Below are 111,230 nucleotides of genomic sequence, written 5' to 3'. Positions count from 1 at the left end.
TCTGATGAAGTAACTGTTGTTCATATCTTCCAGATCTAATATTTAAATCAGACTATTTGAATTCAGTTGACTCTGATGATAGTAACTGTTGTTCAATATCTTCCAGATCTAATATTTAAATCAGACTATTTGAATTCAGTTGACTCTGTTGATAGTAACTGTTGTTCAATATCTTCCAGATATAATATTTAAATCAGACTATTTGAATTCAGTTGACTCTGATGATAGTAACTGTTGTTCAATATCTTCCAGATCGAATATTTAAATCAGACTATTTGAATTCAGTTGACTCTGATGATAGTAACTGTTGTTCAATATCTTCCAGATATAATATTTAAATCAGACTATTTGAATTCAGTTGAATCTGATGATAGTAACTATTGTTCAATATCTTCCAGATCTAATATTTAAATCAGACTATTTGAATTCAGTTGACTCTGATGATAGTAACTGTTGTTCAATATCTTCCAGATATAATATTTAAATCAGACTATTTGAATTCAGGTGACTCTGATGATAGTAACTGTTGTTCAATATCTTCCAGATATAATATTTAAATCAGACTATTTGAATTCAGTTGACTCTGATGGTAGTAACTGTTGTTCAATATCTTCCAGATATAATATTTAAATCAGACTATTTGAATTCAGTTGACTCTGATGATAGTAACTGTTGTTCAATATCTTCCAGATCTAATATTTAAATCAGACTATTTGAATTCAGTTGACTCTGTTGATAGTAACTGTTGTTCAATATCTTCCAGATATAATATTTAAATCAGACTATTTGAATTCAGTTGACTCTGATGATAGTAACTGTTGTTCAATATCTTCCAGATCGAATATTTAAATCAGACTATTTGAATTCAGTTGACTCTGATGATAGTAACTGTTGTTCAATATCTTCCAGATATAATATTTAAATCAGACTATTTGAATTCAGTTGACTCTGATGATAGTAACTATTGTTCAATATCTTCCAGATCTAATATTTAAATCAGACTATTTGAATTCAGTTGACCCTGATGATAGTAACTGTTGTTCAATATCTTCCAGATATAATATTTAAATCAGACTATTTGAATTCAGTTGACTCTGATGATAGTAACTGTTTCAATATCTTCCAGATATAATATTTAAATCAGACTATTTGAATTCAGTTGACTCTGATGATAGTAACTGCTGTTCAATATCTTCCAGGTCGAATATTTAATAAGACTATACGACTTTTGTACTCTCTGATGATAGTAATTGTTGTTCAATATCTTCCAGATATAATATTTAAATCAGACTATTTGAATTCAGTTGACTCTGATGATAGTAACTGTTGTTCAATATCTTCCAGATCTAATATTTAAATCAGACTATTTGAATTCAGTTGACAGTAACTGTTGTTCAATATCTTCCAGATATAATATTTAAATCAGACTATTTGAATTCAGTTGACTCTGATGATAGTAACTATTGTTCAATATTGTTAAATATGATTATTTGACTTTTGTACACGCTGATGATGGTACCTGTTGATCAGAATCTTCCAGATGTAATCTTTTAAGGCCATGCCATGAATTAGAATATCCAGATATGAACTGACTTCTCAAAGATGTCGGTTGGTGTGTAATCTGCAAAATAGATCGGAGTGTTGTTGTAATATAGTGTCTATATTTCCTCTTGTTATTTCATACTTATGTGGTATACCAACTCCCACAGTTGGTTAATGTCCATTTCCAGCAGAAGATGATATTACAGACTGGTAGTTGTTGGCAGTTGTGGTAGTTGAATCTAGATCAATCGGATGGTTTGACTTTGGTTCTATTGTGATATGGTTGATACCGACAAATAACGACAATGGTATAGGTAGTTATCTCCCATTAATTAGCATGAGAATCAACCATTCAAAAAATCGATTGATCTGTAGTCACCAACTTTTGATCTAATTGCATGGTTATTCCATAAACTTATTTATAAACTTTAAAAACGTGTAAGTGAGTTAGACGCTTGCTCGCTAACCTGAAGGTCCAGGGTTCAATCCCGGCATAGGTCGAGATAATACCTTCGGATTTTTCAACCCGGTTTCCCCCTGTCAGTGATGCAGGTACGAGGGACTGATATGGAAAAAGCGTCTAGTCGTTCGGATGGGACAATAAACCGAGGCCCCGTGTGCTACAGGCTGTGCACGTTAAAGATCCCTCGACAGTTGGAAATCGAAAAAGAGCAGGCTAATGCCGCTGTCCTGGCAAAATTTCCCTCATTGCACCCTGCATGGCATTGCCCGTCTTCATTAGCCTGCATGGTGCAGAAAAGTAGGACGTAAAACTCCATTCATTTCATTTCATTTTAAAAACGTGTAAATGCTCACATATGTGTCCCTACCTGTCCGGCCTTATGTCGTTTTAACGCTGGGTACGGATTCTTGAAGGTGTGCAGTTTATGAACACGGTATGCTCACGATTGCGGCCATTCGGAGTATATAGAATATATAGATGTAAGCATTATTAAGTTAGTTGAATTACGTCCCTTGTCCTTACAATTCTTTCAAGACGATAATCAATATAATAGAATACTTGGGAAATAGATTGTATTCCATCAAAAGCAACGTGCATGTTTACTAATCAGTGCAAATATCAATGTAAAATGTATTGAAAAAGGATGTAGATGATGCATTTTGGAAGAACTGCCATAGAAAAACCGCCTGGTGATTCGAACGGGACAATAAACTGATCCACCCTAGACTGCTATGAAAGGCCATGGGAAGGTCGTTAAATCTCTATGAACGCAATAACACGCTGTAGTTAGTAGTATGGTCGGGCATGGTTAGAACCTATTAAGCATGGTGTGGTCGTCATTATATCTCCGTTGAACGCCCCTACCCTTAGTTCGTGGGCGCGCTGGTGGAGCGCAATATGGTCGCATAGGTCGAGGTGTGGTTTAGAGTTTAGATACACTTTCTCGGCTTTCTTTGCGTTATCCGGACCTAGTATATCGGTAGTCCTCGCAAGGTCTGAGATGGTCGCCGTCCGGTGAATAACAAACAAACAAGTGGTTGCCTAGCAAGATACGTCCACTTTCCCGATACATTTTCAGTATATCAAGGGCAGTCACCTATCTGTGTCAAATCATACCAAAAATTTAATTTGTACAAGATATTGTTGATTTAAACAAACACACATTATTTAATAAAATTCCGACATAAACTGTCACCTTTATCGATAACAAATTTTGATGTAGTTTTTACTAAGTCATGGGCGATAACTCAAATTCCGTTGATCGAAAAATTGTCAAATTTTATCTCGACTTAGATCTCATCATTACAAATGATCATACCAAATTTCATTTAAATCGGATGAAAACAGTACTTTTTCATAAATCAAGGCCAATAACTAAAAAACCATTCATTGAAAGATAGCCAGAATTCGAACTTGTCCAAGATCTCATCAATATAAATGATCACACCAAATTTCATTCGAATCAGATGAAAACTGTAGTCTCTATCGCGTTCACAGGCCAATTTTGACGCGTTTTGGCTAAGTCAAGGGCAATAACTCAAAAACCGTTCATCGAAAAATCGTGAATATCGAACCTGTCCAAGATCTCATCAATATAAATGATCACACCAAATTTCATTCGATTCAGATGAAAACTGTAGTCTCTTTCGCGTTCACAAGAGAAATGTGGACGTGGGTGACGACAACATACGTCCACATTATAATGTGGGCGTATAAAAAGGAATGGAGACTAAGTGAATATAGAATGATAATTATCAGTTTGACGATAATCGATATCACTTGTTAATTAGGGTACTTCCGGTTTATTTTCACTTTATTTAGTTTTACTTAACAACCATTCTTCAACGTGACTGGTTCTGATTATCAATTAAAAAGATTTTATCCACTTCACTAAACCAAAACAACATGTCTGTTATGTTTTTTTATGTGGACTCTGTAGTGACACTGTAGTTTCTAATTTACAATAACAAAGTTTTCACTCAATAAACATAAAAATAAAACCGAAACAGTAAAAGCAGAACTCTTTTTCTATCAAATGGCCAAAAACATTTCCGTGGAACATCAGCATTGGATCGAGGAACCCATCATAATGGTTTGTAAAGTAGAATTTTGGTATTTGGAGAAAATTTTTACCTAACCTCTTTTATCCTGTAATAGTTTGTTTGAGAGCAGTGTTGCAATGCGTGAACCATGAAATACCCGTAAAGTTTACAGTTCCGACTTTTATCGTACGTAAATGTTCTGCAATGATCATTAGTAATACACATTTTCCCACAAGACGTTAATGACACACCTGCAGCAGTTACCATTGTAGGAAAGTTGAATGGAGGACAGACTTCCGGCATCTTTATGAACTTCATATACTTGTCAAGTGGTAGGTTGGTTGTTCCTGAAATATACAGTAGATATTCGCAATGGATAACATGACAATGTATTGGCTGTAATAATAAGAACCATCATTGATTATCATTTCAATCGTTCTCTGATATAAACTACATAGTTATACATTTTACCTCAAGGTTCGAATAGTTAAATGAAAGGAAATGGCAACTGATCTACATTCATAATGCTATGTTATTTTGTTCTAGATTTTTAAATGAAATTTGTGTCTTTTGTTTATGCGCAAAAAACCGTAACGTATTTCTTCAGTTCAGGTAGACTTTTAGGATTCGTATTTACCTGGTGGTGGACTAAATGACGTTACTGCAGTGGATGTACATGCAGTTTCCAGTGCTGTAGCGATAGCATTTATCTGATGTACAGTAGTATACAAGGCCATGCATCTAATACTCCCTTTAAAACCTTCTTCGCCGGCGTCAGTGGCTCCTACTGCCATGGTCATCGTATGGTTATCATAACCATTGCTTGAAGAGCACTGGTCAATAGTTTCATGTTCCTGACCATTAATAATTAAACGAACATGATTTTCAGAACGTTGTATGGCCATCGCCTGCCACTGATCAGGAATGACTACGTTTGATACTACAACTTGCGCACATGCAGATGATTCATCAAATACTTCTAAAGTTAGTGTACCATTGCCTAACACGAAGTTCCCCTTAGTAATCCCGTGGACAGATTCATTGTCTGATTCAATATTTAGAATGGTACCGTCGCTGATACTGTGAAAGTGAATGAAAAACAAAAGACCAAAATCGCTTTGCAGTACACTTGAGGGAATTAATGTTCTTATGGTACACATGTAAGATCCATCGAACTCGATGGCCTGATTATCTAAATCTTCTGGCCCTTCAATAAAATGATATTGCTCCTGATGATAAAATGAAGGGGCTGTTCCTCTTACAACTTCATATCCTTTATCAACATCGTCCATTGGCCAGATAAACTTCGGTACCACAGCAGTGGCGAAACAGGATGGCACTGAAAGGAAAATGTTACAAATTTTCATTTGTGGGATTAGATATTGTCTGACATCTTCCATTAAGTTGCAAGGGTTTGAATAGGTGCCGTTTATATAAGCAAATGTGTATCTTTTTTGAAAACAAAGATGTCCATAATACATGTAGACTACACTGTGTGCATATATTTGAATACTGGTACACTGAATGCATGTTTTTGATACTGAACAGTATGTGCATGGTACATGTTGTGCATATATTTGATGTACATGTGTGCATATATTTGATGTACATGTGTGCATATATTTGAAAACATGTACATATTATACATAATACATGTACATATATAATTGATTACAGGTACACGTCGTGTATATATTCAAATACATGTACACCGTGGGCATGTTTTTGATACAGCAGTGTGTGCGTAGTACATGATGTGTATATATTTGATGTACGTGTATATTTTATGCATAATGCATGTACATATAATTGATTTCATGTACACTGTGTGCATATATTTGAATACACGTACATATTGTGCATATATTTGATGTACATGATGGTACATATACTTGAAGAGGCTTACCTATCGGAGGGTCTTGGTAGTTCATGTCGCAATTGTTTTTTATTTGAGAAGGTGTTAGATGAACGTTACTTCCGAGGTACATCGTTGCGCATGATAATTCTCCTACAAATTTGGCATCTGGATCACTTTGATGGCCTCCAAATCTTAAAGTGCCCGGCAAGGATAACTGTTTTTGAGGGATATTCACTATATTTGACCCTGAATTAAATGAAATACTCATCTGTCTGGTGTCATGTTTGTATCGCGATTTTACCAGTTCCAGCGTGTTGACACTAAACCTATTGTATATCACAGCAGATTTTGAACTACCATCACCATAGTGGGCTGTGAGTTTGTAGTGGTTGTTGTTGCCCTCAAGAACCAACTCAGTCAACTTGTTGTAATCTTGTGTCTGAGCTTTGTAATGAAAAACTACACTTCTAGGTTTGAGCTGCGTGGGTTTAGCATACAGGGTGAGGACAAATGAACTGGGCAAAGATACTGAACCATCTAATGACACGTCCACAAAGGATTCTGAAGATCCTTCGAAGCTCAGTGTCCCCGGATTGTTTAGGTACGTATTTCCATTCGTATTCACTGGAAAACATTGATCAAGTTTTGGAGTAACTGCATCAAATCTATTGAGTACTTCGTATCCAAATGTCTTCGCGTTCAGGGGCCATTTGTAAACGGGTGTATTCGCTACATGCTCGATTCCTGAAAAAGACAAGAAAAATGCAGTTGGTCTAAATCTTGATATTAAAATCTATAATGAAATGTCTTTTAAATGTTTGTTACTACCTCGTTCGGCTCCCACTTCTGAATTCTTACTGAAGTTACCTAAAATAACAAAAATGGCATTTGGGACGTTCGAGACTATTTCCCCTTACCCGTATTTCTTATTCGCCAACTTCGGAACGTCAACATTTATTGTAAGCAATTTTTTATTTATTTGGCGATACTTGGTATATACCGAATGTAAAGAATGATTGGGTCTTGATCAAATTTTAGGCCTTGATTTATGTGACTTGAAATTTCTTTAACTATTCGCATTTCGATGAACGGTTACTACCTTTGACAAAAGTATCAAAATCTGCTTGTAAACACGATAGAAGCTAGGGTTTCATCCGTTTAAGAATCCACAACCGACCCATTGCTGCAATATTTTCGATTTATCTTTCTGCACCCCATAAATTTAAGTAAAAGCGGAAAGCCTTGCATGAAAGCATGTAGTTTCCGTGTCTTATATGACAAAATGCGTCAGGACAGCAGCGGAGCATGCAGTTTCCGTGTCTTATATGACAAAATGCGTCAGGACAGCAGCGGAGCATGCAGTTTCCGTGTCTTATATGACAAAATGCGTCAGGACAGCAGCGAAGCATGCAGTTTCCGTGTCTTATATGACAAAATGCGTTAGGACAGCAGCGGAGCATGCAGTTTCCGTGTCTTATATGACAAAATGCGTCAGGACAGCAGCGGAGCATGCAGTTTCCGTGTCTTATATGACAAAATGCGTCAGGACAGCAGCGAAGCATGCAGTTTCCGTGTCTTATATGACAAAATGCGTCAGGACAGCAGCGGAGCATGCAGTTTCCGTGTCTTATATGACAAAATGCGTCAGGATAGCAGCTTTCACACACTGGGCTACTGTTTATTGTACAAAAAGAAATATAATAACATGCTCACGCAACTCTCATCTTTGTCATGTGTCGACTTTTCAACTGTCGAGGGATCTGGAACGCGCAGTCTGTAGCAAACAAGCTTCAAGAAAACTGCGCAAAATTACCGACCGTTATGAAAAAACCATCAGAGAGGCAGTTAATAGTTATAAAAAGTCAGAAAAGTGTTACCTGATATTAGGCACAATATGAGCAAGATTATATCCATCGTACACAGTAGGCAGATACATCCTCATTAATATCTGATATCCATTGCACGAAGCTGTAGCCTCCAGAGAAGTACGCTAGAAATTGATTAGCACTTAGTAATAAGATGTATTCTAATCATAAAGCTACAAAAGCAGTACTGTGACAATGACAGTCTGCGATATAAGCCTAAGCTGGAAGTGGACGTTAACTAGTCATGTGCCATCCAAATTAAATTGATTGTTTTTTTGAAAAGAATGATCAGCATAAACTATTGGTTATTTTACCAGTGACGGAAGTTTACCAAGTTTATATTTTGTCCCGTTGCGTGTTCTGTTTTCTAAAATGTCGTGCTTAACTATATTTATTCTTCAGAAATGTAAAAGAATATTATTTGTTTTTTACAATTAAAAAAAATCAATTCTACACTAACGTAATCAGGTTTATCATGTGTTTCACGTGATACAGGGCATGATAATTACGGAACTAAATCATTTGTGTCATTTAGGACAACTTTGGTGTTGTGGTGCGCATATGGCCATTAGAATCACAAAACCACAATATTAAACTACTTATGTTGCCATTGTCTGCGTTCTCTAGAAACATATAATTATTATTGTAGACGAACGTCCATTGGGATTTGAAGATGGAGAAGTGTCACCCATCCCCAATCCCAAGTAGACCGATAAGAATTACCCCACCGACCTGGTATACGCCGGTACGAAAACAACCCTAGACACTATATAGAATACAGGGTATTGTTGTGTATATGATTTTAATAAAATATGATTTTTACTTTCTATTGAAACTTGGAACTTCAACTAATAAGAAAAGGCACCGTCGGGATTATGGTAATTGTTTTTCTATAGAAAATAAAATCTTAACCGTGTATTGTTCATCGATATCGTTATGTAGGACAACGGCCCCAGTGGTCTTGTTTTTCATGTTTTTATGAATTCTTACATCGTATCTTTTCAAACAAATGTTTAAAGAAAGAGCACAATTGCGTTTAGTGCAACAATGGCCATAACTATAAATTCTAAAATATATTGTCCATACAATTAATTGAATACACATTCATAACACAAATATAATTGTAATTTTGATAAACGATTGGCCACATTTTCTCTCAACAAAAAGTTGCTTTCATGTTTTTTTCTTTAAAAATCGAACCCCTTTATGTTTTGTACAATGCAAACGATTTTCGTCAACAAAAACCAAAAATTTGTTATATACATGTTGGATTTTTTTTTATTATTTCTTGACTAAATTTGAACTTCAGTTGGTCGAGAGTATTCCCAAATTCGATTCACAATTGTTTCCGACATTTCGGTAAAAACTACATGCCAAACAAGGGCTACGCTTATCGCTTATCTTCAGTAGTTAAAATACAAAGACCGCCACATTCAATCTTTTAATGGTTGGTTATTGTTGTTGGGTGTTAGGGTGTATTGAGACGAGTCTCAATGAAAGCACTGGCCTAGGTCACTGTTGGGTGTTATAGAAGATACTCTCCCATAGAAGCACTGGTCAAGGTCACAAGAAGAAAACGTACTTCTTTTACATCAATTATCAATTTGAGTAATAAAGATTAGATTGAAATGGTATTTTCGCTGCGTACACCTAGAAATTATAACAATGTATATTCTGAAAAGACTGAAATTATACAATGCTGAACGATAAAAAAATCTAAAATACATGCAATAGTTTCAGAGTGGTAATGAAACACAATTTGATCAAATAGTTCCTAATATTAAGATCGTATTTCACTTTCACTAGTATTGGTGCATAACACGAAGTTATTTATCATGGGATATCGGACAAATTGTCGTCAAGAGGTAGTCCAGACATGTCTTTTTATCAAAAATCAGCTAAAACTTGGATTTAACTCCAAATATACATGTAGTGTATTTTGATAGCATATCATACGAGTACAATGCTTTGGCAAAGACATATGTGAAGACGTCAGTTGAAGTCAAAAGCAGCTCCTCCGTTGCACAAAAGATAACTTTTATATACTTGGAAACGTGCAGAGCAATTGCATAAGTAGATTCTTCATGATTTTGCCAAAACATATGTGACGACGTCGGTTGAAGTCAAATGCAGCTCTTTTGTGGCAACAAAGACGTTTTTTTTCATTAACCAGGAAATGTGCAGAGACATTACAGAGGCCCTATGAATAACCTCACGTAATTTTAATGTCGTCACATTCTTTCCATTTGCTCAGGTTTCTTATTGTTTATATCTGCACATGAAGTTGTTTAACAAATGGTAATGCAATAGACTTGTTTATTTGAAAGAGAATTAGGCAATATATTGTAGTGAAATATAATAGAATTTGACAACAGCTATAACCCTGCTGCTGGAAACCTTTGTTTGAATACAAATAAATATATTCTAGAATGTTCAAATTAGACATCTCAATTGTGTTCCTCTGGCATTTAAAATTCTTAAAACGCAATTCTTGTCAGTAATATGTGGTATAAATATGATATACTAGATGGTTTATGTATATATTTTCTATAAGACAGGTTTACACAGACGGCAAACAAATTTTATCAGTCGTTTAAGATAGAGGACAGATAGTTTACATCCTTGGTGTATGAAATATAAAGCTGAAGAGGTTTGATTTGGAAGCTGTCGGTGGCTCAACTACCACAGGGACTGGTTGAACCACGGCCCACCCCTAAGGCAGCCCCCACTCCAGAAAAAAATGCAGGAGAGCATATGTTAAAAAAAATTTCCCCGGGAGGGGGCCCCCATGCATCTAGTTGGGCCACTCGAGGCCGTGGTGCATAAGTCTTGTCGCTGAAAATAACAGTGGCGTTGAAATTTCATTTCATTGAGTTGTTAAATGCCTGGTGTTGTGAGCTGCTCTTGACATTCTTGGGCAACTACTCGACCTCTTCACCCAATGATTCATAGACATACCACTGAAAATACACTTGCAAATTGCGCTTGATACCACTTTGTGGACTGCCCTGAGGGGTTGTTCCTTTATTCATCCAATAAGGTACAGTGCGATGCAAAACTAGGGAGTTGAGGAACCTGGCAGCAATAAGTAATGACATTACTTCCATATCATGTTAAACGGCTTACAAACGTTTAAGTTAAATATAAGTTGGACGATTGCCTAATAAATATTCTCATGACCAGACCAAGAGTAAGAGAAAAGAAATTTATGAATGAGCTCATTCTCTGACCTTGATGTAATGCCAAAAGCGTAGGAGATTAATAACGTTTTATGTTGGTAATTTCCTTCTGTACTCGGTGTTGATGTTACAACTGTTCTAGCAAAGAAAATTGAAGGCGTGTTCTTAATACAATTAAACCTAAACATGAGAAAAAGTTTTTTTGATGATCAATTTAACATTAGCGTATGTAATTGGAAAAGACAAGTAGATTTTGATTACCGATTATGAAACGATGGCGCCCTTTTGTTGATTCAAATGGTATTACTTACTTAAGAGACAGAATGTTCTGGCCTCAGGTTATTTGAACTATAAAACGAAATAAGAAAAATCATTAAAATGTAGTTGAAACATGAACTTTCTGATTACCATTTTATCATTTATCACTGGAAATATTCTAAGATGCGTTCCCAAACCACATCTACAATCCTGGACCCCAAATACCCAAGTTTTTGGTATGTTGAACTTCAATTGACTTGTTGCTACTGTTGTTATGGTGATCGTTGGTTCTAATTTTGGTCAGCGTATGAAAATCTGCTGACCTAGGATAAATCGGCTGTCCTTGATATTCTAGTCGAACCAACTGTAAATGGGTACGGAAAATCTTTGGGCAAGATTATGGCCAAGCGGTTTGATCAATACCCAGCTGGTAGAAAGGATCATTGTAAACCTAAGTTGTTATTTTTGTAAAAGCAATTGTTGTTTCTTCCCCTAGCTTGTTTCAACGACAACAACTTCAAGATTTTGTGATAAGAGGTATATGTTTTGTTTAATTTTTTGAGACTGTTACGACAAGAAATATGGACAGATTTGCAGAGAGATCTCCTCCGTCTTTCGTGAGAGCATGTACGAAGTTGAACTAAAGCTGTTCTCTTTTTAACTACCTTTAAAAAACTTGTGTATATAAATTCATACAAGTAGAATGTTTGTGGGAACCCTACTGTCTCTGATAACATATATCGTTTGAAGTGGTTTCAATTATACTACATTGTATATATTACTTACATTGTTAAGGAAGCCAGTGGAATTTATAGATATATCATTTCACATCATAAGATATGTTATAAGTTTTATTGAAAATGTCTCTTGGAGCCGCGGTGGATAGGCGAGATAGACGCTTGCACGCTTACCTGAAGGTCCAGGGTTCATTTTCTGCATTGCTCGAGATGCCTTCGCTTTTTGCAACCCGATTTCCCGTTGAGAGTTATACAAGTAAGAGGGGCTGACATGTCTAGCGTCTAGTCGTTCGGGTTGGACAAGCAACCGAGGCCCCGTGTACTTAAAGCCATACACGTTAAAATTCCTTTGACATTTGGAAATAAAAAAGACTGTGTTAATGCAGCTTTTCTGACAATATTTCCCTCATTGTACACTACATGGTGTTGCGCATCAGCAGAAAAATTAGGACGTAAAATTCCATTCATTTCATTCGAGACTTCTTCAATTATGTTTAATTTAAAATGGCTTGTTGAGAAATCTGAAACATCAAAACGCTCTTTCTATGCTATCACCTTGACTTGTGGAAACCAGCCGTCAGCTGAATTTGCAATATCGTGAGTAGTTTTGACTAAAATGAACGGCTCATTTGGTGTACAACCATTAGCAGAAAATGATATGAGAATTGTCGGTGTATACAAACAGAAATACATCACACAACTTTACTGTCAGTTGGTATTGTACATACATGATGAGTGCACAAGCAATAATCTAACACGTGTTTTCCCAATAAAATCTGACACGTCAAAATCTATCAACATGAAATTCCCATACAGTTTGCAATCTAGGTCAAAGATAAAACATAGCGGGTTTTTTTCACAAAGTTATGGTTCTTCAAAAAAAAACATAACATGTTCTTAAAGAAATGTTAAGACATTACTATACAAAATTGTGATATTAACTATTAATGATGAACAATTTTTAATTGTTATTTTTGAATCTACCAAAAGGTTATCTGGTGTGACGCTGTATTTGTTTGCTTCTTGGGGGCCCAGAATCGCAGATTTAATCTGTAATCTTTAAGGTAATAAAGGAAATAGGGAAAATGAGCAATATCGGTTATTTGGCAGAAACATGGTTCGTTCGAGATCATTTAGGTACGAAAACGATTGCAGTTTCCACAAGGCACATTCCACAAACCAACCAACGTAAAACATAAGAAAGATACATTACTATGGGGAGCTGAGGTAGTTCTCACCACGTCTGGGGTTTGATCTCAATATTAGTACGCTTTTCCTTTCGGATGGGACAATAAGCCCTTTGCGTCACAGGACAAACACCTTTGATATTGTTAGAGTAAAACCTTCACTCATTGCACGCTGCATGGCGTTGTCAGTCTTTTTTTTTTAGCCCATTTAGAAAAAAAGTAAGCTGCAAAAATTTACAAATTTATTCCTTTGATTAATGTATATGGCCTGTGTATTCGCTCTTCTGCTAGACAAGGTAAACATATGAGGGGAATACAACATGAATTCAAGAAAAACTGGTATAAAAAGCAATTGATGAGTGTTACGGCGAGAGTGACTCATAAATGTTATAAAGAAACGTAGGAAGTAAAAAGGTGTTATTTTATCTGGTAATGAGCGTTTAATAGATGATAAATATCATAGAAAACACATAATCCACTTTCATTAACCACAATATACTATATACATAAACACATCATATAGATTAAAAGATAGATAACTTAGTGACTTGTAACCAGCAGTGGTAACGAAGACAATATACATAGATTAAGAAAAAGATAACTTTGAAACGTGTAAACAGTAGTGGTAACGTATACAATGCACATATGCTAATCACAGAGATTAACAGAAAGATTACTGTGGAACTTGCAACCAGCAGTGGTAACGATGGAAATGCATGTTATCGCTTATGTACTTGAAAACATTTGGATAGGTTTTTGCGTCCGTTATTAAAGATATGTCCGCTGTTTTAGAGTCAATACGCATCAATTCAATAACGAATAGACCATAAATGTTTGGTTGTCAACAAGAAGCTTTTCGACTTTCTGCCGAACTTCCATGCGACACCGTCATTAATGTGATGAGATAACAGTCAATGCAATATTCACAATATGCCTTTATCGCCTGTCAAGTATCAGCCATTACCAACAACATTCAAATTATAGGAAACTTCGTACACCACATTGAATGGATGTAGGTTTATCTCAGACGAGACCAATTTATTTAAGTAGGGTCCGATACATACATTGTGCCAAAACAATAACACATTATACCATTTTCAAACATTGATTGGAATTGATATATTCATCAGAGGTCGTGGTTATTCTGCGATACTACATTGTAGTTGATCCCAGATTAACCACTCGACAGAATTGCCCTGAAACAATAAGGTTTTTGATCTAAATGAGTGTCTCTACTATTTGTTACGGTGTATTGGTTACGGGGACGATTATAATCTAATGCAGTTATCTTCTGAATTATTTTCTCTGAATGTTTATGGTAGATACATATAAACTGGTAAAATGGTATACGATTGACTGACAAACTAACAGTAATAGAAACTCTTCCATCATGTTTCATTTTAGTATACTTGTAAACAAATCAGACGTTTGAACACAGGTGTCGCTTTATTTTGACCACCTGTTTCCGGTTTTCTTTCTTTAAATCTTAATCAAATGTTTCAAATTCTGGTTAACTTCCGGTTTTGAATTGCTTCGGGCTCTACAGGATCAATCAAGATTATTTTGAAATATGTTAAATGGTTTGGTCGCGTGTAGACTGGAACGTCTTCAAGTATATCATTTTGTTCTCTGTGGTAATAATAAATTTCTACAAATCTACAGGCACGTGATGGAGCAATCGAACGTAGGCGAATCGAGCCTTCCGTCAATTTTTTATTCACCAGAGGATTCCAACTACAAGAGTCAAAACGGATACCGACATGGTGAAATATTATATATACTGATACTAATTTTAGAATAACAGCCGCGAAACTTCAATAATTGCATTTCTTTTCACTTTTATTGCAATAGTTGTGTATACATCCACAAGTACCTTTCATGCTAATTGAGCCCTAAAATGTTTTTATATGGACAATATTTTAATGGATAAATATTTTCTTAGTTGTATTTTTCTCCCTTTTTCACCAAGGAATAATTGCAACCAGAAATCGATTCTCTGTAATGTTTAAAAGGAATAAAGTGCAAATATAACAGCAATACAAACAATTTCAATGGATTTATCCTTGCGGGCATACAAACAATATGCTTGGGAAAAAAGCAACTGATATCACAAACCGGTGTAATAAGGGTAAGCTTTAGAATCTTTGGTACTGGGGAAAAAAGTTCAAAGACAGGACAAGCACAAGAATGGTTAGCTGCATGTTTACTTCCGTTGTTAAGAAGCTCAAGTGTGGAATAAGAACAGCACTGGTGTTTCTGAATTATGAACATTTGGTGACATTCTAATGGCAACCATGCAACTTCTAACGTGGTTTTTCATCATTAGCCCAAACAGGTGCAACAAAGTAGGACGCAAGACTCCCATTTCATTTCTGACGTGTTTTGACTATTTTTTCTGTTTTTAAGATGTTCATCGGTGTACCAAAGTCCATGTTATACCAGTTTAACATATGTTACCTTAAGGTGTGTTCCACAACTATTCAATCTGGTAGTTCAAATATTATTGACTTATCTTCATATTACATGTATTACTAAATATCTGGTTAATACTTTAATCTCTGTTGGGCGTACAGTAAGAAAATCTGTTAGAGCTGCGTACCAGAACTAGAAGTGAATCATAACATGGTCGATGGTCAAAACCGAAACAGAAACTTATTGTTTTCTGGTATCTTGTTACAATTCCTAAACTCTAGACAGCATAAGTATTCTTTAACCAGACCCCATGGCTTTGTTTAGTAGTTTACGTTTCTCTTTGAGTCTCATGAACAACCAATCCATTTAAATATGCGAAAAAGTTAACGCCAGTCGCTATTTGAAATCCTGCTATTGCTCATTCAACACATCAACGGATTCCGTAAAGCGTCTCCTTATGTCATCTGGGGCGAACCTCTTGACTTTAAAATTTTATCACTGGTTTGACATGTGCTTGTAACATTGCAACGTGAATATAGCCCATAGTTTTAGGGCCATTAGGAAATTATGCTGATTCTCACTTATGCATTGATTTTATGATTTCCTTTTCACCATTTTAAACATTTTATTATGATTTTGAATCGATTCTTCGAATTTTTTTGTTTTTGTTAGGCTTCTTTACAACCATTTGAACAATGATTGATGGCAAAACGCGACCGTATCTTCAATGGTGGATTGTTGGCCACGGCTTGCAAAGCGCTAATGGATCTTCCATGGTTTGCGTATTGGCCACGGCTTGCAAAGCGCTAATGGATCTTCCATGGTTGACGTATTGGCCACGGCTTGCAAAGCGTTAATAAATCTTTCATGGTTTGCGTATTGGCCACGGCTTGCAAAGCGTTAATGAATCTTCCACTGTTGACTGTTTATCCACGTATTGCAGAGCGCTAATGGATCTTCCATGGTTGGCGTATTGGCCACGGCTTGGAAAGCGTTAATGCATCTTCCATGGTTGACTGTTTATCAGCGGATTGCAGAGCGCTAATGGGTCTATCATGGTTGGAGTATTGGCCACGGCTTGCCCTGCATTAATGAATCTTCTATGGTTGACTGTTTAATCACGAATTGAAGAGCGCTAATGGATCTTCCATGATTGACTGTTTATCCACGGATTGCAGAGCGCTGATGGATCTTTCATGATTGACTGTTAGGCCACGACCGAGCCGCTAATGGCACCCTCGGAAACGTTTATTCACTGGTATATTAATAGAAAAACAAAACCTGGCTGCACACATGTTTTATTCACCAAATAAATAAAGCACACCCAAAAAACACAAGATATTTTTATAAAATATTAAAAAAGAGATTGCAATAAATAATTACAAAAACAATTTACATAAATTAAAAATAAATTACAAAATCAAAAAAAGAAAAATTGGTTGTATTATCAATAAAATAATATCGTCAAAATATTGGGATGGAATTTTAGGTCCTGTGTTATTGGACCGTTACGTCATGGTCGTTGTATATATCCAATATGATGGAAAAAATATGATGTGACGAAAATATTAACTAATTTTGATCATTTAAAATGATATCGTTCAAAGGAAAACTTAACTGTGTATTTTGTTTTATTGTCGAATCGCCTTTTCTAGTCCTTCCGTAGATTAAAACACTTATCATTGAGATCATCTAAATTTATTACAATAAATTACAGAACGGTTGTAGCTCTTAAAGTCCATTTACAGATCAGATGAAAGTGAGGAAATAGGATAAATGGGATGATATTGATTATGGGTGAAGGTCGGTCCATTGTCTGAAATGGCTTGGTAGGTAGCTAAGGTTCTGAGCAAACGTGATACACCGGTTGGAAAATGAGCGTACATATGATGTTTTAATAGATGTTTTTAGTTGAACGGTTTATCAAAGCAAATCAAAACTTTGTTTCACAAAAATTGATACGTCACTTTCTCAGGAAAGAAGCATTAGACGTTCTTTTTGGTAAAATTAATGACAAGTTAGTCGCATTGTGCTGAAAATGGTAAAAGATAAGCGAAAGTAGATAAATAAATAATTTTACAATAGCATTTTTAAATGCTTTGTATTAAAACTGCCAATGGACAAAGGCATATATTTTCAAATCCAAGTCAAATATGATGGTACAGAGGAATGTCTTTTTTTTTTTAGAATAAGTTAATTATATAAATGATTATAAATATGATGACGTCATTGACTTAAATAATTATAAATAAGATGTTAAATAATAATATATATTATATTTTATGCGGAATTTTGACTTTCCTCGGAAGAATCTTAACTCTACAAATAGACAGTAGAAATAAATTAAAAATAAATATAAATACAAAGAGTAAAAAATAAATATACAAACACATAAATACACATAATAAATGTTATCAAATTTAAAGTTTGTCATTTACTAGCAAATGATCTGTCTTTATTTCGTTGAGTGTAGAATAAACAAAAATAATGACTTTCGATAGTGGGCAGAAAATAACCTTCGAATCTGAGAAATTCTTAGCATTCGAATTCAATCCTTCTCAGCCCACCCGTGGCTGAAAAATCGTTATTACTTATATGCGATTTTCTAACAAAAATTTGATACGATTTTGCATGAGCACGCGACATGACATAACGACTGTAAATTCACCTTTGTAAATTCATATTAAAAAGAAATAATGTTTTTATCGGTCGATATTTTCATTAACTTAAATACAATCTTAAGACTTTCAATTTTATTTTGGATTGATTTGTAAATTCCTAAAAAAAATTATATAAAAATTGCGATCGGACAATAGACAAATGATGTTATCCCAGTTATTGCCAGTAAAGATCAAAAGATATATAATTACAAACATAATGATAATTGTATAAGATAATAAAACGGAGTGCGATGGAGACCAATAAGCATGGGAATGCACATCACACTACACTCATTGATAAATAGAAGACATGCAATAAATAAATACATTCAATAAATAATGTAAACACTATACACACAATTAAATAAAAAAAAAACTGTTACGTAATGCGAAATTAATTACATATACCAACAGTCTAATCAAAATTAGACCAAACTTTTATTTCTAATACAGCCACTTCAGTTAGGGTCTAACGACAGCCTTTTTGAACGTTCGTCAAATTAACCTTTGACCTAACCTGATAAACACCGCGTCACAAAATACCAGCGCTGGCGAAAGTGATTGGCTATAGCAGACGCCATCGAATTATGTCCAAAGTTCAAGAGAGCTGTCGTTGGACCCTAAAAGAATGCTATATTAAAAATATTAGCTAATAAAAAAAAACGGAACGAAAGTTTGGTCTAATTTTATTTAAACTGATATAGGCTACCAACAAAGTTATTTAACAATCAATTGAACTGATCAATATTATTAGAAATAAAAATCATAATATCATGATTTACCAAATCATACTTTTCTGAAATTATTTCCTATCTGACGTAAGTACAAAGAAATAAATAATAGTTTCTCCTAACAAAGTTCATGATAACTTAATACATAAAACCCAAGAATGAAAGTTATGAAAACGTTCAATAAATTAATACAATAAATAAAAATTAAACACATTACATTATACAATACCTAGACAATAAATTATAAATATATACACACACATAAATATCGTTTTAAAAACACAAAAGACACACATCTTCTAACAGACTGTATTAAAAGTATCAAAAATATAATTTGGCAAAAGAACGGAGTTAAACTCGCAATAAGTTTACAATAAAAGCGTATGTAGTTTAGGAATGCACATTATAGAAATGGGACTAAATGATAAAGTTAGGAATCAACAGTGGTACTGTTTGCAAGAAGAGATTGGTCGTTATGCACCAATAGATAGATAATTATGACGAAATTTTGAGAGTTTAGAAAAAACGGATGTGGTTGGAATTTATAGATTCTGGTATTTTGCTTCTATCAACATATATGTTAAAATCTATATAGATGTATCAATAGAAATTATAAAGCTGCATCGTATGCTTAAAATTTATATAGATGTATCGATAGATTCTATAAATATGTATCCAAATAATCTATATAGATGCATTGATAGAATTATAAAGGTGTATCGTATGCTTAAAATATATGTAGATGTATCGATAGATTCTATAAATATGTATCCAAATAATCTATATAGATGTATTGATAGAATTATAAAGGTGTATCGTATGCTTAAAATATATGTAGATGTATCGATAGAATATATATAGATGTATCGATAGAATCTATATAGATGCATCGTAAAAATCTATTCATAGTATACAAGTAACAGTGGAGAACATTTATGGATGAATCTATATAGATGTATCGTTAGAATCTAGAGTAATTTTATTATGTATCCATGAATTTGTTAAAAAGAATGACACATGCTTTTGCTTCTTCCTGTTATAAGTTATGACTTACGATTAATGAAACTTTAGTGTCATATTGACCGGGCGATTATTATAAAAAATATAACATTTGGCACAATGGGGAAAATAAAATCTAATGGCACTATGGTTTTTAAAGGCACTTAAGTTAGAAAGTTCGATATTACTACCTTGTTCTTTGAAATCGTCTCAGTCTTAGACCGATGTCTCTTTACATTTAAACAGATGAAATGACCCTTGGTCCACACAAAAAACAATGAAAGCCACTCACAAGCTTTTTTCTATACTCCAATAATATGTTCTTGATCTTTGATCATGATGAGAGATGTACTACTGTTGACAATCTAATGATGTACAATGATCCTCAGGATTTTGGACGGGAAATGTTGGACTGGGTTTAGAAAGTTATTGTAACACTGCTCTATCGTGTTTATCTATATGCAATTCCTATCCAAAAATGTTGAAGAAATCATTGCTTGGTCCGCAAATATGATTTGGTTGCTGCTTCGATCATCTTGAAATGCTGGTATTCTAATGTCGAAATCTTTGTCCTCTCATACAAGAGGATTCTTCGTGCTTATACAGGTAACTCTTTAGTGCGAATGCTTTGCCGCATCTTCCGCAAATGTATGGTTTCTCTGTCGAATGTGTCTGGATGTGGGCCCGAAGGTTAGACTTGTCCGCAAAAGCCTTCCCACATTTCGGGCACGAAAACGGCTTTTCTCCAGTATGGGTTCTGATATGCCCTTGCAACAACCATGGTCGACTGAACTTCTTGCCACAGTACACGCACTCGCATCCTTGGTTGTGGGTTCTGACATGCATACTGTAGGCTGGCATTGATACATAAACCTTGTCACAATGCGGGCATTTTCTGGCCTTTTTGTCGTTGGCGGTTCTAGATATTGGACGGTGATGAGAAGGGCTACTTCGGGAACTATATTTAACACAATCTAAGCAATCTCTGGGGTCATCATCTTGATGATCATGAGGTTGTGTCGGAGAGTGAAGAAGCAACTCATTCAAAGATCGTCGGGCTAGATACTGTGGACTGGCAGTTGACGGACTTGGTGGTGAAGGAGGATTAGGTGAATTTTGTCCCGACATAGAATAATCTATGGCTTGTTCTGGCACATCTTGGCAGACTGCTTTTCTTGGACTTTGTATCATCAGATCATAGAGTAACGTGAGATTAGAATGGCATCCCCATCCATATTCTATCTCTGGTGAGAGATCTGTACGGGTTTCTGTTTGTGTTGAACATCCACTGTCACTGTCTCCATCATCTGACACAATCTTCTTCTCTGCCTTTTCTGAAATGACAATAAACATTGTTAATTCATGAGTCTGGAAACACTATATGGTTTTATGTTCGCCGCTTATGTACAACGGCATTTTTGCTGTAAATCAGAAATCTACAAGTGAGCACACGAGCTCGTTTAAGATTTAACATTTATGGTGAATAGATACTAGTCATCAGACACATACGAAATAAGCTTACTCCTTTTGAAACACCTGATACTACTTTTACTCTCGATTTTACCGGACGAGATTTTGATCAACGGAATTGTGTTGCTGGTACGGATTTTTATTAGTTTTCTGTCGGAAAAAGGGCATCGATTTCAATTGATTTATGGTTTATTTTTTAACTTGATACATTATTTTACTATCTGGTCTGATTTCCTGTTATGTGTTTATAAGTCAAATACATCAGTAAATACACATGTATTAATTAACTTAATCGATCAGCGTAGTATAAATTCCTGTCAATATCGGACTAATTAAATGGGATATAACATGTTCTGAACCATATCGATGAAATACTCTTATTATTATGAGGCGTAAAACAGGTGTTTTATATTAAAAGAAGTGAAATTGGTGCAAGTCGACATGAACTGACCAGAGATGCCCTGAAGATCTGTTTAGAAACTAAATATATCCATGATTTCTACCAGATGGGATATCTCAGTTGATTAGCGTCACTTATCAAAGAAGATTAAGCAAGATGGTGGAATTCTACCACCTGCTTATAGACAAATAACAACAGTGTGACTTGGCATCTTGCCCTCACAGTCAGAGGGATGAGTGGTCTAGAGCTGATTCATTGTTTATCATATCCTCTTGCCCTCATGAGAATGAGATAGCTTGACTCAGATTATGATATATATTGTTTATCCTTTGATTTCATTGAAGGGATGTGGTATATCCTATTGTCTTTTTTGTACGAGTTTTCGAGATTTTATTTCCTTGAGAATCATTTTGTAAAAAACAATACGGTTATCCAATTACAATAATGGTTTTATTTTTTCAAGCAAACATTGTAACGATTCAAATAAAGGAAAGAAAATCCATGATAGGAAGTAACGATGGAGCATTAGTCCACGAAGGTCTTGGGTCATTTGCTTTGAATGAATCCTTTTAAGTACCTTAGAAGCACTATGGTTTATTTGCCTAGCTGCCCAACACCATTCCTTTTAGTGGTTCAACTAGATAAGGGGCCCGTGGTTTTAGGAGGATTGGTTCCTCCCCCCGGGGAATTATTCCTAATATATGAGCTCCTGCATTTTGTCCTGAGGGTGAAGGTTCCCTTAAGGGTTGGGGGCCCATGGACTTGGTTCAACCAGTCCCCATGGTATTTGAGCCACTGTTTTCAACTGGTTGTTTTACTCACTAATGAATCACTTCAAAATACTCAAAAGAGCACTGGCAGTCGTTCTTGTATATTTGTCTTGATTCGTGGTATAATGGTTTACATTAAATTTATAGTCTTAAGAGAATAAACACCAAAAAGACAATTTATCAAAAACAGACAGTTTCAATGATGTCTTAAACGATGCAGAACTATTTAAAACATGTTTAGGGAAAAAAACTACTAGTTTAAAAAAAATTCAGAACAGAAGCATGAAAGTTCATCACAAGTGATGATAGCAACTGGCTAGATAAATCAAAACAAATATATTCACGATTAAAAAAGTACACTATCGTTCATTTTTATGGTTATTTTTTTTTAAATATATAATTTTGATAGAAAATTTGATGGAACTGGGGATTAAAAGTTGATCTTAATGCTATTGTTGTATTGTTTTACGATTTTTATGTTTTTAGACCTATATTTAATGGCCTTTTTTGCATATGCAAATTCTGCTGTCTGTAATAAGTTTATTTTAGATTTGTCCCAAACTTTTATGATTCCTTTATTTTTTACGATGCTTAAGTTAAGAGGTATTGCATTACATTTGTTGACTTTCATACGGAAATGCTTATGCAGCATGAGTTGATTTACATCTGAACAATTAATACATCTTGAAAATCGGCAGAAGCCTATGACAGATATGGGATTAACGTAACGCTTACGACCGGCCTCCGTTCCCAATCTTTTGGTTGAAGGTCCTTTTAGTTACGTTCTTTTGTGTATGTGTATACATGTATTTTAGTTTAAGGTCATTATCATAATGTGTTGTAGTTTATCTTCTCTCGATACTTCCGAAATTATTCCAATCGTTCACGTAAAACTAACAGTAAAAAGTAATTAGAAAATATGTTTCAAACCATCACATTGAAAACTCTCTGATGTCAAAATTTATAATGAAGTTTATCAAATGTCTATGTTGAATAACATCAAAACTTATCAAAAAATGATAACATAACCTGTTTTTAGAAGATATGTAATCCGTTATTATCAATATTGTGACGCATCTCGCCAGAAAAAATGTCTGGGAATATTCAAATATTATATATTATGACTACTGGTTTTTAATTTCACGGGATTGAAAACGTAATGTTTAGAGTACGCTCTAGGGTGATCAGATAAACTAATAAATGTAATACATTACAGTAATGAACACTTTTATTAATTCCCATAGAGATACGTTAGTGATAAGACAAATAATTCAGATGGTAACAATTTAGATAACATTTTTAGAAATTCCATGTTGCAATTTACATATACCAAAATCTATATGATTATGTAAATGTTGAAAGCTTGCGAGGTAACGAATCATATTTGTATATACTTATGGTATCATTTTTAGTGGTATTCTTTGCCTGCTGCATTTGGTTCGTTGAAAATAATTTCATATATGCTGTCGCTTTATTTGTCGGTTTGCAATGCTTCCAAGGGCGTTGCTTAATGGAGGCAAATGCCTCACTTTTCCAACGACACAACATTTTTTTTATGTTTTTTATATTCTAAATTTTTCCAGGACCCCTTTTGCAGCCTTGGTTTCGAGAAGGGTAACAGCTGCTTGTCACATAGATCATCGCCTGTACGCATCATCAAATAACTAAACTAAAACCGTTTAGTAGCACCTCGTCCAGCGAGCCGGTTCTATGTATAATTCTAAGGTCACCCAGGCCAACTTTTTCCCACTGCAGCCTTGGTTTCGAGAATGGCAACAGCTTATCACTTAGATCATCACCTATACTGTTATAGCACCTAGTCTAGCGAACCCGGCTCTATGTAACTCTCCAGTCTAAGATTTCTAAGTTTGTTATTTACCACCAACATTCTGACACTTTTATTAAATCATACTTAATATATTTAATTAAGTTTAATACTTATTTTATTCAACTAAGTTTAATTGGTTGGCACGACTCTATCACGATTAAAACATACTTAGTTTTATAATTTTGTTATTTCAGTACAATATATTTATCGTTTATTCTCTGGTGACTTCTATATATTGAGCTAAAATAAGCTTTCTGTTTGTGGAACATTACTGTAGAAAAAACGCAATTGAAGGTCATATTGCAAATATTCCTCATATATTTAAGAGTATCTGTGCCGACTTGAAATCAAATTGGGCTGATCATAATTGGAGCACTAGTGGAATAAACTTAAATGGAAAAGGAATAAAGCAGTATTATATAGTTTTTATACTTTTCTGATCCCGATTGGCAACGCAATGCAGTGTGCAATGACTGCCAGGACAGCGGCATTAGCCTGCTGAAATTTTCAGTATGCTGAGATCTTTAAGTTCACAGTACGACATACAAAAGAACACTTGATAGTGAAAATTCAAAAAGGGATTGAACGCCGAAGCTTCTAAAAAGAATTTCAATACTTTTGCCATATTTGCTCTGTTTGAATTTGAATACCCAATCATGTCTGAGAGATTGTAACTAACTAGTAAGATAATACACTCCATTTCCTTTCACCTACCGACTTCAAAAACAGATGTATATATTCTCTTTTCTTTCATATACACAAAATACAGAACAGAATAGTGGGAAAACTTTGAGAGGTAGAATTTGGAAATCTGCCAAAGAAAACCATTCATCGTAAAAGACAGAACGTTTCAAAGCATGAGATAATATTGTCATCTAAGTCAAACCGACCTTCTAACGTTTTATCGGCTCCTTAACCTATCCTATTCTTTGAATTTACACTTCTTGTGTGAAGGAATTTAATTGTCAAAAATGGGCTGTTAACCAATATCGAGCCAACTCTGGAAGCGCTGGCCATGGTAGCGAATATAGAATTTCAAAACATTTCCTACTAGTTCAGCCACCACCCTACTATCTTGTGAAATAAGATATGCTTTGAAAATATTGAAAATAGGAATCCTTAATCGTATTTATTGAGGTCTATATACATAAGTCGTTTGGTCCCCATTGGAACCGATGTGAAGACGGGACAAATTATACTTTGAAAAAACTCTGTACATCATTTTTTCAGCAGCAAATATCGGTAGCACTCGAGACTACAGATCGAGACTAGCTAACTGTAAAGAAGTTGTAGACCAAATTATCAAGTGTCGCTACCACCTCGTGTCGTCTTCCCGAGAACAAAGAACCAAACTTTATCTACTACTGCCATCCCGCTGAAGATCTGGGCCGAAAGTTGAAGCGATCAGGTTACACCTTGCGTTGATTCGTGGCTTTTAAAACAAGATGCTTGGCAATATATACATAACTGTTCACCATGTATATTTTAATGGAACTTGGGTCATATTCACTGATTTACCATATTGAATGCCATACAAGGTATTGACATTTAAACTTAGAAGAATTCTGTCTTCTGCGACGTCTGCGTTTTGAAATTATAGGTTGTTACATAAACACGAACTCTGCGATTCTGCCATGTTATTTACACTTCCGAAATAAAACCGGGGTGGTTCGATATCTATTTCAAAGGTTAATGCTTCTCTAGAAGTAGTGTAATTTAAGTATCTGTATTTTTGATGTTTTGTTACTTTTTTTTATTATTTCTTTCTAGTTTTAGGCTATTTTAAAAAAAAGGGGGGGGGGGGAGTACCTGTACGACGATGTAACATCCAAACTTATACGTCTTATATAAATAAAATTTAGAACCAGCCTCTGATAAGCTGAACGTCCACCGTCCAAATCCACTATAAGCCAAAAAATTATAAGTTGATTTTGCTATGCTTCTTTACCACATCAAATAAAAATCTAAGCTATTTCAATTGATTATGTTAAAAGTAAAAATAAAACAGGTCATTTTTATTATAAATATCATTAATTGTAACAATATTGATGATAAAACCATTGATTATTGTACACAAGACAATTTAATCTTTGAATATTGATTCTCTATCTGAACAAGATTTCATTAAATATTGTTATGAATAATTGCGAACATATTTGCAATTATTGTAAACTCTACTCTTAGCTCTCGTATTTATTATACATCACCTATTGCAAGTTTTATGTTTTAGATTTTTTTTTTTAAATTTATAATGTACGATTCTTATATAAACCCCATTTTTCATAAAATAAAAAATACTATTACCTTGAATATTGAATAGGCATACAATATGTAGCATAATTTTAGACAGAATTTTTGAGGAGCCCTATTTTTTGATTAAAAAAGTATTTGGCCTAATAAATGAAACTGTTTGATTTATTCAAAAACTATTCGCTTTGTAAGGAAACTATTTGCTTTATAAGGAAACTATTTGCTATAATAAGAAAGTATTTGCTTTATTAAAGAAATAATTTTCTTTTACGACATATTGATGACTTGACATTAAAATATCTAATAAATTTCTACCATTTAGACAAATTTTGTGAAACTTTGCCAATATCATAAATCAACAATTACGAATTCGTAAGGTAAAATTGTTGTTTCATAATATAACGAAATTACCATATAGCTCTGACATTTAGATATTATTGTTTCATTTATTTATAAATTAAAACTGCCACGATTAATAAAGCAGTACTTTATCAGAATTATGCCACTTTGATTATTTTATTGTCTCCTTTATCTCTCATCATGTGATAATGATGGAATGAGAAGTGGTTTTGGCACTATTCCAGTATATAACACCTTGCTTTTACACCTTTACATTGACAACAGGAACCACGTGTTACAAATATTGGAACCGTTTCAGACAATTTTTCTCACGATTAAATCCAGGCTTTTAATTCTAAAACTATTTGATTCGTTGTTAAATTATTCTATATTCATTTAATAATTCAGCGTTGTATTCAGATAATTCAATTCAGTTCAGTTTACGTAAACAATAGTAACAAGCCGATGTGGTCGGGAAAGGTAAGCATGATTTGTACATCGTCTCTGTGACAACTACCAACTGCAATGGTAGCCCGACCGTAATTTACCTTGATCACTGTCCACAAAATTATCATTTTCATTTTGTGAATATTCACCTGCATACAGTGGCGTTTCTAATTCTACAGAACTCTGGTTAGCCCGTCTTTGCCAACTATTGAAATTTCTTATCATTTGATAATACGAGAGTCTGTGACAATTCTGTAGCTTCTACTCTCTCACCAGTGCTGCAGAGTTTTTTTGGAGCCACTACCGTCACGGAAGTTCAAGCTCATACCTAGCATGCCTGATGGCACTCTACGACGGGGCTTGTCAACTCGATATTCGTACTGCTAATACAAAAAGCTAGTTCGTTTAACACCTTCAACTCGGCCCCATCATAGTAGAGATTTGGATGGAAATAAACATTAATTTACATTCATATATTGTTTTAGTTTTGAATCTTCGAAGCGCCCACGTGTTTCTTTTATTCACGCCTTCAACCTATTGTCATAAACTTCACTTCTTTTCGGCACGCTTCTGTATTGGAATTTACCGTGACAGCATTCAAAAGTTGCGAGGAAACGCAGTGTATCTTACCTTGAAAGGGGGCGAATCGATCTTCTTTTTCTTCAACGATGTTAGAAAAATATCTTCTGTTGGTGATCATGAATATCCGCGGCATTGTTAATCCTCCTTGCACCAAAACATATACAAAAATATTCACAGTCACACCGTCCTAAATTCTCGAAACTCGTGCCAAAAATCTTTTCTTGGCTCGTGTCTTTCTCACAAAAAGATGTTTCTGCCACGCGCAGACTAGTTCCTGCTGCAAGTTTCAGTGTGGATGCAACAAGTGTCAAATGATCGTCTGCTAGACTTTTTGTTTTCGTTCATCACCAGATGGGAACCATGGTCTCTACTAAATTTTCTGTCTCCATCATCCAGACCGCCTGTTACAACCATTAGAAATGAGTCTCCGCTCATCAAATTTCATGATCTGTCGGTGGCAGCTCTCTTCCCAGATAGAATTACATCTTTTAAGATGATTCAAACAGACTGGTTGCACGCGTAAGTTTTTAGAAAGACAAGTAAGCTGGTTATATGTAATTAAGAAAATGAGAATAACTTCTGGTGTACACTTGTAAAAAATATTTGAAAAAAAGTTGTTCTAATTGACGAAAGCTGGCTCGATTTCTACTACAGTAATGTTCAGTTCCAGCATCATCGTAATGTAATCACTTTCAAAACTTGTGGTACCATCATTGTCGTCTTGATGATGGTGACTTTAGTTGCAACGCAATGAAACCAGTATCTTGAAGTTTCCAATTTTGCTTCGCGATGTAAAAATTTTGCTTTGATAAAGTATAGTATATGAAATATACGTAGAACAAAAAGTTGAGCGCCACTAACTGTAATTCTGTATATTCTAGGACGTCGCGTACGTGCAAACTGTAACAGAGTTGGATGCAGCATTGCATCAGGAGTGGCAGCAAATTCCTCAACAGGACATTCACAGACTGTTGAAAAACAGATACTTTGCATTTGGGGCTATAAAGACAATTATAATGTACGATCATCCACTTCCTGTTGTTGTTTTTTTCACGAATACATATTGATTTCCACATTAGGTCCCAAAATATACATCTCTGTTATCAAATATGATTGTGAATTACATTCATTTGCGAAACAATGGTTCAAAATCTGGTGGCCTTTTTTGTTCTAGGTATATATGACAAATTTTCCAGCTCTTGGAGATCAACCTTTAGATGCAAGGACAAAGATAATTTGACAGGCTACGTCTACAAAATTATCCACCGTCATCTTACGCATACAAGCTTAACAGATGACAAGCCGATAAGCCGTATATTTTAACATCGTAGGTAATATGATCTGAGAGGTGTTTCCTCTTTGAGAACTTTCTAATTAAAGTTACAGAACGTACTGGAACCACCAGGAAGTCAAGTTGGCAAGTCATGTGTTAGTAAAAATATATGCTGTTGACAAGCTTGAAAGACCAGATCCACCCTTCTCACTTTACACCATAGTACTGATAATTAACGATAAGTAATCTGTTTAGAAATTAATAAATCTTTGTTAAAATAAGTTCGTCTGGGGAACTCACTGATGAAAAGCAGCTGGTATAGTCGGCCAGTTTATGGCAATTAGACCCCTGTTTTAATCAAATTATAATAATTGACCACTGAGACTACTGAGTGCCATCTATAACTACCACCTTTTACCAATCCTCCCTTTACACAATCGTTCTTTCCGTTGATCATCAGAAAATCACCAATATTCAATTACTAAGGGCTACATTTCAGAAAGATGGGAAAGTTGTGCCTCTGAGCTGATTGGTTGCTCCTTTCGTTCTTTTAAGCAGACACAAAGGAGCTTTCAGTATTTAAGTACCCGTTGAACAATCGGACTGGATCTTGCAGTATTTTCTAAAGAAAGCTAAAGTGATTAATTAGTACCTAATTTACCTTCTTGTTATCAATTCCAATAATCAAAGACAACAAGCAACGGTAAAACCCAGCTATATTTGATCTACTTCATGAAGTAACCCTCAACCCCTAATTCATCTCTTCTTGAGACGCTTTTAGTGTTATCAATTCCAACAATTAAAGACAACAAGCAACCACTAAAACCAAACCATTGCTATCATATTTGTGTGCTATCTCAAACCGTAACGCATTCCATCACGAACACAATGTGTTAGCATCTGGAAGAGGAATGCACTTCAATGCTGGTGTAAGTAGTTTGTTGTCGGTAGTGGTATGCAAACATCCATTTCCTTTCTAAGTGTCCATTATTTCTCAATAAAGCTGATAGATATGTATCAGAATGTGGGTGGCAGACAGTCGAAAAATAAACTTTGTCCATTATGTTTGGTTTTCATTGTATTCGGATGCGTTACACCATAAAAGCTGTGGGTGGGATCAGGGCGATTTTCAACGACAATAATATTTACTAGAAAATAGATCATAAACTACTGAGCAATTTCGGTCGTCGAATGAACCCTTCGAATTGTGTACCGTAACGGAAGTTCATGCTCATACCTAGTATGCCTGATAGCACTCTACGACGGAGATTGTCAACTCGATATTCATACTGCTAGTACAAAAAGCTAGTTCGTTTAACACCTTCAACTCGGCCCCATCATAGTAGAGATTTGGATGGAAATAAACATTAATTTACATTCATATACTGTTGGTGGGATCAGGACGATTTTCAACGACAATAATATTTACTAGAAAATACTTCGATTGGTCAAATTCAACCAGATGCCACCAGCTCCGGTGTCAATGAAAATACAGCTTCCCTCGGATTATGTATGTCCCAGAATTAAACAAAGCTCCTCTACATACTCGGAGTTTCGGGATTGGGAGAAACTGAACGGATTTAGCTCCGACTGGCCTCAAGAATACTTTAAAAAGATTTTCCAAGTCCCAAATAACCTCTTAATTTGTTTGAACAGTGAGAATACCAAATTTCAGTGAATCTATTTCTACACACTAAATGATAACAGCCTTGAGGTTGTCATGACACATGTTCTTCTTTACGAACCTTGCGAAAGGTCAGTGACGTCATATCAGACTAATCTTACCTTCAAACAATAGAAACTTATACATTGTGTTGTCAGGTATGTTTGGAAGGGTTCAAGATGCTATAGGAACAAGTAGCTGATTGGTGTGAAATATAAGCATGTTTTCCACACCTTATCTTAGATCATATACTTGTATTATATCTGAGTTAATGTGCAGAACAGAAGACAATAAAATCTGTTCCCATTCCATCGGCGTTATTCCTTCAGAAGTCAAGCGATGATAAGACAGATCGGTAAGACCAACGACGGATGATCTTGGTCGCTTAAGCCGTATTTTAATTTTTTCACTGCTCATGACATCATCCAAATTTAATGATATTTTGGTACATTTTTTCAGTACTCTGTTGGTTTTACATTAAAAACCGCTCCACTATAATTTTATCACGAATCCCAATCTCGCTATCCCAATGGTTTTCTAACTAATGGGGCGTCTAATGATCATCCTCCGGAACACCTGATATCACCTTTAGTTTTGATTGCGCTATCAAATAACTTTCCACTAGTCAAATGACAAACATATTGTAAATGCATGCATCTTTGTCTTGTGATGTGAATTCGATGAAATTATGCAGTTGAAATCAAATTCCAATGGAACTGGATCTTATTGTATAAGATTTCTTGGGCAAGACATTTTCTTTCTTGGACTTGAAGTGAAGGCATCTCTCATATTAAAAAAAGTTCTAAAACCAGGAAAACCGCAGAACTTAATGCAGCTAATATTTAAAATAAGATTTAAACTATTTATCCACAGTAATTGAAAATCTGTGATAAATGAAAGCAAAAAGAATATTTTGAAACGGTAGAGAAAAGATTGTAGTAAGAATTTATTGCATAACGTAACCTGAGAAGATATGCTATTGAGATAAGTGTGTAGGTATGACGCAATAGGACATTACTGATTCTTATACGATTGTCGGTTGCATGCAGGTATTTTCCCACAGACTCGAGCATGCATATGTCATATTAATCATGCAAAAAAGAATATTCTATTTCGTTAGGCTAAACAAACAAAATAATTTGACTTTGGTCTGGTACATTCTTTGTTACTATGCGCAAAATTTACTATAAATTACCTTACAGACCAACTGTAATTTGATTGCAATTTTTAAGTTTAAATGCTCTATCACAACATTTTTGATTGCAATTTTTAAGTTTAAATGCTCTATCACAACATTTTTGATTGCCATTTTTAAGTTTAAATGCTCTATCACAACATTTTTGATTGCAATTTTTAAGTTTAAGTGCTCTATCACAACATTTTTGATTGCTATTTTTAAGTTTAAGTGCTCTATCACAACATTTTTGATTGCAATTTTTAAGTTTAAATGCTCTATCACAACATTTTTGATTGCAATTTTTAAGTTTAAGTGCTCTATCACAACATTTTTGATTGCCATTTTAAAGTTTAAATGCTCTATCACAACATTTTTGATTGCCATTTTTAAGTTTAAGTGCTCTATCACAACATTTTTGATTGCAATTTTTAAGTTTAAATGCTCTATCTCAACATTTTTGATTGCAATTTTTAAGTTTAAGTGTTATATCTCAACATTTAAGACTGCAATTTTAAGTGCATATCTAAACATTTTAGACTGCAAGTTTTAAGTTTGAGTGCTCTATCTCAACATTTAAGACTGGACGTAAATTTAGTTTGTAACATTTGAGAAATGGAAGTATATCAGAAAAACACTATCTAATGCACATATGTTGAAGATTCCACTACATGTAATGAATGGTTTTTTGGGAACCCAGGAGGCCTTAAGTGTGCATACCAACTGCACTTTCACTTCTAGGTCACGCCGATTTGAACATTGATGGAATTGCAGGCTGAATACGTGAGGCACTAGTATTACTTTCAATTACTTTTCGACTCAATTGCCTGTTGAAATGTTTAAGAAACCCGAAATTTATAACTTCCATTTAGTCTCTTTCATTTCTAACGTAGCACATGTTCTTGGTGATATTGAAAGAAAACTATTTTTAATTAAAAGAAGGTTTGCCTTCCTTGCATTTTATTTTATAAAGACAAACCATACAAAAATTTAAACAAGTATTATTAAGTCAGTCTTTGAAATAATTTTGGATTTAATTTACTTTTTTTCTGACCTTCCACCTAACAACGATATATCCGGCCCATAGAAACAGCAAGTTGCATACTACGGATGTTGAAATTACCTTTACATAACAACTTTTACTTTTGTAAAAGTAAAAATGGACGAGGTGTGTTTCCGGTGTGCTTTAGGGTGTGGTAGTATTGATCAAGTAAAAAAAGGCGAGTCGTGTCTGTATTTTTCAATATTTAATTTCTATAATACACAATAATAATATAACTCCACTATTTGTAGCGGAAGTTGATTAAAATCTTTACAACTGCAAGAAAAGCGTCTTGTTTTCACTTCACCCAAAATGACTGCACTAAATAAATACCAGCTAAATTTAATTACACGCTTTATTACTAGAGCTTGTGTCAGTTAGTTTTGTGTTCAAGTGGTAAATTAAATACAACTTTTCTTACGAGTTTATTTAGACTAGGTCATATTCACGTGTTTTGACTTTAAAAAATCTACCAGAAACAGTCATTTTATGCATCGCATCGGGAAAACAAAAGGTAAAATTTGAAGATAAATGTGATAACGCCAGAAACTCTGTGCCTTAAGGAATAGATTGATATATTTTTTTTATTGATACAATCAGTTACGACTTGTAGTAACTTCTTCAAATCCAACGTACTGCTACATTTCCGTTTGCAAAGTGAAACGGCTTCGGTAAATCAAATCGAAGTGGTGGCATTTCTCTTACTTAATTTAAGCTCAATGCATTATTTGCAACTAATAATTAGGAAATAACGGTCCAACGAATATCACGAATGGCGCCAAATTTAAGATAGGATCAGAAGTTAAAAGGCAGAAACGTGTAATTTTTCAGATTTTATATCCTGTATTTACATTATGAAGATTTCTTTACCTGAGAAACCTGATATCATTGCTGGTATATTAAAATCTATATGAAAGGTGGTTGTTCAATTTAATATTGATTTAATTCTGCTAAGAGGGTACGTAAGTGATAGACTACAATAATTGAACTTACTTATCCACTCGGCGATTAAGTCGATGAAGTCTTTTAAACTTTTACTGCAAGTGCAGTTCGCCAGGACTTGGTATTAGCCTGCCTTTTTCCATATCAAATTTTCGAAGATCTTAACGTAGATAGTCTGCAGCACACAGAGCCTCGATTTATTGCTTCATCCGAACGATTAGACACTGTTTAGAAAATTTTTAACTTGTAATATTGCTATCTAATTATTAACTAATTAATATTATACTTAATTATGCAGACCGTATATTGTAAGTAATATAAATTATAAGTCATTTTTATCATAACAACGCATCTTCCCAGAAAAAAAAAGAAAAAAAAAAGATTTTTATCGTGTTAAATTATCTCAGGGCAAAATTTGTTTTTAATATACTTTTTTATATATTTCAAATCCTTCAAAATATAAACTTTTGGGTAGAAGTTTTCAATGCTGTCAATTGGTTCAAATTTAAAGAAATATCAGATGTTTTGTCTCACGATGAGAGTAAGAAAGTGCCAGTATGACATATGTTTCAATGTCAAAATTTTTTGAAGTACAATAATAAACCATTCTATTTTTTTCAGAGATTTTTTTTTCGAAAGTGAAATTGAACATTTGTCTCTCTATTTTTCCTTTCTTGTATGACATTTTTATACTTGAAACATTTTGTAAATTTTCAGATTCACGACATTGCCCATGTATTAAATGACGAACATTTTTATCTACATTACATCTTTAGTTCAGATCTTTAGCTTTCATTCATTTACGATAAGGTATTACTTCTATTGTCATGTCTTGCCATAGCTTATACATAAATCTCTTTGAACAGTAGGACATTACAGTAGAAAAAAGCTCAATGTTCGGCAAAATTCTTTTATTTTGTCTTGCACCTTGTAATGTCATAACCTATACATAAATGTCTTTAAAAAGTAAGACATTACAGTAAACAGTGATCTCGTGAGAACATACTGGAAAGCTCCATGTTCGATAATGTATGAATTATTTTGTCATATCTTGCACTCCACTGTAAGACAAACTCTGATGCCTGTGTCGATGCTTCCGAGATTAGTCCCGGTGTCGGCTTTCGCCCTTAATGCCTTGTAAGGCCATCCTATACATACATTTAAGGAACAGTTGGACATTACGGCAAATAATGGCTTCGAGAGAACATACTGAAAAGCTCCATGTTGGTACGGTATTAGTTACATACGGCATTATCATGCCTTGCACCTTGTAATGTCATAGCCGATACATAAATGTCTTTGATCAGTAGGACATTACATCAAATGATGACTTCGTGAGAACAAACTGAAAATACAATCATGACGTTTCACCTTTTGAATTAGTAAGGAAGTATTAAGTATTAGTCATTGACTAGTGGAAATGGTATCACTCTTGAAGATACTTATATTACGGATATGAGTGTAAGATGTAAGTATGTGGTTACTGTAGGTAATGATAGTTCTGACATTAAAAGACTGTTAACCAGGGGGTCACTATGATGCCATCTTTAACCTTCTGGTATATATCTCTAAAGGTCGAGTCACACCCCTCAACTTGTTGATGAAGGCCAAGATGGGAAAGATGTCTGGTGAAACAAGGCCTCTAAATTCCTTGGAGACGCTTGAACTTTATGGTTCAGTGTGATGTTATTGTAAATATTTATAATTCTAGGGTGTAGTGTATATCATTTAAATGTCATATATTCAGGACGACATAGGACAACAATGGTTCCAAAGTATATTCATGTAGGACAATATATTGTCTCACAAATAAATTTTGCATACTTCAAATGCTGTCATGGAACATGATTATAAGATGCGTTTGCGTATAGATCTCTATAGGTATTGAAAATTCCAATTGTTTAAGTTATTCCATAGCAATGGGGCATTTCAATGGGTCATGGCACTAAAACTGCAGTAAATGTGACATTGTAAAGTATATTTTCATGGTATATTTTCATCAATATAGACAATCATAAGAAAACATCAAAGATTATTTCGATTGTGATTGTACTGAACGATGTAAAACCACAAATAAAAAGTTCTGCTTGTGAAATGTCAATGACTATTTTCTTTGGTATGATGTCTATTTCTATCGTAATATGATGAATTTAGAATGTTGTTTTATCAATTTTTATACCAATGTCTCTATTTTAGTTTGATATTTTTCTCAGTTCTATCTTAAGGGCGTTTCACACCTAACTACCATTTTCACTTTTCCCAATGTGGTGATCTTTCAAATACATACGTGAAAGATGTATCATTAATATACGCAATGCAGATGATTCAACCTAATGCGTTATAGGTTCACTTTTTATAAGACATAAGACAAAGGATTTAGAAAATACAAGGGAATTTCTGTATGGTTTGTTTACAAGATAATAGAATCTGATAGCATCCTAGACCAACATGATAACAACCTTATTGAAAATATCAATATTTTCTTTAAACACCGTTAACAAAACAGTCGGTTGAAATATAATCCCATCGGCCGATTTAGTTCACTTGCTGTAAACCACTTGAGATCGGCAGTGGAATTTGGTTTTCAGGTCAAATTCATTAAAAACTCGTAAATAAATGGCTGTTGATGGTTTTAGGGTCTAATGTTATTTATTCATAGCTGATTTGAAACATTCTGTTTTTCAAAATATTTTACATCAATTTACAGCGTAGATTCGACTTGCTTTAATTAAAACGAAATTCTTCTCCAATAAACTCAATGTGGAACGAAACAGCAGGCCCTAAGGTTCCAGTTCCTATCGAATGAATTTTAAGACATCGTTAAAAACATCGTTGCCATCTTGAAAATATTCCTAAGTCATTATTATTTTTGATGATATTTTGGAAATAACTTTTGCATCTGACTTTTGGAAATAAGTCGATCGCACTGTTGACCATATTTATATCGCAATACTTCTAGGCTATACCTTATGGATTGCAGTACCGTAAATTTCCACGTAAAGCAAATAAAAGGGGGAGATGTGACGGTTGGAAACCTCAAAAATTGGGATGGAGCATTAAATTTGAATTTTGATTCAGTGAAAATGCATGGTTGAGTGTAATGAAACAAAACCATTTTTCATATAAAACCGCCCAAAACATTGAATTTTTGTTGCGCACAACTCAATATTTCGTCAGTTACCAAAAATGGTTGAATGCTTTAACAAAAAAAACTTGTTGAAAACCTCATGCTATCGACTACAATAATGATGATATTCTGTCTGCACCAAGGCTGTCGTTACCACACGTTTATAACATCAATAAAGACCGAATTGAAGCCAGATGGTTTGGGTGCTAGCGGGCTTATCAGCTCTCAGTTTCTCCCCTACTGGTGTTTAATTACCCTTGACCAGTGGTTGATAATGACCACTGAGGTCATAAAGGACTCATAGAATTTTAATTTGTGGTGATAAGATTTGAATCAAGATCCGTTATCAGTTTAAACGCTGGCCTTAATTGACTTTGAGTTTTCATGGTGCACAAAATTGTCTGAAGAAAGCGCAGTGTACACTTCAGAAGAATTTCATGCAAACCTTTCCTTAAAATTATGCAGTATTACACTTGATCATCGTTTGCAACCAATTTAGTGGTAAATTAGTATGGATAATCCAGGGAATATTGTCAACGACTGGAGCCATTAACAAGCTGTTAGAAAGCTAAAGCCGAACATGGTGTTTTTCTTCTTTTCTTTCTGTATATTTCAGAAGTAACTCTTTTATTTTTAAGATAGTTATTTCTGTTTTATATTCGTACATCCAAAGTGACCATCAAATTTTCACTGGATACTCTGTTGAAGTCGGGAGCTTTGGTGGCTCAGAGAGTGACGCTTGCTCGCTTACCTGAAGCTCCATGGTTCCAGAGATAATACGTTCGGATTTTTCATCCCGGTTTTTCCCGATGATGTAGGTCTTAAGGGCTGACATGGAAGAAATTTCTAGTCGTTCGTGTATTCCAGACTACAGATCCCAAAGACTTTCGTTCGGCTTTAAAAATATAAAAAAGTGTAGGTAAATGCCGCTGTCCTGGAAAAATTTCCCTCATTGCACACTGCAAAACGTTGTCCGTCTTCATTAGCGCAATGAGAAGCAGAAAAATAGGACGTAAAACTCCATTCATTTCATTTAATTTTTCTGTTTAGACTGTTCATCATTCTACACAAGAGGTTGAAAACTATGTTGTGGTTTACCACGAACATCTTTATCACTCTAAACGATTCATTCTAATGAATTACTTTCCTTAAAACAATTTTCTTAGGTAAATTCCAGCAAATAAAGGCGAAAACGAGTAGCACCTGGTATTATTTTGTTAAGGTGTATTTAGATTATAGAGGAAGACAGGTTGTTCTTTATCTTTAGTTACAGGTCATCTTATCTTACTGAATCTTCTACTTTCTTTGTCTACTCCAGATACATAATATAGGCTCTATTCACACTACGGTTTTTAAGTTTGTTTGAAGACTGCCACGTGCAACGTATTCAGACAATTCAGACGGGTTTCTGAACTTTTTATATGCATCACTGACACAGACAACATCGATTTACACCATTCCTCTGTTCAGTCAGATGCAATACCACTAAAACTAATTTAGAGTTAGGAGGTTTTCTAATTGTCAGTCAGACGTCCGTGGTTTTTGCAATTTCACTCAACTTTTAAAAGTTAATAGAATTGTAAAGAGGTTTTTTGAAATCTTTTTCTGTATTGCTGACACAGCACAGATTTGCACCATTCCAATTTTCCAGTGTACTCGATAAAACAAAACAATAAGAAAAACCTCTAGCGCAGTAAAAGTATGTATTTTTTTTTTGTCTTTTTATTTAACCTTAAATACAGTTCTTCAGAATCAATGCGTATCAAATGGATATTTGAATTTTAGAATTCATTCTGCAATAAGGTATCGGGTTTTAATTGATAAGGACCGTAAGATTTTCAAGTGTTATACTCCAAATCTATATCTGTAGATAACATTAGCTCGAAGACTTTAAGCATAAGTAAAACATATTCTAAGCATTTCCAGCACTATTCATAGAATTTTCATTGCTATGACAACCTGATGCGTTCGTCATATAGTGTGACTATGGTCTGAGAAAAGTGAGTTTGGTTTTAACTTCATAAGTGGTTAAGGATATTAAAAATGTAATTAGGCATGAAGTTTGAAACAGACGGCTGAGCGTGTGATTGACAGTAAAAAATAGAGCCTCGTTAAGCTCACTTCCGGTTTATGTATCCAGCATCTTTGTGCTACACCGGAAGTTATTCTATGGTGCAATATCATATCTTCCTATAGCGTCCAGTATGGTTTGTTCGACTTATCAAATTGTAAAAACTACTGCCTACTATAAATATGGGCTCAATTGAAGATATGTTTGCCATTAAGCTAGATTTGAAATAAGTGTTTCAATTTCTTTATAATCACAAAGAATGTATATCTTAATGTATCTTAATGTTTTTCTAGTATAAAATCTTTAAGTAAATTTTACAAACTGCAGGAGATGTTGTTCTATAAGATGTACGTATGTATATATAAACGATAATTTCATTTCTAAAATCCGATACCAAATTAGACAACAATTACCTAGTCTTCGATACTTGACACCTATCAACCAACCAAAACGGTTAGACAATCGATTACATTTTCTGAACATATTGATTTATTACATAACAAAATAATCGATCAATTATATCAAATTGGTAATAAAAGCCTAGATGTAAAGTTTTCATTTTCAAAAACTAGTAAATTCAATTATTAAATATGCTATTTACATTTAGGTACCTACTTGATGAAACAGACTTTGTTTAAAAGGGTTAGTTAAAAAAGGAATGTACTAATTAATAGTAAAGAAAGCAGTTTAAACAAGACCTGTCAACTTGTTTTAGTGTTTGGTCTCATAACGAATCGATAATTTGTTGTGTATTTTTCGTAAATTTTTTCCACCTACGAAAAAAAACCAGAATGCCCCTTTAAGAAAGAAAAAACCAAGATAATTTATCCATGACAACAACGTTTAACTATTTTTTATACTCAGATCAGATATTTTTACGTGTGAAAAATTGCCGTCTGCATGTTAGGCATTATTTATTCAACCTTCTGACTAATCCGAGCAGTTGAAATAAAATTTTCTTAAGATTATCAGCCTGATTAGGTTGGAACATTGTAGATTACATGTCAAATCGTAGAATCTGGAAACCTAATAACAGGCACAGTTTGAAGTTTACACAGCAACTTTTTTCACCAACGCACAGTAATTTGAGAAGACCCACAGCGCGTGCTTGCAGAAGTCAATTCAGTAGGACGCCCTCTATCGGTCGGTGACAGAGTACTGACATATCTGAACATCTTGAAAACTTTTAACAATCTGGCAATTTCAATGTTTTAGATATTACCAAGTTTACAAATTGTTTTTAACGTCGATTATTTGAATTAAATTGTAGTAAAGTGTGAAATATTTGTTTGGTACGTTTCAGTTGTATTTTATTTATTTTAGCAGATTTGTCATCTTTACGTATGATATTTTTAACAGGCGTGACTCAGGGCTTTCAACTGCAAGACGTTCTTTTACTGCGTACGATAAAGTTGGGAATTCACAGATTGGCGTATTACACTACACATTTTCAGTGCATTACGCTACTTCTCTCAGTGCTCACACGGCGAACAATTGGCCAGTCGCAGTTGAAAATTGACAACATAAGGTAGTAATAAATTTAAGAAGTTCGAAGTTTTTGGAATGTGGGCTCAGGGCTAAAACGAATATGCATTATGACGGCCATAGAAAAGCTATTCCATTACAGATTGAGACATTATTATAATATGTTCGGTCATGTCTTTGGTGGTATAGAGACACTGACTGAATACCATTTCCGTTCTATATTCTATACAGTCTTGGTAGGATGCTGTTCTGGAAACATTCCCTTCAATGTACGCTTTATGTATGCTTTTTCCTAGTGTAGTGAAATAAAGCAATTCGAAACCCAAAGTAAAGATAGTTAATCATCAGTTCGGGTGATCATCAGCTAGAAATGTAAATGACTCTTCGTGATATCGTATATAAGGCTATAAATCTGAACGAAAAAAACCTATAGCATTTAGTAAATTGAAAGATGGCGTCTTGAAATAATTTGTTTTTCAACGTGTGTTACCCATCACAGTTTTATCTGATATCTTTGGCTGACGTTTGGGTGGCCGCTGATTTTTATCAAGCTCATAATGCGGTCTTCAATGATGGTTGCCGTAGATAAAGGGCGTTCAGTTTTATAACAGTCAAGTGGCTTCGACCGATCTGTATCTTTACTGTAGCCATGCAGTAACTGACGCTTGCTCACTAACCTGGATGTCCAGGGTTCAATCTCGGCTTAGGTCGAGACGATGCCTTCGGATTTTTCAACCAGGTTAGAGGGGTTGACATTAAAAAAGCGTATGGTCGTTCAGAGGGGACCGCGTGCTACAGACTGTGCACGTTAAAAATCCTTTAAAAGTCGGAAATCGAAAGGAGTAGGCTTATGTCGGTGTCCTATCAAAATATATTATACTTAATTAATTAATACTTAATATTAATTTCTTATCAGAGATCACGTGACTTTCAAAAAGTAGACCTTGCTCTCATGACTGTGTATTAAAAAAGCAAAACGAAACTAATCTTCATCCCAGCTGTACACAGTGCATTGAACCATAAATATTAACAAAAACAAATTATTATGTAGAAAATCTAACTAATTGGAAATATAAATAGTATATAACACGTTATAAGACTAATTTGAAACCATATAACGTGTTAATACAATCAATTTTTACTGAAATGAAAATATTTTCACCGTATCATATTGACTATAAAACAGGTGAAGGTGGTTACATGATCTTCAATTAATCTTAACATTTACCTGTCAATCAGATCAAGATCTGTGTTTTCAAACTAATTAAATTCACGCTTTGTCGCTGTCCTGAATGTATTAAATAAGGAGATTTGTGATATATAATAAAATCAATTACTAATTTGTGATATATAATAAAATCAATTTCTAATTTGTGATATGTAATAAAATCAATTACTAATTTGTGATATATAATAAAATCAATTTCTAATTTGTGATATATAATAAAATCAATTACTAATTTGTGATATATAATAAAATCAATTTCTAATTTGTGATATGTAATAAAATCAATTACTAATTTGTGATATGTAATAAAATCAATTTCTAATTTGTGATATATATAATAAAATCAATTACTAATTTGTGATATATATAATAAAATCAATTACTAATTTGTGATATATATAATAAAATCAATTACTAATTTGTGATATATATAATAAAATCAATTACTAATTTGTGATATTACTAATTTCTGATATATATAATAAAATCAATTACTAATTTCTGATATATATAATAAAATCAATTACTAATTTCTGATATATATAATAAAATCAATTACTAATTTGTGATATTACTAATTTGTGATATATATAATAAAATCAGTTACTAATTTGTGATATATATAATAAAATCAATTACTAATTAATTTGTGATATATGATTAAATCAATTAAATGGTCTTAAATTTTGTTTTGTTCAGCATACATTTTGGTGATTACTTTTTTGCTGGAAACAAAACCTTCGCCTGGTGTTCTCTCGTCTGTTTTTAGGTCCAAGAGTAAGAAATTCAGCCTCTTGACAACACTATTTTATAGGGAGCGCTACAATTTGATCACAGGTAAACTTATCACGTGGTTGATTGGTGATTTGGTTTAGTAGAAATGAGTCACTGTTACAAATGTTTTCTTTGTGACTAATCAGTGGGACCAATGTGACCAAATTACTCCAGTTTTCTCTGTGACCATATTACTGAGACCAATTTAATTTGTGACCAGTTTAGAATGTGACCAAATTACTGGAACCAGTTTTCCCTGTGACCATATTACTAAGACCAGTTTAATTTGTGACCAGTTTACCTTGTGACCATATAACTTGGATCGTTTTACTTGAGGCCCCCTTCGACAATTATGTAGCCATCCGTAATACTCTATAGAAACGCCAATGTTACTGGGATCAGTTTACTTTGTGACCATATTACTTGGGGTCAATTAATCCTGACACCATATTACCCTTTAGTCCTTTACCTTGTGCTCAGCAATGTGTTTGTAATTTTGCTATTTTTGTTATCAGTTAAACTTGTTAAAGGTAGGCAACTCTATTTATTGACCTCGCTGTTCTGTTGTGACAGTTATCAATAGGCTGTTTTGCATGCCGAAATATTTTTTGCCAGAAACCGATAGTTACAGTATTTCTCTATAAGTGGTTTTATATGAAATAAAAACAGGAAACATAAAAAAATATTTTAAAGGCAATTTGATAAACACATAAACACATAAATATTAGTAGTTACATACATTTTTATACGCCCACATGAAATGGGGGGGGGGGGGGCATATTGCCGTCACCCATGTCCGTCCTCCCGTCCACAATTGCTCGTAAACACTCTACAAGACACTATTTTTGACGGATTTTGACAAAACTTGGTATGAGTTTTCGTAATAACCCAAGGATGAACCCTATTGAAAATCAGAAGAATCGAAAAATATTTAGTATGAGTTATTGCCCTTGTTCTTGAAAACGCGTTCAATTTTTAGCTCGTAAACACTCTAGAAGGGACAATTCTTGATGGATTTTAACGAAACTTGACATGAGTGTTTGTTTTCAACCAAGTATAAACCCTATTGAAAATCAGAAAAATCGAAAAATATTTAGTATGAGTTATTGCCCTTGTTCTTGAAAACGCGTTTTTAGCTTCTTGTACAAGTTATTTGATTTACAATATAAATCTCTATGCAAGTTATTTGATTTACAATATAAATCTCTGTACAAGTTATTTGAATTGCAATATAAATCTCAGTACAAGTTATTTGATTTACAATATAAATCTCTGTACAAGTTATTTGATTTACAATATAAATCTCAGTACAAGTTATTTGATTTACAATATAAATCTCTGTACAAGTTATTTGATTTACAATATAAATATCTGTACAAGTTATTTGATTTACAATATAAATCTCTGTACAAGTTATTTGATTTATATTATAAATCTCTGTACAATTTAACTGATTTACATTTTAAATCTCAGTACAAGTTATTTGAATTTCAATATAAATCTCTGTACAAGTTATTTGAATTGCAATATAAATCTCAGTACAAGTTATTTGAATTACAATATAAATCTCTGTACAAGTTATTTGAATTACAATATAAATCTCAGTTCAACTTACGTTCTTAATCTCAGTATGGAAGCATAACTAAATTCATTGGACTCGGTTTATACCCATTCAGCAATCAGTTCAGTAATGTCGTCTCTCCCTTGCATTAATCTTGAATTAATCTCACCTATTTCGGCTCCCACTTTCGATTTAGAACCTTTATGAATATCAACAGACGTAGTTATGATGCACCAAACATCTACAACTATAAAAACAGCACTAAGAGCGCCCATTCCATATCTTACCCCCTTTGGTAATGTAGATGGATTTTTCAAGAAACCCTTCAGCGCCGCTAGAAATTCTTTTATGTTCAGGTTTGCCAGTTTACTATATCTCAATGTATTCATTGCTTCCTGAAAAGGCTGCTTTAAACCACATACGCTTATTCCCGAACCCTTCATAACCTTTTTAAGGATGTCGAATGCCATTTTTACTCGTTCGTCTTTAATCACTTCCTGAATTCTTCTGATAAATTCTTGAATAGTAACCAATGCACTTTTCCCAAATTTCTTCAACCTTACCAAATAGCTAAACCTGTCTGCGATCTCGACCAGTTCCACATTTGTAAACTGGGCAGTCTCCAAAAAATTTTCTATATTATGCGCAACTTCAACAAATTTTTTCATTTCTTTAGCCAAACCTATAGAGCTACTTTTATCACGATCTATATTTTCTTGAATGTTTTTACAACGGAAATGAGTTATTCCTAACTCAGTCAGTGAAGATCCGAAAGCAGTAACACCGCCTGTTAGGCTAGCTATGGTTCCACCAATTGCTAGGACTGCTGAAGCACCACCAGTTACTGGGGCAAATAAAAGACCACCAATGACGGCTACACCACCCAAGGCACTGACTGAAGTTCCAGCTAGCGAAGCGATGTTGACATTCTTGTGATGCTTGTCTAAATCTCCGACCAGTTCATTCAAAACGGAAACTGTGTAATTTCTAATATCAACCCACTCTGTACATGTTCTTATAAAAGACTCTGTTGCTTTATCTTGTGCATATAACAAGTCAATGAACAGATCGGCTTGACCTCTTTTGATGGAAACTTCCATTTCTGAAAAATATTACGTCATATTAAATGGTTATAATAAGAGCTCTACGATTTAATCAAAGCCAGTAGAATGGAATTTGAGAATACACGAGGTACGGGTCTGGACACTGTAAGATTCACTTCTGGTAAGTTCTACTGTATCGATAATCCCGCCCCGTACTTACTACCTGACAACGTACCTCGAATATAGATGGCTTTAGACATTAAGAAGTATAGTTATTAAATCATTGGGAGCAAACTTTGAGTAAGAAGTATATCAAGACAAAACGTGGGCGTTTACCATCCCTTAAGGGTTTTTTGTTACAAACTTATATATGGAGTAATTAAAGTTATTCCGATGACCGAGCGTCCTGATATTTTTATGATGTTAAAATGTGAATTGAAAAGAAAAAATCGGTGGACAATGGTACATCAAAATAGCATACTCTATGTCAACAGATAGTCTATTTTTAGACAAAGAACAGCTTGGTCTACACTAGTATCAGTATTGTATTAGTATTCTAGAACATAACTATACATCTATATTACTTTACCTCTATCAACTTGTATGTAGTTTAGGACTCCTTCTGATCTTTCTTTGGTCCACTTCCCATTGAGTCAACAAACTTGGCAGAACTGATGAGAATTTCCCTTAAATAAAATTTCAAGAGATATAATCAACGACAGGTTTGCGTTTGTTTTTTTTCGTGGCTTTGTTGCAAGTGTATTTTCCAATGTTACTTAAAATAGAACAATCCAGTATGGTTGTCCGAAGAGGCATCTATAATTTGTACAATTTGTAACGGTTTTACAATTAAATTTCATATTTGATGGTCATTACGAAGTATATGAATAATTGCTGGTTTTCATTAGATCTGTATCAATTTGAGAGGTTCTCTGACATCAAGCGCGGCCAAAAATGTTGTAAAATGTAATTGTGACTCAGACAGACCACCGTAGTTATGTGACGTAATTATAAATACAAACTATGTTACATGTAATAATATAATAATCTTAATAGTACCGTACATATTATACACAATCTATGTTAAAGTGTATGGAAAGTCAATTATGGGCCACTTGACACCTACCGTGAATGTTTCTATATATCCTATTGTATCCAATTCCAATCTTATAATCGATAATAAAGATACATGTATAAGTACAACAAAGACGATTTGTGTTTAATTCCCGTTTGTTTACAAAGACAGTCCGCCATTACGTCGTATTATTCACATGACCACATGACGTCATTTTTGTAACCATCGTTAACCTCATAACCTTGATAGGCTACCTTAATGTTTATGATATTTACATCAAAATGCCGAAGCGCGGTGTCGCGCAATTTTGCAGCTATACCTGTAAAGAGAACAGTTAACACGGCTTTCCAAAAGACGCTGGTATGGGTCAAAATCGTACAATTGAAAAGGGCTGTATTATAAAATAGTTTTAATCTTATAATGACTTGTTCCGTAGGATCACTAATAAAATGAGTGTGGATAATTCATACAAATAACGACCATATTTCTCCACTATCCCATTCATCATGGAATATCTCAAAGACTAATCAAGATATTTTAATTCTGTAAATTTTTTCATTGAGAGGAGATATGAATATTTTGAAGCGGGCGATTTTTAATACAAAATGAACGCTACGAACCAGTCATTATAAATTTATTTCCCAATCGATCTCCATTTTCATGAATTTCGGCAGTGTCATCGTCCTGGTTTGGCCTTTCACTGTCAGTCACCCCTTGCCGAGGTCACCTAACTGGCTCGAACTGGTAGCCCACCACACCCCAAAACATTTCGTATTCATCTTCTTCGTCTTCAGAATGAGATGAACTATGAGTGCTTGACGAATCGTTTTCATTATAATACATAACGCCTCTTTTACTGGACATAAAATTATATATTTATCAGTTGGACTTGCTAGGTGGAATAGAATCACTTTATAGAACGATATATCTAAATATAATTAACCAATGAACATGCAGATGTGTGATTATATGTGCATGGAGCATGACCTTCAGCGTGAACTTATTTTGTGTACTCTACTGACTGTCATGTGCCAAAACCGTGCAATCATAAACAATGTTAGACTAAATAATTATTGAAACAAGCTTCTAAACATGTTTCAAAATGACTTTATGTATTTATTGGATTATAGAGGGTTTGTATCGTATAGTTATGACACCTGGTAGGTCCACTGATGAACAAAGACTCATTTAGACCAAATTTAAAAATGTAAATATTTTGGACACTTGAGGAAGTATTCTACCTGTAAGAGTAAGCGGATAATTTCTATAGAGTCCATGTTTCTAAAAACTTACCAGTTGCTAATTATAACTGCTAGATTTTTCTAGCTAAAGGGGTTCTATCGTATAGTTATGACACCTGGTAAGTCCACTGGTGAACATTTGGTCATCCAACGAGGTTTTCTACCTTTAAGAGTAAGCGGATAATATATAAGATTTCTAAAAACTTACCAGTTGCTAATTATAACTGCTAGATTTTTCTAGCTAAAGGGGTTCTATCGTATAGTTATGACACCTGGTAAGTCCACTGGTGAACATTTGGTCATCCAACGAGGTTTTCTACCTTTATGAGTAAGCGGATAATATATAAGATTTCTAAAAACTTACCAGTTGCTAATTATAACTGCTAGATTTTTCTCCGAGAATGTTCGTATATGTGTTAAACCTACAACTGCTAGACATTTCAAATGACACTACCTTCTCCTATATATATTACATTTAGGATCATTTTGACCAAAATATATACATGAAAAGGTTTTAACCGTTTTTTAAATGAACACAATGCTCTGGTTTTTCTTAGAATAGATTCTCACCTGTACATTGAGGACTTTTCAGAATTAAAACTCAGCACCTAGTGACAGTTTCTTCAAATTTATTCACTTGAGTTGAATGCTCTTAATAATATATGGGGCATATTAAAGATAACAATTGGTGACGACTATTCATAATGGCGGCATCATGTTTACTATTTGGTGTTGTAACTGATATTATAACAGCGATATGGGTTTATATTGGACGAAATCTCCCCTTTCATATTTTAGCTTATGCCATGTTCTTCCCTACACTATTGTCCTTGTGTTTTGTTACCGATTATGTCGAATATTTCTGGAAAATCGTGGGCACAGACCAGGTTTGTTTACATATTTTCAATAGCTTTATTTATGCATGGCCTTATCAAACAATTTCATTTTAATTTGATAAGATAACTGGATATTTTACATTATATTTTATTATTCTAGCATCAATCTCAATCATGTTATAAATGAAGTAAAAACAAAACTAAAGTTAAATATTACTTACTGATTTGCTGTCAAGTAATGTACAGGTTTATTATGTTGTATTTCTAGGTAATATCAACAAGTACTAACCATTCCATTATCATTTCACTTGTTTTATTATCAACAAGTACTAGCCATTCCAATATCATGTCACTTGTTTTATGTTATATTCCTAGGTAACATCAACAAGTACTAGTTATTCCATTATCATGTCACTTGTTTTATTATGTTATATTTCTAGGTAATATCAACAAGTACTAGTTACTCCATTATCATTTTACTTGTTTTATTATGTTATATTCCTAGGTAACATCAACAAGTACTAGTTATTCCATTATCATGTCACTTGTTTTATTATGTTATATTTCTAGGTAATATCAACAAGTATTAGTTACTCCATTATCATTTCACTTGTTTTATTATGTTATATTTCTAGGTAACATCAACAAGTACTAGTTACTCCATTATCATTTCACTTGTTTTATTATGTTATATTTCTAGGTAATATCAACAAGTATTAGTTATTCCATTATCATGTCACTTGTTTTATTATGTTATATTTCTAGGTAATATCAACAAGTACTAGTTACTCCATTATCATTTCACTTGTTTTATTATGTTATATTTCAAGGTAATATCAACAAGTACTAGTTACTCCATTATCATGTCACTTGTTTTATTATGTTATATTTCTAGGTAATATCAACAAGTACTAGTTACTCCATTATCATGTCACTTGTTTTATTATGTTATATTTCTAGGTAATATCAACAAGTATTAGTTACTCCATTATCATGTCACTTGTTTTATTATGTTATATTTCAAGGTAACATCAACAAGTATTAGTTACTCCATTATCATTTCACTTGTTTTATTATGTTATATTTCTAGGTAACATCAACAAGTATAAGTTACTCCATTATCATGTCACTTGTTTTATTATGTTATATTTCTAGGTAACATCAACAAGTATAAGTTACTCCATTATCATGTCACTTGTTTTATTATGTTATATTTCTAGGTAATATCAACAAGTATTAGTTACTCCAATATCATTTCACTTGTTTTATTATGTTATATTTCTAGGTAACATCAACAAGTACTAGTTACTCCATTATCATTTCACTTGTTTTATTATGTTATATTTCTAGGTAACATCAACAAGTATTAGTTACTCCATTATCATTTCACTTGTTTTATTATGTTATATTTCTAGGTAACATCAACAAGTATTAGTTATTCCATATTTCACTTGTTTTATTATGTTATATTTCTAGGTAACATCAACAAGTACTAGTTACTCCATTATCATTTCACTTGTTTTATTATGTTATTTTTATGTGACATCCTTAATATATTACACAGTACTAGCAATTCCAATATCATTTGTTCTTGTTTTATTATGTTATATTTCTAGGTAACATCAATAATATATTACACAGTACTAGTTATTCCATTATCATTTCACATGTTTTATTATGTTATTTTCTATGTGACATCCTTAATATATTACACAGTACTAGCAATTCCAATATCATTTGTTCTTGTTTTATTATATTATTTTTCTAGTTAACATCAACTTTATATTACACAGTACTAGCAATTCCATTATCAGTTCTACTTGTTTTATTGTGTGTTGGTATAGATTTGTTGTTAGGATGGGGCACTCGTAGTAAGTATGGCAGTATATTTCACATTAAACGCGTGTAAGGGTGGGGGCACACGAACAGTCTTGGTCGCAGATATTTGTCGCCAACTCAAATCTTGAGTAAAACTTCGCGTGTGCCCGCGATTCAACTACAAGATTATCGTGTTGCCGACAGGATTTATAAAAGAAATTTGATATTTGTTACCGATTATTTTATCGTCTGCATGACAGGGCGTCATAGATTCATTTTCCTTACAATTGCAAGATATTATCAGCTGCAAATTATTATGTTTGACAGTAAGTGAACGAAATCAAACACAGAATTGTTGAGAGCATTTTTTTTTGTTTCCTAATAGCATCTTTCAAGGAAGATTCTTTGCACCAACACAACCGAACTTATCTTTCTGGTTTTCTCAGAGCTAGTGGTGAAGAAGTTGGTTGGAGATGCTTTATGCTGCCATGTTTGATGTCGCAATATTCACCTATTGTTGCTCTTACCATATCGTGAGTTACAATAATTCAACTCTAACAAATATATTCTGTTCAACGATAAATAGAAAAGAATCATAATTATTTCAGAAGGGTAACAACTTACTCATTATTGGCAGCTGCCGTATTTTAGGACAGGCTTACCCTTCCTCACTGGCAGGTAATTCAGAACAGGCTTACCCTTCCTCACTAGCAGGTACTTCAGGACAGGCGCACCCTTCCTCACAAGCAGGTACTTCAGGACAGGCTTACCCTGCCTCAGTAGCTGGTACTTCAGGACAGACTTACCCTTCCTCACTAGCAGGTACTTCAGGACAGGCTTACCCTGCCTCAGTAGCTGGTACTTCAGGACAGACTTGCCCTTCCTCACTAGCAAGTACTGACTCCTTCATCTTTTCTGATACTCTCAAGTCACTTTGGATCATTTTGTATCCCCATAACAAAAGTGTAGAACAAGCTTGTAAATAATTTCAGTGGCATTATATGGGGATTCTTCCATGTTCCGGTTTTAATTCTGTTAACAAACCGGCTACGTCCACCAAAACCGTACATAACAGTTCTTGTCCAGTGTGTGGCGTGTGTTTTAGCAGCGTTTCCACATTCATGGATCGCCATTAAATCTGGGTAAGAAAATAGTTCAATTAATTTACATGTATATAAATCTATTTCAGGCGCCAATTTGTTGCCTGGGTTATATGGATACCTCACCGCATATTTTCGACCAAAAACGTTTGAAAATATCTTTTGATTTGTTAAGAATAACGTACAAACCATCGTTCAAGAGGGGTAATACCCCCACAGGCGCCGCCACTGAAAGGGGTAGGGTCGTAAAATTATTTTACTCATTTTAGTTAAAACCATACGTCTTAGACATCGGATTATCATTCTGTTTGCATTGATCTCTACCCACTTGTCATGGCATATCCACCTCGTAACCCTTAAAATTCTCGCAAACCCTTATAGTTAAATTTAACACCTTAAGACTTATTGAAGTTACATCAACATCTTTCCAAAGCAACTGCGTATACTTTTGTGTTTAGTTTTATATATTTCTTCTAGTTACATTGAAAACTCTCTTTAAATTCTTGTCCACTAACAACTTACGCAAAGAGAGGACAGATTGAGGGCAGTATTTGTATTATCTATAGGCATTTTTCAATTAAAACACTCTAAGTTCTTAAATCGTCTAATTCAAATCCATTAACTTCTTGATATTATAATAAAAAGACAAAAAGTTCGAAATGTGATAAATTTGTACATATTTGTATTGTATAGAATATATATCATTAGAAGAAAATCGTAGGCGATGAAATTTATATTTTACTAGGTAGTCGAACGCTCATGTCGACGGCAAGATCTAATTTTTGCTAGAAAATCAAAGCAACTGGAGGTAACTCGTGTCCACTAAATCAAGCGATTGATGAGATTCTTTCAAATGCGGTTAGTGCCTTATAGTTGTAAATCCAGTTACTTTTAATTATATTTTTGATACTTACATTAGGGCTAGTGCAATGTTACCTGGTTTACTGAACTATCTTTATTTTAGATAGTATTGTTTATTGGGGGTTTTTTTTTTGGTGAACAATCATAATCCTTAACATTTCAGATACTCATTTCGGGCTAATTCAATGAACAATCTTTGTTTTTCACATAGGTATTTGGACGAACTCATATCTATATCTTTTCCATTTCAGATGCCCATTTTGTGCTAGTACAATGTTACATGGTGTACTGAACAGTCTTTGTCCATTTGGGCGACCAACAATCATTATCCTTTACATTTCAGATGCCCATTTTGGGCCAGTGCAATAATACATGGGTACTGAACAGTCTTTGTCCTTTTTGGGCGACCAACAATCATTGTCCTTTACATTCCAGATGTTCATTTTGGGCTAGTACAATGTTACATGGTGTACTGAACAGTCTTTGTCCATTTGGGCGACCAACAATCATTGTCCTTTACATTTCAGATACTCATTTTGGGCTAGTGCAATGTTACATGCAGCATGGAATAGGCTGAATCCTCTATTACTGGGAAGTATTTATACTCAAACTCCAGGATATATAGAGGGGGAACAATGGTTGATTAATGGAGAAGGATTGGCTGGTTGTTTGGTGATGTTACCAGTAGCTGGTCTTGTTGTTTGGGATCTTAGTTAAAGTTATACTACCTCTCAGGATGACCAAAAAATTGAAATTTTTAAACGTGGCCAAAATAAGTCTTCGTTCAAAAGTGGGCTTAGCATAACCTGGTGTCATAACTACATAACAAAATCCATTAATAAAAATTAGTAAAAATTCATTAAACTAAGTAATTTTGAAACATGCTTAGAAGCGTGTTTCAGTAATTATTTAGTTTAATGGATATATCGTCTTATATAAAGGCACCTGGTAAGTTCAACTGATGAATATAATAATATACTCTTGTTGACTGGACGTTTGAAACTTTTATGTCCATTTTAAGAGGTATTATCCTTTTAATGGCCATTGTCATGCTGGTAATAATTTGCTATAAGAAACAGGTATCGGCGCTCGGCAGCATGAGGTGAGCTCTTGTCAATGTAATTTTTGGAGATTTGCTCAATAACTACGACATGGACGTAATTATTTCATGTTTGTTCATTGTTACTTTAAGTAGATTGTAACTGCCACCTGCAGGAGCTGCTCTGCACAAAATGTCCTACCTTCCTACCTTATATTTATTTCCCATGATATGGGTTCTTTCACTTTCAATTTCAGATCAATAAGAAATTATAGCAAAAAGTAATTGCAATCGTGTTTTCGTGTCTTCGGAAATTTTAATCTAATTGTTAAAATTGTTACATCAGTGTTAATCTGGAAATCAATTGTAGGCAAATACAAAGCAAATGGCACAATGTATTATATTACATACGGGCGGACTATTTTTGATGACAATAGTTATTCTTTAATTGTTCTTGTTTTGTTTTTAAATGCTTGCAAACAATATTAGATTGTCGTCCTTCCCGTGAGGATATTGAAGAAGGAGTCACGAAAAGTAAAGGAATTTCGATCCAATCTATATTATTGAATATTTATTGAAAGCATTGATTGTAGGCCTCTAACGGCTCTTTTCACAGTTCTAAATATTTTATGATGCAAACAACGGATCTGAGTCAATATTTTCTTTATTGATATAAAATATTCTATCTGGCTATCTGTTGGTACATTAATATTTGTCAATTTAATTTGCCGCAAGGTTTAATGATTGAGTTTGCTCAGAAAAAATGACTTTCAAGAGATAATCATCACACTCGAAAGAACTCAATTTGCAGTTTTTCAAAAACGTATTGTGGGCTTTAAGACGTCACGTCTATGCGATTTTAGTGAGAATTTAAAAACGGAATCGACGTGGAGGTTGTCTTACGTCTATGTTATGCTTGAATATTCAATACTTTGAAGAATCGGTTTTTTAATTCTGTATAGTGGTAATTGTGGTTCCCCGTTGTCCGATCAATTTCATATTTCTCGAGTACATCACTTGTCTAATTAAAATAAGACCAAACTTTCGTGTCGTATTTTTTATAAGTTTTTATTTTTTAATATTTCCACATCGGCTGTTCGTTCTATATTCAATTAAACTTCAGTATATCTCAACTACTCAATAAGTAAACGATTTTGAACTCGTTTTGTGGTTTTATTCTCAAAACAGGTATATTAATTAGTTCTAATTAGATTTGTATTTCAACGAATATAACGATTTTTTTTTGTTTAACATTTGCAATTTTTATTATATACATACAGACCGTGTCTATTGTGTAAGCAAAGTTAAAAAATTTCTCATCATTTTTATGAGAAATGGAATAGCATGCTGTTTTTTTTATAATTTTTTTGCGTTGATAAAAATATAAATATGAGCGCACATTATGCTTTCAAACTTTATTTTTACAGAGGACAAATTTCAGCCAAACTTTTCTCTTCAATGTAAACTTCAACAAAATTATAATGTTTATAAACGCAAAGACATTCTTATAAAAAAAATGGAACAAAATTCAAACTTTTCTCCGACAGTAATGAGAGTCCTTTTGTCGCTTCCTGTTTTAGAGAACACTTGTCATCTAGATATTCACGTGACAACATAATAATTTGTGCCCGATATTGAGGTTAGGGTCTTGAAAACTACGAAATCATACAGAGTACATTCCCCCATTGCCTGGAATGTAAAAGAACGACAATATCTCTCTTCAAGGCATCTCAGACCACAATTTGAAAGTGTGGATTGACTGATAAAACCCGTTGCTGGCAAAGAACTTAACGGTTTACTGTTCGTCTTCGATATAATGGAATATCTCTCTCTTTCTCTTGGAATTATCAACTCGTTCTCTGCAAAAGGTGAACAGATTAAGCTAAAACATTTTTTGGTGGCCGAATTCAGAGGCAGGTAATATGTCTGATATAAATGCATGTTTAGGCTAAAATTATGCCATTCATTCGACAACGATTCAGCGATTTTGTTATGTGGCCAAATTGAATTATGCCGTATTTGAAGTTGATGGGAGCGCTTGGTCTCAAATAACGCAAGGCTACTGGTGGATCAATTTGTTTGCAATGGTTCCATGATAAATATTGACTTTATTTACCTGAAATGTAAACTTTATCGTTGCAGGCCACATTTAAAACTTCGGTCATCTGTTCAATATCATCTACCAATACCAAACAGCGGATCCTGCCATGGAAACCTTCATTTTCTTCTTCTGAATAGCCCAAAAGTATTGAGTAATTGGATGACGATGCTTGCTGCAATCCACACGAGTGAGAACCAATATATTCCGAATCATTGACAAGCAAAGTCATATCCGATGGAAATGTGATTTTGAAGCCTAATACGGACCATGTGTTAAGCTGAAGAGCGTTAGTTCTTACAAGATGTCCACATTCACTACCGATATTGTTGAAAAGTTTTATTTCAACCGATGTGCCGTCTACAGAAATCCGAGTTTCGGCCACATCCTCCGCATCGCTCTTGATTGTCATAAAAGTTACATAATTAAGATCGTCTACATATAGGTACATGCCAAAACTATGGTGGTTTGCAAGAAGATAGCTTGGTATACCATCAAAATGAATAGATGTCAATCTTGATCCATCAAACAAAACTGCTTCATTTGGAAGATCTGGTGGTCCATATGCAAATCTGAAATCTGGTTGATTAAATGGTATTCTTCCCGTTGTGTTTTCTTTGCCTGTATTTATAGAATCCAAGGGCCAGATCAGATTAGGTTGCGTTGGCTGTGTCGGTGTTACAGATGACGGTACTGAAATGATAGATCACTGCTTATGTTGAATTGTTTGAAATCAAGTAACAATATTTATATATAAATGTGTTTGAATTTGTTCCTGGTTCAGTTTTTCAGTCCAATTAGCATTGATAGTTCAAATCAGTTACAAAAAGGTCATGAGCTTTTTATTTAAAGTTGAATAACAATGAAAATATTCGTTTCGAGAAAATCATCAATACTAAAAACGCTACCAGATTGATCACCAAATACATTTTTATGGGATATTTCAGCCGTCAGAAAAATGACATAAAATGAATGAAGTTTTACGTCCTACTTTTCTGCACCATGTGGGCTAATGAAGACGTGCAACGCCATGCAGGGTGCAAAGAGGGACATTTTGCCAGGACAGCGGCATAAGCTTGCTCGACTAGACGCTTTTTCCATGTTAGTCCCTCTTACCTGTATCTGACAGGGGGAACCGGGTTGAAAATTCCGAAGGTATTACCTCAACCTGTGCGTCTAACTCAATGGGCCACTGCGGCCCTCTTCAATTGTCAGAGCGTCCAAGTCGACTAAATCTTGCGACTGATCAAATTTCTACAGGCTGTGAATTGCTGACAATCTTTGGAATTCCATTTTCTATAAAACCCTGCTGTTGCTGTTGATGATGGTCACAATAAGAATACCATGCCTTTTGGTTGTTATACATGCATAAGGTCATTGTAATGATGGAAAGCAGAGATGACATAGATGAACCAAGGATTCCATCGTGAAATCCCTTTGCTTTCGTCACACATCAAAATGTAAAATGTCTTAAAGTATTCTGTGAACGCATAAATGCCTATCAAAGCTTTTACTTACCGGGAGATGAAACGCCTATCCAATCTTGTATACATGCATTTTCCATGTTCTGCTCGTCATAGGAATTGATATAATTATTAAAAAACAAAGCACATGCGATTTTCCCGTTGAACATGTCAGTTGGAGTGGTTGTCTGTGAGGCACCGAATCTCAGAATTCCAGGAACCGTTAACCCTCTTCCATAATAGCTTATCGATTTTCGACTATTGGAGTTTTTGATGAAAAAATTTGCAGTCCTGTCCGAATAAAGAAATCCAAAACCAACTAGCGAGAATACATTGGTTTGCATTACAGTATTAAAAGTCTTGTTGTACATATTTGTTCCATCAGACAGTACCATCGAAAGTTTACCAGCTACAAATTGAATTCTGAACTCTACCAATTCACCCGAAATCGGAGCTGTAGCTTTGTAATGGACGATCGTTCCGATATTTTCCGTAGGGTTTATTAAAATAGTAAACCCAAAAGACAAGATCGGCACATCATTCTTAATCTCGACATCGATATGACTTTGCGACGGAGAAAATTCCACAAAACCATCGCTCCAAATATATGTTGATCCGACTTCGACTGGTCCTGGTTTGTTTATAACACAATCCGCTTGTTTAGGCTGAATGGCATCATCATTGGTGGTTTGCACCTCTTTACCACACGTCAAATCGTTCAAGGGCCATCTGTATAAAGGAGATGGACCGGCAAATATTACGCCGATCTGGACTGAAAGAAAACCCATTTAGCTTAATTCAAATGTAACCTTAATGTTGGTAGTCGATATTAATTTGCAGTCCTCATGAAGGCGGGCAAGTGTACGAAGGAAGAAATTTTACCAAAACAGCGACATAAACCTCTTTGTTTTATTCTCAAACTATTGAAGGATAGCCTGCACAATCTGTACCGCAAGGAGCTTATTGTACCATCCGAAAGACTAGTTTCTTTTTTCAATACCCCCTGACCTGTATCAAACTGTGTCGTGTTGAACAAATTCCGAACAATAATTAATCAAAACATAATGTAATGTTCCAAATTTTTGAAGAAAGAAAATAATCACAGTGCCAATTTAAACAAAATAATTATAAATACCTACCTATGAGAAGAAGAAGCATGTTTCTCCCATCTATACTGTAACTATTAAAATTGTCTCCTTATATATTACGATAATAAAATGAAAATCAATATGCGTGTGGAAACAGTATCCAGATTAACACGGATTAAAGGTGGGAGTAGAGGAGGTATGGTCTCCGGTGTGGGGCGGGATGCTTGATACAGCTGTGTTCGCTTCTATTTTAAAAAAAAAAAGATAGGCCAACATACTTTAGTCACAGAACTGGAATATTTAACTGAGTAATAGTGTTCACAGCTCACTGTCGAAATCTGAGCCTTCAAATCCATGTGTGTCAAGAATTATCTGCGTTTGAATGTTAAAATGACGACTCGTCAATTTAAGATACTCTGTGATATATAGAAAATACATATAAAGAAATAGGGACTAAAATTCCTAGTTTGAAGTATTTAAATATGATATTTTGTCAAATATATTACAAATGGTTTGCAAAGAGTCACTGTGGATTATTACAGTATATCGTTTTTCAAAATATATTATATGATATTGATAACTTTGAATAGTAAAGACAATTTGATCAAATGTGAATAATATGTAACTCCTAAGTCTATTGTTAAGTGGTAAAATCAAACAACAAATAGACTACAAATATGTGAAAGATATACTTACAATGAACTTTACCGTTTGCTTTCATTCAAAACGAAAATATAAATATTTAAGTAATATATTCGAACGAAAAACTGTTGAAATGTGAATTAAAATTAAAATGCTTACTATGTACATTCTGTAACTCTTGCCCTGAAATGATCTTTTATGTTCAAGTGGTCTTAGGTAAATTTAATGACATTTTATACAGAATTTTATTACATCTTACTTTTGGCACCTGGCCACGTAATTTCGAAACAATCTTAGCGCTAGGATGTCCTAGAATCAATGTTAGAAGATAATAACCTAGGAGATCCTAGCGCTAAGATCGTTTCGAGAATACGTGGCCTGATTTGGCAAGTGAAGCAGGGTGATGCTATGCAGTGTGCATTAGGGAAATTTATTCAGGGTGTGCCTACTCTTTTCCAATTTACAACTATCAATGGATCTTGAACTGATCTGAAAGACCTGTCGCTTTTTCAATGTAAGCCACTCCGACCTGCATCACTGACAAAGGGAGGTGTCATATCGACTAATGCTGGGATCAAGTCATTGACTTTCAAGGCATTAAAAATATGGATTCCATTTTTGGTTGTTTTTTTTTTTTCATATTCCAAAAGTGCATTAGTCTTGAAATAATCATTTCATTATTGAATTAGAAGATAATAAAAAGGAAAAATATACTTCAACTTTCAATCTGTGCAACGACAAATTACTAACAAGATTAAAATTCCATTTAAAACTGTACTTAAAATAATGCAACTTATCAAGAAATCACATTAATAAGTTATAGTAATTAATGGTTGGTTGGCTTTCAAAGCATACTATTGCTATATAAAAATATAAAGCTTTTAAAAAAAGTACTTCAAACTCTAATTAATCTATATTTTGAAAACTGGCCTTTAAGAGATCGTTTATTCAGACATACTTCCGTTATGCCATTAATACTAACCGAGTGTCAAATCCAAAACCAACCAGAGCAATATCATCTTATGTATAGGATAATGACCTCTGACTCGTTTGTACCGAGTTAAAAGGTCCGAGAAAGAGAGGGGTGGTTCGGCCTTCCTCTTCCGAAGGCCATTTCAACTCGGAAAGAGCGAGCTCGATGTCATTATCCGAGCTATATACCGTTTCCGAAATAAATAATAAGTAATTATGTTGCAGGATCGATCGATATTATCTGATGTGATGTGTTTAAACGTTCCAGAATTTTCTGAAATACTTGGACCGTCCAATTCTACATTCAAAAATTCTATATGTAGTATTGAACGATACAAATCTCACCACCCACTAAAGAATCTGGGTAAGACTTGTACCTCAGAAGAAAGAACCCTGCTGAAAGTTGGTAGGTTATTAATGAATTATAATCAACCTGCAACATCTAAAAGATCTGGTTTGTAAAAAGACGTCGCAAACTAATTTAACGTACGTATTGAAAATTGAGTATAGAATAAAACGCTTTTAATGTGTTTTTGTGATATATAAAATTCCACATCCGATCAATGATAATAGTAATTGTAATTCTTTATTACGTTTGAAGGTCAATGACCCATAGAACGTAGACACAATAATCGTATAAGTTAATAATAATAATATTTATAATCGCATCCGATATGGTATAAACTTATATAATATTATATGCCACCAATTGCTTTAGGCATCTTTTACAGAACCTAACCCCTATGTCAGGCTAAGAAAGGCAATGGATTCACGCACGTTTTCACGGTGCATTTTACTTTGAAAACACATTAACTTCAATCGATTATAAACTAGCTCACTCTCTAGCTTTAGAATATTTTACTTTACTATCGCTATTTACTTTTTATAACCATCGTAATCATCATCTTCAATATCAATGGAAACAAAGTATAAAAAAAATAGTTTTGAAAATAGTAAAATATCTTAATATATTGTTTGATTTGCATTTAATGATAAGAAATTGATTTTGATATGGAATTTGAACTAATTACTCAGTTTTCCAATCAATGAGTCATTATTAATTTCCGACAGTTTCTATAGAGCATTATCTTGAAGCTGAATGTTGCAGAGAACTAGTGGAAATTTTCTGTGTTTTTTGACATAGCTAAAAAAGCTTCCTGTTGTGGACACATTTTACATAGACCTACAGCTAAGGATGAACCCTATTGAAAATCAGAAAAATGGAAAAATAATTTGTATGAGTTATTGCCCTTGTTCTTGAAAATGCATTCAAAATTTGTAGCACGTAAACACTCTAGAAGCCACAATTCTTGATGGATTTTGACGACACTTGGTAATATTATTCAGTATCGCCTTAAAAAGTTTAAAAGAAGTGTATGTCTGAAGGTTGAATATTTCATACTGGTAATTGTAACTGTACTGTCAAATATTTTTATTTAAAATCAAAGCTGCTAGTGGGCGTATATTACTTTGACTGGCAAGCTATCTTACATAGTCTAGAAACCTATTGCAGTGAACGTATTTGGCATAGCCTGGAACGCTTACTGCTGAGGATGTATTTTACATAGCCTGGAACGCTTACCACTGTGGACGTATTTTACACAGCATAGAATGCTTACGGATGTGGGCCTATTTTACATAGCATAGAATACTTACTGCTGTAGACGTATTTTATATTGCCTGGAATGCTTACTACTGTGGACGTATTTTACATAGCATAGAATGCTTACTGTTGTGGACGTATTTTACATAGCCTCGAATGCTTACTGCTGTGGACGTATTTTACATAGCCTGGAATGCTTACTGCTGTGCACGTATTTTACATAGCATAGAATGCTTACTGCTGTGGACGTATTTTACATAGCCTGGAATGCTTACTGCTGTGGACGTATTTTACATAGCCTGGAATGCTTACTGCTGTGGACGTATTTTACATAGCCTCGAATGCTTACTGCTGTGGACGTATTTTACATAGCCTGGAATGCTTATTGCTGTGGACATGTTTTACATAGCATAGAATGCTTACTGCTGTGGACGTATTTTACATAGCATAGAATACTTACTGCGCTGGGCCTATTTTACATAGCATAGAATTCTTACGGCTGTGGACGTATTTTACATAGCCTAAAACGCTTACTGCGGTGGACCTATTTTACATAGTCTAGACAGCTTTCTGCTATGGACGTATTTTACGTAGCCCTTAGAACGCTTAATGTTATTTGTATTTGCTACCTTAAAGGGAAAACGACCTTTTTCTATTCTATTTCGAGATTCAAATTTCATAGTAGATTGTTTTGATTTGATATAGTTTGTCAAAGAAATAATTTTTTTTTGTCATTCCGATTATTATTCAAAAAATCAACAGTCTGAAGTTCAATTTTGTTTAATTTAAGTTTGTTTTCTGTCTGGATGTGAAGTATTCTACAACAAATTTATTACTTTATTAAAGAAGATTAGTCTTCTAAATATTTGCTTCACAAATGTGCTGTTTAATTTAATTTAATAGATTTCAGTAGGCGGATGATAATGATTAATTGTAGTCCAATGTTTTAATTAATGATGTTGTTGTTGATTAATATTGCAATGGTTTATCAATTCGGTTGCTGTTGTTACTAGTGTAATAGTTCATCAATTCGGTTGCTGTTGTTACTAGTGTAATGGTTCATCATTTCAGTTGTTGGTGACTACTGTTGTAATGGTTTATCAATTTGGTTGCTGTTGTTTATATTGCATTGGTTCATCATTTCAGTGGTTGATTAAAGTTGTATTAGTTTGGATGCTGTTGTTAATGTTGTAATGGTGTATCTATTCAGTTTTTGTCGTTTAATTACATAATGGTTTATCAATTCAATTATCAATTGGTAACATTTTTTTATCGTTTCAGGAAAAATATGAAGATGATGTTGATGAAACTTACTGTGCGTGAAGGTAAGATAATAGTTCCTTAACGCGCAGCACCCACATCCTTATTAAACCTATTTCTCTAACAACTACCCTGTATATATACACATACCAACAGATACAAACACCCTCCCTTGAAAGTAACGCTAATCGCTCTGCAGATTCAGAGGAAACTGTCGAGGATTTCCACTAACCTATTATTGTCTATTTTAAATTCCCAACTGTGCAGAATTTTTTTTTTAGTATTTGCGTTACGTATGATATTAAAGCGTGTCTTCTCGTGTATCAACAATCAACCCATAAAGCGTTCGGAATGATTGAAGAAGACATCGATACAACCTGAAAGATTTCGATTAAAGTTGGTTATTTCCCTTTACCAGCTATACTGATTATATATACACATGTGATGACCGCTTTAGTGATTACCAATGTTTACAATCACAATATTTGTGTCACACGGCGTATCGACCAAATTTCCTTAAGCGACTTATTGAACGAGTATTTCTTTCAAATTGTTGACTGTCCGTTTCTTCTCTACAAAGGATATCAGATTCACTTCAAAACCAACCAATCTGCGTCCTGCGTCCTGCGTTCTAGCAGCGTCCTGAAACTTTTCAAGCAAAACTTCCAACATATGACGATGTTCAAGAATCAAATATGGATGATGAAATGTTCCTAGGACAAAATACTTCGTCTATTTCCACCTTTACACATATATATGTGAGCTTTACTTATATTCTGGTAGAGGTTGTCCCAAGAATTTACCATACTTTGTCAGCTGTTTATGAACGTGATCTATCCTATATTCTCGTGTGATTATGTTATATATCTTACTTTGAAATACACAATGAGATTTGTACAGATGATGGTATAAAATATTAACAGATGTTTTAAAACTTCAATAAATTGATATTCTTGTCCTTAATAATATTATGTTGTCACGCCGCTCGCACTGATTAGCGGGCTGATAACATTCCCAGTGGCTAGCTAAGAGAACTAAATGTGCTTATTAATCTCAAAAAATGATATGCAATTTTTAATGCCATCTAGGAAAGGGGGTGCAAATGAAGACCAAAACCTAGAATTAATTGTTGTGTAAATTTTATATTTAGATCCAGACCCATAAGACTACACGTCTGAATAAATTTTCATTTCCACTATTTTAGAATATGCGTATATTGATGATGAGGTCCATTCTGGCAATATTTATATCAATGCAAAATTGTCAAAGAGATACCTTTTGAAAACGTTAAAGATACTTAGGAATACTGTGTGGTCTTATGTGATTGCCATTTTTTCGCAGAGTGTGCAAACGATCAACAAACAACCCGCCTGGCGCCTGCACCAAAAAACTATAGGCGAAGGACCGAAGGTCCGTTTGAGGACCTGTTGTAGGGGGTGGGTTCGGGAGTGGATTCGGGAGTGGGGCGAAGGCTGGTTTGCCCGAAATATTTCCATTAATAATTTTATCTGTACCTTTTTTTCATATTGCTGCCGATATATTTTCGGTGCCTGAAAAGATAATATCTGTTGTCTACTATGCCTATGAAGATAACGGTTAATAATTGGCAAAACATTAATGTTATATTTTTGAAAACAATTTTGCTAGGATTGGCAGCTCAGACTTCATTTTGAGATCGTTCGTGTGATAATATATCATAATATATAGGCGTTACCAATCATTCAAAGTTGTCAATCATTTTAAAGTGGCATTCCGCTACCAATAGTGGTAGTCTTTGTTTACATTTCATAGATTTATTGCTTATTAAGAGTATATGAAAGGTGAAAAACTAAATATTATTTTAGGAGCTCTCTTGAAACAATGGTTTATCTTTATTAAGATCCGTATTAAGATCTTTACACCTTTTTGTTTTATAGCCTCTAGTCTAGTACTTGACATCAATTGGTTAGATACTTCGATCAATTATTGTGGTTTTTATTGCCAACACCCTGCCATATTGCCATAGTAGACCGAGTTTTGAGTTGATACAATACCCAAATTTATTCTGCAAAACTCGTCGACGCTTTCATTGAAACCGGTTTCATCAATTGAGAAGAATTCTATAAGCAGAATAATAATCATTTAATGTGGTCATGCCAATATCACTTTAACGACTTTATAAAACGGACAAAAATGAAACTAAAATATATCAATGAATTGGTGCATTTTTTAGAAGTAATTTCAAGATTACTGCCCTGGCATTTCTTGCATTTTTGTCAACTTTATAAAAGTGAAATGATGAGTTATTGTCCTTGGGTTCTAAGAAACTCGTCAAACTTGATATGTGCCTACTAACTCCAATTTCATACAATTTCGATCTAACTTGGAATGCCTTTGCATACCGCGATTCGTTCAATATAGCTGTTTCGAATATACATGTGGTTTAGGTTGAATATGAACTCTACCGGCAAATCAGGAGTAGTTTCATTAAAAAGATATGTTTAAAGCAATAATGGATAAAATTCATGACCATTTCTCTGTCTTCGGGTCAAATATATCGCATTTTATGACCTAATAGTTTTTAATTAGAGACACAAAACAGTTAAATAAATATAAAACTGAAAGTTAAAGAGGACAACTAAATTAAGTCTTCTCTCGTCCAAAAAGTGATTTACCGGTTCTCTTTAATCTCCTTGGGGGCTATAAAGTTTTACTTTAATAGGTTAAGTTTAATCTGCCCATAAAGAAATTTAATCTATTACCATAATCACTGCCATGCGCTTTACCTGTGGCCATATCACACCTCATATAACCTTTGCTCTACATTTTCTTAAAGTAGGACGTAAAACTCCATTCATTTCATTTTCTTCGGGTTAAGAAATAACAAATATCTTTCAGTATAAGTAATCAGCAAATAAGATTATTGGAGTTTTACGCCCAATTTGTCTTCTTCATTGAAACCGTATGCAGCGCTCTTACCTTGACTAAAGACTTTATGTCCTATTTTCTGCACCTGAATAATGAATAGTAAAGATAGGGCAATGACATGCATTGTGCAATTAGAGAAATTTTATAAGGACAGTTGCAAAGCTTAATGTTTTTTTATCTCCAACTATCCAGGGATCTTTAAATATAGTTAGGAATTTAAGGTTGTAATATAGCGGTTAAGCAATGTTACGAAAGCACAGGCACAGGCATGTAGGCGTAACCTCGGGAGAGTATTGTCTGTTAAATGACATTCGTGTAAAAATCCAAAGAGGATATTATATTTTTCTTATTCCTTCGTAAAACATCAAAAGCTTTGAATATAGTCTGCATATTCCAGGTTATTCGACTAGAGTTTGAAAACCGTTAAATACATATTTCATTAGTTTGCACTAGTCAGTACTATTTAATATAAATCAATATGTTTATTTTAAACAGTAATTTTAACCCATAAATTGTTGTTCGAAGGAGGAATTCTGCAAGGTGTCGCCATATAACATTATCGATTTAATATACGTACAAGTAACATCTGGACTGTTGATATTTATCAAGTATTGATCGAGTATATTTTATTAAATTCTAACTATCAGTAACCGGTATTAAATGGAATCACCAAAACTGTTTTAGAGAATTCCGTTTCTTTACTTGTAATCAGGAATTGGTCAGGGTGTATAGTTGCTTGTCAAAGCTTGAGGTCACGTGATAATTGTTTACATTATAATCGAGTGGTAATTCAGTTAGGGAAATGATCAGACGGTTATATAGCTGTCAATCATAAATACAGGTGTGAAAATTGTCTACGCCTCCCAGTTAAATGACCCGAAATTTCGGTAGGGACCATAATTGATAAGGTATCACCCAGGGAAAAGGTTGCTTAAAACCTTATGGAAAATTATTTGAAGTGTTTATGATTTTGAAGTCACACGGTAGCATCTCAGCTGTGACACACGAATTTACCTTTAACGAGAAACTGCGTGCGCAACTCAGGTAGATTTCATTCACCGCCACGTTCGGTTCAATTGGCCAATGAGAGTTGCTAGTTGACAAAAAGTAGGGTCGAGACCACATGGTTTAGAAAGTTCAACAAAACATTCGTCAGCTCGCTCAGGTGAAACAAGTCCGATCGCTATTTTGAAGGAGGCCAAGTGACAACTTCGCTATGGCCGTAAATTATTTAGTGGCCTTATTTTGTACTTCTGCTGGGAAAAATCTGGAAGAACTTGGATCGGACGAGGAACAAGTTATATCATTTGTGTACCTGTTATACGATGTCACTAATAATAAGGTAAGAAATTCGTTATGTATCATTCCCATATGGTGACATACTAAAAATACTTTCTCTATGTATAAAGTGATGAGCACAGGTAAATATATTTTCACTGTGTTTGTTTAGTAAAGGATGTCGGATGAATAGATGTAAACTAGAACAGCGTGACAACGAAAATCTAAATGACCGATAAACTTTTCAAGACATGATGATCGTACATGATACAAACTTTCTCAAAGGATGAATGTCATGTTTACGTGTCGCACAAGTTTGACACATACGGAAGCCTCATCGGTTATATAAAAAGATAAAACTTTATTTATTAAAAATAATCTTTATGTGTAAGCCTTAACAAATAATAACATTTAAAAGAGATGTTACTGTTTGCATAAAATGTCTTATTATGAATATTTTAATTTAATGTATCATTTATAGCATTGTGCCCGTGATCTATCCCCCATCCCTTTCATTGCAAAGATGAAGTTTTTCTTACCAAAAGTTTTGATTTCGATTATTGCAGCACTTTGATCAAACCTTATCACTTTTTCAGTAGCTCAAAATAGAACAGAGTAGGATGTAAACTCCATTTCATTTAAATCCTTTCCATTGCAGGTGATCGCCTTACAACATCATTATGTTAAGCCACAACCAAATGAATTATCAGAAACACTTCTCACAGAAGACTGTAAGGCAGAAACAGGCATCGATGAAAATATGATAAAAAATGGCCAGTCTTTGGATCACGTCTTTGAGGAGGTAATAACATTAAAATTATAATTATTTTTCAAGTTTCAGATCTGAAACTTCTTCAAAATTGAGAAATTAGCATTTTGACATTGGTTTGTTGACAAAAGTTTTTAGACAGTTGTTTCGTCTGTGAATTTTCCTAGTAACGTCTCGTTTTAGGCGAGAGTTTGTCAATAAAGTGTCACAGGCGTCAAAACTTTCTTAACATGTCAATCAAACAATATCAATGTTAATTTGAATTCTGATGTAACCTGGTAGATCTAATTGCATATTTCTGAAACCTAATTTGTTAACCTAATTAAGTGCAGAACAGCAGAATTTAAAACTCCACTTCATTTTTTTTTTCGTTCTTCTCGCATTATGTATTGTTAATCGTCGAATCGTCTGTTGACTTTGGCACACAGTTTGGGGGTGCATGAAAATATGAACTACCTCAATATTCGAAAAAAAGTTTCGACTTAAAGTCGTGGGAAATCCCTAGTGCAAATTTTCTGTACCAAGTCATCAATTGTGAAATTCCAATTTTAACATTTCTGAACATTGTGTCATTTTCTTGAATCAATGACGTTTGGGTTGTATTTTTTAAAATTGTGACACACAGATGTAGCATCATTTTCCAAATCGATAGAGTTTTATTCTAGAATTTTTCGTTTGAATTTGTGAAATGTACAATCAATAATGGTCGTTGTTAGTATATAGTGTATTGGGCAATCTGTTGCCCGTCTTTTGACACATGATCAATTCAACCGACCGAGACTATTTGCCTAGCGGATATAATAGTCTTGATTAGTAAGACGATTACTATGTTTTTCTAACGGTTTTAGATTAAGAAGATTTTAAATTTTCATAAATATTTAGTCTTATCCTTCACGTAATATACTTAAATAGTATATAAGGCACTTTATTTGTTAGCCGTTTACGTCAAGACGTAATTTTAAAAGGGTTCTGGGAAAACACTATTAAAGCTTTTTAAGGTGATTGCTTTCACTTGAATTCAGAATATAGAAAGGAGCATTTTTGAATTGGTCATTGGCTTGCTAGTTCATACTCAAATGCGAAAAAACCACTTTCGTCATTTTGACATTTTCAAATATTAAAAATTAGCGGGTATTCTGAAGTGCAGATAACCATGTGGAGGTTTGCTACCACTGATAAAATATTGACAAAATTCGTTATCTTTAGATTACTTCTGTATCTATTTTTACGCTGTGTAGATTATGGGAATATACCACAAGGTTCAGGGCCATTATCTTCTTGTAGATAATTATAAAAATTTGTCTTTGACTCGTATTTTGCTCCTGTTCAAAGAGTTTACAATTTTGCATGTACATTCAAGAAAATAAACCCATCATCAGTAGTGTAATTTTTAAAAAGCTTAGCACAACTAATTCGTCAATGCAAAAACAATTAAGAATTTATGTTCCTACATTGCATTTGTTAATGAGATAGAAAAAAAGGACACTACCATTTAGATGGTTTAAATTGTTGTTTGCAATAGGATTTCAGCGAAATACCTTTAAATGCCGATATGTGAATCCTCTAAATCATGACTTATTTTATACAAATTATGGAGTATTTACTTTAAATTTTAAGATTTTAAAGATTATTTCAATGCATTAACAGAATTCTTTCTGCAAAACTCGGAAGCTTTTCAAATAATTTCTTCAAGACTAGGATTTCCTCTTTGGATTACTGCAACAAGCAATTGACAGTTTGTTTAGCTACTATTACAGATCAAACATTCTAGTCATTCTATGCTCATTTCGTATCCCCCTTTAAGTTATTTTGTATCCCTTTCTTATTTTCATTGTGTATCCCTTTTCTAATGTTCATTGTGTATCCATTTCTTATACCGGTCCACCATTTTGTTTTTCAGTTCGAACGATTTTTATACGCTAAAGGTGTGCATACAGATCACGGAGGAAAATCGTTTTGTTTTGTTACTGATGGACCCAATCATATACGACAGTGTCTTCATCCAGAAACGTGCAATAAAAACATTACTCTGCCTTCATATTTCAATAAATACTACGATTTAAGGAAGGAATTCAAGAAGTTCTACAAAACAGATACTATCAAAAATATCAAAGCAATGTTGGACTGTATCCTTTTGAAAAAGAAAAATGTATCAAAGCTTTTAGTCTTTGCAATACAGGTATTTTTGCAGAGATTAGTTTCCATACACCATTTTTACACCTGAACATATTGAAAACAAAAACATTTCATCAACTTCGTGTGAAAAATACACAAACATTTACACGACAACAAAACAACATTCAAACTTGTAGTAACAACCTTGCTGTTCAACATTCCCATGCCTTTTTAACAAATAGTTTGAGAAGCTAAAATATTTAATCAAAAACACCTTTGTAATTCAGAAGTTATCGCATCATACGTTTGTACATTTTCCACATTTCAAAGTAGTACAAAATGACACATCCATTGACCATCATCACCATGATTAACAATGATAGCACTTCCGGTGGTGAAGTCAGGAGGTTACTTGAAGGCTTCCGGTGGATTTAGGCCTTACACAATGTGACTTAGGCCAGTAGTTCTCATTTAGAATGCCTTCTTCATTCCATGTTCCGAAAAAAACCCAAAGCGTTTTTATAAGTTCTTTTGTCAGTCAATTGTTTGGGACTACTTTTGCGACCTAACCCACTTCTGAAAGCTGTTTGACACATTTTTTTCACTTTATGGCACTCATTTGCCATTGAATTGCCAATGAATTAAAGCTATTCAACTAATAGACTAGAATATTATGCCGAACAATACGTATTCACTTTTTATTAGGTGGGAAAGAATTTGTCTGAACTATAAAGCAAGTTGTATTATTTAGTCAATTGAAAAGAAATCTATCGCTTGTTTGACCTTGGTTCGTGTATTGTTGTAGCTTTGTTCGATTATGTTTGTTCTTATGTGGCCTCCAAAAGACCATAACCAAACCAAACCAAACCAAACCACTTTGTTGGGCTGCCATGGTTGTCTGCCATGGTTGGTTGTCTGCCATGGTTGGTTGTCTGCTATGGTTGTCTCTGAAGTTTCTAACAATTGTAGCTATTTGAATTGCGTAATACTTTCGTAGATATTGAATTATATCACAGCAAGAAACCTTGTGCTTTTCAATTGTTACTTCTTCTAAAATAGTCTAGATATACTAAAATGAAGACATTATATGTAAACATGTATTACTAAGGGCCCACCAAGGGTGAAATTTACTATACATATTTCCGTGGTCACGTTTAAGTCGTAGGTACTCGTTTTGTTAATGTAATATCATGTTATATATCATATATATGTGTAACATTTTTATCAGCTTCAGTGTTTCGTTCTTTTAATGTTGATTGTAAGTAAACGTGTCGGTTTCTAAAGAATGTTCAGGCTGTAGTTTTTCCTTTGAATTCGATGCAAATTTTTGTAACTATGTAAAAGTCCAATGCAGACTAAATTATATCAGCTTGAGTAAGCTTCATGCCCTAAATTTTCCGTTTGGATCGGTTGTTAGATTTTATATCGAAGACACTCAAAGCATAAATTTGCACCATTCCAATTTTTCTACATCGGGCTGAAGTACCAATAATGCCAAACTGGTGCATAAAAAGGGATTTAGATACAAAATAATTCTTCAAAAATAATTCAATTCAACCAAATTATCTAAAAATAGAGCTGTCTTTGAGTAAATAGCTTTTCACAAATGACTTAGGTGTACCAATTAGATATATAAGTATATTGCTCCGTGCTAATTGGATCACTAAAGCGAAAGTAATATAGATATAAGGGTCTAAGAAAACACTTACTAAGTGTTGATTCACTGTGAAAATATTAGAATCAAATTAGGGTCTGAATTAAGGGCGTTGTTCCAAGTAATTTATTCAAATGTAGTTGTGGCTTTAGTACATATGGGTCTTCATTTCATATGTCCTTGTCCTTTTTTAAAATTCCCTTTTTACGCTCCTTGTAAAGTGAGCAAATAATTGTGACGTATTTTGTACAAATAATGCAACATGAGTACATAAACCCATCCCCTCTTTCAAATACTATTACGTTTATTATTATTTTGTTAGTTTATCGTTTATTGTGAAGATGAAACTTTTAAAATAGGTAACAATATTGCACCAGATTGTACAAAGGTTTCCTGGAAAACAAAATACCGAATATGTTTCTTTTGTCGTAGGTCATAATGTTTTTTCTTGAAATCGTCACCTAATGTGCCCCACTTACAAATTTCAATATGTTGTTCCTCTGTCCATATAAAAAACACATCATCCTAAAAACAATCAATTAAAAATTCGATTAAGCCAACAGACTGTCGTGTACCTGAAATCAATGACCGTCCACTGCAGTTTAAGTTTAATGATTTTAGATAAAAGTGTGAGGCGTCAATACAAGTTGGCCCAAATGTATTGTCGAAAACATTGTCGAGCTTGTATGTTAAGCCGAACTGTTACCACTACTACTGATTAATGTCTTTAGTACACCAGCCCCCGTTTTGTCCTCCGTCCAACGGTTGTTTGAAGGGTAATCCTTGCAACATATGTGACGTCTTTGTCAGATGACCAGTCACATTGTAGTTGTAGTGTTACAGCTTGTTTTCGTATCCGTATTCATTTATATTCAAGTAATCAACATGCTATCCAAAAAAATGACCAGCTTGCAATTTTGAACGTGTCATAACTGAAACTCTAATGATTTTAGCAATTCATGCAAATTGGATTTTCTGGCATCGTATCCAAAGTCTACCTATTCCTCATTAACGAACAATCTAATCATTTGTGCTTTGCTATTGCATTTTTGTATATTAAATAGTGCAGTTTTTGCTTGAGGCTGCCTTGCCCAGTTAACGTACATGCTTTTTAAGAAATCGGATATAGGTGTAGAAATTTTCAGTTGAGACAAAAGATCGTCTGTCATGTCCGGTGTTTGTTTTAAGTTGTCATAGATCTACTGGTACTTTTGAAGAAAAGCCAAATTATTCTTTGATACACTAAATGTCCCTGTATTAGTACATAGCCTTTGAAATTTGTCTGTTTGTATGTAGATCTTTGCATTCCATACAGTAAAGCAAACGGCTTTCTCGACACCAAAGAGTTTTTGTACGTCAAGATTAAGAATCCTTCCTTGAAGTTACTCGAGCTTTATTTGGTAACTACGGTTTTTTGCCAGCTTTGCCAACACGACGACATTTGTGGATTACTTTCAAAAGTATTTTGTGTGTCTAAAAATTACCACCAGTATACGAGGAAAAGTGTTGTCACAGGACTAACTTCTGTCGTATAAAATTTTTGAAATATGATTCATGAAGACAAATAAATGTGTATATTTTTAGGATTATAAGTTTTATGATATACGTATGTTTTGAAAAGTATATTTACCAAAGGCTTTGAATATGGACGACTTATACGGTCAAAATATCATTCAGTTTGGCCCCTGGAAATATTACCATACTAAAGGTAGTTCGAAATGTAAACATAGCTTTTTCTGATAGTTTTTGCTTGAAAATGAGAAGGATTAGAACTTTTATGATAAAAACGTTTAATGAAAGTTTAATGAAGTGAAGATGTCATTTTGAGGACAAAGTGTCCTTGATATTAGTCTCTTATTTCAAGTTGGCTTTTTGTTAATAATATTATCTGTTTGTTAAAGAAAGAACAAGGGGCTAAGCTGGTAACCTTGTGGAAATCCTATTGACACAAAAAGTGATTTGAAAGAGTTTTATCATTTTATGTCTTTTGAGATGGTCACGGAAAAGAGAACAATTTAGTGGTTACCTAGTTTTCGTTATTGCACATAACACCTTTTCTTAATCAGGAACATTACACGACATTAACATACCTCTTTGATTTCTTGTATATTCTCCTTATATTTTTAATCGCCTTTCTCGGTATTTTATCATTTTCATCGAGGTAGGCCTTAAGATACTTAACTTGCAAATTCTGAACTAATTCTCTTAAGTGTTGGAAACTATTTAAACAAGCTTTAAAGATATTTACTTATATTTCGTAGACATCGCATTACCTTGCGAACGTATGTCTCGAGTTTTAAATGTCGCCAGTTTCAATTTTCAAATTTCAAGCACTATGCTTCAGTAGTTAAATATTATAATTTTCCTAAAATTATTAAATACTTGAATATAGCGATGATACTCCCTTTCGTATAGACTAAAACAGTTTTGCTATCGCGGTATACTGGCGATTACCTATAGTGATAAAGGACTCGATTGAGTCGGTATGACTTTTAAGATGAAACTATGTTAATGTACATGTATTTATACAGGTTGAATCACTTTAGCATAACGCTATCACTAAATTGGTAATGGATGGATGGTCATGTATGTCACATTATTTGTGAGGTTGAGAGCTATTTTAACCATTTTGCATTTCTTTGCATTAATATCCTTTTCCACAATTTCCGATAGTACGCATCTACGCATAACATTTCTAAAGGCCTTATCGGCGTATGTACTTGACTCCTTTGAATGAAACGATGCAATGGATTATCAATGTAAATTGGGTTTTCAATCAGAAAACTGCCCTATTATAAAGATTTGTTGCCTTGGGGTGAAGCTAAGTCATGACTGCTTCGTGTCTGGACATAGGGTGCTCGATATGACTGGCCATTTCACCCGAGCGTTTGACTTAAAACCCGTGGCTATTTTGGGTGGTAAGTTTCGTTAAGAAATGAAAAAGGCCATTCAAATATTGATGTTAAATAGTAATCTTCTTGGTATAGTCACGAGTTTGCTGTACTTTTTGTTTCTTAAGATAAGTATGTCCAGACGCAGATCTATCATACTATAACATTTACTTAAGACTTGATAACCGGGTTGCAATCAGTCGTCTTGAAAATTCACTGTGCCCTGGGGACATTTGTATATGTCACATAAGTTCAACTATACATTGTGTTTCAACGTTCTACCGATATTTCATTATGATAATGTGCATGTATCTTCTACAATTCTTAAACCATAACATAAATAATCTGACAAGTTTAGTATTCGTCACATGCTTCAACATGAATTGTCAATTTCAGAACTGATGGAATTTAGAAGTTTGATATTCTGTTTTTACCCATATTAAAGCAGTAGTCTGTTATATTCGCCAATTACTGAATATATGAATTCATTTTATAATGTTAATTCTGATTGTCAAGACACATCGACTTTTTGGTTGTTCTCTTCCAATTTGATGTACTTGTACCACTCGCGTTCCGTTAAAGTTAATGTTTGATGAAGTTCGATCTTGACAGGGTCAGCTTTTGGTATGAATCAATGTAAATATTGATCCGTAGCTACGTCATCAGCGACTTGGTCTAGAAACAAAGACGTTCTTGTTAATTTCTTAAGAAGAACCACATTCTCGTTCATAGTTCTTCCTTTTCGTGTTTGTCGTAGTCGAAATTAAACATCAAGTTTGGCCCGAGCCGATCGATGCAGTTTGTATCTTTTAAAATTAGTAACCTTGACCTAGTAAAGATAAATCATTTTACATATTTATTGTTCGCCAGTGGTTACCTTTGATACGTTTGAAGATGTTCTCACTTTGGTCCAGTTTCGTTTAGAGGAGTAGCAGACAAGAGTCCAAAACTGCACGAGAAGTCGAACGCAGCATTCTGATTTCTGGTTTATAAGCATGAATTGAAATGACAAATTTAATTCGGAAAAAAAATATTAAATTGACTTCTTTTTAAGTTTGCTTGAATGGAGAACGTTTATTTCTTTTTAGGTTCATTGACGTCAATGCAACCTTCATCAATCAATTTGTATGAGGTATTCATTATAAAAAGTGTTCATAATTTCATATAAATTATTTAATTTTTTATATTTTTTTTTCTTATGATTAATCTAAATTAACTTAAACTACCTTTATGAAAAATCACTTATTATAATTGATCGAATTAGCTGAGGGCTATTTAAGAGACTCCTTCTTTGTGCCTTTTTCACAAACATGACGAACATGATTAATTTTGATTAGTCAAAAGTTAGGCCCTATTTTCTTTTCTAGTAGGCAGGTCCTGTTAGTTTCATGCCTTGGGATATTTAGTTGCCCTTGGATCATGGCTTGGTGTAAAATTCTCTTTTGACTTGCTAGTCTTGGAGGGTATTAGCCCTCATTTCTTAAATTTCATTTCTGACGCCTTTGGTAATCCTCTGGATCAAGCCACCCTTCTGTTGATTGGCTACAAAAAGTAGAGTATTAACCTAGAGCCAAAAAATATATATTTGATATGAAAGCTAGTATTAACTTTTCTCATGGTTTGATTTGGCGAAAGCTAAATATGGCCCCGTCACTTGACAATACAAGTATGAAACAGGGCGAGGAACTTGTAAGGTGTGATGTGATAGTGATGCTGAAAGTGACGGTTTACATTTTATGTTGACGTTTCACATTTACTCTATAGAAGATTGACCGATTTTGACAAATAGAAACGACAATTTCCATGTAATTTAGGTCTTATGTTTTTCTGAGCAAAAAACTTGTTACTATTCGTCCAATATGTTTACATTTTTACCCCTATACTGTTGTACAAAAAGTGAAATACCTGGATGTAGAGTTTGACGCGAGTAAACATGGCACCGTTTATTTGACTGAACTGGAGTCACTCTAGTAATTAACCCATTCTTACAAAGTTTGCATTTAATGTTTAAACTTCTGTTTTTGCCTTGGTGGGGGCGGGGTGTAACATATAAAAATATTACTGTGCTCACTTTTACTCCCCTGTAAAATCCACCATCATAAGTGATAAAACCATAATATCGATGTCGTTTGGTTCGAAAGCAATAAACTTGTTTAATTCGAAAGAATTTTTATTGCAGTAAGAAATGAAATACATATTAACCACACCTGTAGCAATGAGTCAAATCGATTTCGGAACTCAAAACTGTTTTGTGTTAGACTTAGAATTTAAACTTGGAGTTTTATATTGATCTGGATATCAGCTGATATATCTAGAATTGTACATTTATCATTAGGTTTGCATTACAATTCGTCCAGGTGTTCCAATTCTCTGTTATATCCTCATATTATATTTCCGTTTGAAAGCAAATCAGGCAATATGAAGCTTAATTAAAGGATTTATTAGCCACAACCGTTTTGTTTGTAAATTAATAAAGTTTTGTATGGTTTTGAATAGGGGATTATCGCACAATTGACATGAATTCGCTTAAATTTGCGTACTTGCCTGTGAGATATGTACTGCCTTGCATTATTTAGACATTGTAAACCCTTTATATACTTGTATTTCGTGCTTTATTATGAATCTTTCATAGATTTTATGTATATGCTTTCCCTTCGTCTTAGCATTTCCGTGAAAATTTACAGTTCACTTCATAACACCAATGATGTTACAAATTTTCATTTAATTTGAAAAACCTGAAAAGCATGTACTCAAAGTCGTTGAAAAGGTTTTTTTCAGTTGATTTAGAGATCGTTCCTTTTCTGGTAACAGAGATGACCTCTCAATAATGAAGGTTCATTACACCTCAAATACCTTACATTTCCATTAGTTTGACACGCCTTACCTTCAATTCACTTGACAAAAATTGTTACACCACGTATATTGAATACTATATGAATGGTCTATTTTAGTACATATTGCTGTTAACAAATGGCTTATATAGTAAAACCTCATTTTCTAAAGTGTACTTTTTATTGATAAGTGCGCTCTAGATTTACTATTGTATAGTATTAAGGACAAAGTTTGTCATTTTGTGGTTCATTACATAACATTTACATTCGACTGGGAAAGAAGTTCATTACAATGATTATACTTGTACTAATCTCGAATAGGCGTTTCAAAGTATATTTTTAACTGTTAAGGCCTGATCCCATGTGTCCGATTTCTTTTGTACCTTGAATTTGAGTTTATGTCCACGTGGAACAGGCATTTATTAAAAATTTAAATTTTAAAGACTTTGATGTTATCACACACGCACTATGATTTACATTTCATAAGGCAAGGTTCTCTACTTTAACCTATCTTATTCGTGTACGTTGATAACGTTATTGCTCAGTATGTACAATTTATTCGCTAATGTGAAAATAAAGTTTTGCCTTAACCATAGAATATAGATTTAGGATTAGAAGGTGACCAGTCTGTAGAATATGGAGTTAAACAATGTCAAGAAATGGCCAGTATTGTCCATCGACTAGTCAATGATGGTAAGTAATGTTTCTTCTGATTTCATAGTCCTTCCTTTTTTTGGGATTATAACAATAGCTTAAGATGGTGCATGTACATTGTTTGAAAAATTTACAATTTGCTGACTTAATTATTTCCAATGTACAAAAAGAATCAAATTTATGCAAAGTCTACGTACGTTATAACCTTATGACCTCTACGGGGTATATCCGCCTTCAATCTGTCAAAACTGAAGCTGGTAGACTTCAACATGAAAGAACGGCTACTGGCAAATGTTCACATTATTTGCTAACGGTTTTGTCACTGAACGACAATTCGTTGGATTTTGGTTAAATATTTACCTAAGACTAACAAAACAAGGCCGCGTTCGACAGTCTTCTTATTTTTCATGATATTTACCTAAAGTTTATACGAGTTTCAGTTAACTTGATGCATTTTACACAAATATATCACTATATATCCTTTAATAGGTAATTTAAAGAGCCGTAACCTTACGTCTTCAAAGAAAATCGCTTTCCTCCACTCGAAACAAACCGAATTTGGCTTGAACCCAATTAACAAACTTGCACTATTAGATACGATTACAAAGATACTAAGTATACGAAAGTACAAATGTCTAGAAAGAAATACTTGGGCCAAAATTGAACTGTTTTGATCAGAACGATTTGCTGGCGTGTATGGTCTTTGTATGTATCACCTCTCAACGAAATATATGTGAACAAAGCTGAAATTGTGTTATTGGAAGCATATTTGTATATCCTTAATTTGGTCAAAAGCAGGATTTTGTGCGGACTTACATACATCTATGCTCATTTTACATGCATGCATGAACATGCCTGATACATTGTCTGACAAGAACAGGGAAACATGTCAATGTGGTTACCTCTACAGACCATTGTCACTCTTAAAATATCCACTATAAACAATTGAACTTGATACCCTTTCATGATTCAATATTTGTATCAAACAAAAACCGAATGCATTTAATGTTATTGGGTAAAATTGTTATGTTCATGCACTCCATTTCTAGCCTCCATTCGATGGTTGTATCATGTGATTGTACTGTGTTTGCACAGTTAGCGTTTGCATGTCAGCTGCCTTTTTGTGCTGAAGAATGATGAGCGTTTACATTTTTGCGTCATGTGATGATGATGATGATGATGATGATAATTACAATGATGCCATTGATATAGTAGATCACCAGTCATCAATACCCCACATTGTCAACGTATACGAGTTCCCTATAGTCTACTAACTGCTTCTATACATTTCGGAATGTCCATAACCCTGCAAATTAAGTTGACCAAAGCACGTTAAGAGTTGCAGAGACTATACTTCAACCGAATACACATTATCATTGGACTTACAAAAGTACTAATAGATTCTAATCTACTAAGATACTTGAAAAATGTCTTTGAGGTCTTGTGCCAAAGTTTAGTTTGCCTTTATGGCTAATTTCATGTGATCTTTGCTTGACAAAGACTGGTCGACTCAGTCATTGTTTGTGTTTATAATACCATATTTTGGAGACGGTCAAAGACAATATTTGCCTTTTGTGGGACAGAATATTTTTGATTATTTCGTTAGACATGCCTTTCCTAAAGTGTCGTGGGAATGGAAACGATTGGAATTTTTCATTCTTCTGTGATATGAAAGTTACACGTATTATGATTAACTACAAGCAATATTTCAGATTCCCAAGACTTATTTTTGAGAAATTCATCTGAAAGTTTTATCCTTTGTGTGCGTAATCATATGAATACTCCAAAGAAATCGTTGGCAATTCGAGGAATTCGGTCTATTCAAATTTGCCTGTCGAATGGTTTTCTAGTAAATTAGCACTACGTGACATTGAGATTTGCTTAGAATTAGTTTATGAACATTCTTACAAAAAGACAAGGTAAACATATATTTAGTTTGGCATTGCATTGGTGATATTGTTCACAACCAAATATCATTTTACTTAAGTAATTTTTGCTCTTTTGAATATTGTAAAAAAAATTCTCATGAGGTTCAGTGCAAGGAGATATTTTTAGCCCCTGCCTTTCAATATAAGATACAAACGTTATACGGTTTTGGCAAAAATGGATATCCTTTTTTACTTACACTAAAGGATAAAAAAAACTAAATATGAATATTGTCAAGTAGATGATATGATTTTAATATCATAACACTTATAAAATGAAAATGTAAAAATATAAACATTTTAGTGAATGCTTCATTATCATATTGTTCAAATGAAGAAGCAATTGTGCCGTAATGAAAGATGCAAATTTTAACCCGGGTCATTTCACAAAAAGATTTTTCGCCAAGCAGGAAATGACACGGTTTTGTGTTTTATATCATAATTCAACTGCAGATAATTATGTCTTAATATAAATGAAAAATTTCTTCTCTAGAGGCTTTCCGCGTTCCCAATTTTAGGCTAATATATATCAGCAAATACAATCCGGTAAAAACATTTTTTTATCACTCCCTGTATTGGTTTCTTTGAATACGAAACACTTTCACCAACACAGTTTCATAGAAAATTAGATGTTGCGATCAAATTAAAACTTGCCAATTCAGCTGTTTTGTACGAGAACTAACAACCAGGATGTGTCAAGATATATAAAAAATAATCGAATTCAATTTGGTAACAGCTTTGTATTATAGTCATTAGAATTCTACAATATTCATATATTTATTATAATTTACATGGTCTGACCTAAATTAATATAGAATGTTCATTGCATTGTGACAAATTTCTCTTAAGAGCATCGAGGATATATGAAATTGCAGTGCAAAATAGCAAGAACGTATATTTACATTTAATGATCGTAGAGTTAAGTCATTTATTATTGAAATTGGGTGTGTTGGATAGAAAATTGATCATTTAGCGAAACCGTTGAGCCAGCGAACAAGTCTAGATCCAAATTGCTGATAACGACCAACTTTTGTAGACCTAACCATTGAATATGTAATTATGGCTTTTTTCTACAAACATGTTGATAATTTCTACAAAAAAGGGGCCTTTCAGTTCTTTGCACGTTACAAAAGAAGATTGTCGTCGAAGACTTACAGGGTCGTAACGTTTCGAACGTTTCAAATTAACTGTACTGTCGGTGTAACTAAGAAACAACAATTTTATGGATATAAACTTCTATTATTATTTGGTGTTACTCTTTAAAATAAATGTAAAATGTAATATATTCAGTTCCAACAATGAGGCAATTATTTTTAATTTAACAGCTACTATTTTAATCGATCAATAATAAAGTGAAAAGTTTTATTAACCAGGACAACAGGTTGAACTAGAAAGATAGGTTTCATAAAACTAAAGGTCGAGAAAATAAAATAAGCTCAATAAACTTCCCTTGGCTACACAATAAATACTGATTAGAGGAACTAATAAACATTATAATCGGATTTAGTGAAATCGAAACCCCGCTGTAGAGGGTAATATAACCGACTATTTCTCGACATGGGGTAGCCACGTATTGCCCCCGTTACATCAGATATACATATACCGTTAACTAGACCTGAATGTTTATATCAGCCCCGGGCCATTGACGTTTTCTTATTTCTTAAATTAACCGTAAACAATATTGTTATGTTCCCGCGACTCCCTGTTGGCGAAAGGCAGACGTATCCTAACATGTTTCTTTGATTAGGCATTTATAATCAGTAATATCAGCTTTTGACGATCATGCCTCCTTAATGTTATTCTTTTGCACCTATAATGACTAAACAAATGGACATATCTAAGTCCTACTTCAATTAATCAAAGATGGCGACCATCACTTTAACCTTTCATGATTTCCGCTATAAATTTATGAAAAATAACAGCAACCTTTTTACCTATTGTTTTAGATGCGCCGAAGGGCATGTAGATATTTATATTTCATTTTTTATAAAGTTTAATCATATGGCCCTCTTTGATATTAAAATATGTAAAGTGTTAGTCTGTGATACTTATATAGGTATTTGTGTACTTCAGGGCATGTATTTGGTGATTCAGATATCGTCAGTGAAAGATTGGAACCTGGAATATGGTAAATATTTGATTTTATTGTACGGATTATGATATCACCCAAACAGGATGTCGTAGGAGGATTGGTTAAAAATAACGTATTTAGAACGAGACTGAAGAGACATCTTATTAGATTACAATGGAGACGAAAACTAGCAGAAATTGTTCTCATTTTCATTAGCTGATATAAACAAGACGCAATTGCCAGAGTTATTCCTTAGTCATATTGTTCGGCATTCAAGGGAGAAAATTGCAGAGTTACCAAGCCACACATTATCCAATGGGATGCCAAAAGTTTAATGTTACAATATAGAACTATCGAATCCAAAAATCCAGTTTTTTGTAATCAGAAAGGGTTTCTTATCAACTATACTATTATATTTGCAGTAGTAAGAATGAGTTTGTAGATGATAATACAGTAGTTAGAGCTCGAGGTCTACCATGGCAATCATCAGATCAAGATATAGCCAGATTTTTCAAGGGTCTCAATATAGCAAAGTAAGTTTTGAATACTTTCCTGTCTCAAAATTTTTACAAGTCATCACAATCAACGAAGCATATACGATAATGTCGGATACCCTCGAATAGAGAAAGTTGTTGCACCATCCAAGATAGCATCTCTGAATGCAGAGTCATTCAAGCATTAATTATGTATTTTCTGCATTTTGAATTGTTGCTCTATAATAATTTTGCTCTGTTTTCCTCTTCAGGGGTGGAGTTGCACTCTGTCTCAGTCCCCAGGGTAGAAGAAATGGTGAAGCTCTAGTTAGATTCGAATCAGAAGAACACAGAGATTTAGCTTTACGTCGACATAAACATCACATAGGTCAGAGATATATAGAAGTATATAAAGCAACAGGAAAAGATTTTATCAATGTCGCTGGTGGTAAGTTTTCAATTTCTATTCGTTATTCTGTATTCCTCCCAACGACTCTAAAGATTTGAAATAACAAACTCTGATATCAATATTATTAATATTCTTTAACAATTCTAATCACAGATGACTGTAGTGAAAACAGAAGGTATTGAGCATTTTTCATTCTTTAAGAGTCCCAAATTCCAATGTTAGCATAGCAGCATGGACTCTCCACAAAGGAGCTGACATACCCAAATCAGAGTGGGTTGGTACCCAAGATGTATACCTATTCGTATTTTGCATTTTAGGAAGTAACACTGAAGCTCAAGCTTTCCTCTCTAGAGGTGGTCAAGTCATTATCAGAATGCGAGGTTTGCCTTTCACAGCAACAACCCAACAAGTGGTATGTATTGAGTTTTACGTCAGGTCTCTTAATATCCATGTGTCCTTGGATAACTAAAGGATATCTGGATTATCACTGCATAAATTGAAATCAAAATTCGTCACTCATTGCTAATGCATTCAAATCCAAAGAGAATGTGACACGTCTAAAATTCCAAATCTATGTTGTGTTTTGTGTTGTCTTGTACAAGTAATTGTTGTCTAGTGAAGTCATCAAATTTAAGTGTTCCATCATTCATTTCATAATCTATTCATCATCTCATTATACTTTCATATCTCATCCCATAACTCTTAAGTATTAACATTTCCAAACTGTGCATTATGTTCACATGGAAAACCACTAAGTAGTTTACGTGTACACCAATAGGAGCGCTGCTTCTACGGCAAAACTGTTTTGAAGCTTATCTTGATTGCTCGTCTCATACTGCACCTTATTTTCAGTATACTGCAATCGAAGTTATCTGAAATCTAAATATTCAGATATTTTCCCGCGTAAGGTAAGACTTCTGGCAAAGGGAGTTAACAAACGATTTGGAGTGTGGTTAATTGTGGTTGGTCGCATCTATTGGTATAAACGGTCCAATCATCTTTGTAGGTTAATGGAAGGTGCGGGGCAGGTTGCTGGCTACTTCCGGTTACTTTTATTATATCCATATTATTATATCATAGGTCTGACTGTTCTTCTTCCAATCACTGGTTAATAGAGTAATATTCTTCACCGATTCTATCATATTATTATTATCATTATTATTTGTCAATTTTCTGCTGATCACTTAACATGGCTTGGGGCAGAGGGAAACGATACTCAAATACTATTTATATACCTAAAATTATGGTAGACGGCTACAAGGAGGCGGATTGGATGGTTTGGAGGCATGTGGACTAGTATGAATATGGTGTTATGAAATTTCTTTTGTAGATTTAACCAGAGTTAAATCCTCTTTTGCTTTATAATTGGCAGAAGAAAAATGCCGGGCAAACTTCAGTAGATCTTAAACTTCAGGGAATAGGATGCACAAATTCTAATCCAACAAAACGTTTGCACTCTAACAAAATATAATTACTCTTTTTCTCATAATGGCCAATAGATCAAGAAAGTCTTCCACCAAGTAGTGCCCTATCATGAATCATGACCCCCTTCCCTTCAGAGATGAATTGCTGTTTAAGAACCTCGTAGATCCGAATGTTCACCGTTCTTTGGCTTTAAAATAACGTCTGTGATCAGGAACCGGATATAGGAAAAAGCTTTATTGTTGCTTAAGAATGTCTTGTCAGGAAAAAAGGTGTCTGAAAATGCTTAAAATGATTGGGAGTGGATGTTGATGTATTGTCTCAGTTCTTGAATGGATTTTTATTATACTTAAAAAGTTTTTGAAATAAATCGGTATTTTATCCCATCTTTATTGGATCCTCTGCCCCTGCCATTTTAAGGTGGTTATGGCTGTATTTATTATATTCTTATATTTTCTAACACCTTTGTGTGATGGGTTGTTTGATTTGATTAACCATTTCAGCTCGACTTCTTTGCAAGAGAACCAAATCAATGCACAGTGCTCGATGGTGAAGATGGTATACTCTTTGTCCATTATCCAGATGGTAGATCAACGGGTGATGCGTTCGTGTTATTCTCATCCGAGGAAGAAGCTAACAAGGCTCTGAAGAAACATCGGGATATAATGGGCACACGGTATATTGAACTGTTTAAGAGCACAACTGCTGAAGTGCAACAGGTAAGAATGAAAATCCTTCATCACATTCTCACTCACAAGAACTGGTGAGAACGTATTGCGGATACAAAGGAGAAAAAACGTGATGATTGAGAAGTTCTTTAGTATCGGCTTTAGGATCCCCGGAATTATGTCAGTGTGGGCAATCATGTGGATTCTCTTTCGGAAATGTTGTGGAATGCATATGCTTCTTGTCACGTTCGGGTTTGTTTATATCTTCATCTTTGTGAGTTGCAGAACAATCGTTTCAATAACTGATAAACATATTGATTTTTCAGGTCCTAAACAGAAGTATGGATCCTCGTAATCCAGAACAACCAGAGAGTCAGTTATCACCACTAATAGCACAGATACCACAACAAGCTACGTTACCCATACTTCCTCAGAATTATATTACCAGTGGAACACGTCGGGATTGCGTTAGGTTACGGAATTTACCGAGTGGAGCTCAAGTAACTGATATTTTAACGTTTTTAGCGGAATACTCTCAGTTCATCGTGTATCAAGGCGTGCACATGGTTTACACATCGCAGGTAATTACTAACTTTAATTGTATGTTAGGGGTGTATTAAGGATGTGCTCTGATCTTGCAAAGGTGTATTTCGGACAACAATGATTTGAGGCAAAGTTTCTCATTTGGAGTATATCTTTCCGTACGTCACAAGATCATTGGGGCATCAAGATGTAGTTTTCAATCCATTATATTTTTTATCCTAGGGCGAAGCTAGTGGTGAAGCATTCATACAAATGGAGTCCGAAGAAGCAGCTGTGCTAACGTCTATCAACAGACACAGAAGGCAGATGATCTTTGCTAACAAAAAACGTATCATAGATGTCATACCATGCTCTGGAGATGACATGAGTTTAGTGCTAACCAATGGTATGCCAATGACGCAGGCTCTTCCACCAGCAGGTATTCCTTCTGCTGCTATGCCTCCAACTGCTTTGCCTCCTGCAGTTACTCCAGCAATGTTACAGAGACAATTAATTGCACAATCTGGTAAGTATTGATAATTTTACAAACTTTAGGGATTAAGAATCAAAAAGTGATGTTTTATTGCTGTCATTTGTAACTGTATATCTCAACGCCTAGATGATTTATATTTTCTTTTTTTGAATTTTAGTTTCAGCACCAACCATGATTCCGTCATCGACGATAGCTTCTTTACCATATCAGATGCCGCAACCAACTGCGATGCCAGCCGCTTTTCATCCAGCCATGACGCCAATACCACAGAGACCAGCCTACTTTCCACCAATACTTTACTGGTACCCTAGTCCTCCTGTTTCTCCTCAGAATTATTTGCCCCAAACTGGACCCTCGGTTATTGTAATGAGGGGTCTCCCTTTCAACGCGAGCGCACAAGATGTAATGAATTACTTCCAAGGTTTCCCGGAGGTATGTCAGAGCGGGCAATGGTGCAGATCTGTTCCCTGGAAGTGTTGTGACATGCGTCTCCGGTTCCGGCTACTATCGGTCTTGTTTACATATTGTTTACTTATTTTATTTTCATTTTTTTCTCTCAATCCTCCACTTCTCTTCTTGTTTACGTAAATACTTTAAGCTCGTACCTCGAGTCTTAGTAGTGTATGTGCTTTTCTCTTTACACAAAGCTTTAGTCTAAATTCTTTTCTTTTGTTTTTGTTGGTGAAAGAAACCCCTCATTACATCCCCTGTTTTCAGTTTGGGCTTTTTCTGGGTTTTGTTGTGTTTTATATGTCAACTTTGTTTTAAAGAATTTCTGTGGTGGAGCACGTTCAAGCACATTTTCCTCCAAGTCACAATTATTACGGTTTGATCGTAATGTCCAATTTCCCTTCGAAGACAATTCTCTAAGATCCTTGCTTAGTTTTAGCTTCAAATTCACAAACCAAAATTTTGCACAGTTTAAATTTTTCTGAAAGAATTCATTGTTTATTTTTGTAAATAATTCATGTGTGAAAATGATCTATTTTTTTTTTTTTTTTTTTTTAGGTAAACCCCGACACGATTCAGTTGCAAAGAAATGCAGAAGGAAAACCAAATGGTGATGCATTGATAACATTTTCATCACGTATGGAGGCAGAACGTGCAATATTGGAAAGAAACAGACGAATGCTGGGTTCCCGCTTCATAGAACTGTTTTTGGTATCCTAGACAACCTGATAAATGGCTGCTCTTTCCATGACTGATATTCCGTTTCTGTTATTTATTTAAATGTTTATGATACAAACAGGCTCTACTGTTTGTGTTGGACACATCATGTGTACTCACTCTTGAGACCTTCAACTATACCTATATTGGGTGAATTAATAAGGGTACTTTAGCTTATATAAACTGTTATCACATATCTTATCAAACCACATTATTATCTAAGCATAGTGTTATCGTATATTTTGTCTCAATTTCGTCGCCCAAATGGCTTTTTAAGGTGCAATTTCATCTGCAAAAAAGTTGTTTACATAAATTTGAATCTCCCACGTTCATTCCTGATTTGTATCACGAACGACAAAGAAGCAGAAAACATATTATCTTCTTTGATATTATTTAAGTAGACACAGACAGATGGTCTTTTCAAATAAATTGGGTGAATTCTGACATAACGTTATCAATATTTGCATATCTGCATATTGGACTAGTCAATAATAACAACTACTTCACATATCATGTTCTGTTTTCACTCAGATATATTTCATGAAAGTTAACAATATTTATCAGTTGTATATTTAATTTTGCAATGCTTATTAAGTGCTCTTATTACGATCTTCCAATTAAACGACATTCCAATGGACTTCCAAACTAAGTATATTTATATATATGATTTATATAGCACATTCCAATAATTGATCTTCCCTAAAATTGATAGGATATTAGTACATTCCATGATTATAAACTACGCAAATTTTATGTAGAACATAAATTCCAAAAGTGCTCAGTACGTTTTATATCTGGAGTCAATTCAAAATGGTGCTCAAATTTTTATTCATCAGAAATTAAATGTTATGTTAAAGATTGACAAGTTGTGTACATATTATGTTTTAATAGAATTAAATGTTTATGTTGTTTCTTGAAATAATGCTCATCGTATAGTGTATATAATATATTTTACCAAATGATCGAGTAAAAATTCTATTTATTTGGAGTCAAAATAGATTTATATTTTGTTGAAGAGAATAAATTAAATTCAAGTAAATTTATGTATGAATTATAGATTTATGATTTATTTAAAGTCGTTCCAGCCAGGAAATTACTTTTGATTTTAAACTTTTTGTGAAGATTCACATTTTTTCTAATAATTTTTGTTTTATTATATGATAGTTTTGAAGATGTTTATATTTATTGTTCGTAAGTTATATATACTAGTCAAGAAATGAATATTAAGATCTAAGGTCCTATGTGGAACTTCTATAAGTGCCTTTTTAGAACATTGATCTTGAAAACACTTCACAATATGTTGATTGCAATCTCAATTTTTGTACATTATTATATTATTTGTAAGGATTCGATTTGATGTGAAAATATCATTTTGTTCTAGTTTTTAGTACTATTTTATGAAGAACCTCAAAATTGATCAGTGGCATCTGCAATTTTCTTTAAAATCTCCTTGAAAAAAATGGAATTAAGATCTTTTCTTTTCGATTTATTTAAATAAATACGAATTCGCAAAGTTTAATAATTCCTGATGAGATATTCTATTTATTTTTATTATAATTATTTAATATAATGTGTATATATAAAGAAATATTATTTATATGTGCAATACACAAAGTCAAATGTGTGCTTGATGAATCAAAATTTGCACTATATTTTTCCATTTTGTTCAACGGAATTTGCAAATCTCTGTTTGTAGATCTAAAGCTCTCATCCGCTTCATTCAGTTTGTTTTATTTTTCCCTATTTTTTACTTTATGAATTTTATTGTCAGATGCATAAATCTTAAAAGATTTTATATTTTTAAACTTTTACTGTAGCTGTACAAATTATGTCCGATTCATCAATGCTTATTCTAAAGAGAAATGCGCATTTATTTGTAAATATTTATGTATTTGTATTTGTATACAATAATGAGGAAGTCACCAAGGATCGCTCTTGTGACGTTATCTTTTCTCGTTGTCTATTGATATATTTCATTATTTGTTCTACATTTTATAACAAAGTAAGGCATGATTGTGTAACGCTTTTTGTAAGTAACGTTCTAGTATATATATATATATATATCTAAGTCGAGAGATTTTGACAAATTTTAGTATCTTTAGATGTTTAATGTAAAAGAGATGTAGTGTAGCTACGCATAATCACAATAAACTTCTAATTCAAACAACAATGGTGATGGCTTTCTTTCTTTCATTTCAAACTCTTATGGTGGTGGCTTCTACAGACTCTAATATCCGAATTCTTTCCCCATATCTAATCTGAAATCAAACTCTTTCTAATTCTGTCAGTTCTTTTCGTTGTAAATGTTCACTTCTATGTACACTTTTTCCAGGAAGGGTACCTCTTGATTTTTATGTCAATTGGTATCATGAGATTATTTTTGTAAAATAACAACATAACTCTTCCTAATGGTTACGGTACTGATTATTCTGTCTATTCATATTGAAATTTATCTCAATTCTTTGATAGAATTTTCCTCATTGTACACTGCATTGCATTTTCATTATTCCAATAATGTGCAGAAAAGAAGGACGTAAAACTCCATTTCAGTTTCATTTTGACAGAAAAAAATTTGAGAAGGGTTCTTTCAACTCTGCTAATTTCCGTTACGTAAATTAGGTGATGCATTATAGCCATGCACTCTCTTTGTTATTTGTGCTCTACGAAGTTGAGTCTCAAAAATTAAACTTCGTAGCACTTTGTTAATGTATATTGTTATTTGTTTTTAATTATTTAAAGAAAGCTCGACAATGGACCTGTTGGTCTTGTGTATATAAGATATATATTTCAAATGCTCTTAAAATGCTAATCTTGCGCAATTCGTAAAACGTTTAGAACTAGTCAGATACTTTTAGATTTTTATTGAAATATCTTTTAAAAATATTTTTATTTTATCAAAAAAAATATATTAATAATTCAATTAATTATAAAGAATGGCGAGACTTTCGGCCTTTCTTTTGATCTTTTAAATCTTTGTCCTGGCGATAATATTGAAATTTGTAAGTATTTTCATTTAATTTATTTAAATAAATATGAATTGTAAGCGTTATATTAGAGATTTATCGAAGCCATCATTTTTATTTACTTAAGGCTTTGAAGAGTCGGTCCAAGGGGAGAAATTGTATGATTACAGTTTCTGTGACGTGGGATACGATTGGTTGCCCCAAAATTAAGGTTGTAAAAAATTGTACTTTATTTCATTGCACATGCAATAAGTCTATACAATAGGTGATATTCTGATTCTGACAAAGATCTGTAGTGAATTTCCTAACATATCCATGGAGAGTCTATTTTGAATCTGCACTGTGATCAATAAATAGGATAAAACCAAAACTACCCCCAAATAAAGTGGGCTCTCGGTGTTTGTATTTTGAATCTTCCCTGCATGTACATTTTCAATGTTCAGCTATGGTTGATACCCTGATAGCAGATGTTTCGGTTTACATTGGAATACATACAAAATAGACTATAATTTTGTTTTGCGGTGAGTTTGTAATACGTCATTTTTTGATCGAATTTATGAGTCAATTCGGAAAGGAAGTAACAACGAAGAGAGGAACAGTTAAAGGGAGATAACACTGTTTACTGCATGCATTACTTTTTGTAGTCTGAAGCCTTTATTAATGCATTTCAAATACTATTCGAAGCTTTACGATACCTTACAATAATCTGGATCAAACAACACAAGTCAATACGTCAATACATGATAGGAATTAGTAAAAATAATGATTAAGATAATATTATGAATAGTTTTATTTATAAAAATAAACTTAACAAATTTAATCCCTTTTGATAATGAATTTGCAAAAGAAAACAACTACACTATGATTCAAAGCATAAACATTGCCAATTCACTTAGTTTCAATTGCTATTTATTCGAGACTGTTTGAGTTTGGTTGGTAGATGACGATAATGTTTTGCTTCCAGCTTGAGTACGTGTGGAAGCTTTTGTTATGCGAGACCAAACTTTTGTTCCTTTTTTTTATTGACTTTTATTTTTGATATAGCCACTTCAGTTAAGTTCTAACAACAGCTCTCTTTAATGTTCGTCAAATTAACCTTTTGACCTGACTCGAGGACGCTTGCTTTAACCAATCAAATTTTTACCCTCTCTAGCGTTAGCATTTTTTGACGCAGTGTTTATCAGGTCAAGTCAGAGGATTAATTTGACGAACATTCAAGAGGGCTGTCATTAGATCTGATCTGAAGTTGCTATACATGTATAAAATAAAAGCTAATAAAAAACACTACAAAAATTTGGCACAAATATCTTTGACTGAAGGGTGAAGCATTTTGACACAGAAGCCCCAAGAAAAAGGTCTGTGTGTGATACATGGTCGAGGGACTGACATAGATGAAGCACTGTTGAAAATGAAAAATGCAAACTTTAATAAACTTATTCATAAGTTCGTATTTTCAACTGGTCTGAATATCACAATATATTCTCAATGTCAATTTCATTACTTGCATGATAGTTTGGAACTAAAGAATAACCATTCAAAATTGCAATATATCCTCAAAAGGGATATCACATAACCCTATTTCCATATCTTCTAGTGTTCCTAACGTATCACATTATTTATTCCAGTTATACCTCTCTACCATTCTATCAAATGCACGCTTGGCTTCTTCTAGAGAATAAACATCATTCTCCTTACCATGAGCAAGTCTTGCGTTAGCGTCACTTAATATTTCTGATCTCACTTGAATTAGTATTAACTGAAATATATATAAAAAAAGGCTTCATAAGTAATCATTTTCTACAACCACATAATCTAATTTCTTTCAGACATATGCAATTGGTAAGAAGTTATATTGATCAACTCTGGGACACCTGATATCACTTTTTATTTAAGAGTGTCCACATACTATTTTAGTGTTGTTATATTATCACTAACCTCTATATCATTACTTGGAGTCCAACCACTCTTAGTTAACATCTGCATACAAATACTTCCTCCAATAGTCACATGACCTACAATTATTAATTTAAAGAATGTGCGTCAATCTTATATGCCGTACTCATGGTACCGCAGAGTCAACATCTTTTTGGCGGAATCAAATTGAGGGTATTGCCCCTTTCGACCTCAGGTCAAGTCAATCTACAATTCCGAGACTTTAGTGGAATGGTAAACTGGACAGATCCTTCCTTCCAGTAGCTATATCCTCTGTTTTGGTCAATATCCGTACCATTTGCATATCATTAGCAAAATGATGAAATATTTCATCCATTGACATTATCACTGATACTGGTATCTCCAGTGTTATATATCAATGTGCTTACATTTAATTTCAATTGCTAATGAAAACTAAGATTAATATTAAATATTAGCTGGAGTGAAATTTATTGTAAGACAATTATATACCTGTAAGAAATTGAAATCTTGGTCTTATAACTCTAATAAATGGTGGACTGAAGGGATAATCTCTTGGAAACTGCATTTCTAAATTTATCACAGGCTGAAATTGAAGGACAAAAATTGAAATTTTTTAATTCTTTAATTTTGGGAACCAGGCCAGTATTCTCTAAACGGATCTTGGCGCTAGGATGTCCTAGGGTCTTAACTTCTAATACTGTTTCTAGGATATCCTAGCACTAAGATCCATAATATGTTGCTAAAAATTGATTTTTCATAAGAGTTCATAATATATGCCAACCCAATATTTAGCATCATTGAAGGGATCGATATTTTTGCTTAATTTTTAAATTTGTCATTTTGACCAGCACTAACCTGTTGATGATATTTTTGGGAATATTTGACTAAATCTTGACCTAATTTAGAATCTGTTGGTATATCTGTTAACTTCACATCCTGTAAAAATAAGATATAATACATGTAGAAAATTATACATCAAAACTTTTGGTTTTTTAAGCAGGACTGTTGATTTGGCAACATCTGCCAGTCCAGTCTGATTTTTCTCTTTTAATCAATTTTTACACAAACAGGTTTTCAAAATACTCAAGCTGAAAATTGGCAACAAATCTGAATGTTTGAGTGATTATTCACAAAAAGAAGTGTGTCTATATCATGAATATAATTTATAATACTTACCCAAACAAATAAATTGCCTCCTTTAGGACTTCCTTCTATGCCATATTTACCCTTTATTTTCTGCATATTTTTCATATCTTAAAAGTAATAAATATATTTAGAAATGATTTTCCTTAAAGCATTACTTGAATATCTACATTAAAATATATATTAATATTTGCCATTTACGAATTTAAAAAATCCTTGTTAAAATTTTTTAAAATTTTTTAAAATTTTTGAAATAATTTTTTTGGAGACTACAAATTCTCCCATATTCCATAAACAAAAATTAATCCATAGAAAAATATGCATATTTACCTTTCACTAACCTAGCCACTGCTGTAGGATTACCATCACCTCCAAAAAAATCTTCAGTATCATCATCATCATCTTCATCATCATCATCATTTTCATCTTTCCTTAAAATGTAATTACATCATGATTAATTGTATATGCTGGTCTTTTTAGAACCATACATGTTTTTTGGCAAACCCATATATTTATGGATTCTTATTTTTCAATAAACATACTTTTCTTTGGCATTTGTATCTGTGGATTCATCATTATCATCATCATTGTAATAATAGCTGTCATCATCATTATCATCACCATCATCATCATCATCATCATCTTCTTCTACTAAACCTTCATCTTCACAGTCCACAAACTCATCATCATCATCGTCATCATCATTTTCTTTCATAGCATCTTTGATAACCTATAGAAGAGATAAAAAGGACTTAAAGGGACAGATTCAGATGTTTTGGGGGGTTGATTTTAATTTTGAATATATGTAAATAATCTTCAGAAGTACTAGAAATGTACGGAAATTGCATAATCTCTCAAAAATATCTCTAAATAGGAATTTTACTTCTATTTCTATTGATTTCTTTTCGGTAAATCACAAAGTATCATTAAAAGACGAGTCGTCATTTTATCTTTCAAATGAGAATTATTCTGGACACACATGGATTTGAAGGCTCAGATCTGGACAGAAAGCTGTGAACACTATTACGGATTAGCTCAGCTAAAAAATTCCTGTTTTTGAGATTAAGGTACAATTGGTCTAATGGATGGCGAACCTATCCCTTTAAACAGAGTTTATTTTTAGTGAAATGTACAATATGAGGAATCCTTACTTTACACTGAAAATTGGAAATCTATTGAATGGTCCAAATTTATAATATCAGTGTCCCTAACACATATAATGTTCAGAAAATGTCTTTACAATCTGCTTTTTCTGACCTGTTTTAAACATGAAGATACAGAATCCAGTATAGCAGTTAAAGTAGTCTGACATGATCCACATTTTTCTATAGCTGAACTTAATTTGCTCAATATTTTTTCTTGATCACTCCATAAATGCTAAAAAAAAAAAATTACATTTGAAAATAAATAAACTTTGATACATGGAATGTCATCTATATTGTATTTTGGGTTGGAAGAAACAGTGTTTATTATCAAAAATAATTCAAGAACGAAAGAAACAAAAAAAGGATATGAGAAATTGAACAAAATCTTGTATGGAACTTAGAATTTCAAACTCCATTGTTTTCAAGGTGAGGTTTCCTTCTGGTCTCCAACACAAGCAGACGTTAGAATATTAAATAAATATCCTACCCATGTATTCTGTTGATCAAATGTGTTTTGTACAACATAAAATGAAATGTTTTTGTCTGGTATATGAAAATCTATTCTTTTTTCACTTTCATCACAGCTCAGTATGTTAAAGTCATTACCAGTCTTTGAAGTCCATTCAGTGGCTTCTTCCTTAATTATTTCAAAGTCCTTTGCTTCCATTTTAAGAAAATTCCGAAACACTTTCCTACATAGGCCAACAGAATTTTTTAGCTGACATAAACACTCTCTAGTTTCACTTTGTAATCTTCAATGTTGTCTGCTTGAAAATTCTTTTTTTTTTAAATTATGACAGACAACAAATTTTGCTCTTTCAACAGAATTGATTGGAAGTGAGGATGCGTCCCTTGACACGCTTAAGGACTTCTCTTATTTTCTAAATGCCAACAGTTCACTAAACAGGGAAATAAAATTTCATTGAATTGATGAAATTCTTCTTTTCCTGGCATGTGTCATGTCTAAATATAGTAACATAATATAAATAAACTATTTAATTTGCCGCAAACATCAAAGACAAATACGTTTTGAACATTTAATGACCTAAGTTTTGTATCAAAGTCGTGCTAAATTGAAAAGCGTACATATAATTGTCGAGTTAACTTTCTATTAGAATTCGAGGGTCAGTAATGAAATCCACAGATCAAATTGAGATTTCAAACATTTTAATTTTGTCCGATTTGGTCTATGTCCGATTTGACAACACATCACGTGATATCTAAATTAAGATCTAATCCGTTTGGAACTTTGGATATTTTGCAAGAAATACATTGAAAATAATGCACCAGGGATCTTTAGAAACTGACAGTGAAGATGAAATTCCCCCAGCGTGGGAGGAAAGGGTGACATTTGAAGGCAAAGTATATTATGCAAAGTAAGGTTGTTTTTTGTCTTGATAGATTGTTTACATTTTACCCTTATCACACCTGTGCTGCAGCAGATATCTAAAAACTAGTCCTAGTGCCTATGCCTATGCCTATATGAAAGACAATACCACAAATGAACCACTTTGACAAGGTAGCACTGATAAATGTGTGAAGAAATCTAACAAATGTGATTGGACTGATGAAAAGAACCTGTATTGAAGAAAAGATGTTTTTTACCATCTATATAAACCGAATCAAAATTTGTTTGGTAATTTTGATTGTCCAGTTACAGTATTTATCAGGGAACTGAGGGTGCTATCTTACTTTAGTATTACTTTACAATGCTTTTTTTTAGTCATGAAACTAAGGCTACACAATGGACGCACCCTACAACAGGAAAGAAAAAAGAAGTGAAAGGAGGTATGATTTTGTTTTTTGTTTCTCCTGATAATACAGCAAGACATTATGAGGTTTTTATCCTTGATACTAAAAAATTAACCCTGATACCCTGTCAGAGGGATAGACTGACTCATAGGAAACGTGATAACAAACGTTAAGGGGATTATGCATAGGTAGAGATGATATTTTAGAACTGATCTGAGTGATGCAGGCTGTTGGAAGCTGACTTGGATAAATTGTCAAGTTGTTAGGATGGGACAATAAACAGAAACCTTTGTATACTGTAGTAGAGTAAACAAGGTACCCTGGTGAAATTGGAGTAGGAAAAAATGAAATTTTTTAGTAATCTTTTTGTATTTCTTTTTATAGAATTACCTTATGGATGGGAAAGAAAAATAACAGATGAAGGAGTTGTTTTCTTTATTGAGTAAGTAGAATCTCCAAACAGAAACATGATTTATCCCTGCCACTTATCATATTCTGATAATACTGGTTTATTGCTAAGATTACCTTTGTGTTAGTATGAAAGCTGTGTATTTGAAATTAGAAATTAAACTAGTGAGTGGAAAAAGGAACGATGGCTTTTATACGCTTAAAAGATACTGAAAATTACTGTGAAAAGTCTACTAGATAGATTTTTTTACATTTGAATGCTGAACATCCATCTTTGGCTGGAATTCAAAATGAGAATAAGATTTCAGGATAAGATAAGAGTATGGTATGTAATAATCTTTTTTCCGTTGTCTGCTTTTCAGCCATGTTCATGAGAAGACAACTTATACTGATCCCAGATTAGCATTCGCTGAAGAAAAGAAAGACCCGATAATAGGATTTCGACAGAAATATGATGGTAGTTCTACAGCTCTGTCAGTATTACAGGGTCGTGATTTATCAGATCAGTATGTTATAGTGACTGGAGCTAATAGTGGAATAGGTAGGTATTACTAGGTAGTGATTTATCAGATCAGTATGTTATAGTGACTGGAGCTAATAGTGAAATAGGTAGGTATTACTAGTTAGTGATTTATCAGATCAGTATGTTATAGTGACTGGTGCTAATAGTGGAATAGGTAGGTATTACTAGGTAGTGATTTATCAGATCAGTATGTTATAGTGACTGGTGCTAATAGTGGAATAGGTAGGTATTACTAGGTAGTGATTTATCAGATCAGTATGTTATAGTGACTGGAGCTAATAGTAGAATAGGTAGGTATTACTAGGTAGTGATTTATCAGATCAGTATGTTATAGTGACTGGTGCTAATGGTGGAATAGGTAGGTATTACTAGGTAGTGATTTATCAGATCAGTATGTTATAGTGACTGGTGCTAATGGTGGAATAGGTAGGTATTACTAGGTAGTGATTTATCAGATCAGTATGTTATAGTATGCCCGAAAGTGGCAAACCTTTTCAAAACTGATCTTTTTCTTGTGAAGTTGTAGTACTTGTACATGTGTCTTGTTGTATTTTTCAGGTTATGAAACAGTTCGTTCACTGTCAAAACATGGTGCTTCAGTAGTGTTAGCATGCCGTGATATGGTGAAAGCTAATGACTGTGTTAAAGACATACAGAAAGAAAATCCCATGGCTAAGGTGGAAGCCATGTTCCTGGATTTAGCTAAACTATCGACTGTTAAAAAATTTGCTGAAAATTATTTAGCTAAAGATCGGTAAGTTCCTTTAAAGTCATTTGATGCCATAAGTTTTTGTGGAATTTAAAGAACCACAGATATCTGATTGAAAATTAAAATGGTGCATATCATACCAGTTTTTTTAGATTTTGGAAACTAATTAAAAATATGTTTCAATATTTTGAGATCTCCATTACCTATAGAAAACTTGTTTCTAGCTCTCAAAAGGCAGTGACTATTTTGGTGATAATTTTAATATTAGAGTTTACTAGAAATAAAAGGAAATGTAAGAATTTTTTTTTTCTTATTTTTCTTCAGGCCTTTGAATGTTTTGATACTGAATGCGGGGGTGTTTGGTTTACCATACAGTAAAACAGATGATGGATTAGAAACAACATTTCAAGTCAACCATCTAGCTCAATTTTATCTTACACAATTATTAACAGAATTATTAATCAAATCCAGCCCTTCAAGAGTTATTGTTGTATCCAGTGAGTCACATAGGTAAGATTACTTATATACTTATACATGTATTACTTTATACTTATAAAGAAAACCTCTTTACACTGATAGCATCAATTTGCACCAATCCAATTTTCAATTAGACGTCTGTGGTTCCTACAATTAGAAATAAGGGACAGATGCACCATTTTTTGGTTGATTTGTGTCTTGAATATATTTAAATAGCTTTCAGAAGTACTAGTACTTCAAAAATATCTTAAACTAGGAATTTCTTTTCTTGTTTCTATAGATGTATTTTTCTATATCTATCAGTGTCTCAAGAAAAGAGAAAGTCTTTTTAACTTTCAAATACATATAATTCTGGACACACATGGGCTTGAAGGCTAAAAATTCAAAGTTGAGCTGTAGACATTATTATTGATTAGCTTAGCTAAAACATTCCAGTTTCTGAGACTAAGGTAGTATTGGTAAACATGATGGCACAGCTGTCCCTTTAAAACACAAGATGGAAGTTTAAACTGTTCATTATTCCAAGCAATTATAACCATAAGACACTATATAATGACTAATATAAGTTCTTAATTATTTTAGATTTACAGATTTGAATCGTAATAACATCAACACCTCTAAATTATCACCAAGTTATGCTCAATATTCAGATTTAAAAGCCTACAATTTATCAAAAATATGTAACGTGGCGTTTAGTATGGAGTTAAATAGAAGATTACGTAGTAGAAATGTAACATCCCTGTCATTACACCCTGGTAATATGATGTCAACAAGTCTACAACGTAACTGGTGGCTGTATAGATTACTCTTTACACTAGTCAGACCATTTACTAAGTCCATGGTAAGGTTAACTTGATTTATTCAGGCCTATATTGTGTGACATTGTCCTGTATTAATGTAATGTCATTTCATGTATTCTTGTAATGTCCCATGTGATGCTATCTTTGTGATGTCCTTTATTTCTGTAAAGTTCTTTATTTCTGTAGTATTAGTAATAGCATTTGAGTAATATTTCCATGTAATGTCCTTTATTTCTGTAAAGTTCTTTAATTCTGTAGTATTAGTAATTAGCATTTGAGTAATATTTCCATGTAATGTCCTTTATTCCTGTTATGTCCTTTTTTCCTGTAGAGCTCTATAGTAACAGTAATATCATTTGAGTAATATTTCCATGTAATGTCCTTTATTTCTGTAAAGTTCTTTATTTCTGTAGTATTAGTAATAGCATTTGAGTAATATTTCCATGTAATGTCCTTTATTCCTGTTATGTCCTTTTTTCCTGTAGAGCTCTATAGTAACAGTAATATCATTTGAGTAATATTTCCATGTAATGTCCTTTATTTCTGTAAAGTTCTTTATTTCTGTAGTATTAGTAATAGCATTTGAGTAATATTTCCATGTAATGTCCTTTATTCCTGTAATGTCCTTTATTCCTGTAAAGCTCTATAGTATTAGTAATAGCATTTGAGTAATATTTCCATGTAATGTCCTTTATTCCTGTTATGTCCTTTTTTCCTGTAAAGCTCTATAGTAACAGTAATATCATTTGAGTAATATTTCCATGTAATGTCCTTTATTTCTGTAAAGTTCTTTATTTCTGTAGTATTAGTAATAGCATTTGAGTAATATTTCCATGTAATGTCCTTTATTCTTGATATGTATTTTTGTAATGTCCTATAATGTCCTATATTTCTGAAATATCCTGTATTTGTGGAATGACCTATCCAATACTAAAAGCTATTGTACGAAGGCCCTGTTAGCTGTCCACTGTGATTATACAAAAACAAATTACAGTTGTTCTATTGTAGTTATCTCCCTTTTACTTCTAAATACAAAAGTTGGTTTGCAAGAACCACAAATTTCTGACTGAAATTTAGAATGGTCAAAATTGATGCTATCAGTATCCCCGTCCACTAAACAATGCCCTTTAACCTTTCACCTTTTTAAAACTGCTTGTGTAATTATTTTACAGCAACAAGGAGCAGCAACTACTGTTTTATGTGCAGCAAGTAAAGAATTAGAAGGAATTGGGGGTTTATATTTTAATAATTGTTATAGATGTCCAGCATCAGAAGCTGCCTGTGATCCAGTTTTAGCTGATAAATTATGGACATTAAGTGAAAACATGTTAGAAGATTGTTTATCCCATGCACCTAGTTGACAGGGTGAGTACAGAACCATTTGTAACCTTTTGCATGTGTACTAGTATCTTACTATGCGATTATACTTAAAAGGGACAGATGTGCCATTTTTTTTTTATAAATAGTCTCAAAAACAGGAGTTTTTTTTAGCTAATCCAGTCAGTAATAGTGTTCACTGATCACCGTTGAAATTTAAGCCTTCACATCTATGTGTGTCCAGAAGTATCTACATTTGAAAGTTAAAAAGACAAGTCAGTCGTCTTTTTTGGGACACTGCAATATATGGGAAAGATATTTTTGAAGGAATTCTGCGATTTTCGTACATTTCTAGAACTTCTGAAGACTATTTACATTTCTTCAAGACTCAAATCAACTACCCAAAATAGCACACTTCTCCCTTTAAGACTGACAATTATATAATATGTATCAGATTTTGGGATATCTGTGTATCTGACAGTGGTGGCTCCATCTTCATGGAAAAGAAGGTACAAATACATATAGGGGCAGATTACCCTAATAGGGTACAACTGTCCAGATTGAGATTCCAAATGCAGAAGTGCTGATGAACTGCCATAGGCACGAGCCTGCCATGGATGGTGAAAGTGAGTTCTCCCCCAGAAAAATGGAATTTATTTGTTCATTTGGATACATAATTAAGGCAAAAATGTATGAAAATAAAATTTGAATTTTGCAAGAAATGAATCTAGACATATATCTTTTCTCATTCAAAAACGTGTTTGTTTTACAATATCTTGGGTCCTTTGGGTGATTAACACAAAAAACACCATAGAACACAGAAGCATCGCTCTCTTGCTGATCTGACACTATATTCTGAAGTATTGAAATCATGTTATTTAATTAAAGGGGAACATTGGACATTTTCGGAGATTTTATTATGGTCTTTATTATGCTTTAATAAACTTAAGAAGTATTTGAACGAACGAAAATCGCATAATCCCTTCAAATATACCTCAAAATCTAGAAATTTCACTGTCTATTTATATATATGTTTTCTATATATGGCATAGTCTCACTCAAATTCATGTCGAATTTTTAACTTTCAAATGCGAATAATTATGGATACTCATGGATTTGAAGGCTCAAATTTCAACGATGAGCTGTGGACACTATTACTGATTATGTAAGCTAAAAAAATTCCTGTTACTAAGGTATGATTGGTCGAACAGATAGTGATGGTGCTTCTTTAAGTAATTGATTGTTGATAGTCAATTAACATTTAATGTTCAGTTAATTGAGATTATATATGATAATGTGTGACATAAAGTTTTTAATTGAAGTGATTAAAAAATAAATGTCAAAATGTCTAATACCGTATATTTCCGAATATAAATGCGCACCCGTGTATAATGCACACCCCTTCCTTTTCCTATTAAAATCGCAAAAAATCCATTTACCTGTGTATATAGCGCACCCCTTGTTTACGAAAAAATTTGAAGTCAGACTTGGCACATCACAGACACCATTATCATCCCGTATATTTGACACGATATCATCTATTTGTATAAATGCATTTGTTTGTACAATTGAGTCGTTGGCCTATCGAGAATTTCAGGGTAAAAACCTGCGCATTATACACGGAAATATACGGTACATAGGGTTAAATTTATATTGAAAAATTTAACTAGGAATTCATAATTAGCCAAATTAGAAGAGAATTCCCTTCAAAATTCCAATGAGTGACCGATCAAGAAAGGTCAAAAAGTCTTTTTTTGTTTATCCAGACTGTACATACATTGACATTTATGATTGGTTAAACTCTTAATTTTATGCAATAAGCAAAGTTTGGTATGATAATTCATTAGAAACACCAATTAATCAAATAGTTTGCTTAATTTGACACTAAAAAACAAGGAAACCCATCTTTAAGGCCTCTGATTTGCTGTATTTGATAAGGTACAATTAAATTCCTTCATTTACAAACTTCCATGATACAAGAAAAGTGATTACTGCAGTCAAGGTATTAATACCAGGTTTGTAATAGCTTGACATTGTCAAGATGACATAAACTTAGAATGTAGAAAAGTTGGCTTTAATTTAAAAGTTTTCAATTTACATCTGAGTTATTTTCTCTAGAAGGAATTTATAGGATTGGGTTTGATCTAATTAAGATCAGTTACAATCACTTCCAGACAAATTGTTTAAATATTGTCTGAGTAAAGCATTAAGCAAAAAGATTTAATTTTGTCCATTATTTTTATGTGAATTAGAGTATTAAGCCTCAAAATAGTTAGTCTATTATTAATTTGTGTTGATAAAATTATAATTATTTATAAGTTTACATTGAAAAGAAACACATTTCTCTCCTACAAATTTCAATCAAAAATGTCCCAAATTTCAGCTGAAAATGATCTTCTGTAAAAGTAGATTTTGATGACATAATGTGTGCTTATGTTTATGTTTTTATCAAAGCAAAGACATTCTAAGATATTCTGATATTCCAATTCTCATAAAAATAAAGGGAAAAATACAAAAAACCTTTTATTTTATATTGCTCAGATAATAGTAGTATATTGTGGACTATATTTGATACATTAAATTTAATCATTAAAATAGCACATTAATAATCTATATAGAAAGCAGGGAAGTCTGATAACTTTAATATCTGTTTGATATTTTTTGTTTTGTTCTTAGAGTTGATATCTTTAGACTGTTTATTATATCCACCCACTAGAAAGTGAACACCTGTGACTAAAATAAAATCAATTTCTAGCCTATATTTTAGCCTTCTTACATAAATTGAAAGGTTTTTTTATAACCTTGGGTATACATTAATTCCAGGTGTTAGTTGCTAAAAAAATATATAATCATCTAATGATTTATTTAAGTTAATTTCTACTACCTGTAGAACCCCTGCCATTTTTTAATGGTGACATGCAACTTTGTTTGCTTTGTACAACAACATAGGTCTTGTGTATAAGTGGGAACTGCGGTGGCTTAATGAGATGCCACACTAACCTGCAGGTCCAGGGTTCAATTCTGGCATAGGACAAAGATAGTACCTTTGAATTGTGGAAGTTTCGTTTTGAGGTTTGAATCGTTAGTACTTGATTTATTTATTGCAACAGACCTACTCTAAGCCAAATTGATGACATCAAATTTTGTAGAGTTGACGTTTCTTCTGCTGTTAAGTGCTCTTCATGTTTATTTATGGACTGACCAAGCTGAAATGAAATTACTATTATCTGGGAATTTGAACAATTAATGAGTGTATTCTTTGTTTTTTTGTCATGATATACTAAACTTTACCAGTAGATATAAGACATACATGTAATCAAACCATCTAGAACATGGTTGGCTTTCTATGCCACCATTATTGTAAATTATACGACTACTAATAGTTATTTTATACATGTGAATAATTTAATAATATATTGACAAACTTTCACATTCGTTTATAATTTAGCTACAGGTACAGATAATTTATATCTGTTATACTATAGAGATTAGGAATTTAAGGTTGTAATATTGCGGTTAAGCAATGTTACGAAAGCTTAGGGTGATTGAAGAGTAACAAGTTAATTGTGATGCTAATATGCAATGAACTAAATCAAAGTAAGTCATAACGGTTACCGTAGCATATAAATCTTCTTGGACCTAATAAAGAAATTCATAATACTTATAATCTACATTTACGGAAATAACATTATTGGGAAAATTGTCTGTGGAAAATACAGAATCATAAAAACTCTTACTACTTCAAATTTTCTGGAATAATGAAGAAAAGCGATTAATGGCTGCAGGTATAGAAAGTAAATTGTTTTAGACTATTATATACTATAAAGTACAAAGACAGTTAATAAAATGAAAATATTTAATTCTGTTAGATCACTCTACATCATCGGTGGGGTCAAGTCGACCACCAACAACTAGATCCTGTAGATTTTTATTTTTCGAATAATCTATGACTAATTTTTTGTAAAAAATAGTGGGAAATTTATTTTGTTACTCTGTGTAGTATCTTTTGATAATTCGGGATGCTTATAGTTGAACATTGACTTATTGAGAGATTACATAAAAACATGTTGGTTTTACAATGTTCTGGATCAGAAGAAATCATTTTACAGTTGATACATCTTCAGAACATAGACTAATGACTACATAAAAACACAATTGTTTATACTATTTGTTGAAATAATTTTGTGTTGGTGATCAGATTTTTTTGTTGCTTTTTCAACAACATTCCTTCAAATTGTTTTTGCTGGGCCACCTTCCTTTAAATTTATTCAAAGCTTAGATAAGTAAATTTGTGATTCAGTAATATATGTTCTATAGAATTACAGAAATTTGCCTTCAATGTACTGTTTTGTATGAATGATGAAATTTGTATAAAGTAATTTATTTATCTCTTGTAATTAGACCAATCAATACTCATCAAGAGATTTGCTGCGCTTGAATTCACCCAGCTTCCTGTTGTTTTTATTTATTTATTATCTACGGGAATTGTTGAGAGTGGTTTCTAGGTTAGTGTATGTTCGTGCTACCATGCAACTCAAGTAAACATTTCCCCCCAAAATAACCTCTTCAATTATTAACTTTATTGAATAAATGTCAACTCTCTTCTATTGTTTATTATCGTTTTGTTTTGACTTTCATCGTTTATTATAATGTAAAAATGACATCTTCGTTATCAGCTTCAATCAGACAATCACATTATCTCTGCCTATAGCCAATAATAGATTCCCTGGGGATGAATTAAAAGTTTTGCAATAAAGGGTCTAGGTCAATGACATGCATCCATAGAAATTAACCTATAGGTAGAAATTAAATTGTTATATTGGTTGAAACCTGGAACCAGCCCACGCATTAGAGTTGGTCTCAAAGAGGCTGGTCCCAAGCAAATGAGAATTGAGCCCTAGCACGAATCACTCGGGGGAAAAAAAGATCTATTTCATCCAAAAATGGTTTGTCTCAGATCACTGGAAATGTCATTTCAAGGCTTCTTTTCCTTCTAAAATTCTTGGTGGAGATAGGCTATATTAACCCCACCTTGACACAAAATTTGGGCCCCCAGCTCTGACAGGGGTGCCTGGAGACTTCAAAACTAAACTGAAGATAAATACAGATTTTAATAAATACATTAAATTTGATATTTTTGTTCGTTATTGACCAATCAGATGACAACAAATATGCCTAAGCATAAGCTTACATTACAAAAACAGAAGTCATAGCATTTGCTCCGATGTCTTTTAATGATCTGTCTTTATCTCTTAGCTGAGACAAATTCAAAGTCTTTGCAAAAAGCAGAAGCTGTAGTTTACGATTCTTGATTTGTGACCCTAGACTTCATTTGATTTATTATCAAAAATAATTTTGATTCTAAAAATATCTCTGTCTGTTGACATTTTGTAAAGGTTTGTTATGTGGATTCTTTTCTTCTTCATTTTGTTAAAGGACAATAATGGTTCAGAAATTTTAGAAATAGGAGGAAATTTAACACCAGTTCCAAAAAATGAACTTGCTGAGCTTCAGAATGAATCCTCAGCAGAAGGTATCTAAAGAGCAATGTGACCCATGAAGTAATTGTTAAAACTATTAAAATTTTGAGTGCACAAGCAAAAAACATGCTGAACAAGGGTCTTGACATCTCCATTGCGCTTAATGTGTAACTGTCTGGCCTGTGTTCATTTAGTAGAAGTTTGAAACAATACCTATTTTTCAGTTTTATGTAAATTGCCGTTGCCCTTGTCTGTCTGTTCACTATTGTCTTGTGAACAGTCCCCGTAAGGGTGGGGTCCATGGCAGCTGGGACAGAGGAAGTGATAATTAAGCCCCAGCAAAACATTCTTCAGTTCAACAGAGACTGATTCATTTACAGTGTCTTTATACAAAATCAAAAAGATATAGATTTTGATACATTTTTGGCACCTCAAATGAGTTCTCAGGGTCTTTATTTCTTCAAATTTTCTGAATTCAAAATCTGAGCTCCAGCACAAATTCATTTGTGATGACAGGGCTGCTTGTGAACAGGATAGATGAAACAGTTTATGTCAGAATTTTCTGAAATTTGGTTTAAATGTGCATATCTAGGCGTGCTCAGCAACTTGTGCAAGGTGTGAATGGTGAAAAAATAATTTCTCAAGTGTGGTAAGTTGATCAAGCACTGATTTAGAGTGTTTCCATGGTTTGATCCTGAATTATAAACATTGATTTTTATTACCAAATTAGAAATCTGACCGACATTCTAGACAGAAATCAATTCTGAGCCATAGCTGTATAAATTCTGCAGTGAAAATTGTAGTGCACAGTTAAGTATGCACAACTATATGCACTACTTTAGACACACCCAAATCCATATTCATGTTGATTAACTCAAAATAAGTAATTAGATTTAGTATAAGTTAATATTTTTTCTTATTTTTTGTAAATTAATGATTATCACCGTATTACATTGTTAATACTATTTATAAATGAAATAGTTGTGTTAATTAACAGTAAAATAACTTTTGACCATATTACTCTGACCAAAATGAAAGTTTTTTTTGAAAATAACAAAAAACCAGTAAAGTAACTTTAATTTTGGTCAGAGTAATATGGTCACAAGTGATCACATTGATATGTTTATAAGGTAATTTGGTCATATTAATATGATCATAAGGTAAACTGGTCTCAGTAATATGGTCTTCAGATACATTGGTCACAGTAATATGTTTAAAAGGTAATTTGGTCACATTAATATGTTTAAAAAGTAATTTGGTCACAATAATATGGTCAGAAGGTAAATTGGTCACAGTGATATGGTCAGAAGGTAATTTGATCACAATAATATGGCCAGAAGGTAAATTGGTCACAATGATATGGTCAGAAGGTAATTTGGTCACATTAATATGTTTAAAAGGTAATTTGGTCACAATAATATGGTGAGAAGGTAAATTGGTCACAGTAATATGGTCTTCAGGTAATCTGGTCATAGTAATATGGTCTAACGGTAAATTGGTCACAGTAATATGATCATGAAGTAAATTGGTCACAGTAATATGGTCATAAGGTAACTGTGACCAATATGCTTAGTAATCAAAATTGCCTCTGACCATATGTGTTATTTATTTCCTGTGAACAAAGTCCTGCAGAACCAGATTTCCTGTAACCAATTTTACCTACATTCATTATAATATAACCATGTTTTTGTGATTTTTCCAATAAGTAACAGTGCAGTAACCTTGCAATATGTTTCATTATTGAATACTTAATGAAATTATAAAAATAGTTTAATTGATGTAAGATTGATTTTCTCTTCAACTCTTATTGTTATTAACCATCCATGTGAAACTAAACATCGACAACTATTACCAAAATATCAATATTTTCTATGACTAATAAAGAGATGTGACCTTCTTATAATGATGCAGAAAAGGATGTAGATTTTTTCTCTTTTCTTTTGTAATTAGGTTGAGAGTTTTCCTGCTTTTTTTTCTGATGTGCATTAATGTATGTTAAGGACTGTTGAATTGTTCTACATTTAATGCTCCAAAATTTGCCAGTTGTTATTCCTTTTTTTAATGCTGACATTTTAATGTTGACGCCTATTGTCCTTTCTTATCTTTAAAATATTACTTGTTTGTTTTTATATGTTATGCAGTTACGACAGGTGTGGCATCAAGCAGGGTATGCTTACTCTTCTAAACCACTTTTCATTATAAAATATTTCCTCATTTATGCTTGATATTTATACTTCCACATCTGAAAAGTTCATTAGCTGCTACAATTTTTTAGCCTGTATGTTGTTTGGATTTCGGGTTTCGTTTTGCGGTTGTAGCGTTAGTACTTGGTTTATTTATTCAATACGAAGGATCTTGTCTACCAACTAGTCCTTGACATTGACTTTTGCTAGATTCTCTGTTCATTTACAGCTGGGTAGACTTGAATAATAACAAGGAAAGATGACTTGTTCAAGGTTATCCGGCCATGACCACCTTTAGTTTGACATGCCAAGCAAATGATGTCACAAAGGGGTTTTAAGTTCTAACCAAGTGCTTTTCAGCTCATTTTTCAGTAGACTGTTGCTAAGGAAGACATCTTTAGAACAATTTTTTGGGGTTGATAATTGTTATTTTTTTTTTTAAACACCACTCATGTACACTTCATTTCAGACAAAAGCCATATGAAGTCAGCCATTTTTGGTGAACAAAGGTATATGTCCGTCAAATATAGCTGAATCAACAGCCCTGATTTTGACAAAAAAATTTAAACAAGAAATTGCATATATTCTTATTTACAAAGCTAATCAAAGAGTTTCTGCAATGTGGGCACATGAATAGGGAAAGGCCCACTTAGTTTAAATCATTTTAAATATATCCATTTCAGATTGATGAAGGAAGAGATATATTTAAGTTAAAGATGAACAACAGTTTACAGATGATCTAGGTATACCTTACAGAATATCATAAATCTAATTCTCTATTAATAATATTCTTAGTGCGGGTGATCATATATTGGAGAAAGATTCTTATGTGTGACCAATACAACGTTTGGTGGCCATTTGTGTGGTGCTCTTGATCATATTTTTGGAAGAAAATTCCCGAAATGTGATCCATCAATTATATTCTTGACATACAAGAGGAACACAAGGTGCACGTCTTCTGACAAATTGTGAATTGTGTTTTTTCATATTTATGAAAACCTTCTATATAAAATCATATAAATACAAGAGGAAACTGTGATATATGTTTGGTGGCCATTTGCAAATTGTGGTTGCCCATATTTTTGAAGTCTTGAGAAACATTCATCTTTTTTATGTATTAAAAATTTTAGATTAAAAAAAAACCAGCTCATAATTTAGACGCACTTGTCAAAAATGTGGACTTGTATTGTCATCACACCTGTCCGTCTGTTGGTCTGTTGTCTTGTTAACTCAATAGAAGCTAGAGTTATCATTCGATTTTTGTGAAACTTTGTAATTTGTGAGTATTCTGTTCATGAAAGAGTTTGAAATTGATCATTCTTTGATGAATGGTTTTTTAGTTCATCTGTTTTGGCTGACACTTGATATACTTGTGGATTGATAAGGTCTCTGACCAGTTTGAAGTTCTGAATGATCATGAAACAATTTTCTGGGTTATTGCCCTTGACTATTTATTAGGGCCTAATTCACTCTAATGGATGCACCAAATCATAACATCAAACCTCTTCAATGGTAATTATGAATACAATTCGTACCAAATGTTACCATGTTTCAACTTCAATTGAAAGAATGAATTTTTTTTTTTCAGTTAAAGGGGTAGTCAGATTTCTTAAGTTGTCTTGGAAAGTTAGGTGCTCAAATTACTGAAAACTATAGACCAAACTCTAGAAAAATGTCTCCCTTACCTAAAGCGCTTACCTATTTAAAAGGTTCTAACTAATATTAACAAGGCCAACACCAAAATCGTTATTTTAGAAATCTTTTCACGTTTTTAATTATGAAAGTTTTGCAGACTGCCCCTTTAATGATTGAACCTTACTTAAAACACAATTAACAGTCAGTAAGTTCTGATTAAAAAAAGCAGCAATGCATATCAAAGACAAACTAATGCCAATAACAATGTAAAAGACATTTTCCACTCCATAGAATTACAATTCCATATTAGTACATTTACAGACAAAATCCTGCAGCATTGTTAGAGAAAATGGCATTTAAATTTTTAAAAAAAGACATAGATACTTGACTTTGCAAAGGACATATGTGCAATTTTCGGGGGTTGATTTTAATTTGAATATATGTAAATAGTATTCAGAAGTGCTAGAAATTTTACTCACTATATATCACAGAGTATCACAAATTGACAACTTGTCATTTTAACATAAAATCGCGCTAAATTTTGGACACACATGTAAAGGCTCGTATTTCGACAGTGAGCTGTGAACACTATTACTGATTGGCTTAGCTAAAAAATTCCTGTTTCTGAGACTAAAGTATGATTGGTCAAAAAAAATTGGAGCCTCTGTTCCTTTAAGTATACCTCCCTTTCATATCATATCTAAATGTTTAATTGACAACTGGCTGCCATCCATCCGAACCTGTCTGTGAACGTGAAGGAGACTACAGAATATAGTGCGCTCAGCTTCTTACCATTGAGTGAATCTGAACAACGTCCTGGTCACTGTGAATTATGTGCATCCACTTTTGATAACTATAATGCAATGCTAGTGATTGGTAATATGGCATATTTCACAACTTAGACCATTACATATTATGGGGTTTTAACGCACAGTCGGTTAGAGCATTGGTTTTTCACATGACGTCATTTCCTTGGTTCAAACAAATGACAGCTGTAGGTTCTTATCTCAGTCAATATTTGAAAGGCTAATGACCTTAGAAAGTCATCTTCACTCATAATTCCAGTCGACCCAGCTGTAAATGGGTATTGGTAATCCGAGAAAGATCAAAACCAAGAGGTTTGACCAAGGACCAGTTTGTAGAAAGGATCCTTAATTGTGAACCTAAGTTGTTATCCTTGTAAAATATAGTCATATCTGTCTTTTCTTTCACAGTTTTCATCCTGATATGATTGGCTATTGCATTGTAATAATAATAGTGTTTCTGCTTGTTCTACATATCTACCTTCTAAGGCACTATAATTTTCTATTTTTATATATCTATATATCTAAAGCTAATATTTGCAAAGATCTGGTATACATTTTCAAGGAAAATTTTTTGTTAAGATTTAAACCAATGACATATAATGTGTTATTTTTGGTCAAAGATTCTGTCAAAGATAAGATACTTACTCACTTATGATTGATATACTTCCTCATGTGAAAAGTTCATAAGCTTCTACCATTAAATAACAGAACACAATTTTATGGTATACTACTCCTGATGATGACAATGTAGATTGTTGAAAGGTAGTGTGTAATAAAAACTAAGAAGTAAGTATACCATAAAATTGTGTTCTGTTATTTGATGTGATCTCTACCCCTAAATGTCACTAAAGGATTAAGCATCTACCAATGTTTCATCAAAATGTTGTTCCAGATTTCGGGTTTCATTTTGCGGTTTGGATCATACTGGTTTTATTTATTTGAATGAAAAAAATAAGGGAAATTATTCACTTGTCAAAAGCTTACTCATATCTAATTTATAACTATCGAGGGATTTTTTATATGTGCTATTTAGCACACAGCATTCATATTCTCTAAGCAGCCATATGTGTACATAGGTTGTTATGTTAATATATCAAATGCATGAATTAGATATTTTGTAAAATATTATTTATGGTTTTATGGTTATTTGTGTGCAGGATCAAACTGTTTCTAATAATGTTAAAATTCTGAAATCATTTAAGGAATGAATGTGGATCTTGTTATCGTT

At 33.4% G+C, this 111,230-nt stretch overlaps 10 protein-coding genes across 10 annotated transcripts; 5 read left to right on the top strand and 5 right to left on the bottom strand.

Moving 5' to 3' along the window:
* Positions 1 to 4,148: 4,148 nt before the first annotated feature.
* On the bottom strand, positions 4,149 to 12,146 carry LOTGIDRAFT_166124 (hypothetical protein; the record flags this gene model as incomplete). The annotated part of the gene is made up of 6 exons (XM_009063188.1): positions 4,149 to 4,246; positions 4,299 to 4,394; positions 4,685 to 5,386; positions 5,954 to 6,649; positions 6,734 to 6,772; positions 12,119 to 12,146. 6 exons carry the CDS (start codon positions 12,144 to 12,146, stop codon positions 4,149 to 4,151), a joined length of 1,659 nt encoding a protein of 552 aa, XP_009061436.1.
* An 8,339-nt stretch (positions 12,147 to 20,485) lies between these two features.
* On the bottom strand, positions 20,486 to 21,061 carry LOTGIDRAFT_166123 (hypothetical protein; the record flags this gene model as incomplete). The annotated part of the gene is made up of 2 exons (XM_009063187.1): positions 20,486 to 20,916; positions 21,022 to 21,061. The coding sequence occupies 2 exons, from the start codon at positions 21,059 to 21,061 to the stop codon at positions 20,486 to 20,488; spliced, it is 471 nt and encodes a 156-aa protein (XP_009061435.1).
* Positions 21,062 to 43,945: 22,884 nt separating this feature from the next.
* Positions 43,946 to 44,248, top strand: LOTGIDRAFT_126973 (hypothetical protein; the record flags this gene model as incomplete). The annotated part of the gene is made up of 1 exon (XM_009063186.1): positions 43,946 to 44,248. A coding segment is annotated over one exon (303 nt), but the record flags the coding sequence as incomplete, so codon positions are not given.
* A 212-nt stretch (positions 44,249 to 44,460) lies between these two features.
* LOTGIDRAFT_234843 (hypothetical protein) lies at positions 44,461 to 45,662 on the bottom strand (the record flags this gene model as incomplete). Its single annotated transcript, XM_009063185.1, has 2 exons — positions 44,461 to 45,461; positions 45,623 to 45,662. The coding sequence occupies 2 exons, from the start codon at positions 45,660 to 45,662 to the stop codon at positions 44,461 to 44,463; spliced, it is 1,041 nt and encodes a 346-aa protein (XP_009061433.1).
* Positions 45,663 to 48,405: 2,743 nt separating this feature from the next.
* Positions 48,406 to 53,050, top strand: LOTGIDRAFT_234842 (hypothetical protein; the record flags this gene model as incomplete). The annotated part of the gene is made up of 5 exons (XM_009063184.1): positions 48,406 to 48,605; positions 50,323 to 50,425; positions 50,758 to 50,905; positions 51,365 to 51,514; positions 52,861 to 53,050. Exons 1-5 carry the CDS (start codon positions 48,423 to 48,425, stop codon positions 53,048 to 53,050), a joined length of 774 nt encoding a protein of 257 aa, XP_009061432.1. The 5' UTR covers positions 48,406 to 48,422.
* Positions 53,051 to 54,974: 1,924 nt separating this feature from the next.
* On the bottom strand, positions 54,975 to 58,091 carry LOTGIDRAFT_166120 (hypothetical protein; the record flags this gene model as incomplete). Its single annotated transcript, XM_009063183.1, has 4 exons — positions 54,975 to 55,231; positions 55,489 to 56,163; positions 56,989 to 57,705; positions 58,073 to 58,091. 4 exons carry the CDS (start codon positions 58,089 to 58,091, stop codon positions 54,975 to 54,977), a joined length of 1,668 nt encoding a protein of 555 aa, XP_009061431.1.
* An 8,539-nt stretch (positions 58,092 to 66,630) lies between these two features.
* On the top strand, positions 66,631 to 85,579 carry LOTGIDRAFT_91728 (hypothetical protein; the record flags this gene model as incomplete). The annotated part of the gene is made up of 11 exons (XM_009063182.1): positions 66,631 to 66,747; positions 67,342 to 67,485; positions 69,353 to 69,578; positions 77,547 to 77,636; positions 81,596 to 81,650; positions 82,016 to 82,126; positions 82,339 to 82,518; positions 82,797 to 82,887; positions 84,401 to 84,616; positions 84,892 to 85,146; positions 85,331 to 85,579. Coding segments are annotated over 11 exons (1,734 nt in total), but the record flags the coding sequence as incomplete, so codon positions are not given.
* A 349-nt stretch (positions 85,580 to 85,928) lies between these two features.
* Positions 85,929 to 86,741, top strand: LOTGIDRAFT_89554 (hypothetical protein; the record flags this gene model as incomplete). Its single annotated transcript, XM_009063181.1, has 2 exons — positions 85,929 to 86,012; positions 86,589 to 86,741. Coding segments are annotated over 2 exons (237 nt in total), but the record flags the coding sequence as incomplete, so codon positions are not given.
* A 4,581-nt stretch (positions 86,742 to 91,322) lies between these two features.
* On the bottom strand, positions 91,323 to 94,840 carry LOTGIDRAFT_234840 (hypothetical protein; the record flags this gene model as incomplete). The annotated part of the gene is made up of 9 exons (XM_009063180.1): positions 94,400 to 94,840; positions 94,025 to 94,144; positions 93,310 to 93,497; positions 93,098 to 93,198; positions 92,801 to 92,877; positions 92,480 to 92,560; positions 92,114 to 92,207; positions 91,646 to 91,722; positions 91,323 to 91,466 (listed from the first exon to the last, which is right to left on the bottom strand). Exons 1-9 carry the CDS (start codon positions 94,577 to 94,579, stop codon positions 91,323 to 91,325), a joined length of 1,062 nt encoding a protein of 353 aa, XP_009061428.1. The 5' UTR covers positions 94,580 to 94,840.
* A 353-nt stretch (positions 94,841 to 95,193) lies between these two features.
* Positions 95,194 to 99,942, top strand: LOTGIDRAFT_166117 (hypothetical protein; the record flags this gene model as incomplete). The annotated part of the gene is made up of 8 exons (XM_009063179.1): positions 95,194 to 95,288; positions 95,636 to 95,700; positions 96,049 to 96,106; positions 96,435 to 96,613; positions 97,154 to 97,349; positions 97,629 to 97,814; positions 98,364 to 98,622; positions 99,754 to 99,942. 8 exons carry the CDS (start codon positions 95,194 to 95,196, stop codon positions 99,940 to 99,942), a joined length of 1,227 nt encoding a protein of 408 aa, XP_009061427.1.
* Between the last annotated feature and the right edge of the window lie 11,288 nt (positions 99,943 to 111,230).

The sequence above is a fragment of the Lottia gigantea genome (assembly GCF_000327385.1).
Source record: "Lottia gigantea unplaced genomic scaffold LOTGIsca_56, whole genome shotgun sequence".
Taxonomy (NCBI): domain Eukaryota; kingdom Metazoa; phylum Mollusca; class Gastropoda; family Lottiidae; genus Lottia; species Lottia gigantea.
The sequence above is the reverse complement of the archived record's forward strand: the minus strand, read 5'-3'. Positions and strand labels throughout refer to the sequence as shown.